Source organism: Peromyscus californicus, unplaced genomic scaffold (assembly GCF_007827085.1).
Source record: "Peromyscus californicus insignis strain IS unplaced genomic scaffold, ASM782708v3 Scaffold_18__1_contigs__length_77618521, whole genome shotgun sequence".
NCBI classification, from domain to species: Eukaryota; Metazoa; Chordata; class Mammalia; order Rodentia; family Cricetidae; genus Peromyscus; species Peromyscus californicus.
Window position 1 is genome coordinate 6,454,012 of NW_026294480.1, and position 144,179 is coordinate 6,598,190.

The 144,179-nt window shown below is 40.1% G+C and overlaps 6 protein-coding genes across 14 annotated transcripts in view; 5 read left to right on the plus strand and 1 right to left on the minus strand.

Moving 5' to 3' along the window:
* The window catches only part of LOC128113361 (zinc finger protein 58-like), a 15,619-nt gene extending 13,951 nt beyond the window's left edge, over window positions 1-1,668 (plus strand). Inside the window, exon 4 of the mRNA XM_052742986.1 lies at window positions 1-1,668. This exon is cut by the window's left edge and continues 1,999 nt beyond it. The gene's annotated coding sequence lies outside the window, so the exon portion shown is untranslated.
* A 4,058-nt stretch (window positions 1,669-5,726) lies between these two features.
* Window positions 5,727-28,789, plus strand: LOC128113355 (zinc finger protein 58-like). Of its 4 annotated transcripts, XR_008219423.1 has the most exons (6): window positions 5,727-6,458; window positions 10,180-10,224; window positions 12,982-13,108; window positions 13,700-13,795; window positions 19,222-19,391; window positions 20,526-20,636. XR_008219423.1 is itself a non-coding variant. In XM_052742971.1 (5 exons), exons 2-5 carry the CDS (start codon window positions 10,210-10,212, stop codon window positions 28,685-28,687), a joined length of 246 nt encoding a protein of 81 aa, XP_052598931.1. In that variant the 5' UTR covers window positions 5,727-6,458; window positions 10,180-10,209; the 3' UTR covers window positions 28,688-28,789. The 4 variants fall into 4 exon arrangements, 3 of the variants coding, with proteins under 3 accessions (XP_052598931.1, XP_052598929.1, XP_052598930.1); XM_052742971.1 differs by lacking the exons at window positions 19,222-19,391; window positions 20,526-20,636 and adding an exon at window positions 28,680-28,789; XM_052742969.1 differs by lacking the exon at window positions 19,222-19,391 and having other exon boundaries at window positions 20,526-22,385.
* Window positions 13,700-79,344, plus strand: LOC128113360 (zinc finger protein 58-like). 5 transcript variants are annotated; one of them, XM_052742984.1, is made up of 5 exons: window positions 34,209-34,339; window positions 41,744-41,870; window positions 42,776-42,871; window positions 48,574-49,559; window positions 79,233-79,344. In XM_052742984.1, exons 1-5 carry the CDS (start codon window positions 34,334-34,336, stop codon window positions 79,257-79,259), a joined length of 1,242 nt encoding a protein of 413 aa, XP_052598944.1. In that variant the 5' UTR covers window positions 34,209-34,333; the 3' UTR covers window positions 79,260-79,344. The 5 variants fall into 5 exon arrangements, with proteins under 5 accessions (XP_052598942.1, XP_052598943.1, XP_052598944.1 ...); XM_052742985.1 differs by lacking the exon at window positions 79,233-79,344 and adding an exon at window positions 77,277-77,303; XM_052742982.1 differs by lacking the exons at window positions 34,209-34,339; window positions 79,233-79,344 and adding an exon at window positions 13,700-13,795 and having other exon boundaries at window positions 48,574-51,741.
* LOC128113357 (zinc finger protein 58-like) lies at window positions 56,881-77,303 on the plus strand. Of its 2 annotated transcripts, none has more exons than XM_052742975.1 (4): window positions 56,881-57,008; window positions 64,390-64,516; window positions 65,614-65,709; window positions 74,039-77,303. In XM_052742975.1, the coding sequence occupies exons 2-4, from the start codon at window positions 64,393-64,395 to the stop codon at window positions 75,400-75,402; spliced, it is 1,584 nt and encodes a 527-aa protein (XP_052598935.1). In that variant the 5' UTR covers window positions 56,881-57,008; window positions 64,390-64,392; the 3' UTR covers window positions 75,403-77,303. The 2 variants fall into 2 exon arrangements, with proteins under 2 accessions (XP_052598935.1, XP_052598934.1); XM_052742974.1 differs by having other exon boundaries at window positions 56,994-57,078.
* Window positions 77,423-107,688, plus strand: LOC128113813 (zinc finger protein 595-like). Its single transcript, XM_052743755.1, has 8 exons — window positions 77,423-79,451; window positions 85,864-85,990; window positions 86,478-86,573; window positions 88,250-89,556; window positions 92,826-92,894; window positions 96,511-96,637; window positions 97,142-97,237; window positions 105,672-107,688. The coding sequence occupies exons 1-8, from the start codon at window positions 79,446-79,448 to the stop codon at window positions 107,222-107,224; spliced, it is 3,381 nt and encodes a 1,126-aa protein (XP_052599715.1). The 5' UTR covers window positions 77,423-79,445; the 3' UTR covers window positions 107,225-107,688.
* Window positions 107,689-122,797: 15,109 nt separating this feature from the next.
* LOC128113358 (zinc finger protein 58-like) lies at window positions 122,798-133,877 on the minus strand. The gene is given in 7 exon segments (XM_052742976.1): window positions 122,798-127,261; window positions 127,264-127,472; window positions 127,474-127,552; window positions 127,555-128,244; window positions 131,432-131,527; window positions 132,746-132,872; window positions 133,720-133,877. Coding segments are annotated over 7 exon segments (1,527 nt in total). The 5' UTR covers window positions 133,726-133,877; the 3' UTR covers window positions 122,798-126,941.
* Between the last annotated feature and the right edge of the window lie 10,302 nt (window positions 133,878-144,179).

Consider the following 144,179-nt stretch of genomic DNA (forward strand, 5'->3'; position numbering starts at 1 on the left):
ACCCAGCATCTGGCTCCTGAATCCTTATTGGTAAAATAAAAGGATAGAGTTAGTTAAAACTACAGGAAGGCTCTTCCGGTCTTAGGCCTCAGCGTCAAGGCAGCAGCTGCAGAGACGCAGTTATCAGCTGAGGCAGAGATGGCATCTGTGCGTCAGATAAAAAACAACAGTGCCCATAGAGCAATAATGACAGGAAAGTTATGAGAGTAATCAATCACTTTCTGATTGGATTTAAAGCTTATTCCACAAATAATAACTGATGTGATGCTAATTTGGTGATATACTTTTGCCTGGCTAGATGATAAGCCCTAAGGAGAATTGAATGCTGTTATTCTAATAAGTAGATATGAACTAAATGAACCCAAGTTTTCATCTTTATAACCAGAGTCAGGCACCTCTCCACACCCACCAGAAAATATTGTGTGGTAGATGGAGAATAATACACAGATGCAAATTGGTTGAAGTGTAGGGAATATTAGCCTGTGGAGGGCCCTAATCTAGAAGTGACACCTGTATCACACAGTGTAAAAGAGGTCCCTTGTTGGGAGCTGTTCAGCCTAGTTTTGGATCAGCATATGACTACCTGTACAATGGGTTTCCTCAGAACAGGCACCTGTGAAATGCACTCTCACTTGGTAAGGACCAGTAGTCCACAGGACAGCATAGGAATTTGCAAAATTTGTGCAGCTTGCAGGCTCTTGCAGGCTCTTGTTTTCCTCTCATTATATTGGTGATGCTTTGGGCAGTTCTTAGTTTTATGTTGTCAGTCACACATACAACAACTGTAATTTTCCCTGGAAATTCTGTTCCTTTTCAAACACTTTGCCCTAAGATTCAGCAGGTGGTTATTGCTTCTTAAATCCCTTATCTGGAATTACTAACTACAATTCCCAACCCTGGGAACTTTTCTGACTCAATGAAGATAGTTAAGTACATTTGAGAAAACAACCCTTGGAAAATTAACCATGTTTCACAGTTTGGGAAAGGAGAACAGAGCATATGTACACAGACTCTGATGAAAGCCTCAGGAATACATGTGGTGCCAACTGCTGAGAGTAAGTTCCCTGGATCGCAAGCATAGAATTGTTGGTAGGATCTCGTGTGCCCCCGGAGGAAAAAATACAATGCCAAATGTGGAATGGGTAGATCCATCTTTACCATACACAGGAGCTTATATTGGTGGAAGAAGTATGGTATAGTGAGATGAGAAAAGAGTGCTTTATCAAGATCTGCCTTTTACAGAGAGGTTGAGATATGGGACCCGTTTGTACAAAAGGGAGCTGTATAAAAATACATCTTGCAGACATGAAAGAATTGTCTGGGTTTGAATATTGTTGTCCTTAAGGCATTGTGTCCAGGCCCATTGCTTTTTAACTTTGTAGTCACGAGTAGCTGCCAGCTGACATACATGCTGTGAGAGCAGGATGTGTCTCACTCAATGTTTAATTAAGCCTGCAAAAATGCTGAACTCTATGTCTAGAATAAGGTTATGCAGGGGGTGGAAGGTGTATCTGGGGAAGCATAAAGGGGAACAATGGGGGCTTTCATAATGATCACAATGTATTCCTTAAATTGTGATGTATTTCTTAAAGTCAAAAATAGAAGCCAATGATGTAACCCTGGTAAGAGAAAACTCTGTTTAAGTATAAATAAAGTCAACCTGAGCTATTTGGGGCCACTTGAGTGTAATCCACTTGGTGATCAGAAGTTTTCCTTGTACTGATACCCCTTCCCTGTCTCAGGACCTGAACTCTAGCCAAGGCTGGACCTGAACCCTAGCCAAGGCTGGATCTCAGCAGAGTGGCGCCATGAACAGGGACCTGAAGTTGGTATGTATTGGGACTGAAGGGGACAGGATCCTGTCTAAGGGTGCTGCAGACCTTCCAGGAGAGCCCTTGGTTTATGGAGGGACAGGTAATCAAAGAACTTGAAAAGTGAGTGCCCTGTCCCAACAGAAATGGGACAGTGTAGTTCAAAGGAACCTACTCTTTATATAGATATTTTTAAGCATATGGTTAAAGCCAAAGCTTTAAAAGTTTCTACTAGTCAAATAACAGTATATTCTGCTATGGGATAATGCTTTTGTACACTGGTTTAATAAAACACTGATTGGTCAGTAGCAAGGCAGGAAGTGTAGGCAGGATAAGCAGACAAGGAGAATTCTGGGAAGAGAAAGGGTGAGTCAGGAGATGCCAGCCCGCCGTCCAGGGAGCAGCATGTAATGGCACACAGGTAAAGCTACGGAACATGTAGCAACATACAGATTAGCAGAAATGGACTGAGTTTTAAGTGTAAGAGCTAGTCAGTAGTTAGCCTGAGCTAATGACCAAACAGTTATAAATAATATTAAGCCTCTGTGTGATTATTTTATAAGCAGGACATGGGACTGCAAGGCCCAGGACCAGAGACACATCTAGCTATAGAGCTCTAGGAAGAAGAAAGTTGAACTCACCAGGGAGACTCCAAGGGAACAAGACATGCAGGAGGAGAGGTAAAAACCACAAGTCATGTGGCAACATGTAGATGAATAGAAACGGGTTAATTTAAGTTATAAGAGCTAATGGGACAAGCCTTAGCTATGGGCTGAGCTTTCCTAATTAATAATAAGTCTCCGTGTCATTTTTTTTTGTTGTTGAGCTGATAGCCCAAAGAAAAATCCGTCTATGGAATGAGCATGACAAATGAAAGAGGCATGGATTGCCACTCAGAGTACCCTGGGAGTTAGAACAAGTTCATGAACACATTCAGGCACACCAAGGATGCTTTCAGAATCTTCTTAAAAAAGATACTTCTTATTCCCAAGGTAGTGTGTTGTGTAGTTTTACTTACTTGTCTAGACTGCCAGTCAGCAAATAATGACAAGGAGACTTCTCATTAATTATGAAAGCTTGGCCTTTAACTTAGGCTTATCCCCAAAGAGTTCTTATAACTTAACTTAACCTGCCCTTATTAAGCTATATGGCTTTTTTTTTCTTTTTAACCTTTCTACAATTCTGTGTGCCTGACTTGGTCTGCCTATAGTTGGCTTTTCCAATCAGCAACATTCATCTCTTCTGCTCTCTCCCCGGAAATCCTACCCATCCTTTCCTGCCTAGCTACTTGCCATTGAGGTCTTTATTAAACTAATAAGAAGGTGCCTTGGCAAAGACAGATCTTCACAGTGTACAGAAAAGATTATCCCACACAGTATTGCTTCATCATTTTAAAGTACAACTGAGTCAATGTGATTTTTGACGCTGTAGTAAGATTAAAATCAGAACGTATAGACCAGACATGACCTGTAAACCTACTGTTTCTGTCAAAGTCTTGACACACATTAACACATCTTTATGGTGATATTTTATTTGTATTAAAATGTTATTTGTATGTTAATAAATAAAGTTCCCCGGGGGTCAGAGCTATTAGCAAGCCATAGGAAAGCAGGGCAGTGGTGGCATATGCTTGTAATCCCAGCACTTGGTAGGCAGAGCTGGGTAAGTCTCTGTGTGTTCAGGGATACAGCCATTATTGGATACACATGCCTTTAATCTCAATACCAATCATGGAAAACCTGGAGGCCTATACAGACAGGCCATGACAAGGCAGTCATGTGGTTGGGTTTACAACCAATGAGAAGACAGAACAGGAACTCTATATAAAGACTTTAACACAGGGGTAGCTCTGGTTCGGAGAGGTAGGACCACCTCAGGAGGAAGGGTAAGGTTTTAGCTCTTAGCTCTGACCTCTTGGCTTTCTTCTTTGCATTGGTTCTGTGTTTCTTATTTAATAAGAAGGTTGGTTACATCTACAAATAGCGTCCAACGTGGTGGCAAGAGTTTCCACCTAAAAACTGAAAAAAAAGATTCTAAAACGGAACTAAAAACAGCCTCTTAATTGTCTCTGTCAAATGAGTGGCAGCTGCCGGTTTGAGCTACTGGTGGCTTCCTAGCGAACGCGCTCGACCTGCAGTATGGCGGGAATGAGGCCTCTGCAAGTGGCACATTAAGCTGCATGGTGGACTTAGCCTTTGCTAGTACAAAACAAAAAAAAAGAGGTTTCTGGACTACACGCTGCTTGGATAAAAGCATAGACCCACAATAGCTCCCAGAGCTGGTAGTAAACCACCGCCATGTTGGGAAGCTGAGGTGGGCAGAGCCAGCAGCCACAGCTGCTGCATTTTAAAGCAATAGATTCACAATAAGACAGATTCAGATGTAATAGTTTACAATGTGTGAAAATATACTTAGGCTTGAAAGAGACAAAAAAGGTGATATATACAGTTATATAAACAAATACATAGTTTAAAAAATAAAGTCTTTAAAGAGACAGTAAAATTAATATAAAAAATAAGCCACGTAAAGATGAATACTACACAGAGAATCTGGATTGTGTTGTCTTTGGGATTTTTAACTGCAGAAAAACATTTGATTGTAAAAGCTGTTGAGTTATGCCAAAATGTATATTTTAAAGGTACCTTGATTTCAAAATTCGGATGTAAGGATGTGTTGCTTTGGAAAGGAGACTCTGCTTTTGTTCCCACAGAAAGCCAGAGGCTATTGATTTGTTCCAGATTAAGATACATCAGGTTTGACCAGCCAAGACCCCCTGAAAGGTCTCCAATGACACCATGGCCGAGATGATCCAACATCCAGAATGGTTTGAAGGCAACTGGCTCAGACAATACAGCCTCATGGACTATTCCATAATCCTAAAATTTTCTTTGTGTCCCCAGAAGATACGGCACCCCCCCAGCAGGAAGTAGTAAGAGAAGCTACGCCCAAATTCCCAAATTATATGTAATTATACTTTGTTAAGGTTAAAATCTTCCTTTTTGGAAAAAAAAAAAAAAAGGAAGTGCTGTGGGATGTTCTGTATGGCAAATGTGTTGCTAATTAGTCAATAAATAAAACACTGATTGGCCATTGGCTAGGCAGGAAGTGTAGGCGGGACAAGGAGGAGAATAAAGCTGGGAAGTGGAAGGCTGAGTCAGAGACACTGCCAGCCACCACGATGACAAACAGCATGTGAAGATGCGGTAAGCCACGAGCCATATGGCAAGGTATAGATTAATGGAAATGGATTAATTTAAGCTGTAAGAACAGTTAGCAAGAAGCCTGCCATGGCCATACAGTTTGTAACCAATATAAGTCTCTGTGTTTACTTGGTCGGGTCTGACCGTCTGTGGGACTGGCAGGTGAGGGACTGGAAGGTGAGAGAGATTTGTCCTGACTGTGGGCCAGGCAGGAAAACTCTAGCTACACATCTTAAGTTGATTATCTGGAGGTGAACACCAGACTGACTAACCATGGCTGTTTGAAACCAAAACAATAGCCAAATTGTTGTTAAGAAACCACATTGTTATACAGTCTCCATGCCTTGCAAGAATAAGTTTCTGTTTTCTAAGACCAAAGTACCTTGCAAAACATGTTTCAACCTATGCTGATCTTGTGACCCCATGAAGTATGCTCACCATTTATTTACCTTACAAAAATAACCTGTGATATGATTGCGCTTTTGCCTTACGAAAATGTTTTTCCTGATACCTTGATGATTCCCCTCCCACATGATGTATTATTGAACTTCAGCTTTTTTTTAAAAAAAATTTCATCCGTTCTAACGGCCAATTATATCGACATCTGTTTTTTATAACCCTAACCCTTCCCCATTAAGGGGCTTCAAAAGGCATTGAGGGGCTGCTCTCTGAAATACCTACTTTGGGAGAGAAAGCCAATGGGCCAGTGCTGTGGGATGTTCTGTATGGCAAATGTGTTGCTCTGATTGGTCAATAAATAAATCACTGATTGGCCAGTGGCCAGGCAGGAAGTGTAGGCGGGACAAGGAGGAGAATAAAGCTGGGAAGTGGAAGGCTGAGTCAGAGAGACACTGCCAGCCGCCATGATGAGAAACAGCATGTGAAGATGCCGGTAAGCCACGAGCCATATGGCAAGGCATAGATTTATAGAAATGGATTAATTTAAGCTGAAAGAACAGTTAGCAAGAAGCCTGCCACGGCCATACAGTTTGAAACCAATATAAGTCTCTGTGTTTACTTGGTTGGGTCTGAGCAGCTGTGGGACTGGCGGGTGACAGAGATTTGTCCTGACTGTGGGCCAGGCAGGAAAACTCCAGCTACAGGCCAGTTCCTGGTGCTCCTGTAAAATGAAGCTTGCTTTAATCAGACATTCGTGCAATTGGTTTTTCTCAGGCCTAACCGCTGTCTAGGGCACTCTGCTTCTTCCTCTTATACTGTACTGCAGGCAGCCAGACACCAAACCCAGGGAGAGTAAATATCATCATACAAGGATTGCAGGAATTCCTTCGCCCAGACTTCTGGGAAATGTAGTCCATGCGACTGTGACATCACAGGGAGCCGTCCAGGAAATTCCTTTCTGGCGTTTAGTCCTCATGGGTGCAGCTTCCGCAAAGTTGGGCGAGTGTCCTGCCCTACTCTACAGTCCCGTTGCATCTCAGACATGGAGGTTGGTCCAGGGTGCAGCGCAGCCTGAGGCACTGAGCGGGATGAGGGGATCCGTCTTGGAGGGAGCGGACCTGGGCTGGGTGGGAGGGCGGAAGAAGCTGCCTTGGAGGTGCTGAGCTGAACTGGCAGGGTCACGTGAGGTTGCAGGTCAGGGCTGGGGAGAGGGTGATAGGGACTGTGCCCTGAGTGACAGTTTCCTTAGGATGCCGCGTTGGGACAGGAGAGCTGCCTGGTAGCGCGGAGTAGATGATAGTGCAAAGTCCAGGATTGCAAACTAATGATGGTCAGCTGACTGCCTGCTCCTGAGGTGGAGCTGGGAGCTCAGTGAGCAGCTTTGGTGGGGAAGCATGCTTCTCTAGCTGAACCGTTCTCACGTAGATGCTGTCAGATTTCTCAGAATCTGTAGAGCAAACGGAGTCTGGTCCTTACTGTACTCTGTAGCCGCCTAATGTAACGATTCTGGAACACAAGCACACAAATCTGTCAGACTCAACAGCTATAGAAAAGCTTTGACTAGGAGTGAGAGAACACACATTCTGCAGACCTATAAGGGAAAGACCCAGTGCAATCCCCAAACCCAGGGGATTAGGGAAGCGGAACCCTGCTTCACCTTGAGGGCTGGGTTTTCTTAAATCTTTGAAAGGTCCTACATCCTTAATTTAGGACTGAGTAATTGTAAAAGGGACAGGATGTCTGCTTGTCCCAAAATGGTTGTGTCAACATGTCTTCATCTGGCCTTGAAATTACTGAGCTTGTCTAATAGTACGGTTCCTAGGAGCAGGTGATAAACTCTCATGGCCTTGGGTTCCAGTGCCAGATTTTTGTGTCGGGTCAGCGGGGTGAGGAAGAACTCACAGACTGTGTGTATTCATGTGATTTACAGTAAACAGACCTGTGATAGGAAAGAAACTCCAGTCTACGCTATTGCACATCCCTGTCATCTCTGCATTTGTGAAGGGAGACAGGACCCTCTGGTCCTGCCCTGCTTCATAGCAAATTCAAAGCCAGAGCCTGTGTTAGAAAACATTTAGACATGCTTCAAGGTCATGAGAAATACTTTCTATCCTTCATTTCATATTTCTTACAGTGAGCACTGTGACAAATCCATGCAATCAGCATATTGCTGACTTACTACATGTGCTTAATTTCTGTGGCCCATTCCAAATGTAATTTAATCTTTATTCACTATCATGCTTTTGTTATAGGTATTAAATTTTGGTGATTACAAACTTCTTTTCATTTACTCTGTGAGGAAGAATTCCTCTTTGCCTGGATTGAATATTCTTCCCTATATGCAGTGATTGTTCATTCTTTTTGGTTATTAATCTGTTTGTGACTGTTGTAACCTGATGCTGATTTCTTCTGGTTTCATTGATTTCTTCCAGTTTGCTCCTTTCGTATCTAATCCAAGACTCCATTATTTCTTCATTTCCACTCTGCAGTTCTTGACTGATGTGGCTGCTGTGGTTACATTCCTGGGTCTTTTTCTGCAGCTGCAGCTGGGATGCCTTCCCCTCCCTGTCCTTACACCAGAGGTTCTACTGTGTGCAGATGCTTCTTACAGTGAGCCAGGACAAAACCACTTTCTCCCTGTCCTTCACATGGGCACTGCCATGTCCAACCAGTAAAACCAAGTGCTAATGCTGGTTCCTGCTCTTCACAGGTCCTGTCCAGTTCCCCTTGTTGATCAGTCCTGTCTCTTTCCTCCCAGGCTCCTTTCATTGTATTCTAATGTCAGTGTGAGGGAGGGAGTTCCTTGTGTTTACAACTCATGCATGAGCCTTGCTGTGTTAGACATGTTATATCTGGAAAACTCTGGAGGGGAAGTGTGCTGGGTGAGGACATTCAGTTCCTGTCCATTGATCTGTATGACTATGTCAGAGGCCATGGGGAGACATTGTAAAAGATTTGAACAGGGGTCAAACACACAGGGGTCAAACACGTGCAAGGAATAAACCTGAGCAGCACAGATTTTCATTATATTGTCATTTTTGGTTATATTGGTGCATGTCATAGTGCCCCCCATTGTCATTATCACATGCAGTAACATATCAATTAGATTTTTTTGAGTTCAGAGGTGTGTCTGCTTGCCCTGCCTATTCTCTTAAAAACTGCATTCCATTGTTCTCTTCTCTGCAGGATCTAGTTTAATAGAAGTCAGTCAGACCTATGTCACTGTGTGTCCCAACCCTTAACTGGAGACACTCCACTTGCTGTTACTTTAAGAAACTCATAAACAATATATGGATGATTAAAATTCACAAGTACATCTAGACATCTAATGGACAGAGCATGTGATATTTATTTTGAAACTAAGTTCTCACTATATAATTCCATGTTTTCCACAAAGAACATTACTTTTGTTATCCTATGATTTATTCATGGTTCCAATTCCATTCTCTGAGTCACAATATTTTAAATGTAGTAGTTTAATACAAAAAATCAATGATTGTTGCATGCCACATTTATTGGGTAAAGAGCTGGGATAGTGGCCTAAGACTTGTGAAGCTTGAATCTATTTAGGCTTAATTAATAAAAACCCTGAGTCATATATTGAAGATGAAAGCTGAAAGATCAGAGAAGCAGAGCAGCCAGCCACCAGAGAGTTCTTACCTCTACTAAATCCTCAGACCAAATGGCAGTCCTGACTCTAAGAATTCACAGACTGAATGGGCAGAATCCTGTCTCCACCTGCCTTATATTCTGTGTCCACTTCCGAAGTGCTGGGATTAAAGGCATGCACCACCACCGCTTGACTCTGTTTCTCTTTTAGACTGGATCATTCTGTAGCCCAGGATGGCCTTGAACTCCTGATCTTCCTGCTTCCAAGTACTGGAATTAAATGTATGTGCCACCACTGCCTGGTCTCTATGGTTAACTGGTGGCTAACTCCACCCTCTGATCTCCAGACAAGCTTTATTTGTCAGAACACAAACAAAACGCCACACAACAGACTTGCTACTTCTTGATGTGCGTAGTGTGTATTTTAAGCACTGTGTCCTTTGATCAGGACATAGTCTGCTTTGAATGGAGGGTCACTACTGTTAGGAACCTGATCAGGAATCCCGTTCTCTCTTTGCATCTGGCTTGGACTTCCCACCAAATCTTCTGCTAGTCTTCAGTTTTGTCTGACTCTCTGAAAAGATGTCTCTGAGGGATACTGACAGGAGATGCAGGAGTTCTTTTTACATCTAATCTGTCCATTCTGTTGCCTCTAGGACCAGCCTCCATTCAAGTAGAGTGCAGATTTCCACCTCCCAATTATATTGAGAATGTGTAGCAATTTTTAATGAATGACAGGTTGCCCACCTCAGACCAGACATTATTTGCATTTCTTCTCTATAGAATGTAAATTTTGCCAGTTTCAAATTACCCTCAAATGTTTGCCATGAAAAGTATTGGGTAAAATCCCTCCTAAATGCTATCCTGTTTACAGGCGTATTCCCTCCACCCACAGCATGTCACAGGAGGCTGGCCTCAGGACAGGAGACACATCCCCTGGTAGAACAGTGTCCCCTTGAGCTGGGCTCCTTTAGGGAGTGACCCTTGCAGTGAGTTCTCCCTTGGGGACCTGTTCTAGTTCTCTCAGAGAACAGTGTATTCCATCTTCACGCTGTCTGGACTTTTACCATTTCCATGGTGACCATTTTTCCCTACTCTTGGCAATCTCATCATTAAAAAAAAGAGGAAAAACTGTTGTGTTTTTGTTTTTTCACTCATAGATTTTGGAACATGCTCTATGAGCTACAAAGATGCTTTCAACACAGGTCAGTTGATTTTCCCTTGAGAAATCAGAGTGTTCTGTTCACCAAACTTCTCCAGTCTGCTTTGATTTGAAAATATATTGACCTCCTTGTTGCTGCTTCCCTTTGCCCTTTATTAAAGGACATTTTCATTTTAATCATTGTTACAGAGTAGACCTTTCCACTGCTCCAAAAGTGTTGAGACCACGCCCACCTCCTCTTAGCACTGAAAACACAATGCATTTCAGAAACAATCCCCTCAGTCTGACCTGAGAGCCTCTGACTCATAGATGAGTTTTCATAGTACTAGAAGATGCTTTGCAAGCTTCCAAGGGAGAGAAGTGATAACCCAACAATAGGACTAGCTGAACAGCACCTGAGCAATGACAACATCAATATACATGGTACCCTGTAGATGGCAATCCATGTGGTTCTACCCCTAAAGAAGTACATATAACGACCCAGCTGTGGTGGCACATGCCTTTAGTCCCAGCATTTGGGAGGGAGAGATAGGGGGATTTCTGAGTTCAAGGACAGCCTGATATACCAAGTGAATTCTGGGGCTACACAGAGAAACCCTGTCTGGAAAAACAAAAAACAAAAACAACAAAACAAACAAAAAAAAAAGAAACAAACTATATGCATCTTGGGTTTCTGTTCCTATGATGAAACAACATGACCATTATTTGACTTACACTTCAGCATTGCTGTTCATCACTGAAGAAATTCAGGACAGGAACTCAAAGAGGGCAGGATCCCAGAGGCAGGAGCTGATACAGAGGCTATGGAGGCGAGCTGCTTACTGGCTTGCTTCACGTGGCTTGTTCTGCCTGCTCTTATTATAGAACCCAGGACCACCAGCCTAGCGATAGCACCACTCACCATGGGCTGGGCCCTCCCCCATTGATTACCAGTTGAGAAAATGCCTTAGAGCTGGATCTCATGGAGGCATTTCCCCAAATGAGGCTCCTTCCTCTCTGATGACTCTAGTTTATGTCAAGTTGACACACAAAACCAGTCAATACAATATGTACATAAAGATTGTCGAAGAGGGAGAATTTGTCTTCCCCAAGGATGAACCCACTCACTATTCATCCAGAGCCAAGGGGTCAGTCCTCACAACACATATACAGGCAACCCTTAGGAGAATCAGCCATTCATATTTATACGGTTAAATGTGTGTATATACATTCTATGTAAAAATAATTAAAGAAGACATCATGCATTTGAGATGGAGTGTTGGGGAACAAGAGAGAAGTGGGAATGAGAACTTTTTCAGAAAAAAAGTCTTCATTTGTGATAATGTGGGTGAAACTGAAATCATTTCAGGCAGAGAAAGATAAATCCACATGATCCATTAGTATATTAAAAAACAAAGAGTTGTAACTCACAGAAGTTGAAGATGGTATAGTTTTTCCTATCAGCCAGGGACATCAGGAAGCTGAATCTTGGGAACTTAAGGAACAATGGATGCTCTGGAACAGTGTGATAAGAGGGTGATCAATGCTCACAGTACTGTTTCCCTGAATGCTGGATGTGTGTAAGCATTATGTAGGGTACATTTCAGAAGCCTGAAAGATAGTGTTTCAGGAAATGAGTGTACCGTAACTAAGAAAGATGATCCAAAGCTTACTGATGAAATTACTACAAAATACCCCATTAATACTTAAATGGTTGATAATTTCCATGTATTATTAAAAAGGAAGAATAATGTAGGACTGTTATCATAAGTCATTCTTGGACTTTACTGAATAAGCTGAAAAACAGCTGTGTGGCGGTGGCACACACCTTTAATCCCAGCACTCAGAAGGCAGTGTCAGATAGATCTCTGTGAGTGTAGGCCAGCCTGGTCTTCAAAACAAGTTCCAGGACAGTCAAGGCTGTTACACGGAGAAACCCTGTCTCAAAACAAACAAACAAGCAAACAAAAAAGATGAAAAACAGAAAGAAAATTTTGAAATAGGAAAATAGTGGCATCAGCAAATATATTTCTCAGCTTTAGCACACTGATGCATAGGTGTCATATGTGGAAAGCATGCTTAGGAATATCACAAACACATCAGTCGATAGATACCTGTCAGAGAAAAGGAGGTAGAAAGTAGAAAATGACTGAAGATCAGAGTTCTGTTTTAAGTTCTCAGTGTTGATAGCCTATACTTGCTGATTTTTCATGTGTTCACAGTTTGTATTTTTCTGTGAGTTCTTCTTTTGTTGTTCTAACCTTTTTCTGCTCCATCTCATGTCTCTTGTCACTGTCATTGGAGTCACTGCTGAACTCTGTACAAATTCAGAAACTCAGACTTCAGCCAGGGCTGCTGCTGCATCAGAATCTGTATTTTCATTTCATTTCTATGTGTAATTGGGCATATTAAGTGTTGAGGTTTCCTTCTCCCTCATCACGACTTTCTTCTGTGAAACATGTGTGTGTGTGTGTGTGTGTGTGTGTGTATACATGCGTATATAGTGTATAATACAAGTGTATCACACTATTACACATTATTCTGCTTTCCTATACCAATAGGATCACCTGACTGGGGCAGGCACCACCCATCATGGACTGTGCTGTCTCATATTAATCATTGATTAAGAAAAAGCCCCCTAGCTTTGGCTATAGGACAGTATTAGGGAGGCATTTTCTCCATTATGTTTTTCTCTTCCCTAAAACCCTAGGTAATGTCAAGCTGACAGGAGAACTGTTCAGCCCAATGCATCTTGATATTTATATTAATAATGGTTTTAAGTAAATTAATGTGCAATATCATTCATTGATCTTTATTTCAGGAAATGCTGTCCTTCTGTGATGTGGCCATTGAGTTCTCTCCAGAAGAGAGGGACTGCCTAAAGCCTGCTCAGTGGAATTTGTACAGGGATATAATGTTGGAGAATTACAGCAACCTTGATTTCCTGGGTGAGGATATCATCCACAGTGAATCCTTATTTCAGATAATAATATGTAGAATCCTCAATTTGTATGATGGTATCTCATGAGAGCATTTCAACATCCATTTTCATATCTGTCATTTTAAGAAAAATTAGAGAGGTTGCTCCATGGCTAAGAAACATTTCACTGTTTTTCTCTCTGTGTGTTTGAACTGTCAGTGTTGAATATATATTTCATTCAATAGCACCTCTAATGGAACTGTTAGAAATTCAATGACTTTGATTCTTCAAGGTCAAAGTACTTCTAGAAAACAAATATGCACTCTAATGTTTACCCTAGAAGCAGTGAAAAGTATTTATTCTAATGTGTATCTCAGATACAGCAACTCTGCTAAATTCCTAAGAATTTTAATGTTTTTTCTTTTAAATGAAACTTAGAATCTGGACATTGTAAATTCCTTTATGTATTGTAATGGTCCCATGAGAAAACATTTAAGGAACTGATTGTCTGCGGTCAATTATCCCCTCATCTTTCCTTATAAACAGTGTACTGGGAGGGACATGTCAATTCCCAGTAGAAGAACACTTCAACAGTCTTGTTCCCTTTTTCTACAAACAGGTCTTGCTGTCTCTAAGCCACACCTGGTGACATTTCTGGAGCAAACACAAGGGCCTGGGGATCTGAAGAGACAAGCAACAGACAGTGTGCACCCAGGTGGGTAGGAATGAGGGGTTCAGGGACAGAAAGGCAGGCTTTCCCATGTGCATTGAAAGAAGATGTTGTTATGGAGATAAGTCTCTCCTTCATGTCTTTGTTATCAAAGAAAGACATCTCAGACATTCATGATGGTTTAAGTCTCCCAAGCTTTGTAATTCCCCGATGGTGAGCTGTGCACGTATTTGCAGAGATCTCCAAGGCTCTTCATTTTTTAAATCTACATTGTAATGTTAGACTCAGGGGAATGCTGCTCTATGCAGATGAATCCATTATTTGCTGGGCTTCAGAGCAGACTCATGCTAGAAAGAGCTCTACACCAAAGTGAGCACGATTGGGTTTCTAAAGCCAAACCCACAATTCCATCACAGAGAGGCAGGCAGAGGCAAAAGACTCAGCAGTTTCAGTTCTGTTGATTAGAACAATTTAGGGGGAGGGAACAGTTGGATAAAACTCAGGCAAACCAGAGTCACTTTGATAAGTTCATTTCCCACTTATCTTAGGGAAGATTCAAAGCATTAATGTATTGTATAAAGTGGTTGTATGGGGCCAGTAGGTACACTGATTTAACAGAGGCTGTTTGGTTTTTTTCAACACTTTTACCACCAGTTGATTTAGCAGGGCTCGACCAGTAGACAGGAAGAGGAGGACAGGATGAGCTACAGGGCCTTACACTATTGATTCAGGGATGCCCATCCAACCAGTTATGGGCACAGTGATTGTGTGCCTCTCATTTTCATGACAGTAGAGTTAGGCCTTTAGGTGAGTTGTAAGGCTCCATGCATTTTGGGGTTTTGTTTTGTTTTTCAAGTTAATATATTTATCATGTACAAGGACTGTTTTTGGATATATACTCAGTCACAACTTGTTAAAGAAATTATTAAATTTTATATATAAACCCTATTTCCCCAGATACCTCAGAGCTAGTAAAATGATTTGTTTCAGGTCCAGTCAGGGTAACCACTGTGACTAGCGCTATAGGAAGCATTGTGGCCAATCTTACCATGAGTCCAATGGGAAGAAGAGATCTTGTGGTCCCTTCTTCTCAAGGTCTGTTGATTCTTCAAACTTCCTCCAAGTATGCGTATTTCCACTGGCTTCTAGGTTTATAATGGGAGCAGGGCTGAGGAGCTGGTCCTAGTTGTGTCTGGACGGTGACTCAGAATTAGTGCTCTGGGTGAACTGTCACAGTCCACCTCACCTCCTCCTCAGGTTGTATTGCTTTCTTTACCTGATGTGGTGGGTCCACACATGGCACAAGCAGCTTAGTTTAAATGAGTGCCACAGTTCATCCTGCTGTGCTGACTGGCCCTGTGACAGAGCCTCTGTCATATATTATCTACCACTTTGCTGAGGACTCCTTACACAATTCGACATTGACATCTCAGCTCTGGGGTTAGCTTTGTTAGGAGGAGGAATGAAAGCCAGGAGACAGGGCATGGCCGTTTGAACTAGCATGTAGTTCTCATAACAGTTGGGTAGAATTCATAGGTACAAGGTTCCCCTGTACATAAGATCCTCAACTATCAATTCAGGAGACATTGTGTCCAGACTGATTACAATTAGTGCCTCCATTACTTGCAATGTTTTAGATGTGGTGCAAAGTCTAAGATCCTCCTCAGCGTGAGAGAATCCGTATCCTGTCTTGTGGGACATGAGGAGAGATTCATCTTCCCTACAGATAATGGATACAATTTCCTGGTCTGGCTTGCAGGCCACAGGGAGACAGGGGCAGCAGACACTGATGGGTCCTTTTCCCCAGGCATCCTTATCCTGGGCTGAGACTAGAATGCCATTTAGTCTGAACAGTCTGTGTCCCATCTGAGGATAATGTGGCATTTGATTCTTGGTGTGTTCTGCCATGGAAGTGTTGTAGATATTTAACCCCTTTTCTCAAGCATTTTGTTTCACTAAACAGTTTTTTTCAAATACACCTGATTTTGAATATTATTCCATATTAAGGAAACTTTAAGTTGACTCTAAATTTTTTTGAGTTACCTGCTTTGCTCAACTTTGACAACATGTACAGAAGACTATAATTCAAGGACTGTATAAATTTTTCTCTCCTAATATTGTCTCTTTACCTGAATTACATTTGTACTTATCATGACTATAAACACAATTTTGAAACACTAACTGTATTTATTCTCTTAGTAGGTAACTCTTCAATAACTATTATGTCTTAATTACCTTTTTTCTAGCATCTTACAATAAATGAGTGACTCTCATCTGATTAGGATTTATTAAATGACAATAATTTATCTTTGTTAAAAATTTCAGCCTCAGAAATTACAATTGTTGCACTGAAGCTGTTTTATACTAACATAAACTTTAAACATAAATACAGTCCATGGAGTCACTGGGGACTTCACTCTCCTTAGCCCTTCATACTGTAGTTTATAAAATCTAAATCAGGCCTACTGACCTCCTACATTGCATAGCTTGTGAAATCAGAAAGAATACAATCAGAGGAGAGAATAGTAAGGCTGACCTTATTAGGGGTCACATATAAGAATAAAAAGATGTACAATTAAATGGTCTTGTCATGACTCAGTTTCTCCAAATGGCTACAGTTTAACAGAGTTAGCAAAGACATAGTGACTAGACAGCATTCTTTAAGTCAGTGGGTTATTTTTCCAACATGAATAAAACATTACACCCCTAGGGAAATTAATAAATTTTGGTCATTAAGTATATTATCTTTAAGTCTCCTCCTCCATAATCCCTGTATTACATAGACAACCTAATGTGACTTGGGTTCAAGCTTTAAAGGTTTTGCCCTACTTTGTTTATATAATTAATCTATCTTAAATAATTTAACCCACTTATTAGAGATATAACCTCAACTATTTCTTTCGTATGTTTTTAAGTGGTTTCCTTGATCAATACAAAGAAAACTGACATGTCAGCAAGAGGTTTAGAGGTGTCAATAAACTTGCATATGAACAAATCTGTAAACAACCAAGAACGGATATAGAGAACAGGAGTTCAATCTAACTGACTACAGAATCAATTGAGACATCTCCTTTTTGTGGGCCAGATATCTGATTCTTTACAGATTAAGCAATTTCAAATGAGACATAATAAGTTTAACAAGTAAATTTACCATTTGATTTAAGAAAATATCCCAAAGGGGAGGTTGTTAACATCTATTTTCATGTGGGCCCTTAGCCAGTCCATATAACAGCTTTATGTATAACAGTACATATATAACAGTACATATCACATCACTGCAGAGGTCCATCTAGAAACCCAGTTTTAGTTTTTCTGGCCTGCACAGAGAGTGTCCATTTTATCCTTTTTAACGATGAGGATCCCATTAGTTGTTTTCATTTTACACATCCTTCTACCATGAAGTAAATAATAGTAGCCTCTCTTGGAAATAGTTCACCTCTTAACTGTTCTCATGTGAATGGTGTCTTTTCCTGAGGAGTCCTGATGTTCTCCTTCTGCCTGTCACAGAGTCAGGGAGCCAGCCTGACCCAGGACAGGGGAGTTGGAAGAAACTTTAAGAGAAATGTGCTTGAGTTTGATGTGGGAGAGGAGTATCTTTTTTCCACAGCCAGCTTTTCATGCTAAAACAGCATATGAAGACTTATAAGAATATTATCTATAATCAAATGGCATTTGTTTCTCAATAAGACTGAATATAGTAATTTAAATATCCATAACTGTATTGTATGTCTTAGATGTAGGCAGACAACCTGAATACTTCTCTATGCGTTTTGCCTCTTAGAAAGATTTCAGTGTTTAGGATACAATACTGATTCTATGAGACAGGAACATATTGGCTTCTTTGTGGATGAACCTTCAAGCTTTAAATACATAAGTACCTGCAGCCTAGAGACATTTAAACAGAAAACCATAAAACTAGACATCTAAGCAACTCAGAAATTTCTGGAAGTGAAAGCGAGGTTATCTAGGTTTGGTGGAGCAGAGACGAAGGCTGACCTCAGCCATAGGGCAAAGTAGTCCCAAGAACAGACAGAGTGTCATATCTCAAAGGAAGCAGGCCTGCAGACCCAGCAGAAGGACCCAACTTGGCTTTTATCTTCTGTCTCATGGCACAAGCAGGAAGGGTCTCTGTGGTGGTATTTTGTTTGTGCTCTAACAATTAAAGCTTGCCTGAAGATCAGAGGGAAGAGCTAGCCACTGGAGGCTAGGCAGTGGTGACACACACCTATAATCCCTGTACTTGGGAGGAGGAAGCAGGAAGATCAGGAGTTTAAGGTCACCTTGGGCTATACAAGATTGAATCTGTCTAAAAGAGAAACAGAGCCAGATTGCGGTGGTGACTCACACCTTTAATCCCAGCACTAGGGAGGTGGAGACAGGAATATAAGGTGGGTGGAGACAGGATCTCACCCCATTCAGTTTGAGGATTTGTAGAGACAAGATCTCACCCCCTTTTATCTGAGGAGTTGGTGGAGAGGTAAGAAGTCTGTCTAATGGCCTGCTCCTTTGTCATACTGATCTTTCAGCATTTACCCTGATATCTGGCTCAGGGTTTTTATTATTAGACCAATTAGGATTCATGCTACAGGCTTCCAACAAATAGAAAGCCTGACTGTGACATTTTGTCCACACACTGAGCTAGAATTCTAGACCTATAAGCTGTCTAGGCTCCTCGGATATATGGGGGTCCTGCTCCTGCCTACTCCGCAGGCTCTGGGCTGGAGCTACCACAGTGTCCTTTGTTCTGTGATAGAGGAGGTACTGCCCCTACTTGGACCTGACTGCACATGGATGGATCAGTGAGATCATGTAGCTTGGTCCCCACCACTAGAGTATTCCTTGATAGAGCAGGAATCCAAATTGGTCTTTGTCAGAGCCTGCCATCAGTCAGCTGGGTAGAGGCGCACAGATTGTAGAGACAATGAAGAAGACAGAAAAGAGTAGAGAGGTCTGCCAGTCAATGGCAGACAGTCCTGAGTTTATTTCACAGCCAGCTTATATACAGTTTTGAAGGACAGAGTTAGGACAATGCACAGCACAGGCATTCAACCACTGTCTATCCTGCCTTGCATCAAGGAGCAGGCAGTTTCATTTTCTATCTTGATGTACCTCCAGCTGGCATCAGCAGCCTGCATCTAGCTAGATAGTATGTTCCTTCCTGTGGGCTAATCAGGACTTTCTCACAGCCCTAAAAGGAGACTCTGCAGGCTAATCAGGACTTTCTCACAGCCCTGGAGCAAGCAAGCTTGAACTCTATTGACTCAGAATAGACTTCAGATTAAACTGGAAAACTGAGTCAGTTGTGGGCTCCCACAGCTCGTAATAAAATCCCAGAGCCAGATGTCGGGGTAAATGCTGAAAGATCAGAGAGACAAAGGAACAAGCCACAGCCATCTCTCACCTCACCAACTCCTCAACCAAAAAGACTGAGCTCCTGTCTCATCCCGCCTTCTATTCCTTTCTCCACCCAGCCATGTGACTTCCTGTCTCAACCTTCCTAGTGCTGGGATTAAAGGCATGTGTGCCTCCCAAGTACTGGGATCAAAGGCATAAGATCCCAAGTGCTGGGATTAAAAATGTGTGCCACCACTGCCTGGCCTCTATGGCTAACTACTGGCTGGCTTTGCCCTCTGATCTTCAGGTAAGCTTTATTTGTTAGAGCATACACAAAATATCACCACACTTTGGCATTATTTTGGAGGTGTGGATAGCCTATGATCATTTGTTATATATTCTCTTTATATTTCAGTGGATGGATACAACACATAAGGACATAAGGACAGTGTAAAATTGCAAAATATCTATGAGCTCTGCTCTTTGAATTTCTACTTCATGGGTTAACATAAATTTTCTGTTTTCATGCCTTGTTCATTGTCTCTCTCTATTTAGAGCCTAATATCTGTTTACTCTTGTAAATGAATAAATCTTAGAAATATATAATTTTATTTCCCAGGCATGGTGACCTACTCCACTGATCCCAGCACTTGGGAGGCAGAGGAAGGTGGATCTCTGATTTTGAGGCCAGTCTGGTTTAGATATTGAATTCCAGGACAGCAAGGTCTACACATAAAAAAAAAACTTGTCTTGAAAAAGCAAAAATAAAAAAGGAAACAAGTCATTTTTTCATCTATTCATTGACAAATATGTTGTCTCAGCAAAATTACTGTAATTCACAGGTGAACCTGAAATTTTTTTAATCATGATTTGATATATTTCAGTTATATACTTTCTTGTCATTCAAATAAAACATGAAGTACTGTCCTACATTTTTGAGTTATATTATTTAGCCTTGTTGTGGGCCATCTATCTACTTCTTGTTCAGCAAATCTTTTGTACCTTCCAAAATAAAATGCTAAGTGGATGATAAAAATTTTGTATTTTGATGATGACTAGACTCACACAATCACAATTAACTTTCTCTTTTCCAGGTTTGGATATTTTATAATTTCATGGGTGTCTGGACATATAACATTTCTATTCTTTAAGGGGCTTATTTCTGCTAGTAAAATGCTCTTACAACTTACTTATCTATTGAACTTTGAATAATATTCCATTATGTCTATGTTCTATTTGGTTGTGCCCTTATTAGGAGTATAGATTATTTCTACCTACAATATTCTATCATTCATGCTCAGTGCCTATAGGTTGTGAAATACACTGTAGTTTCTCATTGATGCTTCAATATGTATGAGTAAATATTTCCATATAAACGTAAGCATTATAAGAATGAAAATACTTCTTATATTTTGTTCATATCTCAACTTTTGCTCAACAGGAACAATACCCAATGATTGTAACAATTACAGCAAGGTCATTGATTGTAAATCACTCCTTATTCAACACCAGAGAATTCATACAGGGAAGAAACTTTACAAGTGTGAAGAATGTGGAAAGGCCCTTAGTTCTCAAAAAACCCTATCTATACACCAGAGACTTCATACTGGAGCCAAACCCTACACATGTAAAGGATGTCATAAGACCTTTAATACTCGCTCATCACTTTTTATACACCAGAAAACTCATACTGATGAGAAATCCTACAAGTGTGAAAAATGTGGCAAATCATTTTACTATCCTCCACTGCTGAAGCAACATCAAAGAATTCATTCTGGAGAGAAGCCCTACAAGTGTGAAGAATGTGGCAAAGCATTTTATTTTCCTTCATACCTTAAGCAACATCAACGAATTCATTGGGGAAACAATCCCTACAAGTGTGAAGAATGTGGAAAAAGGTTTTCTTGTTCTTTACGCCTTCAAGTCCATCAAATAATCCATACTGGAGAGAAATTGTACAAGTGTGAAGAATGTCACAAAGCCTTTAGTTATCACTCATCGTTTTGGAGACACATGAGAGTTCATATTGCAGAGAAATCCTACCAGTGTGAACTGAGTGGAAAAGGAATTACTAAGCCTGCCTTCCTCATTGGAAATAGGGCAGCTCTTATTACAAGGAAAGCCTACAAGTGTGAAGAGTGTGGCAAGTGTTTTTGCTCACCTTCATCACTTAAACGACATCAAACAATCCATTCTGAAGACAATCCCTACAAGTGTGCAGAGTGTGGCAAAAGGTTTTCCTACTTTGCACACCTTCAAGAACATCAGACGGTCCATACTGGAGAGAAACCATACAAGTGTGAGGAGTGTGGTAAATGTTTTTCCTCATCTTCATCCCTTAGACGACATCAATCAATCCATTCTGAAGACAGTCCCTACAAGTGTGCAGAGTGTGGTAAATGGTTTTCCTGTTCTAGGAGTCTTCGGGAACATCAAGCAATTCATACTGGAGAGAAACCATACAAGTGTGAAGAATGTCACAAAGCCTTTCGTAAATACTCAGCCCTTTGGAAACACAAGAGCATCCATAATGCAGAGAAATCCTACCAGTGTAAAAAGTGTGGAAGATGTTTTGCCTCATCTTCATCCCTTAGACGACATAAATCAATTCACTCTGAAGACTATCCCCACAAGTGTGAGGAATGTGGCAGATGTTTTTATTCATACTTGTTTTTTAAACGACATCAAATAATCCATTCTGAAGACAGTCCATATAAGTGTGTAGAATGTGGCAAACGGTTTTCCTGTTCTAGAAGTCTTCGGGGACATCAAGCAATTCATACTGGCGAAAAACCATACAAGTGTAAAGAATGTCATGAAGCATTTCGTAATAGCTCATCCCTTTGGAGACACAAGAGAGTTCATACTTCAGATAAATCCTAATAGTGTGAAGAGTGTGGCAAATGTTTTTCTTCATCTTCATGCCTTAGACAATACCAAACTTTCTATTCTGAAGACAATCCATCCAAGTGTGCAGAGTGTAGAAAAGGTTTTCCTACTTTGCACACCTTCAGGTACATCAGACGGTCCATATTGTAGAGAAACCATCAAGTGTTAAGAGTTGACAAATGTTTTTGCTTATCTTCATCCCTTAGGCGATGAGAGAGAGAGAGAGAGAATTCATTCTGAGGATAGTCCTTTAAAGTGAAGGGAATGTGGCAAAGACTGTTAAACACTTGATAATTCATACTGGAGAGAAATTCTACAAATTTCTTAAAAAGTTCACACATCTTCAGTCCTTAAAACACATCAAATTCATTCTGACTACAAACTCCATGAGTGTGTGGATTGTGAAATCTTTGACAAGCATTCAGATCTTATGTAACTCAAATGAATCCATATTATAGAGTATTGAATTAATTATTTTGAATGTCAGCATGAACATATAACTTCCAACAGCACAAATATCATCAGAGAACAGTAGAAACTTCTGTTTGCTGTAACTTCCCAACCAGTTTGTTCAAGCAATGTGCTTGAAACTTGCCTTAATAAATGAGTCTCTTCTATAACTATAAATGTCCCATGAAATTTTTACCATGTAATTTTTTGTAACTTTTCCCACTGGGTGTCCTGAATCTGAGATCTGGACTGTGGTATTTACTATTATTTTTCCCTGTGGTGTCAACCAAGAACCTGTAATAACATCTCCAATGGGTATGTAAGAATCTCCATGAACTCATATTTCTCACCAAGTTGGAGTTTGGTGAAATGGTCTGAATTGATAACAATCTGGACTGAATGGGCATTAGTCTTTCTCCCCAGGAAATGCTAACAGAACACATTTTCAGTTATATTTGGTTCCAGAATAAAGAATCTCTTATTTCCTTTCAGTTCAGAACAGTGTTTCTTATATGACTCCAACTGTCATGTCACAGAAACTTTGACCTATATTGAAATAATGACCTGAGTCAATTACACTCACTCAGCAGAAAGGATACAAATTCGTACCACGAACATTGGGCGCCAGATGTAGCAGGAATCTTAAATGGTCTTATTAATTAAATCAAACCCAAGGCCAGTTATTGGGGTGAATACTGGAAAATCAGAGAAGCAGAACAAGCCACAGCTAACCTTACCTGGCCAACTTCTCAGTTGATCCTGTTTCCTCAGACTGGAAGCCTCTGTGTCCTCATATTCGAATGGCTCTCAGCTGAACTGTGCTGCTCAAAAACCTAAAAGCTTAACCAGCCAAATGCTTAACCAGGCCAAATGCTTCTAGTTTCTAGTCCTCACGCCTTATATATCTTTCTGCCTTCTATCATCACTCCCTGGGATTAAAGGCGTGTGTCACCATGCTTGGGTATATCCTTGAACAGATGGATTTCTGCCTCTGAAATGCTAGGATTAAAGGCGTGTGTGCTACCACTGCCTATCCTAAGTATCTAGTGGCTTTTCTGTTCTCTGGCCCCAGATAAGTTTATTAGGGTACACAATATTTTGGGGAACACAATACCACCACATTTGATCATTAAATATGAAACACTGTAGATGCAGGTCTTACTTTACTGTTGATACAGATCCTTAAACGTTATCTCAATCTCATGTTTACTAACTTACTGTAAACTGTTAATATAGGGTAAATAACACCTAAACAGTAACAATCACTGACTTACAAGTGATTAAATATCTCTGCTGTGCCCAGAATTGAGTTTCTAGTTATGCTAAGTTGTGGTGATATTTTGTGTGTGCTCTAACAAATAAAGCTTACCTGAAGATCAGAGGGCAAAACCAGCCAGTAGTTAGCCATAGAGGCCAGGCAGTGGTGGCACACACTTTTAATCCCAGCACTTGGGATCTCATGCCTTTGATCCCAGTACTTGGGAGGCACACGTGCCTTTAATCCCAGCACTAGGAAAATTGAGACAGGAAGTCACATGGCTGGGCAGAGAAAGGAGTATAAGGTGGTAGGAGACAGGAGCTCAGTCTTTTTGGTTGAGGAGTTGGTGAGGTGAGAGATGGCTGTGGCTTGTTCCTTTGTCTCTCTGATCTTTCAGCATTTACCCCAACATCTGGCTCTGGATTTTTATTAAGACCAATTAGGATCATGATACATCTGGTGCCCCAATATAGTATTACTATAGAAAGGTTAAAACCTTCCTTTTTAATTAGACAAAAAGGGAAAATGCTGTGGGATAATGCTCTTGTACACTGTAAAGATGCGTCACTAAAAATGGGTTAATAAAATACTGATTGGCCAGTAGCCACGCAGGAAGTATAGGCAGGAGGAACAGAGCAGTAGAATTCTGGGAAGAGGAAGGGCAGAGTCAGGAATTGCCAGCCACATGCAGAGGAAGCACTATGAGAATGTTGAATTGAGAAAAGGTACCAAACCACATGACTAAACATAGATAAGAATTATGGGTTAATTTAAGTATAAGAGCTAGTTAGTAATAAGCCTGAGCTAATGGCCAACCATTTATAAGTAATAATAAGCCTCTGCATCAATTATTTGGGAAGCAGCTACTGCATATTTGGGAACAGGCAGAAAGGAGAGAAACATTCCGCCTACATGTGGTGCCCAAACATTTGGCAAGGATTTCCACATAAAACCTGAGAAACCTTAAAAAGGGATTTTAAGCCCACAAAAACAGAGTTAAACTTGGCTTCTTGGTAACAGTCTTTTCTCTGGTGGGCTGTGTTTGCTGGTCATGAGCAGAGGCACAGCTCCTTTAAGGGATGATTTCCTGACTCAACATTAGCAGGAAAAACCGTGCTGCTCTTTTAAGAGGCCCTACTGCCCAACACTTGTATGGTGTTTATGAGCAGCAGGCTGCATGCTACTCAGTAGTATGGACCTAAGACCTCCCCAGAGTTGGGGGTGATACACATGGCTCCTGCCAGTACCTCCACCATGAAGCCAGACTCTCAGGAAAGTAAGGAATGGGGTGGAGCCTGCCACTTTAATCCTATCCACACCTGCTTAAGAGATTAGCACACATATGGTAAGAAAAAGATACCAATATATAGTAAAGACAGATTCAGGAAAAAAAAAACTCTAAACAGTTCACATTGTGTTTAAAAATATACATAGGCTTGGGAGAAAAAGAGAAGGTATAGACAGTCATAAAAACGAAATACATAGTTTTAAAATAATAAAGCATAGTACTTAAAAAAGAAATAAAAGTAATATTAAAAATGCCTTGTAGAGACAGAAAATACATAGGGAGTCTGGATCCTATGTATTATTGCATTGATTTTGAATTTTTTAATTTCTGATGGGCAAGAGACAGCCACTGGAAGACATGGAATTAAAAAGAGGGACTGATGAAATATACCAACCTAGATATTTTAAGAATTCCTTAACTTTAAAAATAAAGTAAAAAAAAAATGTATTTTTCAAATGGAAATAAAAATTGCTTTGGAGAAGAGGTTTTGCTTTTGTTTCCATGGGAAACAAGAAGCTGTGGATTTGGTCCAGGTTAATATGGATCAGATTTGATCAATGAACAACTCCTGAAACTTGACAGATGATATCAACAAAGGTTACTGGTCTTCCTGGGACTTGATCATTATCTCAAAATTTTCTCAGGGACTCTGGGAATGCCTTTGCCCACAGACAGCTGAAAGCAGTATGGAGAAAACTATGCCCCCATTCCCAGGAGTTGGGGGGTATGGGTGGTATTTGGTTATTTGGTGGGTTATTAATGTTTGTTATAGTTTAGGGAAATATAAGAATATAGGATTAAAAAAACTATTAATCTTATATATTTTACATTAGTATGGATCTTGGTTTATTGACACAAATTTAAAGTTAATCTTGTTATATCTTATGTATATTTCTACTCTTGTTTATGGTATTATGCTTATGCAGCTCATTTAAAAATGTATTATATAATTAAGAAATACAAATTAATAGTCATCCATAATAACGAGCTTATAGTCACATTAGTTAGGTTTTCTAGGTATACACAGATATATTTCAAATAGATAGGTAACCTTCAAACACTTCAAAGACCTACAGAGTATGGCATTTAATAGGTTTAATAACCTGAGGCTTTTGATGACATTGAGACACGTCTTCTCCTGGCAGCATCAATCTACTTCAGAGAAGATGATGGGCATCGAAGAAACTCCATTTGGAGTTTACTTTCTTTGTTGTAAATTTTAACCACTGGGCAAAAAAAGTGTCCTTGCCTCAACTGTTGACAGTATACTGTCCAAATTGGACAAGCAAGACACAAAAGAAAGTGACTGCCAAACTTTGTCACAACAAGGTAGAATAGTCCTTCAGAAAATCCTGCTTCACAGGTTAAGTCCATCAGATATTCTAGGTCTGTATGCTGAAGATGATGCCCCAACATTGCAGAGAAACTTTGGGTGACTATCTAGACAGCCAGCTGTTTCTGTCATTTCTCACAATTTTTTTTTAAGTCACTTGCTTGCACTTCCTGCTTACTAGGTTAATATTATTTCCTTCTTGGGTCTCTGATGGAGTTGAAGACTAGGTAGTTCTAGTTATAGGTTTCCCTGTTAACAAATTTGGAAAAGAAACTTATTAAGAGGTGTAAAGTGTATAAGTTTGAGAGACATCAAAACATAGTTTTTGGTTGGTAATACAAGTTAGGATAGAAAGTGAATTAGGTACAACACTTTGGACTGACCAAAGTAGGATAAATAATGGAGTGTTTTCTGAGTCTGTCAAATGTTAATGGACTAGACATTATTGATGTAAGTACTGCTTGTGTATATTGTACATAGTTATTGTATGTGTTGTATATAGTTTTTCTTATATTAGTTATAACCTTATTTTATTATTTTAGACCAAAAAGGGGAAAGGTAGTGATATTTTGTGTATGCTCTAACAAATAAAGCTTGCCTGAAGATCAGAGGGCAAAACTAGCCACTAGTTAGCCATAGAGGCCAGGCAGTGGTGGCACACACCTTTAATCCCAGCACTTGAGATCTCATGCTTTTGATCCCAGTACTTGGGAGGCACACATGCTTTTAATCCCAGCACTAGGCAGATTGAGACAGGAAGTGATATGGCTGAGTGGAGGAAGGAATATAAGGTGGGATGAGACAGGAGCTCAGTCTTTTTGGTTGAGGAATTGGTGAGGTGAGAGGTGGCTGTGGCTTGTTCCTTTGTTTCATCTTACTGCATCTACCCTGACATCTGGCTCCAGGATTTTATTAAGACCAATTTGGATTCATTCTACACTAAGTACAAATAAAATGTATTTACAGAGACGAGATGGGAAGGAGAGGCCAATTTATAATCTTCTGTGTATGCTACTGAAGTACAACCCAAAGAATGTACCTCAAAACAAGTTTAAATTTAGTTTGTTTAATATGACATAAAATTAAAAATTGACTGTAATTATATATGTCTATACTTGTATTAATGCAGATATGTATGTTACCTTTAAAAGTTTATGTGTTTTCAGAACAAGGGGACCAAACACAATGAAAATGGATAGCCCAGGTGATCTAGCATTTCAAAATGCCTCTGTTACAGTCCCCTCAGAATTCTACAAGAAGAACAGCTTCAAGGCTGCTGGCTGAGATGATACAGCCTCATAGAATACTCCAGTCAGCACTTGACCATAATCCTAAATTTTCTCAGCACACCCCAAAGATAAAAGTGCCCATAATCAATACGAAGTAGTCTAGAGAACTATGCCCACATTCAGAAAAAAAATGGGTTATGGGTATTATCCTGTAAGAGGCGATTTGTGGGGATTAGGCCAGAATTTCATAAAAAACAACAACAAAAAAAACCTCACGTCAACAGCAAGAGCTTAAAAAAAGGATTTTTCCATCACTTGGCAACAACCAAGGAAATTATGAGAAAATGTCCTACTTGTTTCTTGTATAATCAAGGTCCATTACCTACAAGGAATAACCCTAAAGGTACTCATAGAAATTAAATTTGGCAGATGTATGTGTTTCATTTTGCAGAGTTTGAAAAATTAAAGTATGTACCCCACACCATTGATACCTATTCAGGATTTCAATGGGCAACTTCTTTGAGCTCTGAAAAGGCTGATTCTGTAATCACACATTTGCTAGAAGTTGTGGCCATCATGGGAATATCAGTACAAATTAAGACTGACAATGCTCCAGCATATGTCTCTAGTAAAAATGAAACAGTTTTTGCATATTACAATATACAGCGTATTACAGGTATATGACACAATCTCACAGGACAAGTAGTTAAAGAAAGATCAAATCACACTTTAAAAGAAATGCTAAATAATCAGAAAGGAGTAATAAAGACCCCCCAAAGATAGATTGCAAAATGCCTTATTACCTCTAAATTTTCTAAATGCTAGTGAGAAAGGAGCAACAGCTGCAGAGAGACATTGATCAACAGAAAAAACTACTCAGTTAAGTCAGCCAGTGTACTTTAAGGATGTGTTGACCTCAGAGTGCAAACCGGGATATGTGTTATATTGGGGAAGGGGTTTTGCTTTTGTTTCCACAGGAGAAGAAAAGCTAAGTATACCATCAAACTTAATAAAGATTCGATTCAAACCGGAGAGACCTCTAGATTAGGAAAAGTGATTGTTTCTCAACCAATGTGGTGATTCAACATGTCAAAATGAAAAACTCACCAAATTAAGGTTGGGGCATGGTTCTGTTTTTGTCTTTACAGGAGAATAAAAACATCCATCTTAAGGATGTCAAAGACCTTTGGACAGATAAACATCTAAAGAAGGAGGGAGAACTATCCAGAAAACTTTACCAAGAAAAACAATCTGGCATGATGTTATAATTACTTCTACAGGGTAAAAATCTCTTTACCTCTTAAAATATTTATTGTCCCAACTCAACTAAAAACTAAAACTGGCTATGGAGTTGGAGTGTGGCTCTCTCCTTCTCTATACCCAAGCATGTTGTTAAAAGAAAATTTAGAGTCTCTGTCTCATATCAGCAGAGCCATCTGGTATGGGACAGAAAAAAAACCCAAAATCTAGGGATGATGGTTGTCACAAATCTCTGCCCTTAAATTTATTTTGACTCTTTACAACTTTTACTTAGGTGCATTACTGTCTTTAAAAATTAAACTTTCCATTTTAATATTAATGATGTTTAAGTTTTCCACAGTGAACAATAAATTTTTATTACACCAATCTCTGAAGTCTCCAAAAGGATGACTGGGCCCCATAACAACAATTCATCTTGGATCACTATAATGCCATCACACCAATAAACACCACCAAAAGATTGGTTTTGGACTACAAACTGCTCAAGACAATTCTAAGATGGCTAACTGAGATGGTCTGCCCTCTTGCACCACTCCAGCCAGAACTCCAGATAAATCCATTACTCAGAGACTGCTTACAAATGTTGCAGCTAGTTCTACAAATACTTAACCATTGTTTCAGTTCTTACAGGGCCCCATAGAGACATGTCACCCCCAACAGCAGGAAGCAATTCTAAGAAAATGATACCTACTTTTCCAATAGGTGGGGCTGGTAGTTTGGGTTTTTTTCCCTCAAAGTTAAGGTTAATTGTCATCTGTATGGGGTGGTAACAAGTTGTAAGAGGGTTGGGAGCAGAACAATAGAAATTGAACTTAGGAAGCTCATTTGAAATAGAAAAATGGGGGATAGGCATGATAAGATTAAAAGGTGGAATAAGAGGTAGACTCTCAGTTTTAAATAATTTACATTGGTATAGATTCTTGTATATTGATACAAATCCAAAGTTATTTTTGTTATGTTGTATATATGTTCCTTCTGTTTTAGATATTTTTGTACATTGATACAAATGTAAAATTATTTTTGTCGGGGGCTGGAGAGATGGCTCAGAGGTTAAGAGCACTGACTGCTCTTCCAGAGGTCCTGAGTTCAATTCCCAGCAACCACATGCTGAATCACAGCCATCTGTAAGGAGATCTGGTGCCCTCTTCTGGCCTGCAGTCATACATGCTGTATACATAATAAATAAATAAATCTAAAAAAAATTATTTTTGTCATACTGTACATGTTTCTACTTGTGTTTAGGATATTTTTGTATGCTGATGCAAAATAAGGTTATTTTTTCATATTGTATTTTACATTTTTGCCTCTCAATAAGTGTGGCGATATAGTGTTTGTAATCTAGGAAATAAAGCTTGCCTGAAGATCAAAGGACAGAGCTAGCCACAGAGTTAGTCATGGAGGTCAGGCAGTGGTGGCACACACCTTTAATCCTAGCACTCAGAAGGCAGAGGCAGAGATCCATTTGGATTTCTTGAGTTCAAGGCCACACTGGGCTATATGAGATTAATTCAGTCCCAAAGAGAAAGCTAGGCAGTGGTGGCACACACCTTTAAATCGAGCACTTGGGATCACACACCTTTAATCCCAGCACTAGGATGGTTGAGACAGGAAGTGATATGAAAGGAATATAAGGCAGGAGGAGACAGGAATTAGCTCTCTTTCAGGCTGAGGAGTTGGTGAGGTAAGAGGTGGTAGCTGTGGCTTGTTCTGCTTCTCTGATATTTCAGCTTTCACCCTTATATCTGGCTCTAGGTTTTTATGAAGACCAATTAGGATTTGTGCAACAGTTAAGATATTTTTTTATATTGTCACACTTGTGAGGTTATTGTCCTTATACTGTACCTTGGTTTCTAATTTTGTAAAGGTATTATTACCTCTACAGCTTGTTTATTTTTATAATATGAAGCTTTAGTCCTTAAGGTATATAGGTTAATAATAATTACAAGTTAATAGTCACCCATGTTTGTCAAACTTATAGTCATGTTAGTTAGATTTTCTAGACATGCAGAGGTAAGATATAAATAGACAGATGATCTTCAAACATTTCAAAGACCTACAGAATATGGTATTTAAAATTTTGTAATGATTTAGAATTCTTTTGACATGAAGCCTGTCTGCTGCTGGCAGTACTGATCCACTGCGGAGATGATGACGGGCACTGAAAACACTCCATATGGAGTTTGTTTTCCCTTTGGCAAAAATGGCTTATTGGGCAAGAAACTGCCCTTGCCGTGATTGCTGACAGCAAGTACGCTGTCCAATCTGGACAAACAGGACACTCACACACACACACACACACAAAATGGGACTGCTGAACCTTGCCAAGACAGGATAGGACAGTTCTTTACATTTTCGTGATTCTGAAAAAAGTCTGTCAGGTATTCTAGGCCTATAAGCCAAAGTTGGATGATCCAATGTTACAGAGAAACCTTGGGTGACTGTCCAGGCAGCCAGCTGTTTCTGTCATTCCTTGCAGTTTTTGGAAGTAGCTTGCTTGCACTTCCCGCTTACTCAGGTAATATTATCTTCCTTCTCAGGTTTTTGAAGAGGTTGAAGACCAAATATTTACAGTTATTGTCCTCCTGAATCTTAGCTAAAGACACATTAGGTCCAAAACTTAGATTCTCCAGGAAAGGACAACTATTGGAGTAATCTCTATAAAAATTGCCTATTACTATGGTTTGGATATCCAGAATGTATTTCCTTCTTAATATTGTTCTTGTTGTATGTAGTTTCATTCTTTGTTAAGAGTATTACCTTTTCCTTTCTCTGGACAATACTTGATAATTGTTCTTATTGTATATAGTTTTTATTATGTTAGGGTTAGAACCTTCCTTTTTATTTTAGACAAAAGGGGGAAATGCTGTGAGAATTTGGCTACTTGGTCTAATGACCAATGGCATGGAATGGGGTTGGCCTGATGGGCACGTTCTTCTCTGAGGATACCTAATCCTTTAAAAATCAAGTGGGGAGGATTGTGTGCCCTTGTACATGGAAGGCTTCCTGATGCCATAGCTCAGTGACCTCATCTGGACCTCTCCCCATCCCTCCCTGGTGGATGAAAATTCAGTGGCACTACTTCATTCTGTATTCATGAGTGTGCTATACCAATTTTATCCTCTAATAAATAAGTCCTGATCCAAGATTTCTCTGGCTTGCCACATTAGGGGGATTGGTTACAGGTTGTTACTGGTAATGGTCAGGAAAAAAAATGAATAAAGGAAATTAGATTCAGAGATCTCCTTCTAAAAAGAAAAGGGGGGATATAGAAATGATAGGATAAAAGGGTATATTATTGAATCTACTTTAATCCACAAAAAGAACTATTAATCTTAAATATTTTATATTGCTATGGATTTCAGTTTATTGGTACAAATTTAAAGTTATTTCTGTTAATCTGTATGTATGTTTCTACTCTTGTTTGGGTTTTGTGCTAATCAGCTCATTAAAACTGTAATGTATAGTTTTTTAACTATACAGATTAATCTTCATCTATGATAGTCAAACTTATACTCAGGTATGTTTTCAAGGTTATTCACAGATATATTAGATAGGCAGATGCTCTTCAAATACTTCAAAGACCTATAGAATATGGCATTTAAAAATGTGTTAATAACATAAGGCTTTTCATGATAGTGAGACATGTCCACTCTTGGCAACACCAATTTGCTTAAAAAAAGGATGATGGGCATCCAAGTACCTCTATATGGAGTTTGCTTTCTATGTGGTAAAACCTAGCCATTGGCAAAGAAACTGCCCTTGCCTTGACTGATGACAGTATACTGTCCAAACTAGACAGGCAGCATACAAAGATAAGTGACTGCCAAACTTTGCCAAGACAAGACAGGATAGTTCTTCAAAATTCCTCCTTCACACAAAAGTCTGTCAGATATTCTAGGTCTGAAAGTCAAAGATGGATGCCCCAATGCTACAGAGGAACCTCAGAATCACTGTCCAGGCAGCCAGATATCTCTGTCATATCTATAGTTTTGGAAGTTGCTTTCTCTACTTTTCCTGGGCCCAAAAGCCCATCCATGGAGGTATCTATCTTATGGAAGTACAATTTCATTTGAAAGGTGAAGGCTCATCGTAGGGGCTCATGCTCAAAACTGTACTTCTAGGAAAGTTTCTCCGGGGTCAGCACCCAAAGTAGAAGGAAACTGTGCGATGGGGCTGACACTGTCCCAAGACAGTAGAACATGACAGCACCGTCTACATTGTACTGGATGTGTAGACAGGAAGTGCACCCTGGAGGTCACCATGACTCTCTTCAGCACTATTAAAGAGAACAGCCTCACCATATGACTGGTCAGATGTTCAGTGCCCTCCTAACAATCCCTGTGGGGTCACTCTCCATGGAACATGGTGATCGCTAAGTGGAATTGGAACTGCACCATATACTCATGACAGAACCATAGGAAACTGGACTGTTTAGATAGTTTGAGCTATCTGTGCTTCAGTCCTGAGTGAATGACCCAGGACCAGTGACCCTTCACTAGGGAGGTAAGCATGAGCTCCTAGCACACACCTGGTGGTGAATATGGACCTGAGTTTGTGAAAAACCATGGAGACACTGGTAAAACTCTAGTAGAGCTCTCACAAAAACTAAATGGCTTACAGAGATTACTAGGTGAAAGTTTTCAAGGGAATGAAGGACAGGTGGAAAACTCCTGAGGTGGATTAGGGGAGATCTTTGCAAGTAAATGTCAGAGAGTTGGACATTTAACTTTGTTCAGTGATTATACCGTCTCTGTGTCCCTCATCAATACACTGTAGAGAGTCCAATGTTCTCACAAAACTGTTTTCCAAGCCGTGGAGTCAGATCCATGAATGGCTCACACAGAGTGTCGGTACAGAAGAAGGATTACTTATTATTTGTAGGACAGCATATTAAGACATAGCCGACATTATACTCAACTGCTTTAACCCGTCTTTGTTTAGTTGTGTTTTGTTTTGACTTTCCCTTTTTACTTAGAAACAAGCTCTCTTTAAATTTCCCAGTCCAGCCTTTCATTCCCGAGTCCATTTGTCAAGTAACCGCTGAGCAGTTAGACGGCTGGTTTCAAAATCATGGTTAAAAGATACTTCTCATTTCCACATTAGTGTATTGCTTCATTATTTTAAAGCAAAACTGAGTCATGTGATTTTTAAACGCTGTAGTAAGATTAAATCACAAATATGGACCAGAAAACTTACAAGGCTAGTATTTCTGTCAAAGACTCGACTCACATTAATAATCTAGTGTTGTGGATCTGGAAGTGAACACCAGTCTCACTCCCTAGGGATGTCCTGCTGACTCAGCTTCTGCCTCCAAAACACTACTGCGGGCAGCCGGACACAAATCCAGGAAGTGTAGAAATCTCTATACATAGGTTCCCGGAATTTTTTCGCATAGATTTCTGGGAAACGTAGTCCAAACGACTGTGACGTCATAGGGAGACATCCAGGAAATCCCCATCAGGCTTTTGGTCCACACACGTGCAGCTTTCCCAAAGTTGGGCGAGAGTCCTGCCCTACTCGACAGTCCTGTTGCATCTCTGACATGGAGGTTGGTCCAGGGTGCAGCGTAACCTGAGGCACTGTGCGGGGTTCCGGGGTCCGTCCTGGAGGGAGCGGACCTGGGCTGGGTGGGAGGGCGGAAGAAGCTGCCTTGGAGGTGCTGTGCTGAACTGGCTGGGTCACGTGAGGTTGCAGGTCAGGGCTGGGGAGAGGGCGATAGGGACTGCGCTCTGAGTGATTTCCTTAGGACGCCTCTTGCCATTCGAGTCTGCCTTGGGCTTCTGGGACAGGAGAGCTGCCTGGTAGCGCGGAGTAGATGATAGTGCAAAGTCCTGGATTGCAAACTAATGATGGCCAGCTGACAGCCTGCTTCTGAGGTGGAGCTGGGAGCTCACTGAGCAGCTTTGGTGGGGAAGCATGCTTCTCTAGCTGAGCCGTTCTCAATGGACGCTGTCAGATTTCTCAGAATCTGTAGAGCAAACGGGGTCTGGTCCTTCCTGAACTCTGTAGCCGGCCTCGTGTAACGGTCTTGAGGTCTTGATCGTGGTCATTTTGGCTGACAGATAAAGGATCAAGAAAGGAAAAACCTGAGGTACAACAGTTCACCAATGTGAAATTCTGGAGCACAGCAGACAGATCTGCCAGAATCAGCTGCTGTAGAAAAGCTTTGGCTACACATAGAACAGGCACAGATAGAGGCATTTTCTGCAGGAAGAAGGAACTGGAGAAGCTGACTCCGGCCTCACCTTGAGGGCTGGGTTTTCTTAACCTTGGAAAGGTCTTCCATCCCTTATGTAGAGTTGACCACAATGGTTGTGTCAACAAGTCTTGATCTAGCCTTGAGCTTGTTGAGGTAGTCCATAAGAAGGGTCTCTAAGAACAGGTGAAAAACTCTCATGGCCTTGGGTTCCAGTGCCAGGCTTTTGTGTCAGGTCAGTGGGGTGAGGAAGAACTCACAGACTGTGTGTATTCATGTGATTTACAGTAGACAGACCTGTGATAGGAAAGAAACTCCAGTCTACTCTATTGCACATCCCTGTCATCTCTGAATTTGTTAGTGGGAGGCAGGACCTCTGGTCCTCCTCTGCTTCATAGCAAATTCAAGGCCAGAGTCTGTGTCAGAAAACATTTAAACATATGTCATGGTCATGAGATATACCTTCTATGGTTCATTTCATGTTTCTTATAGTGAACACCATGACAAACCCCTGCAATCAGCACTTTGCTGACTTAACTATTTGTGGTTAACTTCTGTTGACTAAATTACTCACTAACATGTTTTTGTTAAAGAGACTAAATTTTTGGAGATTAGACAGTTGTTTGCAATTATTATGCGGAGAAGAGTTCCTCTTTGCCTGGCTTGAATATTCCTTCCTATATGCAGTGATTGTTCATTCTTTTTGGATATTAATCTGTGTTTGTTACTGTCATGACCTGATGCTGATTTCTTCTGCTTTCACTGATTTCTTCCAGTTTGCTCCTTTCATATCTAATCCGAGACCCCATTATTTCTTCATTTCCATTCTGCAGTTCTTGACTGATGTGGCTGCTGTGGTTACATTCCCGGGTCTTTTTCTGCAGCTGCAGCTGGGATGCCTTCCCCTGTCCTTACTCCAGAGGTTCCACTGTGTGCAGATGCTTCTTACAGTGAGCCAGAACAAAACCACTTCCTCCCTGTCCTTCACATGGGCACTGCCATGTTCAACCAGTAAAGCCAAGTGCTAATGCTGGTTCCTGCTCTTCACAGGTCCAGTCCAGTTCCCCTTGTTGAGCAGTCCTGTCTCTTTCCTCTCAGGCTTCTTTCATTGTGTTCTAATGTCAGTGTGAGGGAGGGAGTTCCTTGTGTTTACAACTCATGCATGAGCCTTTCTGTGTTAGACATGTCATATCTGGAAAACTCTGGAGGGGAGGTGTGCTGGGTGAGGACATTCAGTTCCTGTTGATCAAACTATATGACTATGTCAGAGGCCATGGAGAGACATTGCATAAAATGTGAACAGGGGTCAAACACATATCCAAGGAATAAACCTGAGCAGCACAGATTTTTCATTACATTGTCAATTATGGGTTATAAAAGTGTCTGGCATAATGTTCTACATAGTTATTATCAAGTGCAGAAACATATTTTGGGTTGAAAGGTGTGTATTGTTGCATGGCCATCTTGTTGAAAATCTGTATTCCATTATTCTCTTCTTTGCAGTGTCTCTATGAAATTAAGTCAAATCTGTGAGAATGCATGTCACCAATCTTTATTAGATACACTTCACTTACTGGGGCTTTAAGAAGACTGAGAAACAGTATACTGACTACTAAAATCCACAAATACATCAAGACATCTAATGTAAAAGGCAAAGCTTGTGATAATATTTTGAAATTTAATAATTATGGAATTCTTGTTTCCAAATCTAGTACTATGTTTGATATCTCAATTTTTTCATGATTTATTCGATTTTCTATGTTATATCATTCTAAGACGTCATAATTAATGACTCTTTCATGCCACATGTGTGTAAGTATAGAGCCTGGGTGGAGAACTTGGAGTTGGTACTTGATGATGTGTATAGTGTGTATTTTAAACACTATGTCTTTTGATCAGGACATAGGCTGCTTTGAATGGAAGGTCACTACTGTTAGGAACCTGATCAGGAATCCAGTCCTCCCTTTGCATCTGGCTTGGACTTCCCACCAATTTTCAGTGTTTTCTGATTTTTCTGAAAAGGTATCTCAGAGGAATACTGACAGGAGATGCAGGAGTTCTTAATGTATCTACTCTGTCCATTCTGTTGTTCTAGACTTGACTCTAGGACCAGTCTCTATTCAAGTGGACTACAGATTTCTGGCTCCCAATTATATTGAGAATGTTATCAATTTTTAATGAATGACAGTTTGCCCACCTCAGAGCAGACATTATTTGTACTTCTTCTCTATAGAAAGTGAATTTTGCCAGATTCACATTCCCTTGAAATGGTTGCCATTAGTTGTATTGGATAAAATTCCTACTTAAATGCTCTCCTGTTTACAGATGCACTGCCCTCCACTGACAGCATCTCATAGGAGATTGACCTCAAGACAGCAGACACTTCCTCATGGAATGGTGGTAGACAGTGCTGGGCAACACAGGCAGTGATCCTTGCAGTTAGTTCTCCATTGGAGACCTATAATATTTCTCTCACAGAAGTATGTTTCCATCTTCACTGTGCTCAGGGCTCTTTCCATTCTCCACAGTGACTATTTTCCCCTGCTCTTGGTGATCATATTGTTAAAATGAGTCTCATCCGTGTTTTTTTTTTTCCCTTTGGGTTTTTTTTGTCCTCTTCCTTGTAAAGGTAGAAACGTACTCCACTAGCTACAAAGAAGCTTCACTACAGTTCAGTTGCTTTTCTTTTGAGAAATTACTGGGTGTTCTATTCATCAGTTTTCTTCAGTTATCCTGTGACTTAGAAATGTGTTGTCCTAGTTCCTACTTAACTCTGCCGTTTATTGAAGGATATTATTTGTGTGGTCATTCTTTACAGAATATACATTTCTGCTGTACCAAAGGTCTTGTTACAATAGCTACTCCATCCTCCCAATGCTGACACAAACTCAGAGGATTGGAGCTGTATTTGACATGAAGGTCTCCTGTCTAAAGGTGAATTTTATTAGCGCTGGAAGGTGCTTTGCAAGCTCCAAGGCAGAGAGCAATAAATAATCTTGCTTAACTCTTATGCCCATGAACCACAACAAAGACCAGTGCAGCTAGAGTTTTCCTGGTCCTGCCTGGCCCACAGTCAGGACAAATCTTTCTTACCTGCCAGTTCCACAGCCACTCAGACCCAACCAAGTAAACACACAGAGACTTATATTGCTTACAAAATGTATGGCCATGGCAGGCTTCTTGTTAACTTCTTATATCTTAAATCAACCCATTTCTATAAATCTAGACCTTGCCACATGGCTCGTGGCTTACCGGTATCTTAACATCTGCTTCTCTTCTTGGTGTTTGGCAGCGTCTCTTCCTGCCTGGCTCCTGGCCAATCAGCATTTTGTTTATACAGAGCGATATCCACAGCACTTCCCCTTTTCTTTTTTTTTTAAAAGGAAGGTTTTAACTTTCACATAGTAAAATTACATATAACAAAACAGTTATCAAGGAAGAATTACAGTTATAATATCTAGTCTATTTGTATTTGGCAAAATAAAAGAAAATATTCTATCTATCCTATATTTGTGAGTCTAAGGTTTCATATCTAACTTGTCTTTTATCATAACTAAGGAAATTATAACTATCTAGTCTTCAACTACATCAGAGACCTTATAATATTACCTGAGAAATGGGAGGATGCAAGCAACTTTCGAGAATCTTGTGAGAGTAGACAGAGACAACTGGCAGCCTGGACAGTCACCTAATGTTCCTTTGTAAATTGGGGCATCTGTCTTCAGCCCACAGGCCTAGAGTCTCTCAGTCACTTTTCTCTGTGTCCTGTAAAATGTCTGGCAGTTTCCTCTGCAAAACAGGAACCTAAAGGACCATTTTGCCAAGCAAAGTTCAGTGGTCACCTTCCTATGGATCCTGCATGTCCAGTTGATCAAGCAGTCCAGGCAAGAACAGTTTCTTGCCCAAATGGCTGTTTTTGCCAAGGTGAAAATAAACTCCATGTGGAGTGTCTTCCATGCCCACCCTCCTCTGAAGTAAATCGGTGCTGCCAGGAGCAGTCATGTCTCACTGTCCAGAAAGTCTAAATTTTTAAAACATTTTAAATGCCATAGTGTTTGAAGATTACCTATCTATCTGAATTATATCTATGTATGCCTAGAAAACAACATGACTATAAGTTTGACTATCATAGAAAACTAATTATTAATCTGTATTTCTTAATTATCCACTACAATCTAAATGAGTTACATAAACATAATACCTCAAATGAGAATAGAAATTTTCACACAGTATAACAAAATTAAGTTTAAACTTGTATCAATAAACTAAAAGCCATAGCAATGTAAAACATTTTAAACAAGTTCCTCTTTAAAAGTAGTTTCAGTAATCTACCCTTTCATCCTCTCATATCTATATCACAATCCCTAACTGCACTCCAAGTACTTCTCCTTGGACCCACACTGGAGTGTCCCTGGCACTGCTCTGCCATAGGTGCTTCTTGCTGCAGCACAGAGTGAATTACAAAAAAATGAAAACAGACCAAAATGCAGAGAACTGTTGTCTTGTGGTGCCATGAACCTGAAAGATCAGAGAACAGGGATCAGCCACAGTTGCTTGCTACCTCTGTCGCTGCTCAGTTCAAAAGGGCTGAGATCCTGTCTCCGCCCTACCTGATGACTTCTAGTCCTTTTCCTCGACAGTCCTCCAAACCTTGATGGTTAGCTACTGGCTCGCTCCACCCTCTGACTCCAAGGAAGCTTCATTTTTCAGAACACAATCAAAATATCCAACCTCCCTAAATAAGGACAAATATCTATAACCCACTGACTGATCAAAAACACCATCACACCTCTTGGGAATGTAGGTGTCGTGTTCTTAAAATTACTTCCTGTTCTCTGGGGATGACGTCATCTTTAGGGGATCCTGAAAGAAAAATGAGATAATGGTCAAGTCCTGGGAGAGCTTGCTGTATCATTTGTTGCCCAGTCTCTGTAATGGGAAAGAACAGGGCTTGTCTCAAGTCCTGGCTGGAGTAGTCTGTGAGACTGGACTGTCTCAGCTGGCCACCTTGAATTTGTTCTAAGCAGTTTGTATTCCAAAGCTGATCTTTGGGTGGTGGTTGTCAGCTCAGTGGCATTACCATAGTGCCAGTGGAGTCATCATTGTGGGGCCCCATCCTTCTTTTGGAGACTTCAAAGGTTTCTCTTAGGCATGGTCATCATGGTTCACTGCGGAAAACTTAAACATTTTCTGTGTCATATACAGTAAATCTTGAAGAGGTCAAAGGACAATAATTTGTTATGTACATCCAGAGTACAAAAACCTTAATTCCTAGTTACCTGATAGAGACACAAACCGAAAATCATGTACAGGAATCTGTATGAAGCCTTTTTCTAGAATTAGTACTCTGTATGACCATTAGTATCATGAAAAAAGTTAAATATATATATATATATATATATATATATATAAAAATTATAAATTTTGAGATAATATTTATAACTTAAGAAAAGTTTTAAAGAGACAAAATAAAACCAAAGTATTATGAGATTACTGGCAATAGAATGGTCCCTTAATTTGGTTTTCCTTCTGTCCCATATCAGGTGGCTCTTCTGACATAAGACAGACTTTGGATTTTGCTTTAACAAGCATGCTTGGGTTTAGAGGAGAGACATGCTCCAACTCCAAAGCCAGCTTTAATTTTTAACTGAACTGGGACTACAAAAAGACTATTTGCATTATATGTTTTAGGGAACAGCAGAAACAAAAATTTAGCAAGATTTATGAAATTTTATTCTGTTAGAAATGTGATATACTGGTAGACCAATTTACTCCTTTTCTTGGGACATTTTCTCTATATGATTCGACCTTTTTCTTCAAATTTCTCATTTGTCCAGTGGTCTTCAGATTCCTTAGTTGGATGCCTTCATTCTTCTGAAAAGACAAAAACAAAACCATCCCCATACCCTAATTTTGGTTTCCCTTTTGGCAAATTATATCTGATCAAATGATCAAATGTTAGTTTAGATTGAATGGTCACACTTACATGAAGTATCACCTTCTAATCAAAAAGTCTCTCTTATTTGAATTTGATCTTTAAAATATTTCCTTTATGGTTTCTCCTGAAATATTTGTTTTATCTTCTAAAGCTGTTCTATCATCCAGAGCTGTATGATTATGCTAGTAGGATCTTTTACCTTGTATTTCCTTCAAAATGGATCAAGTGTGAGATTATGTGACCACTTCAGGCATGTCTAAGGAATATTACTCAACTATGTAAGAAACTTTTCTAGCTCTCTTTCATCCTGAGCAAAATCTAGATTTGTGTCCAAAGGCACATGATGCCTGTGTTAGGGTTTCTGTTGCTGTGATGAAGACTGACCAGTAGTCACTGGGAGAAGAGAGGGTTTATTTCAGCTTACAATTTCAGGTAACAGTCCATCCATCACTGAGGGAGGTTAAGGCAGGAGCCTGCATCAAGAACTGGAGCAAAAGCCATAGAGGGACACGGTTTCCTGATTTGCTTTCCTTGGCTTGCTCAGCCTGCTTTCTTGAACCATCAAGGACTACCTTACTGTGGTGGCACCACCCATAATGGGCTGTGCTGCCTCAATCAATCACTGATTAAGAAAATATCCCTTGGCTACAGGACAGTCTTGGGTAGGCATTTTCTTAGCTGTGCTTCTCTCTTCTTACGTTACCATAGCCAGTGTCATGTTGACAGGAGAGCTAGCCAGTCCAATAGATCTTGGAATCAATGTTGTTATTGTTTCAATTAATTAAAAGTGTGATGTCATTCATTGGTCTTTATTTCAGGAAATGCTGTCCTTCTGGGACGTGGCCATTGAGTTCTCTGCAGAAGAGAGGGAATGCCTGGAGCCTGCTCAGTGGATTTTGTACAGGGATGTGATGTTGGAGAATTACAGCCACCTTGATTTCCTGGGTGAGGATCTCATCCATAGTGAATTCTTATTTCATTATCAACTTGTAGCTTCCTCTCTTGGCATGGTATCTCACTAGAATTTTTGCTTTTCAACAGTAAGTTTCATATTTTTCTTTTTTTTTTTTTTTTTTTTTTTTTTTTTTTTTTTTTTTTTTTGGTTTTTCAAGACAGGGTTTCTCTGTGTAGCTTTGCGCCTTTCCTGGAACTCACTTTGGAGACCAGGCTGGCCTCGAACTCACAGAGATCCGACTGGCTCTGCCTCCCGAGTGCTGGGATTAAAGGCGTGCGCCACCACCGCCCGGCCATATTTTTCATTTTAAGAAGAATTAGGGGGTTCGGAAAATGGCTCAGTGCTTAAGAGCACTGACTGCTCTTGCTTAGGACCCGGGTTCAATTCCCAGCACCCACATGGCAGCTCACAACTGTCCGACTCCATTTCCAGGGGATCCGACACACTCTCATATAGACATAAATGCCTGTAAAAACATCAATGCACATAACATAAAAATTTTTAAAAAATAAGAAAAATTAGGGAGGTTGCTGTATAGGTAAGAAACATTTCATTGTGTTTCTCTTTGTGTGTTTAACGTGTCTGTGTTAGAAACATGCATTCTTCACTCAAGTGGGACTGGGAGTAATTCTGTGTCATGACGTATTGAACACTCATGTTAATGAAAATGTTTTACAATTTGATTTTAATATTTTTCCCCTTAAATGAGACTTAGAATCTGGACATTGTACATTGCTTCATGTATGGTAGTGGTCCTGTGAGAAAACATTATGGAACTGATTGTCTGCAGTCATTTATTCCATCATCTTTCCTCATAAAGACTGTACTAGAAGGGACATGTCAATTCCCAGTAGAAGAACATGTCAACAATTTTATTCCCTTTTCCTCCAAACAGGTCTTGCTGTCTCCAAGCCACACCTGGTGACATTTCTGGAGCAAAGACAAGGACCTTGGGATGTGAAGAGACAAGTACCAACCCCTGTACACCCAGGTGTGTAGGAAAGAGGGGTCAGGGGATAGGTAAAGTCCAAAGATCCAACAGAGAGGCAGGCATTCCCACCTGTAGCTAGAGTTTTCCTGGTCCTGCCTGGCCCACTGTCAGGACAAATCTCTCTCACCCGCCAGTCCTGCAGCCACTCAGACCCAACCAAGTAAACTCAGAGACTTATATTGCCTACAAACTGTATGGCCGTGGCAGGCTTCTTGCTAACTGTTCTTATATCTTAAATCAACCCATTTCTATTAATCTATAAGTTGCCACGGTGGCTTGTAGCTTACTGGTATCTTAACATCTGCTTCTCATCATGTGGCTGGCAGCATCTCTCTGCCTCAGCCTTCCACTTCCCAGAATTCTCCTTTCTCTTTGTCCCACCTATACTTCCTGCCTGGCTACTGGCCAATCAGCATTTTATTTATACAGAGCGATATCCACAGCACCCACCTGTATTGAAACAAGATATTGTGGTGGTGATTATTCTTTAGGTCTCTTATTTGTTTTCAACAGAGGATATATCTCAGATGTCCATGATGGTTTTAGTCTCCTACGCTTTGTATTTCCCCAGTGGTGAGCTGTGCTTGTATTTACCATGACTTCCAAGGTTCTTCCTTTTGTTGAGGCTACATAGTAATGTAAGACTCAGGGAAATGCTGTTCTGTGCAGAAGAGTCAGTTATCTGCTGGGCTTCCGAGCAGACTCATGCCACAAGGATCTCTACACTGAAGCGAGCATGATTGAGTTTATAAAGCAAACCCACAGTTCCATCCCAGAGAGGCAGACAGGTGCAGACGGCTCAGCAGTTTCGGTTCTGTTGAATAGAAGAATTTGGGTGCGTGGGTGGGGAGCAGTTGGATACAACTCCGACAGATGGGAGTCCCTTTGGACAGTTCATTTGCCACTGTTCATAGGGAAGAGTCAGAGCATTAACTTACTGTATAAGGGATTGCATAAGGGCCATTCCATCCACTAACTTAGCAGAGACTGTTTTGTTTTTATCCATGAAGTTTTACAAGCAGTTGATTAAGCAGAGCCAGACCATTAAACCAAGGAAGAGAAGGAAGAGCGGGCCTGCTGGGCCTTAAGGAGTTCAGCCATGGATTCCCCAGTACACCGCTTGTGGGACGAGCAGTTGTGGGCCTCTCTTTTTTTTTTTTTTTTTTAATAAGATTTACTTATTTATTATGTATACAGTATTCTGCCTGCATGTGTCCCTGCAGGCCAGAAGAGGGCACCAGATCTCATTACAGATGGTTGTGAGCCACCATGTGGTTGCTGGGAATTGAACTCAGGACATCTGAAGAGCAGTCGGTGCTCTTAACCACTGAGCCATCTCTCCAGCCCCCGGCCTCTCTTTCATGGCAGTTAGTAGATTTAGGCTTTTTACTGAGTTATAAGGCTCAATTTTTTTTTTCTGTTTAGGTTAATTTTTTTTATCATATACGAAGACCAACTCTTATTTGTATATATACCCAGTCATTATTCATTAGAGAAATCAGAAAATTTTATTTCTAAACCTGATGTTCCCAGGACATCAGAGTTAGTAACATTTTTTTCCCCCCAGAGAACAGTCATACGTAGCTAGTGCTACTAGCCCTATAGGAAATATTATGGCTAATATTACCATGAGTCCAATGGGAGGAAGAGATCTCATGGTCCCTATATCTAAAAATCTCCTGTTGAGTTCTACAAACTTCTTCCGTGTGTACAGGTCCGTTGGCTTTGGGCTTTGTCATGGGAGCAGGACTGAGGAACTGGTCCTAGATGTCTCTGGACGGTGACTCAGAACTAGTGATCTGGGTGAACTGTCACAGCCCATCTCACCTCCCCCTCAGGCCATATTGCTTTCTTTACCTGATGTGGTGGGTCCACACATGGCACAAGCAGCTTAGTTTAAATGAGTGCCATAGTTCATCCTGCTGACTGGCCCTGTGACAGAGCCTCTGTCATATATTATCTACCACTTTGCTGAGGACTCCTTCCACAATCAGACATGGACAGCTCAGCTCTGGGGTTGGCTTTGTTAGGAGGAGGAATGAAACCTGGGGGCACAGGGCATGACCATTTGAACTGGCATGTAGTTCCCATAACAGTTGGGTGCCAGGTGTAGGTACAAGGTTCCCCTATACATAGGATACTCAACATCAGTTCATAAGACATTGAGTACAGAATGATTGCAAGGAATACCTCTATTGTTTGAGACATTTAGGATGTAGGTGCAGAATCTAAGATCCTCTACAGCATGAGAGAATCCTTAACCTGTCTTGTGGGACATGAAGAGTGATTCCTCTTCCCAACAGATAATGGATAAAGATTTCCTGGTCTGGCTTACAGGCCACAGGGAGACAGGGGCAGCAGATTCTGATAAGTCCTATTCCCCATGTATCCTTATCCTTTGATTAAGCTAGCATGACATTTACTCTCATAGTTCTGTGTCCCATTGAGGGTAAGTGTGCTATTTGATCCTGGCTGTATCCTGCCATGCAAGTGTAGTGTAGATTTAACCCTTTTTATTCAAGCATGTAATTTCAATAACCAATTATTTTAAGTACATATGCTTTTGAATATTATTCCATATTAAGGAAACTTTAAGTTGACCTTCAATTAGTTATCTGTTTTATGCTTAATTTTGGTAACATGTACAGAGGACTGTGTAATGGAAAGTATAAATTAGTCTCTCCCTTCAAGATTGTCACTGAAAATGAATCACATTTGTATTTATCGTGACTACAACCTCAGTTTGGGGCACAGTAAGGATATTTAAGCATGAGTAATGTGACATCATTAAGTTTTATGTCTTTTTAAAAATTATTTATTATTTCATGTATATGAGTGTCCTATCTTCATGCACACCAGAAGAGAGAATCAGATCCCATTACAAATGGTTCTGAGAACTTCACTGTCCACATCCCTTTAAGTTTTATGTTTACAACATCTAAATCAGTCCTACTGACCTTCTATATTAAGTAGCTTGTTTCATCAGAAATAATGCAATCAGAGGAGGGAATTGTAAGGCTGACTTTTTTTAAAATTATTCATTTTTTATTTTATTTGCATTGGCCATTTGCCTGCATGTATATCTGTGTGAGGGTGTCATATTTTGGAGTTACACATAGTTGTTAGCTTAACAAAGTTAGCAAAGACATAAGTGACTAGATAGACACAGCTTCAAGTCAGATTTTGTTAACATGTATAGACCTTCATAACCTTAGGAACTTTAACAACTTTAGACCATTAAGTATACTGTCTTTAAAAGCCTGTATAACATAGTCAGATCTGGCTTCAAGGTTTTAAGGTTTTTGCCCCTTATTTATTTAATTTATCTATCTTAAATAACTTAACCCTTTTATTAGAGATATAACCTCTAATATATATTTTTGTATCTTTTTAAAATGGTTTCACTGATCCAGAAAGTAGGTTTGAGTCTTAGACAAGACCATAAGGGGGAGCTCAGTGCCTCAGATGAGTGAGGTGAAGAAGAGACAGGGAGTTTTCCAGACTCACTAATACAACCTCAGATTAGAAGATTTTAAGCATTACTTCTTCGGTTAATATCCCCCCACTTAGGAGACCCAGGGAAGGAGTCCCTGTCAGGATTGTTCCACTAACCAGAATCTGGACCAGAGAAAACTACCTACACAAAGCTCTTCAGAGCACGACAAGAACTAGGTTGGTGTTGGTGTCCTGAAATACAGTGGTCATTGTACCAATACCCTGGTTTGATTGGGTTTGTAAAGCCAAACCCATAATTACCTCATACCAGAGGCTGTCCAGGGGCCTGAAATTTCAAAGGTGTCAGTTCCATTGATTCAGGTAATTTATGTTGTAAAACAGGACATCTCCCAAAGCTGCAGGTGAGGCTGCATGACTGTTTTCTTAGGAGGATTGTTTAGCTGGGTGAGCAATTGGATATAACGCTGGCAAAAATGGAGTCACTTTGGGCAGTTCAGTAACAGACTTTGCACTGTTTCTAGTCCTCAAAAAACTGCACACTTTTCTAAGAACCAAGTTATGAAATCATTGTAAGATATCAATTTTTATTCCCATCACTTATACTCATGTTAATGAAAGTCATTTCATTAGAGTCCTTTATGAGTGATGAAGATATTTTCTAAAGGTTCTTCCTAACACACACTCAGTAATAAGGATTTAAATCCATGCACTTTGAGGATGTATATTCAAAGATTAAAACTGTTCACAGCTAGGAAAATGTGTTTAATACCTTAATAAGCTTTCAGAATTTTGTAGATTCAAGATTTTTTTCTTTTACTTGGCAATTTGATATCTGGTATTATTATTTGGAAGTATGTGTTAACTAAAGTCATTTGTTATACATACACTATGTATTTTGGTGGATGGATGAAGCAGATTGATAAAAATACATAAGGAAAGTGTAAGATTAAAATATCTATGAGCTGTGCTACTCTGAGTTTCACTTTGTGGACAAACAGGAGTCTCCCATTGTCATGCTTTATTCATTGTCTCTCTCTACTCTGTGCTCAATAATTGTTTAATCTTGTAAATGAATGAATCTTAAAAATATGTCATTTTAACCTGGGTGTGGTAGCTCACTCCATTAATCCCAGCACTGGGGAGGCAGAGGCAGGCAGATCTCAGAGTCAAGTCCCACTGGACAGGACAACAAAGACTACACAGAGAAAACCTGTCTAAAAAAACAAAACAAAAAAAATTGGGTAATTTTGTCCTTTATTCATTGATAAATATGTTGCCTCAGCAAAATTTGTTATTCACAGGTGACCTGAAGGGTTGTTTTTTTTTAAATCATGATTTGATACGTTCAGGTATATAATTTCATGTCATCTGTTGTGGAATAATCTTTTTGTACACTATGAGAATGTGTCACTTGGACTGGTTTACTAAAAAGCTGAATGGTCATTAACTAGGCAAAATTTTCGGGGCAGAGAGGATGCTGGGAAAAAGAGAGGAGGTGCTAGGACACAGAGCCAGCAGCATGGACATTACAAAGTAAAGGTAACCAAGCCATGTAAAAGAAGCAGATGAAAAGAAATGGGTTAATTTAACTTATAAGAGCTAGTTAGAAACAAGCCTAAACTGTCGACAAACTTTCATAATTAATAATGAGTCTCTGTGTTATGATTTGGGAGCTGGCTGATGGGACAGAGAAAGATTCCCTACAGTCATCCAAATAAAAAATAAAATACTGTCCTGAATTTTTGAGCTATATTATTTAATCTTGTTCTGGACTATCTACTTTTTGTGCAGCATATCTTTTGTACCTTACAAAATAATACTCTATGTGTAGGATAAAACTCTTGTATTTTAATGACAACTCACAATCACACAATCACAATCCACTTTCTCTTTTTAGGATTGGCTACGTTATAATTTCATGGATGTCCAGCCATATAACATCTATATTAATGAGCTGATTTTTGTTAGTAAAGTGCCCTTACAAGTTACTTAGCTATTAACTTTAAATAATGTGCCATTATTTCTTTGTTCTATTTGGATGTGCTCTTATTCCAATAAAAGTATAGATTATTTCCTCCTACACTATTGTGTGAATTATGCTCAGTGTATATAGATATTTAAACATACTTTATTTTCTGATTTATGGTTAAATATGTATGAGTAAATCTCTCTATTTTAACAGTAAGCATTATAAATATGAAGACTATTGCTTAGCTTTTGATCATATCTCAACTTTTCCTCAACAGGAACAATATCAAATGATTGTAACCATTACAACAAGGCCATTGATTATAACTCACTCCTTATTCAACGCCAGAGAATCCATACAGGGGAGAAACCCTACAAGTGTGAAATATGTGGAAAGGCCCTTAGTTCTCAAAAAAACCTATCTATACACCAGAGACTTCATACTGGAGACAAACCCTATATGTGTAAAGAATGTCATAAGGCGTTTAGTACTCGCTCATCACTTTTTATACACCAGAAAATTCATACTGAAGAAAAAACGTACAAGTGTGAAGAATGTGGCAAATCATTTTACTATCCTTCAATGCTGAAGCAACATCAAAGAATTCATTCTGGAGAGAAGCCCTACAAGTGTGAAGGATGTGGCAAAGCTTTCTATGATCGTTCATTCCTGAAGCAACATCAAAGAGTTCATTGTGGAAAGAAACCCTACAAGTGTGAAGAATGTGGGAGAACATTTTCCTCTGCTTTAATTCTTAACAAGCATAAACGAATTCATTCTGGCGAGAAACCCTACAAGTGTGAACTGTGTGGAAAAGGATTTGCTAAGCCTTCTGTCCTTTCTGAGCACAAAATATGTCATACTGGAGAGAAACCCTACAAGTGTGAAGAGTGTGACAGATGTTTTTCCTCTTCTTTAACCCTTAGAAGACATCAAAGAATTCATTCTGAAGACAATCCCTACAAGTGTGGCGAATGTGGCAGAGCCTTCTACACGCTTTATGCCCTTACTCAGCACAAGTTTGTTCATTCTGGAGAGAAACCATACAAGTGTGAAGAGTGTGGCCGATGTTTTTCCTTTTATTCAGTCCTTAGAAGACATGAAATAATTCATTCTGAAGACAGCCCCTACAAGTGTGGAGAATGTGGCAAAGCCTTTACCAAACTTTGTATATTTACCCAGCACAAATTTGTTCATACTGGGGAGGCACCGTACAGGTGTGAAGAGTGTGGCAAAAGATTTTCTAGTCCTTCATATCTTAAGGTACATAAAACTATTCATTCTGAAGAGAATGCCTTCAAGTGTGAAGAATGTGGCAAAGCCTTTGTTAATCATTATACCCTTTCTCGACACAAGACAGTTCATACTGGAGAGAAATCCTACAAATGTAATAAAAAGTTTACACTTTTGTAGCCCTTCAAACACATCAAATAATTCATTTTGAATAGAAATTCCACAAGCATGTGGAATGTGGTAAATCCTTAGATGATTCAGACCTTATGCAGCACAAATGAATGCATTGAGTAGGGAAGCCATGCACATATGAAGATTTGAGTGCTTTAACATTCAGTCAACACTATTAACCATCAGTAACATTCATTCGGCAGTATAACAACCAAACATGAAGGGAGTGCCTAGCTTTTCATGTTTCTTTGTATCTTAAATAACACAACAATCTTCATCCTGAAAATCAAAGCTATAATGTGAAGGATGTGGTGAAGGTTTCAGTTATCATTCAGTCCTGGTTCAACCTCAGTAATTCTCACCTGAGAGAAACCCTACTCATGTGCAGAATAGGACCAAGGCTTAGCTGTTCCTCATGCCTGTATAAGTTTTAGAGAATTCATTGTGATGAAGAATCCAACAAAAGCAATCAATGTCCAAGTTCTCTAACTGTTTGTCACACTCCCAGTATCTGCAGATCCTTCATACTGCAGAGACACTCTACACACTCAAAGCGGTGCCTAAGCATTTAATAGTGATTCAAGTCTTCATCGGCAACAAAGTGTGACATAGATGAGGAACTGCAGGTGCAGATGTCTTTGTTAGCTAGCTGCAGATATCCACACCACACAACCCAACATTATTTGAAATCTGAAGGACTCTCAGTTAGCTATTTGCTTCTCTCTGATTAGTTTTATTATAAACTTGTGTTCGGGGTGCTTTCTTGATTTCTAAGTGATGTGAGAGAAGCCAGCCAGGATAACCAGCACCATCCTCTACAGGAATTCCTTGGGTGCATAAGAATTGTGAACATGAGTCAGATGGAGCAAGTCAGAAGGCACTATTCCCCCGTGGTTTCTGTATCACTTCCTGTCCTGGCTTCCCTGGATGAGGAACAATAATTCATAATTTGAAATAAACTGATTATTCCCCCATGTTGTTTGTAGTACAGCCGTGTGTTGTTTTTAGTCCAGTCCACATTTCTAGTACAGTCTAACAAATCAATCTAGGACAGCCGTGAATATGGGAACCTTTTCTCCCTTCATAACTCTGTTGTTACCACCTGACGGCATTCTCGAGACAACGTCACAAAGTCTGTAGATGTGCCCAGCCTCCACTCCAGACCTGAGCATCCACACTGCAGAGAAGTAAAGAATATAACAGGTTATTGTGTTTCCCCAAGTCAACACCAACATTTTCAGACTAGAGAGAAACCTGTGAAATCGAAGACAGTAGCTATGTGTGGAGCGATTGTTCTAAACACAAACATGAGACTTTTAGGCATGAAGGAAAACTAACACGCTCAGTTGATAAGAGGATTGATTTTTCTTCATACCTTAGTATCAGAGAGTTTGTTTGGTTTAGGAGTCATACAGGTATAAATAGTGTGACAAAGCCTTAAGAACAATCCTTACCCATGAGTAAATTCATATTGTAGTGAATCCTATATATAATGACTGGCAGAATCATTTTTCACTATTGACACCTCACACAGCAGCATATCAGCTATCATTTAAAGCACTATGTTCATGGAAATAGTATAGCAAATAGTATAGCAACATCTTTCCTCATGGCTTAGTAATGGATCTATTGAAGTGTAGTTAATGCATGCTATCAATGACCTAGGAAAGAAGGTATGTGTCCTACAGGTTGAGCAGGATGGTTGGAGCTTCCTAAGCACTTCAAGTCAACTGTGTTTCATCAGAGGCCTCTCATACTAAACTGGAGCTATATGACTAGGTGTTTGCCATCCAGGATGTTGGTCTTTGGTCTGATTCCATTTATGTCAACAGTATTTTTTTGAAAAGGCTGTCAATTCCAGTTCCTTGTTTTGACACTTTAGACAAAAATTACATGTCCATTGCATTAGTGTTTATCTCTTGTTCTTATGTTACATTGTGTTGGATTGTATGTTTGTATTTATGTGAGTCCCATGCCATCCTTTTCACTATGGCTCTGTAATGCAATTTGATATTAAGGAATATACATCTTTGGTTATTTCTGTTCTTTTGTGTTCTCACATTTTTTCCCATGTTCTATGATGGTTTCCATTAGAATTTTTATGTGGATTGTATTGATTATGTAAATAGTTTTATTAATGTAGACCTTTGTACAACATGAGTTCTAATCTAGGGATATGTTTTTCTCTTTGTAATCTGGTGTCTTCTTTAGGTAATGTTTTCAGTATTTTAAAATTTTGTTATATAAATCTTTTACCTCCTGGGTTAGGTTTATTTCTAGATATTTCTACTTTTTCTTTAGAGATTCTGAATGTGCTCTTTTTCCTGATTACTTTCTCAGGAAGTCTACTAATAGTGTATATCAAGTTTAATGGCTTTTATAAGTTGATTTTACAAACTATGGAAATATTTATCAAATTAAGTTTTAGGCAGTCTGTGGGTCCATCTAAGTACAGAATTATGATATTCGTAATTAGGAATGTTTAACTTCTTCCTTTCCAACTTTTATCCCTTTTCTATCTTTATTTTTTTCTTTCTTTCGTTAGGAATTGAGTACAGCCGGGTGTGGTGGTACATACCCTTATTTGCTATGTTCAGGAGGCAGAGGCAGGAAGGTCTCTGTTAGTTCCAGTCCATCCTGGTCTACATAGTGAGAATTAAAACATAATTTTAATGTTTAGTCCCCTTATAAATGATTAAATGACTCTCATTTTCCTTAAATTACATTTATAGTTATCCTAAATACAAATGAAATTTATTGACAGAGACAAGATTGGAAGGAGAGACCAATTTGTATCTCATTCTACAGTCTTCTGGTATTATTGAAGTATATCCCAAAACACATATGTCAAAATAAGTTTAAAGTACATAGTTTAATATGAAATAGTGTTCAAAATCATATATGTATCTAAAGAGAAATCTGGTTTGGAAAATAGAGTGCTGGAGGTAAAGGTGTTAAATGTACAGTACCCTTGCCTGGCAGGACGTCCCAGGCTCAAGAAGCACCATTTCCCTAGGGTGGGACACAGACGGTTTGAGACTAAATTGCGTACTGGCCACATTACAGGATAAGCATGCACAGGGAAAGAAGACTTTCAGAAAGTCTCCTGCTCCTGTCTCCCTCTATCATGTAGGCCAGATCAGAGAACCTCATTATCTCTGAGGAAGATGAATTACTCCTCATGTCTCACATGGTGGTCAGATGGAGTTACTTGCCCAGTAACAGAGTTTGTACCCACATATGAAATTTCTCAAGCCACAGAGGCAAATATCCATTACTCTGCCTTTAATGTCTCCCTTTGTGATATATGAGGATGCTGTCAATACAGGATCCTTGTATGTAACCTGCCAGGAGAGTGGTGTGGGACTTACACAATAGTTGAATTTGCCATGCCCTTACTCTGACTTTCAATTTTTCTCCTCCTATGTTGACTCAGGTCTTTTACTGTTTTGAGTAAAGAAACAATAAACATGGGTACAAATATCTCTGTAATAAGGTGTGAGTTTCCCTGATCATAAGCCCAGGACTGAAACAGTGGGGACAGTGCAGAGACTATAGCCCTGGTTCCAGTGGTGTGATGTCATAATGGGTGTGGGGTGCTGACTTGTGAGGTTTCAGTGGTCACTGCGGCACCCAGAGTCAATGCTGTGGTGGTCTCAGAGGCTACTTTGGGTCTGTGGCTCTAACCACAGCCTGTAGATAGTAGACTGCACTGCATCTGAAGTTTAGTACCTGCCTTCAGCAGACTCACATGGTTCAAGGAGTGACTAAGGATTTGACTCCTCAGCCCCATCTGCACTGACTTCTGAGGCCATGGGACTCAATTTTTGGTTGCAGGATGCTCTCCTATGAATGTGTGGGTAGGCACTCCTTCTTAATATTTGTGCCCTTTATAGCCTTGCTTCCACAGTAAACCTTAAGGCCTAATGCATTTACAGGCCAACTGCATATTCCAGGCTGGGAGAAATGACTGGATACAGGAGAGATTGTCCAATGACCTTGTCCATCTTTCTTTCCTGAAGACATATTAACATTGAATAAGGCCAGGTGTGATACTTTTGAGTGGACACAGCTGGAGTAATAAAGATGGCAGTTGTTTCACTATGAAGTTACTATGTAAGAGAAGGTTGAATGCAAATTACACATGCAGGGTAATGTAATAAGTTGGTATTATCTATGTGCATACTGTTAACCATCTTAACATGTAAGATTGCTGGTAATTGTATAGAAAACAGACAGCTTTTATGGTTTATACAGCATATAGAGTTATTTGTCAGAATTGTTATTAAATATGTTTACAGCATCTAACAGAATTTTGCTGAGAGGGCCCTGATAAACCTATGATGCTGGAATTGTTACTGAGAGATTTTAGACAGAGGGTCCCTCCTATCCTCATTATGTATCACCTGCTTTTATTACAAACGCCTTTATTCTAAGAGATGAACATTAGTAGTCTCCATTCCACATAGGTTCCTGTCAGGTGTTCTGAGGCACACAATGCCTTTTTCTTGGCTGTTTGTTGATCTCCTTTTTCTCTGTCTCAGGGTCAGGGGACTGACTCAGGTCAGGAGATTTAGACCTTAGAGACACACATGCTTGGGTGTGACATCGGGATGCCAAATCCTAGCTTCAGAGGCAAGCTTTCCAGTTTGATAAGACAGCGTATGTCCATAGGATAGTAATATTGCCCACACATGAGAGAGAATTGTTTCCTACAATGGAAAAGATGAAACATAACCAAGAGTGGCCAGGCTTGTTGGGGCAGAAACAAAGGTAGATCACAGGCATAAGGCAAAGGAATCTCAGGAACAGAGGGAATCTCCTATCTTAGCTACAGGAAGCAGGGTTTATCAGAAAGAAGCACAGATTTATCAGAAAGAGCAGGCATTAGAACCAAGGGTAGTTTCTCTAACTTGAGAAACTACACAGGTAACACACGCTCTAGTACAGAAAACAAGGGGCTCAATCCCCATGCCAACTGCAAGGTGGGGCCTCGCCTCTCTGGATGGTTAGGCTTTTTGATACCCAGAGGTCTCGGAAGAGTAAAAATGTGCAGAGGCAAAGGTCCAAGCTTGCCAACACTGCAGCTCCTGATCAGGAGGCTCCCACTACTACCTCAGGTAGTCCTTCTTGCCTCCACCACAGGAAATGACCACAAGAAAGCAGCCTACTTCCTGTCTGCTCATCTTGCACTTGATTCTGTTATCCAGAAGGCATAGATTGTTCACTTCATGAGATCTTGAATTACCCAGGAGAGAAACTTCTCCTGCTGTAGATTATTGAGGGCAGAAGACCCTCTCTTAACACGTGTTCCTTCATACTTTGGGAGTAGGCCCTTGACAGTAAACAGTGCTGAAGAGAAGCACTCATTGCTCCCTCAGTCATGAATTTGTTTGTGATTTGACCAACAGCAATTTCCACTCAAGGAAAACATCCCATCCTGGAGGGGGTCTCATTAACCTTATGAAGTAAGCATGTGATAGGTATGGGGAATTCCTGGACATTTCCAGGACTCACAGAACCCTCACTGCTCACAGCTGTATAAACAGTAAGGACTGTAGGGGAGGAGACTTCCTTATCAGTGGAGTTCCCTGCAAGTCACACACAGAGCTGAAGGCAGGCAACTTTCCTGAGTTCTTACCCAGAGTCCACTCAGATTTTTAGTACTGTTGATGTTATTGCTTTGAGTTGTGTGTGTTCCTATTCTAATCTCTTATTTGTGATCCTGTCTGCACTCCCAGTAACAGACCATGTGAAATCAGCTAGCTGTAAATGTCAGAGAGATTAACTCCAATATGAGAAATCCTGGCAATTTGTACTGACCGCACATTAATTTGCTCAGAGCCAAGAGCACATCCATGGAAGTCTCTGTCTTGCGGAAGTGCAATTACATTTGAAAGGTGAAGGCCCACTGTAAGGGCTCATGAACAAAACTACACTTCTAGGAAAGTTACTCAGTGTCAGCACCCAAAGAACGAGGAAACTGTGCTATGGGGCTGGATGCTGTCCCAAGATAGAAGCAGAACATGACAGCACTGTCCACATTGTATAGATTTGTAGACACTAAGGGCAACAGGTAGGTCAACATGGTACTTTGCAGCAGTATTAAGAGAAGTTTCACCATATAACTGGTCAGATGTTCAGTGTCCCTCCTAACAGTCCCTGTGGGGTCACAATTCATGGAACATGGAGGTGATAGCTAAGTGGAATTGGAACCGTACCATATACTCATGGTAGAAGTATAGGAAACTGGACTGTTTAGATAGTTTAAACTATCTGTGCTTCAGTCCTGAGTTTGATCCAGGACCAGTGACCCTTCACTAGGGAGGTAAGCATGAGCTCCTGGCACACAGGTGGTGAATATGGACCTGAGTTTGTGAAAAACCATGGAGACACTGGTAAAACTCTAGTAGAGCTCTCACAAAAACTAAATGGCTTACAGAGATTACTAGGTGAAAGTTTTCAAGGGAATGAAGGACAGGTGGAAAACTCCTGAGGTGGATTATGGGAGATCTTTGCAAGTAAGTGTCAGAGAGGTGGACATTTAACTTTGTTCATTGATTATACTGTCTCTGTGTTCCTCATCAATACACTGTAGAGAGTCCAATGTTCTCACAAAAATGTTTCACAAGCTGTGCAGTCAGATCCATGTATGGCTCACACAGAGTGTCGGTACAGAGGAATAGGAATATTGATTTATTCGTCGGACCTCATGTGAAGACAATGCCGACATTATATCTAGCTGCTTTAACCCGTCTTTGCTTGGACTTTTCCTTTTTACTTAGATACAAGGTCTCTTTAAATTTCCCAGTCCAGCCTTTCATTCTGGGTCCATTTGTCAAGTAACCGCTGAGCAGTTAGGAGCACGGTGTGACAAACCATGACTGGTTTGAAAACATCTTTAAAAGATAGTTCTCATTCCTACATTAGGATATTGCTTGGTTATTTTAAAGTAAAACTGAGTCAACGTGATTTTTAAACACTGTAGTAATATTAAAATCACAGTATATGGACAAGAAAACTTACAAGGCTAATATTTCTGTCAAAGGCTCGATTCACATTAATAATTTAGTGTTGTGGATCTGGAGGTGAACACCAGCCTCACTCCCTAGGGATCTCCTGCTGACTCAAATTCTCCCTCCAATACTCCACATTAGGTACCCAGCCACAAATCCAGGAACTCTAGAAATCTCCATACCTGGATTCTGGGAATTCGTTCGTACAGACTTCTGGGAAATGTAGTCTTTGGGACTGTGACATCACAGGAAGCCATCCAGGAAATCCCTGTCCGGCTTTTCGTCTACACACGTGAGTCTCCCTCAAAGTTTGGCAAAAGTCCTGTCCTAATGTGAATTCCAGTTGCCTCTCTGACATGGAGGTTGGTCCAGGGTGCAGCGCAGCCTGACGCACTGTGCGGGGTGCGGGGGTCCGACTTGGAGGGAGCGGACCTGGGCTGGGTGGGAGGGCGGAAGAAGCTGCCTTGGAGGTGCTGTGCTGAACTGACTGGGTCACGTGAGGTTGCAGGTCAGGGCTGGGGAGAGGGCGATAGGGACTGTGCACTGTGTGATGATTTTGGTGTCCTGCTTGGTCTTCTGGGACAGGAGAGCTGCCTGGTAGCGCGGGGTAGATGATAGTGCAAAGTCCGGGATTGCAAACTCATGATGCTCAGCTGACTGCCTGCTCCTGAGGTGGAGCTGGGAGCTCAGTGAGCAGCTTTGGTGGGGAAGCATGCTTCTCTAGATGAACCGTTCTCACATGGATGCTGTCAGATTTCTCAGTATTTGTAGAGCAAACAGGGTTTCGGGTCCTTCCTGTACTCTGCAGCCGGCCTAGTGTAACGGTCTTGAGGTCTTGATTGTGTTCATTTTGTAGCCAGCTAAAGAATTAAGAGAGGAAAAACCTAAGGCCCAATGGTTCACCTGTGGGATATTCTGGAACACAGCAGACAGATTTGTCAGAATCAGGTGCTATAGAAAAGCTTTGACTAGGGGTGAGAGAACACACATACGGCCCGTTCAGAGAGAGAGGCATCTTCTGCAGGAAGATAGGGAACTGTAGAAAGTGATGCCCAGCCTCACCTTGAGGACTGGGTTTTCTTAACTTTGAAAGGTCTTCCCTTATGTGGGGTGGACGACAGTGGTTGTGTCAACATGTCTTTACCTGGCCTTGGGCTTGTTGATCTTGGGCAGGGTCTCTAGGAACAGATGAAAAACTCTCATGGCCTTGGGTTCCAGTGCCAGGCTTTTGTGTCAAATCAGAAGGGTGAGGAAGAACTCACAGACTGTGTGATTTATATTCATGTGATTTACAGTAAACAGACCTGTGATAGGAAAGAAACTCCAGTCTACTGTATTGCACATCCCTGTCATCTCTGCATTTGTGAAGGGGAGGCAGGACCTCTGGTCCTCCTCTGCTTCATAGCAAATTCAAGGCCAGAGTCTGTGTTAGAAAACATTTAAACATACTTCATGGTCATGAGAAATACTTTGTGTTCCAGTTTCTTACAGTGCGCAGCTTAACAAATCCATGCAAGCAGCATGTTACTGCCTTGAGAACTACTTGTGGTTAACTTCTCTGGATACATTCCAGGTGTAATTTAAACTTTTGTCATAACATGTTTTTGTGAAAGACACTTTATTTTGGAGATTACACAATTGTTTGCATTTACTATGTGAGGAACAATTCTCAATACTTAAATATTTCTATTTGCACTGATTGTTCATTCTTTTTGGATATTAATCTGTTAAATTCTTGTTCTTTTTTAAATGGTTGCTGCCTTTTAAGCCACAGCTGTCTGAATCAGCAACTGCAACTCCACCACTACCAGCATTGGTTAGGCCCCAAGGGCCGTAGCCCAAGGGAAACCTGTTCCCTTGAACTCCAACTCTTGCAAAGCTACAAAGGGAACTTAACTAAACCTCTCTCCTTCTAAAGAACTCAAGATTCAAAGGTTAAGGTGGAATTCTGCTCTTCAGAGAGACTGAATAGCAAGTAACCCACCTCCTCTCCTTGCTCACTTCCTCCCAAAGCCCTCTTATTTCCCCTCGCCTCTCCTTATAAACAAACCCTTCTCCACCTGGCTCCTCCCTACCACTTCCTGTCAGCTAATTGCTGCATCAGCCTACTGACCGCAGGCGGAATTTTATTTAATCAAACATCTTTGCATCATTAAACAAATGTTCCAGAGCATCATCAAAATTAACACACCTTGAAATAATATTCTACAACATTAGATTCTGTCATGACCTGATGCGTCTTTCTTCTGGTTTCACTGATTTCTTCCAGTTTGCTCCTTTCATATCTAATCTGAGACTCCATTATTTCTTCATTTCCATTCTGCAGTTCTTGACTGATGTGGCTGCTGTGGTTACATTCCTGGGTCTTTTTCTGCAGTTGCAGCTGGGATGCCTTCCCCTGTCCTTACACCAGAGGTTCTACTGTGTGCAGATGCTTCTTACAGTGAGCCAGAACAAAACCACTTCCTCACTGTCCTTTACACGGGCACTGCCATGTCCAACCAGTAAAGCCAAGTGCTAATGCTGGTTCCTGCTCTTCACAGGTCCAGTCCAGGTCCCCTTGTTGAGCAGTCCTGTCTCTTTCCTCCCAGGCTTCTTTCATTGTATTCAGTGTGAGGGAGGGAGTTCCTTGTGTTTACAACTCATGCATGAACCTTGCTGTGTTAGACATGTCATATCTGGAAAACTCAGGAAGGGATGTGTGCTGGGTGGTGACACCCAGTTCCTGCTGATTGATCTAATGGACTATGTCAGAGGCTATGAACAGACATTGCAAAAAATTTGAACAGGGTCAAACACATGCAAGGAATAAACCTGAGCAGCACAGATTTTCATTATATTGTCATTTTTGGTTATATTGGTGCATGTCATAGTGCCCCCCATTGTCATTATCACATGCAGTAACATATCAATTACATATTTTGAGTTCAAAGGTGTGTTTGCCCTGCCTAGTCTCTTAAAAACTGCATTCCATTGTTCTCTTGTCTGCAGTCTCTGTTTTAATAGAATTCAGACCTGTGTCAGTGCGTGTGCCAACCCTTAACTGGAGACACTCCACTTGCTGTTGCTTTAAGAAACTCAGAAATGATATATGGACTATTAAAATTCACAAGTACATCTAGACATCTAATGGACACAGCAAGTGATATTTACTTTGAAACTAAATTCTCAGTATATAATCCATGTTTCACAAAAGGGACATTACATTTGGTCTCCCATGCTTTTTTCATGGATCCAATTCCATTCTCTGAGTCATAGTATTTCTAAGTGTAGTAGTTTAAAGCAAAAAATAAAATAAAATAAAACAATGATTGTTGCATGCCACATTTGTTGGATAAAGAGCTGGAACAGAGATCTAGAAGTTGCTACTTGATGATGTGTGTAGTGTGTATTTTAAGCAGTTATGTAATCAGTAGATAGGCTGTTTTGAATGTTTTGAATATGTCACTATAGTTAGGACCCTGATTGGGAATCCAGTTCTCTCTTTGCATCTGGCTTGGACTTCCCACCAATCTTCTGCTAGTCTTTAGTTTTATCTGACTATCTGAAAAGATATTTCTGAGGGACACTGACAGGAGATGCAAGAGTTCTTATCACATCTACTCTGTCCATTCTGTTGACTCTAGGACCAGCCTCTGTTCAAGTAGAGTGCAGATTTCCACCTCCCAATTATAGTGAGAATATGTAGCAATTTTTATTGAATGACGGGTTACCCAACTCAGACCAGACATTATTTGCATTTCTTCTCTATAGAAAGTAAATTTTGCTAGTTTCAAATTACCCTGAAATATTTGCCATGAAAAGTATTAGGTAAAATTCCACCTAAATACTATCTTGTTTACAGTTGCACTCCTCCACTGTGGGGCATTTACCCACCACCCCCACAGTTCCCCAGAGTTTTCTTGAGTGCGAGCAGCAGGAAATATTAGATAGAAGGATTTATTGCGGAGAATCTTGCGGAGATAAACAGATAGAAAATAAAGGATAGCCTTGAGAGGGCCTGGAACCTTTTCCAACTGGCCCCGACTGTCTCTGCCCCAAGGTTTTTATAGAGACGCCAAGGGGTGGAGCAAAAGACCTCCTCCCCCAGCACAGCCAAGTGCAGACCATCCTAGACACCTGCACTCAGGCCCGTGGTCCTAATCATCCTCTATGCGGACCTGCTGGGTAAAGCCAAGAGGAACCTGAGACTGGACTCCCACACTCCACCCACAGCATGTCACAGGAGGCTGGCCCCAGGACAGGAGACACATCCCCAGGTAGAACAGTGTCCCCTTGAGCTGGGCTCCTTTAGGGAGTGATCATTGCAGTGAGTTCTCCTTTGGGGACCTGCTCTAGTTCTCTCAGAACAGTGTTTTCCATCTTCACTCTTCTGCACTCTTGCCAAACCCCATGGTGACTAATTTTCCCTGTTCTAGGCAATGTCATCCTTAAAAAAGAGGGGAACTTCTGTGTTTTGTTTTGTTTTGTTTTTTTCATTTGTAGATTTTGCAACATGCTGTATGAGCTATAAAGATGCTTTCGACACATGTCAGTTGATTTTCCCTTGAGAAATCAAAGAGTGTTCTGTTCACCAAACTTCTCCAGTCTGCTTTGATTTGAAGATGTATTGACCTCCTTGTTGCTGCTTCCCTTTGCCCTTTATTAAAGGACATTTTCATTTTAATCATTGTTACAGAGTAGACCTTTTCACTGCTCCAAAAGTGTTGAGACCATGCCCACCTCCTCTAAGCACTGAAAACACAATGCATTTCAGAAACAATCCCCTCAGTCTGACTGGGAGCCTCTGACTCATGGATGAGTTTTCATAGTACTAGAAGATGCTTTGCAAGCTTCCAAGGGAGAGAAGTGATAACCCAACAATAGGACTAGCTGAACAGCACCTGAGCAATGACAACATCAATATACATGGTACCCTGTAGATGGCAATCCATGTGGTTCTACCACTAAAGAAGTACATACAACGACCCAGCTGTGGTGGCACATCCCTTTAGTCCAAGCATTCAGGAAGAGGTAGGATTTCTGAGTTCAAGGACAACCTGGTCTACAGAGTGAGTTCCAGGACAGCCAGAGCTACACAAAGAAACCCTTTCTGGAAAACCAAAACAATAACAACAACAACAAAAAAAAAAACTATGTGTGTCTTGGGTTTCTCTTGCTGTGATGAAACATCATGACCTAAAAGCAAGTTGGGGAAAGGTTTATTTGGTTTATGCTGTGGATATCACTCTGTATGAATAAAATGCTGATTGGCCAGTAGCCATGCAGGAAGTATAGGCGGTACAAATAGAGAAGAGAATTCTGGGAAGTGGAAGGCTGAGGCAGAGAGATGCTGCCAGCCGCCATGATGAGAAGCAACAAGTTAAGGTACCGGTAAGCCACGAGCCACGTGGCAACTTATAGACTAATAGATATGGGTTAATTTAAAATATAAGAACTAGATAACAAGAAGCCTGCTGTGGCCATACAGTTTGTAACCAATATAAGTCTCTGTGTCTTTACTTAGTTGGGTCTGAGCGGCTGTGGGACTGGCCAGTAAGAGAGATTTGTCCTGACCGTGGGCCAGGCAGGAAAACTCTAGCTACAGGTTTACATTTCAACATTGCTGTTCATCACTGAAGGAAGTCAGGATAGGAACTCAAACAGGGCAGGATCCCAGAGGCAGGAGCTGATGCAGAGGCCATGGAGGGAAGCTGCTTACTGGCTTGCTTCCCATTGCTTGTTCTGCCTGCTTTCTTATAGAACCCAGGACCACCAGCCTAGCGATAGCACCACTCACCATGAGCTGGGCCCTCCCCCATTGATCACCAATTGAGAAAATGCTTTACAGCTAGATCTCATGGAGGCATTTCCTCAATGGAGTCTCCTTTCTCTTTGATGACTCCAGCTTGTGACAAGTTGACACAAAACCAGCCAGTACAATATGTACATAAAGATTTTTGAGAGCGGGAGAATTATTTTTCCCTAAGGATGAACCCACTCACTATCCATCCAGTTCCAAGAGGTCAGTCTTCACAACATACATACAGGCAACCCTTAGGAGAATCAGCCATTCATATTTATATGGTTATATGTATGTATATACATTCTTTGTAACAATAATAATTAAAGAAGATGTCAGACATTTGAGATGGAGTGTTGTGGGACAGGAGACAAGTTGGAATGAGGACTTTTTCAGAAAAAAAAGTCTTTTTAGTTGTGATAATGTGGGTGAAACTGAAATTAGTTCAGGCAGAGAAAGATAAGTTCACATGATCTCATTAGAATAATAAAAAAAGAATTGTAACTCACAGAAGTTGGAGATGGTATGGTTTTTTTCCATCAGCCAGAGACATCAGGAAGCTGAGTCTTGGGGACTTAAGGAACAATAGATGTCCTGGAACAGTGTGATAAGAGGGTGATCAATGCTCACAGTATTGTCCCTGAATGCTGGATGTGTGTAAGCGTTATGTAGGGTACATTTCAGATGCCTGATTTATAGTGTTTCAGGAGGTGAGCATACCATAACTGAGAAGGATGATCGAAATTACTACAAAATACCCCATTAATACTTAAATTGCTGATAATTTCATTGTATTATTAAAAGGGAAGAATAATGTAGCACTGTTTTCACAAGTCATTCTTGGACTTTACTCAATAAGATGAAAAACAGCTGTGTGGCAGTGGCACACACCTTTAATCCCAGCACTTGGGAGGCAGTGTCAGATAGATCTCTGTAAGTTTGAGGCCAGCCTGGTCTTCAAACCAAGTTCCAGGACAGTCAAGGCTGTTACACGGAGAAACCCTGTCTCAAAACAAACAAACAAACAAATAAACAAACAAACAAACAAAAAAGATGAAAAACAGAAAGAAAATTTTGAAATAGGAAAATAGTGGCATCAGCAAATATATTTCTCAGCTTCAGCACACTGATGCACAGGTGTCATGTGTGGAAAGCATGCTTAGGAATATCACAAACACATCAGTCGATAGATACCTGTCAGAGAAAAGGAGGTAGAAAGTAGAAAATGACTGAAGATCAGAGTTCTGTTTTAAGTTCTCAGTGTTGATAGCCTATACTTGCTGATTTTTCATGTGTTCACAGTTTGTATTTTTCTGTGAGTTCTTCTTTTGTTGTTCTAACCTTTTTCTGCTCCATCTCATGTCTCTTGTCACTGTCATTGGAGTCACTGCTGAACTCTGTACAAATTCAGAAACTCAGACTTCAGCCAGGGCTGCTGCTGCATCAGAATCTGTATTTTCATTTCATTTCTATGTGTAATTGGGCATATTAAGTGTTGAGGTTTCCTTCTCCCTCATCACGACTTTCTTCTGTGAAACATGTGTATGTGTGTGTACATGCGTATATAGTGTATAATACAAGTGTATCACACTATTACACATTATTCTGCTTTCCTACACCATATAAGATCACCTTACCAGGGTGGGCACCACCAATAATGGGCTGTGCTGTTTTATATTAATCACTAATCAAGAAAATGCCATCGGCTTCCCTACAGGACAGTCTCATGTAGGCATCTTCTCAATTATGCTACTCTCTTCTCAAATGACCCTGGCTAGTGTCAGATTGACAGGACAACTATCCAGCGCAATGCATCTTTGTCTTTATATTATTATTATTAGTGATTTTCATTAATTAAAAGTGGGATATCTTTGATTAATCTTTACTTCAGGAAATGCTGTCCTTCTCGGATGTGGCCATTGAGTTCTCTGCAGAAGAGAGGGAATGCCTGGAGCCTGCTCAGTGGAATTTGTACAAGGATGTGATGTTGGAGAATTACAGCAACCTTGATTTCCTGGGTGAGGATCTCATCCACAGTGAATTCTTATTTCACCATCAATATGTAGGTTCCTCATTTTGTATGGTATCTCATGGGAGCATTTCAACATCCATTTTCATATCTGTCATTTTAAGAAAAAATTAGAGAGGTGCTCCATAGCTAAGAAACATTCCACTGTTTTTCTCTGTCTGTGTTGTACTGTCAATGCTGAATATACATTTCATTCAATAGTACCTTTAGTAGAACTGTTTGTTAGAAATCAATGGCATGAGCCATGGAGCACACTTGTTGATTAAATTGTTTCACAATTCAGTTTCTGTTGGATTGTTCTGTGTTTTGTGGGTTTGTCGAAAAAAGAGGTCAATCCAAGATGTAATTTTAAGGCCTGTATGACAGCAGGAAGGTCCAGCCTCTGAAGAACTAAACTCTGAACAGGTGCCATACAAAGGCATATTTAATGATAGTTACACAAAGTTGTTTTTGAGCTAAAGTATTTCCTCATACCAAGGTCCCTAATATACTCTTAGTGTCTCTCCAAGGAAAGCATCACATGCCCCCATGAATTAGTCCTTTATTGTTTGCAGTACACAATAATCAAAGAGCCTCAGGTGTGCCAGAGGCATCTTGTGACCAAAGTCATGGGAAGACTGCAACACCCTTTCAGAAAAACAATGCTACAAATCTCAGAAAACAATCACTGTTTTCCACAAAGATTCATTACTGTTTTCCACAGTGATTCTTCAAGTTCAAAATACTTCTGGAAAACAAATATTCACTCTAAAGTTTATGCTTGATGCAGTGGAGAGTATTCATTCTAATATTTACCCTAGATACAGTGAAAACTATTCATCCTAATGTCTCTCCCAAATACAGTGACTTTGCTTAATTCCTACAGATTTTAATGTTTTCCCCTTTAATGTTTAAATGAAACTCAGAATCTGGACATTGTAAATTCCTTTATGTATTGTAATGGTCCCATGAGAAAACATTTAAGGAACTGATTGTCTGCAGTCAATTATTTCATCATCTTTCCTTATAAACAGTGTACTGAGAGGGACATGTCAATTCCCAGTAGAAGAATACTTCAACAATCTTGTTCCCTTTTCCTACAAACAGGTCTTGCTGTCTCTAAGCCACACCTGGTGACATTTCTGGAGCAAACACAAGGGCCTGGGGATCTGAAGAGACAAGCAACAGACAGTGTGCACCCAGGTGGGTAGGAATGAGGGGTTCAGGGGCAGAAAGGCAGGCTTTCCCATGTGCATTGAAAGAAGATGTTGTTATGGAGATAAGTCTCTCTTTCATGTCTTTGTTATCAAAGAAAGACATCTTGTGTTACATATATATCCACCTTTTTATTCATTTTCTTTGTCAGTTCAGTGGAAACTGAGGTTCTATGCCTTGACCTTGTTGTCCCCACCTCAGACAACATCCAGCATAATGAACTGTGCCTGTCTTAGGTTGGTCTGCCATACAGATCCTGTCTTTGACTACCAGCCCTCGAAGGATTGCTACCCTGGGAGGCGTGCCAGGGTAGAGGGAGCAATAGTCATGTAGCAGCCTTCTGTATTTCCCTAAGCCAAGCCTGTATAACCTCATGGTGAGGCCCACACTCAGGAGACTCTAGAGCCATGAGCACCTGGAGGGTGGTCTTGTTGATGGACTCTTGTCATGACAGACACTTGATGATTATTAACAGGAAGCCAAACAGTCACAGAGAATGTATTAGAACCAGGTGACTGGTGCTTAGTTGGGGACTTCCATGGTTAATTAGGCCATGGCCGTATGCCCACATAGTGTCTCTGGACAGGGAGTGGTAGTCAGGAGCTGTTCCTGGGTTCTACCTCCTGGGGGCGTCAGCCCTTTTGTGGAGGCACTGGGAAACCCAAAACTGAAAGATGTACCTGGACAAACAGACAAACAAGGAAAGGGAAAGGGAGAGGAGGTCCCAGCGCTCATCTCTGAAGGGACCAAAAACACAGAACACTGAGGGGCCAACTCACCTACCAATCACTGAGCAGGGGGTGCCAAATTATGCCGTGGAAGAAAGGGGATGTCCAGAGGAACAGTGACACCCACACGGGCACCAGCCCCTCATTGGGAACCATATGTTGCAGGTTGCTCTGTCTGGACACCCTTGGGGGAGGTGGTGAGAAGGCATGGTGTCAACAACACAGGCACCAGGAGCCAGGTGAGAAGCAAGTAATGGACTTGTTTATTGTAGATATGGGGCAAACCTATATACCCACTCCCAATTTTAAATCGGCAGCTGGAGACTCTCTTAGCTGTGTTGTCCCTTTCTCATTGACCCCCAGCATCCTGATGGTCATGTGTCACCAATCACCAGGTGCAGGGTCAAACTTCAAGTTGTGTCAGCAGGAAGTAGCTAGCAGGCATTCCTATGTGCACTACCTGGAACAGGGCAGCTGTGGTTTTATCAGGCTACCAGGATACACTCCTCCTATAATCTCTAAAGGCCTGTATAATATAGTCAGATCTCCCATCACTTGGCTTCAAGGTTTTAAGGTTTTGCCCCATCTTATTTATTTATCTATCTTAAATAACTTAATCCTTTTATTAGAGAAATATCCTCTAATATATATCTTTTGCATCTTTTAAAAATGGTTTCATTGATACATACAGGGAAAACTTACATTCAGCAAGAGGTTTAGAGATGTCAAAAGTCTAGGATGAGAGAACAACTTTTATAAACAACAAGAGCAGGATATAGTGTAGAGTTCAATCTGAACTTGACTGAAGAATCAATTGAGACATCTCATTTCCTTTGGACCAGGCATGAAAACCTTTACAGATATCTCAAGTAAATTTACCATTTGTTGTAAGAAAATTTCCTAAAGGGGAGAGGTTTTAGATAACATCTACTTTTATGGGGTCTGTACCCACCACACACAACACACTCTGTAGACCAATCTGGCCTTGAACTAAGAGAGCCACCTGACTCTGCCTCCTAAAGGGGTAAAAGATAGTTCATTGGTTAAGAGAATTGGATTTTCTTCCTAAGGAGCCAGATCCAATTCCCAGAACCCACATGGTCATGTAACACATAATTGTAATTCCAGTTCCAGCAGATCTGACATTCTCACACATACCTACATACAGGCAAGGCAACACATCACTATATACAACAGCTTTCTCATAATGCAGAGGTGGACTTCCCCACCCATTATTAGTTTTTCTGGCCTGTATACCCTAGAGTTTAATCATGTAATTAAAGCTTCATTCCATGCAACTATCTGGGCTGAATGACTGGATACTCAGGTGAAGCTTCAAGGACTTTGCCTATATCTTCCTTTTTAAAGGAGTATCAACATTTTACAAGCCCGACTCTGATTATTTTTAGTAAACACGGCTAGAGATATCAAGATGGAAGATGTTCAGCTAAGAAGATAATTGTGCAACATTAATTTAATAAAAGAAGGTTGAATCCCAGTGACACAGTGAGGATACTGTGGTGAATTAATATTACCCATGTACATACTGTTAAACCATTGTGCTTTGAATGTTTCAAGGTCAACCTTGTAGAAAACATAAGACAGTTATTACATGAGTCCTAATGGGTCTTATAATAAAAAGCTGGAGCCAGATATTGGGGTAAATGCTTGAAGATCAGAGGAAACGGAGGAACAGGCTACTAGAGAAACTTCTCATGACTACCTAATCCTCAAGCCAAAATAGAGGCAAGATCCTGCCTCCATGAATCCTCAGACGCTTCTGAGTCCTCAGCCGAAAGGGCTTTGAAGTCCTGTCTCCCCCTGTCTTGTATTCCTTTCTCTGCCCAGCCATATCACGACCTGTCTCAACCTCCCTAGTGCTGGGATTAAAGGCGTGTGACTCCTAAATACTGGGATTAAAGGTGTGTGCCACCACCACTTGGCTCTGTTTCTCCTTTAACCCGGATTAATGTCATGTTGTCCAATGTGGCTTTGAACTCACAGCAATCCAGATGGATCTCTGCCTCCTGAGTGCTAGGATTAAAGGTGTGTGCCACCAAGGCCTGGCCTCTGTGTTTAATCTAGTGGCTTGCTCTGTCCTCTGATCTTCAGGCAAATTTTATTTGTTAGAGTACAAACAAAATATCACCCACAGGATTTGTCTATATAGTTCTGACTGTCCTTAAACTTGCTCTGTAGACCAAGCTGGCCTCAAACTAACAGAGATCCACCTGCTTCTGCCTCCCAAGTGCTGGGATTAAAGGTGTGTGCCTCCATTACAGACCAGTATTGAGAGATTTTAGACAGTGTCCCTTTTATCCATTACATGGATCAGCATCCCATTGATTGTTTTTATTCTACACATCTTTCTTCCATGAAGTAATTAATAGTAGCCTCATTGGAAACAGTTCTATTCTCAAATGCAAGGTGTCTTTTCTGGAGCTGTCCTGATGTTCTTCTGCCTGTCACAGAGTCAGAGAGCCAGCCTGACCCAGGACAGGGTATTGGAAGAAACTTTGAGACAAATTGGCTTCAATTTGAAGTGGGTGGGGCAAATCCTATCTCCAGAGCCAGGTTTTCATTGAGCTAAAACAGCATATGACTACTTTTAAAAACTATTATCTACCTTTAAAAGGCATTTGTTTCTCTATAAGACTGAACCCAGTCATTTGCATATCAATAATTCACTTGTGTGTCTACATATGGTGGCAAACAACCTTAAAAGTTTAATGTATATTTCCCTTCTCATAAAGATATCAATGTTTAGGATGATATAACGATTCTATGAGATTGAGACATATTGATTTCATTGTGTGTCATACTTCTAAATTGTAAATACCTAAGTACCTGTTACATAGAGACAATTAAACAAAAACTATAAAAACTAGACATCAAAGGAACTGAGAAAGTGTTGGTGGAGCATAAGCAAAGATCAACCACAGCCTTAGTCTGAATGGGTCCCCGAATCATAAAGAATATTCTGTCTCAGAAGCAGCAGACTCAGAGTAACAGTAGAAAGGAGCCAACATAACTCCCATCTCCACTCACCCACACAAGCAGTACAGCTAACTAATGGAAAAACTGACTGCAATTCCTTGGCCACTTTGAGATGGATTCCTAGATCCACAGGCTGGCTAAGCATTTGGATGATGCCTTAGTTAGGGTTTCTGTTGCTGTGAAGAAACACCATGACCACTGCAACTCTTATAAAGGAAAAATATTTAATTGGAGTAGTTTACATTTTCAGAGGCTTGGTCCATTGTCATCATGGTAGAACATGGTGGCAATCAGGCAGACATGTTTTTCGAGCAGGAGCTGAGAGTTCTACATCTTCTATAGGTAACAGGTAGTGGTCTGCCTCTCTAGGCGAGGCTTGAGTATATATGAGACCTCAAAGCACGCCTCCACAATGACACACTTCCGCCAACAAGACGACACCTTCTCCAACAAGCCCACACCTCCTCCAACAAGCCCACACCTCCTAATAGTGTCACTCCCTCTGGGGGCCATTTTCTTTCAAACCACCACAATGCCTCAGGGCCTCCCCACTTACCACATTATAGCCCCTGGTTCTGTGACTCCAATAGTCAGCTTGTGTTCTGCAGCACAGGTGGCCACACCTCTATTGGGACCTTGTTGTGCATGTATGGGTTGGTGAGATTATGTGGCCCCATTACCACCAGTCTTAGGAGTCCCTTGGGGAACTTTTGCTGGGAATAGAGTACATTTGGGTCTTAGACAAGACCATAAGGGGTAGCTCAGTGCCTCAGATGAGTGAGGTGAAGAAAAGACAGGGAATTTCCCAGACTCACTAATACAACTTCAGATTAGAAGTTTTTAAGGATTACTTTGGTTAATATCCCCCCACTTAGGAGACCCAAGGAAGGAGTCCCTGTCAGGATTGTTCCACTTACCAGAATGTGGACCAGAGAAAACTACCTACACACAGCTCTTCAGAGCACCAGAAGAACTAGGTTGGTGTTGGTGTCCTGAAATACAGTGGTCATTTCTGGACTCACTGGCCCTGGTTTGACTGGGTTTGTAAAGCCAAACCCATAATTACCTCATACCAGAGGCTGTCCAGGGGCCTGAAATTTCAAAAGTGTCAGTTCCATTGATTCAGGTAATTTATGTTGTAAAACAGGAGATCTCCCAAAGCTGTGATTGAGGCTGCATGACTGTGTTTTGTAGTTGGAAGTTTTCCTGCATTATGCCTGGTCTGCCGCGGTCAGGACAAATCTCTCTACCCATTGGTCTGGTAGCCATTCTGACCCAAGTAAACACACAGAGGCTTATATTATTTACAAATGATATGGTCCAGTGGGTCAGGCTTCTCACTAACTAGTTCTTACATCTTAAATTAGTCCATTTCTATAAATATATACTTTGCCACGTGGCTCATGGCTTACTGGTACCTTACTTCTTGCTCCTCATGGTGGCAGCTGACAGTGTCTCCTCTGTTCTGCCTTTTTCCTTCTCTTTCTAGTTGGAATGTCCCACCTAACCTTATTCTGCCTCATCATTGGTCAAACAGCTTTATTTATCAACCAATCAGAGCAACACATTCACAGCATACAGAACAATAACACCCATTATTTCGCCTTTTCTTTCTATTCAAAAGGAAGGTTTTAACTTCAACATAGTGAAATTACATATAACAAAACAGTTATCAAACAAGAATTATAGCTATAATATCTGGTCTATTTGTATTTGGCAAAATTAAAGAAAATATCCTATGTATCCTATATTTGTGAGTCAAGGTTTCATAGCTACCTTATTTCTTATCATAACCAAGGAAAACTATAACTATCTAGCCTTCAACTACCTCAAAGAACTCAGAAGGATATAATGTTATTTAAGTAAACAGGAAATGCATTGTAAGCAACTTCCAAAAATCTAGAATGACAGAGACAGCTGGCTACCTGAACAGTTATCCCAAGTTTCTCTGTAACATTGGGGCGTCCTTCTTCAGCCCATAGGCCTAGTCTCTCAGTCGTTTTTTTTTTTTTTTTTTTGCTCTGTATTCTGTAGACTGTCTCACAGTTTCCTCTGCAAAGCAGGAACCTGAATGACCGACCATCTTGCTTTGTAAAGTTCCATGGTCACCTTCCTATGGGTTCTTCATGTCCAGTCATTATAACATTTAGTCAAGCAGTCCAGGCAGGAACAGTTTCTTGCCCAAATGGCTATTTTTGCCAAGAAGAAGATAAATTCCATATGGAGTGTCTTCGATGCCCATCTTTCTCTTTGAAATGAATTGCTGCTTTGCCATGTCCTGTCTAACCATATTCTGCCTCACCATTGGCCAAGCAGCTTTATTTATTAGCCAATCAGAACAACACACATTCGCAGCATACAGAACGATATCACCCATCAGTATTTTCTTAGGAGGATTGTTTAGCTGGGGGAACAGTTGAATAAAATTCAGGCAAAAATGGAGTCACTTTGGGCAGTTCAGTAACAGACTTTGCACTGTTTCTAGTCCTCAAAAAATTGCACACTTTTCAAAAGACCAAGTTCTGAAAACAATGTAAGATATCAACTTTTATCATATCACTTATAGTCATGTTAATGAAAGTCATCTCATTAGAGTTCTTTGTGAATGATGAAGATATTTTCTAAAGTTTTTTTCCTAACACACATTCAATAATAAGGATTTAAAATACAAGCCCTTTGGGTATATATATATTCAAAGATTTAAACTGTTCACCACTAGGAAAAAGTGTTTAATATCTTAATAAGCTTTCAGAATTTTGTAGATTCAAGATTTTTTTCTTTTAATTTGCAATGTGGTATTGTTATGTGGAAGTATGTATAAACTATAATCATTTGTTGTACATGTACGATGTATCTTGGTGGGTGGATAAAGCACATTGATAAAATGCATAAGGACAGTATAAGATAATAATATCTATGAGCTGGGCTGGAGAGATGGCTCAGAGATTAAGAGCACTGTCTGCTCTTCCAGGGGTCCTGAGTTTCATTCCCAGCAACCACATGGTGGCTCACAACCATCTATAATGAGATCATCTATAATGATCTGGTGCCCTCTTCTGGCCTGCCAGAACATTGTATAGAAAGTAAATAAAGAAATCTTTTAAAGAAATCTATGAGCTGTACTTCTGTAATTTTCACTTAGTGTACAAACAGGATTCTCCAATTTTCATGCCTTATTCATTGTCTCTCTCCACTCTGTGCTCAGTAGTTGTTTAATCTTGTAAATGAATACATCTTAAAAATATGTCATTTTTAGTTAGGGTGTGGTGGCTCACTCCATTAATCCCAGCACTGGGGAGGCAGAGACAGGCAGATCTCTGAGTCAAGTCCTATTGGTCAGGACAACAAGGACTACACAGAGAAATCCTGTCTTAATAAACAAAACAAACAAAAGAAATGGGCAATTTTGTCATTTATTCATTGACAAATATGTGGCCTCAGCAAAATTTCTGTTATTTACAGGAGACTTGAAGTTTTTTTTTTTTTAAATTATGACTTGATATTCAGGTATATAATTTCATGTCATCTGTTGTGGAATAACCTTTTTGTATGTATACTATGAGAATGTGTCACTTGGATTGGTTTACTAAAAAGCTGAATGGTCATTAGCTAGGTAAGATTTGTGGGGCAGAGAGGATGCTGGGAAAAGGTAGGAGGTGCTAGGACACAGAGCAAGCAGCATGGACATTACAAAGTAAAGGTAACCAAGCCATGTAAAAGAAGCAGATGAAAAGAAATGGGTTAATTTAACTTATAAGAGCTAGTTAGAAACAAGCCTAAACTGTCGACAAACTTTCATAATTAATAATGAGTCTCTGTGTCATGATTTGGGAGCTGGCTGGTGGGACAGAGAAAGATTCCCTACAGTCATCCAAATAAAAGAAATAATAAAATACTGTCCTGAATTTTTGAGCTATATTATTTAATCTTGTTCTGGACCATCTACTTTTTGTGCAGCATATCTTTTGTACCTTACAAAATAATACTCTATGTGTAGGATAAAACATTTATATTTTGATGATGACTCAAAAATCACACAAAAACAATTAACTTTCTCTTTTAATGCTTGGCTGCATATATAATTATAATAATGGATGTTTGGTCATATAACATCTTTTGTTTGTTTTTTTTTTTGTTTTTCAAGATAGGGTTTCTCTGTGTAGCTTTGGCTGTCCTGAATCTGGCTCTGTAGACCAGGCTGGCCTCAAAAATCACAGAGATCCACCTGGCTCTGCCTCCTGAGTGCTGGGATTAAAGATGTGTGCCACCGCTACCTGGCAATATCTGTATTATTTAATGGACTTATTTTCGTTAGTAAATTGGCCTTAGAACTTACTTATCTATTTAACTTTGAATAATAAGCCATTATTTCCATGTTTTATTTGAGCATGCTCTTAGTCCAATAAAACTATAGAGTATTTCTACCTGCTCTATTTTGTGAATGATAGCCAGTGTTTATAGGTAAGAAAATATACTGTTTTCTGATTTATGGTTAAACATGTATGAGTAAGTCTCTCCATTTTAACAGTAAGCATTATATGTATGAAGAATATTGCTTAGCTTTTGATCATATCTCAACTTTTCCTCAACAGGAACAACACCAAATGACTGTAAGAATTTTAGCATGGCCATTGACTGTAACTCACTCCTTATTCAACGCCAGAGAATCCATACAGGGGAGAAACCCTACAAGTGTGAAATATGTGGAAAGGCCCTTAGTTCTCAAAAAACCCTATCTATACACCAGAGACTCCATACTGGAGACAAACCCTATATGTGTAAAGAATGTCATAAGGTGTTTAGTACTCGCTCATCACTTTCTATACACCAGAAAAATCATACTGAAGAAAAAACGTACAAGTGTGAAGAATGTGGCAAATTATTTTACTATCCTTCAATGCTGAAGCATCATCAAAGAATTCATTCTGGAGACAAACCCTACAAGTGTGAAGGATGTGGCAGAGCTTTTTATTATCCTTCATTCCTGAAGCGACATCAAAGAGCTCATTGTGGACAGGAACCATACAAGTGTCAAGAATGTGGGCAAACATTTTCCTGTGCTTTAATCCTTAATAAACATAAACGAATTCATATTGATGAGAAACCCCACAAGTGTGATCTTTGTGGAAAAGGATTTACTAAGCCTTCTGTGCTTTCTGAGCACAAAATATGTCATACTGGAGAGAAACCCTACAAGTGTAAAGAGTGTTACAAATGTTTTTCCTCTTCTTCAACCCTTAGAAATCATCAAAGAATTCACTCTGAAGACAATCACTACACATGTAGGGAATGTGGCAGAGCCTTTTACACTCTTTATGCCCTTACTCAGCACAAGTTTGTTCATTCTGGAGAGAAACCCTACAAGTGTATAGAGTGTGGGAAAGCTTTTTATGATCCTTCATACCTGAAGAAACATCAAAGAGTTCACTGTGGGCAGAAACCATACAAGTGTGAAGAATGTGGGAAAACATTTTTCTCTGCTTTAATCCTTAACAAACATAAACGAATTCATTCTGGCGAGAAACCCTACAAGTGTGATCTGTGTGGAAAAGGATTTGCTAAGCCTTCTTTCCTTTTTGACCACAAAATATCTCATACTGGAGAGAAACCCTACAAGTGTGAAGAGTGTGACAGATGTTTTTCCTCTTCCTCAACCCTAAGAAGACATCAAAGAATTCATTCTGAAGACAATCCCTACAAGTGTGAGGAATGTGGCAGAGCCTTTTACACGCTTTATACCCTTACTCAGCACAAGTTCATTCATTCTGGAGAGAAACCATACAAGTGTGAAGAATGTGGGAAAGCTTTTTCTTATAATTCTATCCTGATCCAGCACAAATTAAGTCATACTGCAGTGAAATCTTATCAGTGTGAAGAATGTGGGAAAATGTTTTACCCTACTTCAAAACTAAAGAAACATAGAAAAATTCATTATAAAGAGAAACTGTACAAATGAAAAAAACATTTTCTGTGGAAATGCCTTTTCTAGTAATTCTTCCCTGGTTCAGCACAAAATAGTTCATACTAGAGAAATGCCCCAAGTGTGAAGAATGTGGCAAAATGTTTTCCAGTACCTCAAAATTGAAGAGACACAAAGGAACTCATTGTCAAGAGAAACCTTTCAAATGTGAAGTATGTGGTAAGGACTTTTGTACTTGCCCAGAACTTTCTGTACATAAGAGATCTGATGCCAATAAGATACCACACAAGTGTAAAGAATGTGGAACCTCACACTTCACAAATTACATCATATCAGGGAGAAATCTTATAAATGTGAAGAATGTGGCCAAATGCTTTAGTCTACTTTGGGCCTTAAAAAAACACTAGTAAATTCATACTGGAGAAAAACCATACAAGTATGAAGAATGTCACAAAGCCTTTAGTACACATACAACCCTCAAGAGACACAAGACAGTTCATACTGGAAAGAAACCCTGCAAGTGTGAACTGTGTGGAAAAGGATTTATTAAGCCTTCTGTACTCACTGAGCACAAGATAGCTCAAACTGGAGAGAAACCCTACAAGTGTGAGGTGTGTGGCAAACGTTTTGCCTTTTCTTCAGACTTTAAAGCACATCAGAGAATTCATTCTTAAGACAGTTGCTACAAGTGTGGGGAATGTGGCAGAGACTTTACCAAACTTTGTGTATTTACTCAACACAAATTTGTTCATACTGGAGAGACACCTTACAGGTGTGAAGAGTGTGGCAAAGGCTTTGTGTGTGTATGTGTGTGTGTGTGTTTGTATGTGTATATATATATATATATATATATATATATATATATATATATATATATATATATATATATGAATCTCCAGAGTCATACACACACACACACACATATATATAGATATAGATATAGAATAATCCTCTTGTACAGTGTAAAGATGTGTCACTGGAATTGGTTTAATAAAATGTTGATTGGCCAGTAGCCAGGCAGAAAATATAGGTGGGGCAACCAAACTAAGGATGGTGGGAAAGAGAAGCACGGAGTGAGGACTTCTCAGCCAGATCCAGAGGGAGAAGAAGATGAATGTGTCATGCTAATAAAGGTACCGACATGTGGCAGAGTGTAAATAAGGAATATGGTTTAACTTAAAATGTAAGAGCAAGTTAGTTATAAGCCCGAGCTATTGACTGAGCATTTATAATTCATATTCAGCCTCTGAGTCAGTTATTTGGGACCTTCAGGTACATGTGAAGGCCATGTTCCCAGGTATCGGATGATAAGGAATATAAGTACATCTCTAACTCACTGCCAGGACACCTATATGTGATGAGGTCACCCCAATGTAGATGATTTTCAAACTCAGTTATCCAGAATGCATGGATTGTTCACTTCATGGGATCTTAAATTACCCAGGAGACAAACTTCTACTGTAGATTATTGAGGCCAGAAGACCCTCTGTTAACATGTGTGCCTTCATAATTTGGGGATGGGCCCTTGACAGTAAACAGTGCTGAAGAGAAGCATTCATTGCTCCCTCAGTCATGAATTTGTTTGTGATTTGACCAACAGAAATTTCCACTCAAGGGAAACATCCCATCCTGGAGGGGGCCTCATTAACCTTAGGAAGTAAGCATGTGATAGGTATGGGGACATTTCCAAGACTCACAGAACCCTCACTGCTCACAGCTGTATAAACAGTAAGGACTGTAGGAGAGGAGACTTCCTTATCAGTGGAACTCCCTGCAAGTCATACATTGAGCTGAAGGCAGGCAACTCTCCTTAATTCTTACCTAGCGTCCACTCAGATTTTTAGTACTGCATGGAGTAGTTGTGTGTTCCTATTCTAATTCCTTATCCATGATCCTGTCTGCAATCGCAGTATTAAACTCACTGATTCATGAAGATAGGAACTTTCGTGGAAACACTGTGTCTGTCATTAGAGCCTGATCTGAGGTGAGTAGACGTTCCTTCTCTTCACCATTGGATATTCACAGAATAGAGTGTCTTTTTGATTGCTGTGAGACAACACAATAATTTGTTGCTCATGATTTCATTGAGTAAAAGTCTTTTATTAGAGAACATAGCATCATTTAGGCAGACATAATCCTCAAACAGTAGCAGAGAGCTTACATCTTGATCCCCAGTATGAGACAGGTAATACATAGGATTCTTTAACCTCAAAGTCCACCCTCAGTAACACATACTCATGATAATGCCACACCCTCTAATCTTTATCAAACAGTTCCTACCAACTGGGGCCCAGACATTCAACTGTATGAACCTATAGATACCATTCTCATTCTAAACCACAGTGACTTTAAAGTTATAGACCATGTGAAATCAGCTGTAAATGTCAGTGAGACTAACTCCAATATGGGCAAACCTGGCACTTTGTACTGACAACACATCTGAACCAAGAGCACATCCATGGAAGTCTCTGTCTTGTGGAAGTGCAATTTCATTATTAAGGTGAGAGACCACTGCAGGGGCTGATGCTCAAAACTGTACTTCTAGGAAAGTTTCTCCAGGGTCAGGACCCAAAGTAGAAGGAAACTGTGTGATGGGGCTGACACTGTCCCAAGACAGTAGAACATGAAAGCACCGTCTACACTGTACTAGATGTGTAGACAGGGAGGTGCAACCTTATGAGTGATGCCATGAGAGTCTGTTAAAGGGTATCAAGAAAATTAAAATTTCAATGGAAAAAATACACTCATGGATACAGAGGGAATCAATCTGGCCTTTGTAGTACTATTAAAAAGAACCACTTTACCATATCAGATGTTGATAGTGAACATCAAAGTCAGATGTTCAGTGTCCTTCCTAACAGTCCCTTTGTGGTCACACTTCATGGAACATGGTGATCGCTAAGTGGAATTGGAACTGCACCATATACTCATGGTAGAAGTATAGGAAACTCTAGACTGTGTTAGATAGTTTAAACTATCTGTGCTTCAGTCCTGAGTTTGATCCAGGACCAATGACCCTTCACTAGGGAGGTAAGCATGAGCTCCTGGCACACAGGTGGTGAATATGGACCTTAGTTTGTGAAAAACCATGGAGACACTGGTAAAACTCTAGTAGAGCTCTCACAAAAACTAAATGGCTTACAGAGATTACTAGGTGAAAGTTTTCAAGGGAATGAAGGACAGGTGGAAAACTCCAGACATGGATTATGGGAGATCTTTGCAAGTAAGTGTCAGAGAGGTGGACATTTAACTTTGTTCAGTGATTATACTGTCTCTGTCCCGCACCACCTTCTACACTGTAGGGATTCCAATGTTAACAAAAAAACTGTTTTCCAAGCCATGAAGTCAGATCCATGAATGGCTCACACAGAGTGTCATTATACAGGAAGAAGGATTATTTCATTTATTCGTAGGAATGATTGTGAAGACAAAGGCGACATTATACCTAACTGCTTGAACTTGTCTTTGTTTCGACTTTCCCTATTTACAGAGATACAGGGTCTCTTTAAATTTTCCAGTCCAGCCTTTCAGCCCAGGTCCATTTGTCAAGTAACTGCTCAGCAGGAAGGAGCACGGTCAGACATAGAACGGCTGGTTTCAAAATCATGTTTAAAAGATACTTCTCATTCCTACATTAGTGTATTGTTTGGTTATTTTAAAGTAAAACTGAGTCAATGTGATTTTTAAACGCTGTAGTAATATTAAAAATCACAATATATGGACCAGAAAACTTACAAGGCTAATAATTCTGTCAAAGGCTCGATTCACATTAATAATCTAGTGTTGTATATCGGGAAGTGAACACCAGCCTCACTCCATATGGCTGTCCTGCTAACTCTGCTTCTTCTTCCCATACTCTACTGCAGGCAGCCAGACAAATCCAGGAACTCTAGAAATCTCCATACCTGGGTTCCGGGAATTCTTTCGCACAGACTTCTGGGAAATGTAGTCTTTGGGACTGTGACATCAGAGGGAGCCATGCAGGAAATCCCAGTCTGGCTTTTGATCTACACACGTGAGTCTCCCTCAAAGTTTGGCAAAAGTCCTGTCCTGCTCTACATTCCTCTTGCATCTCTGACATGGAGGTTGGTCCAGGGTGCAGCGCAGCCTGAGGCACTGTGCGGGGTGCGGGGGTCCGTCTTGGAGGGAGCGGACCTGGAGACCTGGGCTGCGTGGGAGGGCGGAAGAAGCTGCCTTGGAGGTGCTGTGCCTAACTGACTGGGTCACGTGAGGTTGCAGGTCAGGCCTGAGGAGAGGGTGATAGGGACTGCACCCTGAGTTATGGTTTCCTTAGTACGCCACGTGCAGGCCGAGTCCACCTCGGGCTTCTGGGACAGGAGAGCTGCCTGGTAGCTTGGAGTAGATGATAGTGCAAAGTCCAGGATTGCAAACTAATGATGGTCAGCTGACTGCCTGCTCCTGAGGTGGAGCTGGGAGCTCACTGAGCAGCAGCTTTGGTGGGGAAGCATGCTTCTCTAGATGAGTCATTCTCACATGGACGCTGTCAGATTTCTCAGAATCTGTAGAGCAAACGGGGTCTGGTCTTTCCTGTACTCTGTAGCCGGCCTCGTGTAACGGTCTTGAGGTTTTGATAGTGTTCATCTTATGTGCCAGTTAAAGAATTAAGAAAGGAAAAATCCAATTGGAAAAAAAGTCACAGGTGGGAAATTCTGGAGCACAGCAGACAAATTTGCCAGAATCAGCTGCTATAGAAAAGCTTTGACTAGGATGAGAGAACACACTTACAGCCCACACACAGAGGCATCTTCTGCAGGAAGAAGGAACTGGAGAAAGTGATGCCAAGCCTCACCTTGAGGGCTGGGTTTTCTTAACCTTGGAAAGGTCTTCCATCCCTTATGTAGAGTTGACCACAATGGTTGTGTCAACAAGTCTTGATCTAACCTTGAGCTTGTTGAGGTAGTCCATAAGAAGGGTCTCTAAGAACAGGTGAAAAACTCATGGCCTTGGGTTCCAGTGCCAGGCTTTTGTGTCAGGTCAGCGGGGTGAGGAAGAACTCACAGACTGTGTGATTTATATTCATGTGATTTATAGTAAACAGACCTGTGATAGGAAAGAAACTCCAGTCTACGCTATTGCACATCCCTGTCATCTCTGCATTTGTGAAGGGGAGGCAGGACCTCTGGTCCTCCTCTGCTTCATAGCAAATTCAAGGCCAGAGTCTGTGTCAGGAAACATTTAAACATACTTCATGGTCATGAGAAATACTTTCTATGGTTCTTTTCATGTTTCTTACAGTGAGCTCCATGACAAATCCATGCAATCAGCACATTGCTGACTTAAGAATTACTTGTGGTTAACGTCTGTTGACACATTCCATATGTAATTTAAACTTTTGTCACTGAGATATTTTTGTTAAAAACATTAAATTTTAGTGATTACATACTTATTTGCATTTACTCCTTGAGGAAGAATTCTCAGTGCCTTGCTTAAATATTCCTGTGTGTAGTGATTGTTTATTCCTTTTGGATATTAATCTGTGTTTGTCACTGTTATGACCTGATGCTGATTTCTTCTGCTTTCACTGATTTCTTCCAGTTTGCTCCTTTCATATCTAATCTGAGACTCCATTATTCATTTCCATTCTGCAGTTCTTGACTGATGTGGCTGCTTTGGTTACATTCCTGGGTCTTTTTCTGCAGCTGCAGCTGGGATGCCTTCCCCTGTCCTTACACCAGAGGTTCCACTGTGTGCAGATGCTTCTTACAGTGAGCCAGAACAAAACCACTTCCTCCCTGTCCTTCACATGGGCACTGCCATGTCCAACCAGTAAAGCCAAGTGCTAATGCTGGTTCCTGCTCTTCACAGGTCCTGTCCAGGTCCCCTTGTTGAGCAGTCCTGTCTCTTTCCTCCCAGGCTTCTTTCATTGTGTTCTAATGTCAGTGTGAGGGAGGGAGTTCCTTGTGTTTACAACTCATGCATGAACCTTGCTGTGTTAGACATGTCATATCTGGAAAACTCTGGTGGGAAGATATGCTGGGTATGGACGTTCAGTTCCTGTCCATCGATCTATATGAGTATGTCTGAGGCCATGGGGAGACATTGCAAAATATTTGAATAGGGGTCAAACATGCAAGGGATAAATTTGAGCAGCACAGATTTTCATTAATTACATTGTCATTTTCGATTATATTCGTGTGTTTCATAGTGTCCTCCATAGTTATTATCAAATGCAGCAGCATATTTTGAATTGAATGGTGTGTGTGGTCACATGGTCAGCGTCATCTCTTTGACAATCTGCATTCCATTGTTGTATTTGCATTATCTATAGAAAATTAAGTCAGATCTATGAAGGTGCATGTCCCAAATCTTTTTTGCATACACTCCGCTTCCTGGTGCTTTAAGAAGACTCAGAAACCATATATGTACTATTACAATCCACAAATACATCTAGACAGCTAATGTAAAAGGCAAAGCTTGTGATAGTATTTTGAAATTAAAGTTATAATATGCAATTCATGTTTCCAAAGCAGGTACTACATTTAGCCTCCCATATTTTTTCATGGTTTATTCCATTTTCTGAGTCATATGTTGCAAGACATGGTGGATTAAATCATCAATTAATGACTTTCATGCCACACGTATGTAGTTTGTATTTTAAGCACTATGTCATGTAATCGGTAGATAGGCTGCTTTGAATGAAGGGTCACTACTGTTAGGAACCTGATCAGGAATCCAGTCCTCCCTTTGCATCTGGCTTGGACTTCCCACCAATCTTCAGTTTTGTCTGATTCTCTGAAAAGGTATCTCTGAGGAATACTGACTGGAGATGCAGCAGTTCTTAATGTATCTACTCTGTCCATTCTGTTGTTCTAGGCTTGACAATAGAACCAGTTCCTATTCAAGTGGACTGCAGATTTCTGCCTCCCAATTATAGTGAGAATGTTAGCAATTTTTAATGAACAACACATTGCCCACCTCAGCCAAGACATTGTTTGCATTTCTTCTCCATAGAAAGTGAATTTTGCTAGGCTCACATTCCCTTGAAATGGTTGTCATTAGTTGTATTGGATAAAATTCCTACTAAATGCTCTCCTGTTTACAGATGCACTGCCCTCCACTGACAGCATCTCATAGGAGACTGACCTCAAGACAGCAGACATTTCCTCATGGAATGGTGGTAGACAGTGCTGGGCAACACAGGCAGTGATCCTTGCAGTTAGTTCTCTATTGGGGACCTACAATATTTCTCTCACAAAAGTATGTTTCCATCTTCACTGTGCTCAGGGCTCTTTCCATTCTCCACAGTGACCATTTTCCCCTGCTCTTGGTGATCATATTGTTAAAATGAGTCTCATCTGTGGGTTTTTTCCCCTTCCTTGTAAAGGTAGAAACGTACTCCACTAGCTACAAAGAAGCTTTCAACACAGTTCAATTGCTTTTCTCTTGAGAAATTACCGGGTATTCTAGTCACCAATTTTCTTCAGTTAGCTTGTGACCTGGAGATGTGTTGTCCTAGTTGCTACTTAACTCTGCCCTTTATTTAAGGACAGGATTCCATGTGGTCACTCTTTACAGAGTATACATTTCTGCTGTACCAAAAGTCTTGTGACAATAGCTACTCCCTCCTCCCAATGCTGACACAAACTCAGAGGATTTGAGATGGATGTGACCTGAAGGTCTCCTGCCTAAGGGTGAGTTTGCTCAGTGCTGGAAGGTGCTTTGCAAACTCCAAGGGAGAGAAGCTGTAAATTGTCCTGTGTAGTTGTTATGCCCGTGAGCCACAGCCATGACCAGGATAGCATGATATCTCTAAAGGTGCCCCAGTGCCTCTCACACCTTTGCATTAGCAGCAGCTGTCAAAGGGACTTAGAGTGGACAGGAGACCTACATAATGCTTGGAGCTGCCTCTGATGACATGTTAGGTCTTAAATCATAGAGGAGAACATTCTAATGCCACTAAACCATCATAATTCCTAACTGCACTCCAAATACTTCTCCTTAGACCTACACTGATGTATAGCTGTTACTACTCATCAAAGGTACTTCTTTCTGCAGCACAAAGAGCAATACAGAAGACTAAAATTTACAAAGTGCAGAGAACTATTGTCTTGTGATGCCCTGACCCAGAAGATACCCTGCACCACAGTTCCTGCACACAAGGCTCAGGGAATATCTCTGCAGAGGGGGCATATTGATTATGAGAGCCAGAGGTCCAGGAAGTGTGCTGTGAGGCTGTGCCTTCTAGAAAATGAAGGGAAGCTGCACCCATGATACCCCAACAATATGACAAGCCCTGAACAATGGCAGTTTCACATGATACCATGCAGGGGGGCAATCTGCTGGGTAAACAAAGAAGTATAGCACCTAAGAACTACTAAGAGAGACAGAGAATTAGTCTTCCCTAGGGATGAGCCGAATCATTATTCATCCAGGAACAAGTGGTCAGTCCTCAAAACATACAAACAGGCAACACTGAACAGAATCGGCCATTCAGATTGATATAGGTATGTGTAGATGTATTTATATATTTATGTGCTCTGTGTTTGTGTGTGTGTGTGTATATGTGTAACAATAATAATTAGAGAAGAATACATCATATATTTAAGATTGACTGTCGGGGGACATGAGAGAAGTTGTAATGAGGAGATAGAGGGGAAATGATGTACTTACAGTTTAATTCAATATTTTTTTAGAGAAAATAAAGTCATGTCAATTGGTGCAATATTGGTGATTTTCAGGCAGATAAAGCTAAATAACACATGATCTCATCAACATGTTAAATGTAAAAAATTGTAACTCACAGAAGTTCGAGATGTAATGGTTTTTTCCATTGACTAGTGACGTCAGTAAACCAAGGCTTGGGGACTTCTTGGAGAAATTGGATGCTCTGGAACAGTGTGATAAGAGGAGAAGCCCCCAGTACTGTTGCCCTGATACTCGATGTGTATAAACTTTATGTAGTGTACTTTTCAGAAGCCTGGAAGGTAGTGTTTGAGGAGCTGACCATACCATAATTGAGAAAGACAATCCAAACCTTACCTATGAAATTATTACAAAATAACGCATTTATACACATATTGCTAATAATTTTAATGCATTAATTAAAAAGGTAAAATAATGTATGACTGTTCTCATAGGTCATTCTGTGACTCTACTCAATAAGATATGAAAACACTAATTAACTTTGAAAATTTGAAATAAGGAAACAGCATCAGCAATTGTATTTCTCAGCTACAGCACACTGATACACATGTGCAAAACATGCTTTAGGAATATCGTTAATGTGTCAGTTAATACCTGTCAGAGAAAAGGTAGAAAAGGAAAGTGACTAAAAGATCGAGTGATGTCTACTCTACTTTAAATTCTCACTTGTTAGTCCTTTTCTTGCAGTTTTTAAAAAAATATGTTCAAAGCTGGGCAGTGGTGGTGCACACCTTTAATCCCAGCACTCGGGAGGCAGAGCCAGGTAGATCTCTGTGAGTTCAAGGCCAGCCTGGTCTACAAAGTGAGATCTAAGACAGGCACCAAAACTATGCAGAGAAACTCTGTCTCGAAAAAGCAAAAAAAGAAGAAAAAAAAATGTTCAAATACTTAAATGGTCTTTAGCCTGTGATTCTTCCTTTATTAGTTTACCTTTTGCCTGGTCAATCTCATGTCTCTTTGCTTCATTACTGAACTCTGTAGACATCCAGAAATCAGGACGACAGCCCGACCCGCTGCATCAACATTTGTATTTTCATTGCATTTCACGTTCATGATTACACTTAAGTGTTGAAAAGCATATTCTTCCTCACTATGACGTTCTTCTGTGAGAAATGTACGTATGTGTGGTGTATCATAGCGTATGGCACTAAATGAGTGTTCTTTTTTGGATGCATTCATTTTACATTTTATCTGTCTTAATTGGATCGTGTCCAACTGGGTTTATAGGATCTTTTAACTTGTGTTTCTTTGAAGATGGGTACAGTGTGAGATCATGTGACCACCTCAGACATGTCTGAGGAATAATACTCACCTATGTAAGAAACATTTCTAGCTCTCTTTCACCCTGAGAAAAACCTAGATTTGTATCCACAGGCACATGATGCCTGTGTTAGGGTTTCTATTGCAGTGATGAAGACCATGAAAGACAGCTTGAAGAAGAGAGGGTTTATTTTAGAGTACAACTTCAGGTAACAGTTCAAGGCAGGAACCTGAGGCAAGAAATGGAGCAGAGGACCCAGAAGAACACTGCTTACTGACTTGTCCAGAATGCTTTCCTACACCATATAGAACTGCCTACCCAGGGTGGGCGCCACCCATAATGGGCTGTGCTGTGTTATATCAATCACTAATTAAGAAAATGCCACCTAGGCTTGGCTACAGGACAGTCTTAAAGAGGCATTTTCTCTACTATGTTTCTCTCTTCTCAGATGATGCTAGCTAATGTCAAGTTGACAGGAAAACTGTCCATCCCCATGAATCTTGGTATTTATATAATAATTAATAGTTTTAATTAATTAAAAGTGTGATATCATTCATTGGTTTTTATTGCAGGAAATGCTGTCATTCTGGGATGTAGCCATTGATTTCTCTCCAGAAGAGTGGGAATGCCTGGAGCCTGTTCAGTGGAATTTGTACAGGGATGTGATGTTGGAGAATTACAGCAACCTTGTGTTCCTTGGTGAGGCTTTCATCCATAGTGAATTCTTATTTCAACATCAACTGTAGCTTCCTCACTTTGTATGGTATCTCATGGGAGCATTTCAACAGCCAGTTTCATATCCTTCATTTACCGAAAAATTAGAGAGGTTGCTCCATAGCTAAGAAACATTCCACTGTTTAAACTATTAGTGTCGTATATATATTTCATTCAGTAGTCACTCCAGTGGGACTCTTAGCAATTCCAGGGCATGAGGCTGGAGCAAACTTGTTAATTAAAGTGTTTCACAATTCAGTTTTAATGTTTTTTTTCTATAAATGAGACTCAGTATCTGGACATTGTACATTGCTTCATGTACGGTAGTGGTCCTGTGCGAAAACATTTAAGGAACTGATTGTCTGCAGTCATTTATTCCATCATCTTTCCTTACCAACAGTGTACTGGGAGGGACATGTCAATTCCCAGTAGAAGAACACTTCAACCATCTTGTTCTCTCTGCCTACAACAGGTCTTGCTGTCTCTAAGCCATGCCTGGTGACATTTCTGGAGCAAAGGCAAGGGCCTTGGGATGGGAAGATACAGGCCTCTGGCACCATGCACCCAGGTGGGTAGGGAAGAGGGGTTTAGGCAGAACTGAGGTCTAAATCTCCAACAGAAAGACAGGCTTTCACATGTGCATTGAAAACTGTTGATGTGGAGATAATTTTTTAGGTCTCTCCATTTTCGCTTGTCAAAGCACTTCTCTCAGATGTTTATGATGTTTTAAGTCTCTTAAGCTTGGCAATTCCCCAATGGTGAGCTGTGTATTTCCAAGGTTTTTCCTTTTTGTTGAGTCTACATTGTAATGTAAGAAATGCATGAAAGTCAGTACACTTTTCTACAAAGCTCTTCTTCACCCTCAGGGTGAAGCCATTGGAATACAGTAAGTTCACACCTAAGTTTCTTTTGTATCACTTACACTCATGTTAATGAATGTCATCCCATCAGAGTTCTTTGTGAATGATGAAAATTTTCTAAATTTTTTTCCTATTACATCCTCCAAAATAAGGATTTAAAATGCATGCCCTTTGTGGATATATTTTCAAAGATCAAAACCATCTGCAACTAGGAGAATGTGTTTAATAGCTCATCAATAAGCTTTCAGAATTTTGTGGGTTGGAGGATTTTTTTTACCGTGTAATTTGATATGGTGTATTGTTATTTAGATGTGTGCATTGCCTATAATCATTTGTTTTATGTACCCTATATATTTGGTGGGTGGATAAAACACATCAAGACAGTGTAAGATAAAAATATCTAATAGCTCTGGTTTTGTGAATTTTCCTTTCACAGGGAAAACCTGAGTCTCTCTTTTGTTTTTTGGGGTTTTTTTGTTTGTTTGTTTTTTGTTTTGTTTTGTTTTTTTGGTTTTTCAAGACAGGGTTTCTCTGTGTAGCTTTGGAGCCTATCCTGGAACTCGCTCTGTAGCCCAGGCTGGCCTTGAACTCACAGAGATCCGCCTGCCTCTGCCTCCTGAGTGCTGCGATAAAAGGCATGTGCCACCACCACCTGGCTGAGTCTCCCATTTTTATGCCGTGTTCATTGTCTATCTCCATTCAGTGCTCAGTGGTTATTTAATCTTGTAAATGAATAAATCTTAGAAACAGGTAAATTATCACCAGGCCTGCTACCCCATTACATTAGTCTCAGCACTTGGGAGGCAGAGGTAGGTGCATCTCTGTGCTGGAGACTAGCCTCATCCACATAGCAATTTCTAGGAGAGCCAGAGCTACAGAGAGAAACCCTGTCTCAAAAAAACAAAAACAAAGAAACAAAGAAATTTTTTACCTGTTCATTGACAAAATCCTCAGCAAAATTTCTGTTATTCACCAGTGAACCTGAATTTTTTGTTATGACTTGATATATTTCAGGAATAAATTTTCGAGTTAACAATAATAAAATATAAAGTACTGTCCTAAATCCTTAGGCCATATTATTTAATATTGCTCCAGACAGTCTACTTGCTATGCAATATATCTTTTGTATCTTCTAAAATAAAACTCTATACTTAAGATAATAATTGTATATTTTGATGTTGGTCCAATCTCACATAATCACAATTAACTTTATCTTTTAGGCTTGACTACTTTATAATTTCATTGATTTTTTTCAGCCATTTTTCATCTGTATTTTTTTATGGGCTTATTTCTGTTAGTAAAATGTTTCTAATTTAAAGATAAGCCTTATTAGTATAAATAATATCTCCTAGTTTTTGATCATATCTCAACTTTTGCTCAACAGGAACACCACCCAGTGATTGTAACAATTACAACAAGGTTACTGATTGTAAATCACTCCTTATTCAACGTCAGAAAATTCATACAGGGGAGAAACCTTACAGGTGTGAGGAATGTGGTAAGGCCCTTAGTTCTCACAAAACACTTTCCATACACCAGAGACTTCATACTGGAGACAAACCCTACATGTGTAAAGAATGTCATAAGACCTTTAATACTCGAGCATCACTTTTTATACACCAGAAAAATCATACTGATGAAAAAACCTTCAAGTGTGAAAAATGTGGCAAATTATTTCATTATCTTTCAATGCTGAAGCAACACCAAAGAATTCATTCTGGAGAGAAACCCTACAAGTGTGAAGAATGTGGAAAGGCCCTTAGTTCTCAAAAAACCCTCTCTATACACCAGAGACTTCATACTGGAAACAAACCCTATATGTGTAAGGAATGTCATAAGACCTTCAATACTCGCTCATCACTTTTTATACACCAGAAAAATCATACAGATGAAAAACCCTACAAGTGTGAAGAATGTGGCAAATCCTTCTGCTATCCCTCATTCCTTAAGCAACATCAAAGAATTCATTGTGGAGAAAATCCCTACAAGTATGAAGAATGTAATGCACGCCTTCAGGAATATCACACAATTCACACTGGAGAGAAACCATACAAGTGTGAAGAATGTCACAAAGCCTTTCGTTATCACTCAGCTCTTAGGATACACAAGACAGTTCATAGTGGCGAGAAACCCTACAAGTGTGAAGAATGTGGCAAATGTTTTTCCTCATCTTCATGCCTTAGACGACATCAAACAATTCACTCTGAAGACAATCCCTACAAGTGTGAAGTGTGTGGCAGACGTTTTTGCTCATCTTCATCCCTTAGACGACATCAAACGTTCCATTCTGAAGACAATCCCTATAAGTGTGTAGAATGTGGCAAAAGGTTTTCCTGTTCTGCAAGCCTTCAGGAACATCAAACAGTTCACACTGGAGAGAAACCACACAAGTGTGAAGAATGTCACAAAGCCTTTCGTTATCACTCAGCTCTTAGGAGACACAAGAGAGTTCATACTAGAGAGAAATCCTACCAGTGTGCAGAGTGTGGCAAATGTTTTTCCTCATCTTCATGCCTTGGACGACATCAAGCACTTCACACTGAAGACAATCCCTACAAGTGTGCAGAGTGTGGCAAAGCCTTTGTTAATCTTTATAGCCTTACTCGACACATGATAGTTCATACAGGAGAGAAATCCTACAAATGCCTTAAAAAGTTTACTTGTTCAGACCTTAAGACACATCAGATGACTCATTCTGAATAAAACTCCCTGAGTGTGTGAAGTATGTTAAAAATCTTTGCTAATCATTCAGATCTTTTTTTTTTTTTTTTGGTTTTTCGAGACAGGGTTTCTCTGTGTAGCTTTGCGCCTCTCCTGGAACTCACTTGGTAGCCCAGGCTGGCCTCGAACTCACAGAGATCCACCTGCCTCTGCCTCCCGAGTGCTGGGATTAAAGGCGTGCGCCACCACCGCCCGGCATCATTCAGATCTTAATCCAACTCAAATGAATCCATAATGGAGGATTATTATTATTAAAGACTTAATAATTATTCATTATTTTGAATGTCAACAGGAACCTCTAACTTCCAACAGTCCAAATGCTGAGAATGTCATCAAAGTACAGTAAAGACTTCTCTTTGCTGTAACCTCCCATCAGTTTGTTCAAACAGTGTGTTTGAAATTTGCCTTGATTACTGAGTCTCTTTCTTCTGTAACTATAATTGTTCCAAGAAACCTTTACCATGTCATAACTTTGTCCACTGGGTGCCCTGAATCTGAGATCTGGGCTGTGGTATTTACTGTTATTTTTCCCTGTGGTGTTACCCAAGCTCCTGTAATAACATCTCCCCTGAGTGTGTAAGAAGTTCCATAGACTCATATTTCTCATCTTGTTGGACTTTGGTGAAATGGTCTGCATTGGTAACAATCTGGGCTGAATGGGCATTAGTCTTTTTCTCCCCAGGAAATGCTAACAGAACACATTTTCAGTTATATTTGGTTCCAGAATAAAGAATGTCTCATTTCCTTTCATTTCAAGACAGTGTTTCTTATAAATCCAACTGTCACGTCATAGAAACTTGGAACCATATTGAAATAAGGATCCAAGCCACATGCACTCACTCAGCAGAAAGGATGTATTTGGTTAGTGGATATGTGATCATCAAGTATGAAACATTGCAGGTGCAGGTCTTACTTTACAGACCTGAAAAAGTCACCTCAATCTCAAGTCTATTAATTTACTGAAAATTGTTAATACATGGTAATTAACCTAAACATTGACAATCACTGACTTATAAATGATTAAATGTTTCTATTGTGCCCAAAATTGTGTTTCTAGTCATGCTAAGTATGAATGAAATTTATTTACAGAGACGAGATAGGAAGGAGAATCCCATTATGCCTCTCATTCTATAGTCTTCTTTATATGCTATTGAAGTACATTCCAAAGCACATACCTCAAAACAAGTTTAAACATAGTTTAATATGACATAAAATTAAAAACCAAGTGTAATTATATATTTTTTTAAAAATCCTAGTTTGGGAAATAGAGTGCTAGTGCTAAAGGTGTTAATTTTACAATCCTCTTAGATGACAGGACGCCCCCAGGCTCAAGTAGCACCATTTCCCTTGGAGGAGACACAGACCCTATCAGAGTAAATTGCAGGTTCATCATGTGACACCATAAGGATGTAAGGGGAAACACTTGCTGAATGTCTGCTGCTCTTGTCTCCCCTGCCACATCTGCTCCAGTGACCAGGCCCTGCTTAAGTAACTGGTTGTTAATCTTTGTCAAATGACAGGTTGCCTCGGGAAAAGAGATTCCGAGAGCCTTCTTAAAAAAAAAAAAAATCAAAGTTTTGAAAGTAACTAAAAGAAGTGGGCCATGAAGTCACTTAGGCTGTGTCAGAATGTCCTGATTATACCTCATCTCCTCTGGAGCCTCTACAGGCAAATAAATTTGTAATGTCCATACACAAAAGACAATTGTTTATATATATATATATATATATATAATGGAAAAGTAGAAACATAAACAAGAGTAGCCAGGCTTATTCAGGCAGAAACCAAGGCAGACCATAGGCATGAGGCAAAGGATTTTCAAGGACAAGGAATACCCTATTACAGTTAGAGAAAGCAGGCTTAGAGACCTTAGAAAGGGAAAGCATTTGGACCCAGTATAGCTTCTCTAACTGGAGAACCACACAGCTCACACTTTAGTATAGAAAAAGAGGTCCCACACCCCATAGCCACTATGAATTGGGGCTTGACCTCTCTGCCTGGTTAAGCTACTGGTTGCCTGGGGTTTCAGAAGGGTAAAGAAGTCCAGAATGGATGCTCCACCACTGGCAACATGGCAGCTTCTCCTCGGGAGCCTACTGAAGGCACCACAGGTGGTCCTTTCTGGCCTCCCTCACCTCAGGATGTGAGTGCAGCAAAGCAGCCCAGTTTCCAGGCTGCATCTTGCACTGGGTTGCTTTAAGGTTCATCAAAGCCTTGTGAACTCATGAGAAGTATCTGAGATAACTAATTGCATCCTGGCAACTATTAGAGTCTAAGTGGACATTGAGAATGGATTGCCTGTCCTAGTAAGAGATGCAAGTGAAACTCTCTGAAGCTGCCAGAGTAGAGGTTAAGGTGCATAGTAACATATTTGATTGTCAGATTTCAATAAGATTATTTGATACTTCTGATATCTTTGTATTTTAGAAATCAGCATTTCTGTGTCCTGATTTTGAGAAACAAAGGTAAGTTCAAGACTTTCAAAATACTGTCGCATAGGAAGAATTTCAGTATCAGAAGGCAAAGGAAATTGAACAAGACAGATCAAACAAGAGGGAATTCCAATAATGGGCGAGTGGTCATTACACACACCTGTTTGAGACAGGGACGGTACCCCTCCAGGTGGGATGGGAGCAGGGGGCATAAACATGAACTAATAGCAGTGTATGTGTACGTGAGTTTGTGAAAAGTCAGGTTGATATTGGTAAAATACTAGTAGTGTTCCCACTAAAGCTGAATTTCTTATGTACTTTAACATCTGAAAGATTTACAAGGGACTTAAGGATTGGTGGGAAAATCCCGCGATGAATTATGGGAGTTTGTTGCAAATAAATGTTAGGGGGTTGGACTTTTGTTCAATGCTTTGTATGCTCTCTGTGTCCCTGACCAAACTAACTTCACTATATGGGGTTCCAAAGTTCACACAAAAACTCGGAGTCTCATCTATGTTATGGCTCACACAGAGGTTCAATACAGAGGAACCAAGATTATTTATTTCTAGTACTGTGTATTAAGACAAAGTCTACATTAGAGTCAAGAGCTTTAACATAGGCTAACTACGGGAGTAAAGAGAGCAGAGTACAAATTCAAGAAGAGGGGGGGAACGAAAAAACAAAAGAACCACACACTAGACTTCCGGGTAGATACCTGCACAGAATTCTGGGATATGTAGTTCATGCGATTGTGACATCACAAGGAGCCGTCCAGGAAATTTCAATTGAGCTTTCGTTTTTGTACAGGTGCGTCTTCCTCAGACTTGGGCGAGAGTCCTGCCGGCTCTACATTCCTGTTGCGTCTCCGACATGGAGGTTGGTCCAAGGTTCCGCTCAGCCTGATGCACTGTGCGGGGTGCGGGGTCCGTCTTGGAGGGAGCGGACCTGGGCTGGGTGGGAGGGCAGAAGAAGCTGCCTTGGAGGTGCTGTGCTGAACTGACTGGGTCACGTGAGGTTGCAGGTCAGGCCTGAGGTGAGGGCCATAGGGACTGTGCCCTGAGTGATGGTTTCCTTAGGACACCACTTGACAGCCCAATCCGGTTGGGCTTCTGGGACAGGAGAGGTGCCTGGTAGCGCAAAGACCAGGATTGCAAACTAATGGTGGTCAGCTGACTGCCTGCTCCTGGGGTGGAGCTGGGAGCTCAGTGAGCAGCTTTGGTGGGGAAGCATGCTTCTCTAGATGAGTCATTCTCACATGGACACTGTCAGATTTCTCAGTATCTGTAGAGCAAACGGGGTCTGGTCCTTCCTGAACTCTGTAGCCGCCTAATGTAATAATCTTGAGGTCTTGATCGTGGTCATTTTATCTGCCAGTTAAAGAATTAAGAAAGGAAAAATCTGAGACGAGAAAAAGGTCACAGGTGGGAAATTCTGGAACCAGTCGACAGATCTGCCAGAATCAGCTGCTATAGAAAAGCTTTGACTGGGGGTGAGAGGACACACTTACAGCCCACACACAGAGGGACCCTCTGCAGAAAGAAGGAACTGGAGAAGCTGACTCCGGGCCACACCTGGAGGGCTGGGTTTTCTTAACCTTTGAAAGGTCTTCCATCCTTAATGTAGGATGGACTAACTGTAAAAACAGCATGATGTCTCCTTGGCCCAAAATGGTTGCGTCAACATGTCTTGATCTGGCCTTGAGCTTGTTGAGCTAGTCAAGAAGCAGGGTACCAAGGAACAGGTGAAAAGGTCTCATGGCCTTGTGTTCCAGTGCCAGGCTTTGGTGTCAAATTGTCAGGGTGAGGAAGAACTCACAGACTGTGTGTATTCATGTGATTTACAGTAAACAGACCTGTGATAGGAAAGAAACTCCAGTCTACGCTATTGCACATCCCTGTCATCTCTGCATTTGTGAGGGGGAGGCAGGACCCTCTGGTCCTCCTCTGCTTCATAGCAAATTCAGAGCGAGAGTCTGTGTCAGAAAACATTTAAACATACCTCATGGTCATGAGAAACACTTTCTATGTTCACTTCATGTTTCTTACAGTGAGCGCCATGACAAATCCATGCAATCAGCACATTGCTGACTTAAGAATTACTTGTGGTTAACGTCTGTTGACACATTCCACATGTAATTTAAACTTTTGTCACTGAACTGGGCTCTTTTAGGGAGTGGCTCTTGCAGTGAGTGAGTTCTCCATTGGGGACCTGTTCTAGTTCTCTCATAGAAGAGTGTTTTCCATCTTCACTCTGTCTGGACTCTTGCCATTCTCCATGGTCATCAATTTCCCTACTCTTGGAAGTTCATAGTTTAAAAGAGTGGAAATCTGTTTTCTGGGGTTTTTTCTCACTTAGTTGTAAAGGTGGGAACGTGGTCTACATGCTACAAAGGTGCTTTCAACACAGTTCAATTGCTTTTCCCTTGAGAAATTAAAGGGTGTTCTATTCACCAAATTTATCTGGTCTGCTTGTGATTTGAAGATGTATTGTCCTCCTCATTGCTGCTTAAGTCTGCCCTTTATTAAAAGACATTTTCAGTGTAATCATTCTTTACAGAGTAGACCTTTCCTCTGCACCAAAGTCTCGAGAGCATGCCCCACCCCCTACTAGTGCTGAAAACACCATGCACTTCAGGCACAATGTTCTGAGTCTTACCTGAGAGCCTCCGACCTAAGGATGAGTTTTCATAGTACTAGAAGATGCTTTGCAAGCTTCCAAAGGAGAGAAGTGATAACCCAACAATAGGACTACCTGAACAGCATCTGAACAATGACAACATCAATATTCATGGTACCCTGTAGATGGCAGTCTCATGTGTACCAAAGAACTGCTGAGAGATGGAGAATTAGTCTTCCCCAAGGATGAACCCACTCACTGTTCATCCAGTGTGAAGAGGTCAGTCCTCAAAACATACATACAGGCAACCTGGACAGAATCAGCCTTTCATATTTATATAGTTATGTGTGTATATACAATATATTTAACCATAATAATTAAAGAAGACGTCATACATTTGAGATGGACAAGAAAGGAGTGGGAATGAGGAAGGGGGAATGATATACTTTAATTGCACAATTTTTCAGAAAAACAAACCAGTCTAGTCAGTTGTGATAATATGGGTGAAACTGGAAATTATTCCAGGCAGAGAAAGCTAAGTACCACTTGATCACATTGATAGGCTACATGCTATCAATGTAACTCACAGAAGTTGAGATACAACAATTTTTCCCACCAGCCAGGGACATCAGGAAACTGAGTCTTAGGGACTTACCAAATAGATGCTCTGGAACAGTGTGATAAGAGGGCAATCTATGCTCACAGTACTGTTCCTCCTAATGCTGGATGTGTGTAAACATTATGTAAAGTACATTTCTGAAGCCTGATTTATAGTGTTTGAGTAGATTAGTATACAGAAACTGAGAAGGATGATCCAAGTTTACTCCTAAAATTATTACAAAATACTCCATTAATATTTAAGTTGCTGATAATTTTCATGTATTAATAAAAAGGAAAAATAATGTAGGGCTATTCCCATAGATCATTCTGGGACTTTACTCAATAAGATGTGAAAAACAGAAATCTGAAGGTAGAAAATTTTGAAATAAGATAATAGCATCAGCCAATATGTTTCTCAGCTACAGCATACTGACAAACAGGTGTCATATATGGAAAACATGTTAGGAATATCACAAACACATTGATCAGTACCCATCAGAGAAAAGACAAAGAGTGAAAAATGACTAAAGATCAAAGAGATGTCTGTTCTATTTTAAGTTCTCCAATAGTGTTCTTAGTCCTGTAGTTGATTTTTTTTCATACGTTCACATCTATTTTTTCGGTGAGTTCTTCCTGTATTATTCTGCATGTTGATGGTGAAATACAAATTTACTATAGATGCAGTGCTCATTCAGGAAATCAAGGGTGCTCTCCTTGTCTGCTCCATCTCATGTCTCTTGTCACTGTCACTGGTGTCACTGCCGAACTCTGTACAAATTCAGAAACCCAGACTTCAGCCAGAGCTGCTGCTGCATCAGAATCTGTATTTTCATTTCATTTCGTTTCATATTTGTGATTGTGCAAATTAAGTGTTGAGATTTCCTTCTCCCTCACCATTTTTTCTCCTCTAAGAAATTTGTGTGTGTGTGTGTGTGTGTGTGTGTGTGTGTGTGTGTGTGTGTGTGTGTGTGTGGTGTGTAATACAAGCGTATCACACTGTTACACATCATTCTGCTTTCCTATACCATATAGGACAACCTGCCCTTGTGGACATCACCCATAATGGGTTGTGCTGTCTCATATCAATCACTAAGAAAATGCCACCTAGGCTTTGCTACAAGACAGTCTTAGGGAGGCATTTTCTCAATTATGTTTCTGTCATCTCAAATGACCCTAGCTGGAGAACTATCCAGCCTGATGAATCTTGGTATTTATGTTCTTATTGGTGGTTTTAATTAATTAAAAGTGTGATGTCATTCATTGATCTTTATTTCAGGAAATGCTGTCCTTCTGGGATGTGGCCATTGATTTCTCTCCAGAGGAGTGGGAATGCCTGGAGCCTTCTCAGTGGAATTTGTACAGGGATGTGATGCTGGAGAATTACAGCCACCTTGATTTCCTGGGTGAGCACCTCATCCACAGTGAATTCTTATTTCACCATCAACGTGTAGCTTCCTCGCTTTCTACAATATCTCATGGCAGCTTGTGCTTTTCAACAGTGAGTTTCATATTCTTCACCTTAAGAAAAATTAGAGACATTGCTCCATATCTAAGAAACATTTCGATGGTTTTTCTTTTTTATGTGTGTGTGTTTGAACTGTCAGTGTTGGATGTACGTTTCCTTCACTCTAGTGGGACTGTTAGAAATTCAATGGCAGGAGGCATGGAGTACGCTTGTTAAGTGTTTTACAATTCAGTTTTAATGGTTTTCCCTTTAAATGAGACTCAGAATCTGGACACTGTAAATTTCTCTACTATAGTAATACTGTCAGAAAACATTTAAAGGCCTGCTTGTCTGCAATCATTTATTGTATTATCTCTTTCTTATCAACACTGTACTAAAAAGGACATGCCAATTCCTAGTAGAAGAACACTTAAGCAATCTTGTCCCCTTTTCTGACAAACAGATCTTGCTGTCTCTAAGCCATTCCTGGTGACATTTCTGGAGCAAAGACAAGGGCCTTCAGGTGTGAAGAGACAAGCAACAGCCACCGAGCATTCAGGTGTGTAGGAATGGGGTGGGGGGGTTCAGGAACAGATTTGAGGTCCAAATATCCAACAAAGGCAGGCTTTCCCATCTGCATTGAAACATGATTATGGAGATAATTCTTTAGGTCTCTCCTTGTTATTGTTGTCAAAGGACATCTCTTAGATGTTTATGATGTTTAAGTCTCTTAAGCTTGGTAATTCCCCAGTGGTGAGTTGTTCATGTATTTACAGTGACTTCCAAGGTTTATCTTTTTCTTGAGACTACATTGTAATGTAAGACTCAGGGAAATGTCACTCTATGCAGAAAAGTCATTTATTTGCTGGAGTTTAGTGTAGGCTCTTGCTGGAAAGATTTCTACACTGAAGTGAGGCATGATTGGGTTTATAAGTCCAAACCTACAATTCCATCACAGAGAGGCAGGCAGTGATAGAAGGTCAACAGTTTCAGTTCTGTTGATGAAAACGATTTTGGGGAGGGGAGCAGTTGGATAAAACTTAGACAAACCAGAGCCACTGTGGACAGTTCATTCCCCACTGGTCTTAGGGAAGAGTTAGTGCATTGACTTATTTTATAAGGGGTAGTATTGGCTACTAGGTCCACTAACTAAACAGAGGCTGTTTTATTTTTCAACACAGTTATACAACCAGGTAATCATGTAGAGTGAGACTATTAGACCTAGGAAGAGAAGGATGAGAGGTCCTGTGGTGCCTGGGAGTAAGGTGTTCAGCCTTGGTCCCACCAAACCAGCTATGATAACAGGAGATGTGTGCCTCTCTTTCTCAGCAGTTAATAGGTTTAGGCCTTTTACAGAGTTGCAAGACTCCATTTTTTTTCAGTTAAATATATCATCTACAAGGAATAACTGTTCCTTGGATATACCCCTACATAAGTCATTGAAGACATCAGATAAATTTATTTATAAACCTGTCATTTCCAGATATATGATGGCTACTGAAATGTTTTGTTTTAGAGTCTAGTCCTCGGTTGCTATTGTTGCTATCCCTGAAGGAAACATTATGACTCATATTTCCAGTCCAATGGGAGAAAAGGACTTCACGGTCCCTTCTAAATGTCTCTTGTTGAATTATTTAAACTTTCTTGATGTGTGTACATTGTTCCTGGTTTGTGATGGGAGCAGGACTGAAGAACATCCCAGATGTCTCTGGAAGGTGACTCAGAGGGGTTTGGATGAACTTTCACAGTCCATGTCTCCTCCTCCTCAGGTGGTTTTACTTGTCTTACCTGACTGTGGTGGGTCCACACATGGCACAAGCAACTTAGTTTAAATGAGTGCCACAGTTCATCCTGCTGTGCTGACTGGCCCTGTGACAGAGCCTCTGTCATATGTTATCTACCACTTTGCTGAGGACTCCTTCCACAATCAGACATGGACAGCTCAGCTCTGGGATTAGCTTTGTTAGGAGGAGGAATATTGAAAGCCAGGGGACAGGGCATGACCGTTTGAACTAACTAGCAGTATAGTTCCCATACCATTTGGGTGCCAGGTGTAGGTACAAGGTTCCTCTGTACATAGGATACTCAACATCAGTTCATAATACATTGAGTGCAGAGTGATTGCAATAAGTGTCTCCATTGCTTGAGACATTTAGGATGTGGGTGCAAAATCTAAGATCCTCTACAGCATGAGAGAATCCATTCCGTCTTGTGGGACATGAGGAGTAATTCATCTTCCTTATAGATAATGAATAGGATTTCCTAGTCTGGTCTTCGGGCCTGAGGGAGACAGGAGCAGCAGATTCTGGCAAGTCCTATTCTCTATGCATCCTTATTCTGTGATGAGGCTAGCATGCCATTTACTCTTGTATGGTCTTTGCCCCATTGGAGGGTAAGTGTGCTGTTTGATCCTTGATGTATTCTGTCATGCAAGTGTAGTGTCGATTTAACACTTTTTATTTCAGCATTCAATTTCAGTAACCGGTTTTTTTATGTATACTTCATATTTGAATATTATCCCCTATTAAGCAAAAAGTTAAAATTAAATTTGTTTTATGTTACCTGCTTTATGCTTAACTTAGATAACATGTACACTGGCCTGTATAATAGAAAATATAGATTGGTCTCTTCTTCCAATATTGTCTCTGCAAATGAATTACATTTGTGTTTAGCATGATATTTACAAACAGATATTTGGATACATTAAAGATATTTAATCACTCATTAGATGACTCGTCATTAGGTATTTTGTGTTAATTATCTTTGTAACAGTTTACAGTAAATTAGAGACTCTAATTGGGATTTTATAATTGAAAGTAATTTATCTCTGTTAAAAATTTGAATCCTCACTTTAGCATTTTTTGATCTGAAAATGCTTTATACAGAATTAAACTTTAAACATAAATACAGTCCATGGAAAAACTGGTAACCTCCCTGTCCTCATATCTTTATGGTGGAACTTTACAAAAATCTGAATTAATCCAACAGGTCTTCTACATTAAGGACCTTGTTTTATCACAAAGAATACAACCAGAGGAGAGAATAGAAAGGTTAACCTTTATATAAAGACACCTGTGAGAATGAATAAAAAGGTGTACAATTAATTATCAACACAGTTGTCCTGACTCAGTTTCTCCAAATATCTAAAGTTTAACAAAGTTAGCAAAGACATAAGTGATTAGTCATTTTTTTAATTTAAGAAATTTTTTTTATTCATTTTTACATACCAACCACAGATTCCCCCTCTCATCCTTCTCCTCCCCCCCCCCCCAGCTTTCCCCTTCCCAACTATCCCATCCCCTCCTTCAAAAGGGTAATGGCTCCCATAGGAAGTCAGCAAAGTCAACATTCAGTTGAGGAAAGACCAAGCCCCTCCCCCCTGCATCAAGGCTGAGCAAGTTGTCCCACCATAGGTAATGGGCTTCAGAAAGCCAGCTCATGCACCAGGGATAGATCCTGATCCCACTGCCAGAGGCCCCTCAAACAGACCAAGCTACGCAATTGTCTCCTGTATCAGAGGGCCTAGTCAGGTCCCATGCAGGTTCCACAGCTGTCAGTCTAAAAGCCATGAGTTCCTATGAGCTTGATTCAGTTATCTCTGTAGTTTTCCCCATCATGATCTTGACAAACACACACACACACACACACACACACACACACACACACACACACACACACGCTCATAGATCCCTCTTTCCTCTCTTCGACTGGACTCCTGGAGCTTGGCCTGGTACTTGGCTGTGAATCTCTGCATCTGTTTCCATCAGTTACTAGATGAAGGCTCTACGATGACAGTTAGGGTAGTCACCGATCTGATTACCAGGGTAGGCTAGTTCAGGCACCCTCTCCACTACTGCTAATAGTCTGAGCTGGGGTTGTCCTTGTGGATTCCTAGGAATTTCCCTAGCAGTATGTTTCTCCCTAACCCCATAATGTCTGCCTCTAACAAGATATCTCTTTCATTGCTCTCCTACTCCATCCCTCCCTCAGCTCAACCACCCCATTCTCTCATGTTCTCCTCCCCCATCCCCTTGCCTCTACTGCCTCTCCCCCTGCCCCAGTTTACTCATAGAGATCTTATCTATTTCCTCTTCCCAAGGTGATCTATGCATCCCTCTTAGGGTCCTCCTTGTTACCTAGCTTCTCTGGAGCTGTGGGTTGTAGTCTGGTTATCCTTTGTTTTACATCTAGTCTAGATAGTCATCTTTAAGTCAGTTTTTGTTAGCATGAGTAGATTTTCATAACCTTAGGAACTTTTGACAGTTAAGTATATCATCTTTAAGTCTCATCTACCATAAGGCCTGTATAATATAGTCAGACCTCCTATCACCTGAAGACTTTCTGGGTTTGGTCCCCTCTTTATGTTACTTATCTAATCTAAAATAATTTAACCCCTTTTTAAAAGATATAACCTCAGATTTATGTCTTTTATTTTAAATGGTTTCACTGATCTGGAGATAGTTTATTTCTTTTTTTTTTTTTTTTTTTTTAAAAGATTTATTTATTTATTATGTATACAGCATGTATGACCAGAAGAGGGAGCCAGATCTCATTAGGTGGTTGTGAGCCACCATGTGGTTGCTGGGAATTGAACTCAGGACCTCTGGAAGAGCAGTCAGTGCTCTTAACCTCTGAGCCATCTCTCCAGCCCATATTTCTTAACAAGAGCTTTAACAAGATATCAATAGCCTTGGATGAGAGAAGATTTTTTGCAAACAAGAACCAAGAGGGTAAGTATAGAACAGGAGTTCAATCTGCAGATTCGATTAAAGCACCTCACTTCCTTTGGCCCAGACATCTGATCCTTTACATATACCCCCTTGGTTAAGCAATTTCAGATGAGACAAGATAATATTAACAAGTAAATTTATCATTTGATGTAACAGAATTTCCCAAAGCAGAGGTTGTTAGGCAGTATCTATTTTCATGTGGCCCTTTAGCCAATACAACAGGTTTCCCATCACTGAATAGGTAGACACCTGCACCTGAGTTTTGATTTTTCTGGCCTATATGCCCTAGTGTCTCCAGAAAACCTTGAGACCTCATGTAGTCAAAGCCTCATTCCTTGCAACTATCTGGGAGAAGTGACTGGATACTCACATGAGAATTCAGTGACCTTGACTCTAGCTCCTTTTTTTGATTAATATTAACATTTGACAAGCCCAGCTGTGATTGCTTTTATCAACACAGCTAGAATTATGAAGATGGTCATTGTTCAGCTTAGAAGATACTGTGCAACATCAATTACATAAAAGAAGGTTGAATCCAAACTACACAGCAAGGGTAATGAGATTCATTCATATTACTGGTGCACACACTGTTAAACCATAGCACCTTGAAAGATTCCAGGTAAACCTTATAGAAAACATGACAGTCTTCATGATTTAGATAGTATGTAGACTTATCATGATCATTATTAAGTAAACATAAACATTAACAGAATTTAACTGACTATGATTTTGAGATTACTATTGATAAATTTTAGACAGAGTGTCTTTTTAAATCCCCTTTAACGATGAGGATCCCATTAGTTGTTTTTATGATGTCCATATTCCTACCATGAGGTATACTGAATAAATAATAGCTTTTACATGAAGTAGTTTGCTTCTTAGCCGTTCTCAAGCACATAGTGTCTTTTCTTAGACTGTCTTATTGTTCTCCTTCTGCCTGTCAGAGAGTCAGGGAGCCAGCCTGACCCAGGACAGGGCATTGGAAGAAACTCGGAGACAAATATGCTTAGGTTTGAAGTGAGTGGGGCAAATCCTATCTCTAGAGCCAGGTTTTCAGTGAGCTAAAAACAGCATATAACTATTTAAAAAATATTATCTATACGCAAAAGGCATTTGTTTATAAGACTAAACCCAGTGATTTACATATCCATAGCTGGTTTGTGTCAGCACATGTGGGCAGACAACCTGAATAGCTCTAGATGTATTTCCCCTGTTATAAAGATACCAGGCTTTAGGATAATAGAATCCTATGAGACAGGGACATAGTGGCTTCTTTGTGGATCAACCGCTAAGCTTAATACACAAGTACCTGTAGCCTAGAGACATTTAAACAGAAAACCACAAAAACTAGACATCTAAGGAACTCTGAAAGTTCTAGAAATGAAAACAAGAGTATCCAGGCTTGGTGGAGCAGAAACAAGGGCTGACCTCAGCCACAGGGCAAAGGAGTCCCAAGAACAGACAGAATGTCACATGTCAGAGGAATCAGGCTTGCATATCCAGTAGAAAGGACCCAACATAACTTCTGTCTCCAGTCTCCTACTTCACAAGCAGTGCACTGAAGGAACTCTCCCACAGAAAAACTGACTATAACTTCTTGTTCACAGTGAGCTAGAATCTTGGACCTACAAGCTGGGTAGGCCCCTGGAATAACTAGGAATCTGCTCATGCCCACACTGCAACTGCTAGTCTGGAGGCTCCCACTCCCCATTGTGTCCTGAGGTGTAGGTTGTCCTGCCTCCACTGAGATCTTACTGTGCATGGATGTGCCAGTGAGATTATATGGCTCAATCCCAGCAACCAAAGGAGCCCTTTGGGTATATGGGGCTAGGAGTTTGCTGAGTTTGGAGTCTTGAAAAGACTATCAGGAGTGAGCTCAATGCTGGGGATGAGTGGATTGAAGAGGAAGAGACATGGAGTTTCCAAGAACCACTCATACAAACTCAGAAAGGAGGTTGGTACTGCTCATGGAGCAAGGATAGAGGAACCCCGCAGCTTCCAGCCACATGGAATCCAGAGTGAGCCCAGAGAGTGGCCTGATCTCTGTTCCATGATGAGGGTCAGGGAAAGGGACAAAAAGCAAGGCACAGAACAATAGAGAAGACAGCATAGATGGAGTGGATTATGCAGTCGTTCGTTCAGCATCCAAAGAAATGATACAAGACAAGGATTTAACAGAAAATTTGTATCCATTACTTCTTCAGTCAATGTCTTGATTCTCAGAGGAAGTTTCCTGGGAGAAGTATCCATCAGAATTCACCCCCATTACGAGAAACTAGACCAGACACGGAAATAAACAAAAGACAAGGATTTCATCAAAAGTCTCCGAGTAGGACCTCCACCACCAATGTTTTCACTCTTAGTGGGAAAGTCCGGGTAGGATCCCTCATCACCATTCATTCCCTTTACCAGAGACTACACCAGACAACATATCTGCACCTACCTCCTCGGAACACAGTCTTTCTTTGTCAGGAAACATAGGGGTCATTCTGGGAATCCGGCTCTGGTGTGAGTGTTATGGTATCATGGACCATCTCAGGGACACCTTTCCTGTACCAATCCACCAAGCCTGGGAGACCCAGAGAGAGTCTGAGTCCCTTGATTGGCAGAAATCTTGTAGGTTCCTGCAAATGTTGCATCTCCAGGGGACAGAGGGGAAGACCACGCAACACCTGACTGGAGTCATGTATTTTCTGGCTGTGGGGAGCAGGTTCACACCAGAAAGAAGTCTTTTCCTGAAGTGAACCATGTTTGGCTGATAGAGCCAAACCCCGAATTACCTCATACCAGAGGCTAACCAGGAGCCTGAAATTTCAAATTTGTCAGTTTTATTGATTCAATTTATGTTGTAAAACAGTGGCTCTTCCAAAGCTGCAGGTGAGGCTACATGAGAGCATTTTCTCAGTAGGTTTGGTTAGTTAGCTGGGGGAGCAGTTGGATAAAACTCAGGCAAAATGGAGTCCCTTTGGGCAGTTCAGTAACAGACTTTGCACTGTTTGTTCACATCTGAGAGTTGCATAATTTCTAAAGACCTTGTGTGAAACCATTATAAGACAGGAAATTCACACATAAGTTTCTTTCATATTGCATACATTCGTATTAATGAAAGTCATCTCATCTGAGTTCTTTATGAATGATGAAAATATCTTCTCATTTTTCTCCTATCACACACTCAGTAACAATGATTTAAAATGCATGTACTTTGGGGACATACAGTCAAATGTAAAACTGTCTACAACTCGGAGAATGTGTTTGATAGCTCATCAATAAGCTTTCAGGATTCTGTAGATTCAAGATTTTTTCTTTACTTTGCAGTTTGATGTTCTGTGTTCATATCTGGACAGGGCACAAGGCCTATAAGCATTTGTCTGCATGTAATCTATATATTTACATAGGTGGAATATCCAATTATAAAACACATCAGGACAGTGTAAGGTAAAGAGATCTGTTAGGTCTAATTCTGTGAACATGAGAACTGTGTGTTTCCACTTCTATGTAATCACAAGTCCTTATATGTCTGTGCCTTGCACATTGTCTCTCTCCCTCATTACTCAGAGGTTATTTAATATTGTAAGTGAATTAGTCCTTAGAAATTAGGTTAATGTTATTATCTATTCATTGACAGGTTGTCTTCAGTGAAAGTTCTGTTATTTACAGCTGAACATGAAGGGTTTTCATAACTTCATAACCTTCAGGCATATATTTTCATGTCATCAAAATAAAATGTAGAATACCATCCTAAATCCTTGAGATAAATTATTTAATAGTTGTGGACAGTCTACTTATTTTGAAGCATGTCTTTTTTTGCCTTCGACTTTTTACTTAAGATAAAAATTATGTATTTCTGTTCGTCCTATCTCACAAAGTCACAATAAAATTACTCTTTTCCAAGGATGTCTACTTTATAATTTCATATCTGTCTAGCCATATAACACCTGTATTATTTAATGGGCTTTTCTGTTAGCAAAATTATCTTAAAAGTTTCCATAATTTTATCTGTCACAATTTATTTAGCTATTTAACTTTGAATAATATGCCATTATCCATTATTTCTATGTTCTATTTGGTTGTGCTTTTATTCCAGTTGTTTCTGCCTACTGTGTTTTCTGAATTATGCTCATTGTGTATAGGAGTTGAAATGTATTGTAGTTTCTCATTTAAGGTTAAACATATATGAGTAACCATCTCCATTTCAAAGGTAAACATTATATGTATGAAGAATGTTGCTAAGCTTTTGTTCCTATCTCAACTTTTGCTCAACAGGGACAACACCCAATGAATGTAATGATTACAGCAAGGTCTTTGGTGATAATTCACTCCTTATTCAACGCCAGAGAATTCATACAAGGGAGAAACCCTTCAAATGTGAAGAATGTGGTAAGGCCTTTAGTTCTCGCTCAACACTTTCTATACATCAGAGACTTCATACTGGAGACAAACCCTACAAGTGTGAAGATTGTTGTAAAACCTTTAATACTCGCTCTAAACTTTCTATACACCAGAGAATTCATACTGGAGAAAAACCCTACAAGTGTGAAGAATGTCATAAGGCCTTTAGTACTCGTTCAACACTTTCTGTACACCAGAAAAACCATACTGGAGAAAAACCCTACAAGTGTGAAGAATGTGGCAAATCATTTTACTATCCATCAATGCTGAAGCAACATCAAAGAATTCATTCTGGAGAAAAACCCTACAAGTGTGAAGAATGTGGCAAAGCTTTTTATGATCCTTCATTCCTTAAGAAACATCAAAGAGTTCATTGTGGAGAGAAACCCTACAAGTGTGAAGAATGTGGCAAATTTTTTTCTTATTCTTCAGACCTTAAAATACATCAAAGAATTCACTCTGAAGACAATCCCTACAAGTGTGGGGAATGTGGCAGAGCCTTTTCTAAGCTTTCTACCCTTGCTAAGCACAAGTTTGTTCATTCTAGAGAGAAATCGTACAAGTGTGAAGAGTGTGGGAAAGCCTTTGCTTCTAAATTTTCCATGATTCAGCACAAGTTATGTCATATTGGAGAGAAATCCTACCAATGTGAAGGATGTGGCCAAATGTTTTACTCTACTTCTGACCTAAAGAAACATAGAAGACTTCACTGTCAAGAGAAACTGTACAAGTGTGAAGTCTGTGGAAAAGCCTTTTCTAGCAATTCTTCCCTGACTCAGCACAAAATAGTCCATACTGGAGAGAAACGACACAAATGTGAAAGGTGTGGCAAAAAGTTTGCCTATCCTTCAAAACTGAAGAGGCATGAAAGAATTCATCGTGGAGAGAAACCCTACATATGTGTAGTGTGCGGCAAGATCTTTTGTACTCATGCAGAACTTTCTGTGCACAAGAGATCTCACACTGTGGAGAAACCACACAAATGTGAAGAATGTGGCAAAACCTTTTGTATGCTCTCATACCTTCCTCTGCACAAATTGCGTCATACAGGGGAGAAATCTTACAAGTGTGAAGAATGTGAAAAAATGTTTTACTCTACTTTAGACCTTAAAAAACACCTAATAATTCATACTGGAGAAAAACCATACAAGTGTGAAGAATGTCACAAAGCCTTTCGTAATCAATCAGCCCTTAATAGACACAAGGCGGTTCATACAGGAGAGAAACTCTACAAGTGTGACGAGTGTGACAAAGTCTTTACCTATTCTTCAGACCTTAAAAGACATCAAAATATTCACTCTGAAAACAACCCACACAAGTGTGGGGAATGTGGCAAAGCCTTTGTTAATCTTTATAGCCTTACTCGACACAAGACAGTTCATACTGGAGAGAAATCCTACAAATGTAAAAAGTTTACATATCTTTAGCACTTAAAAGACATCAAATCATTCATTCTGAATACAAATTCTGTGAGTGTGTGGAGTATGGCAAAATCTTTGGTAATCATCAGAACTTGTCCAACCCAAATGAATCCATAGTGGAGAATATTATTACCTTAATTATTTTAGAATCTCAACAGGAACATCTGACTTCCACCAGCACAAATGCTAAGAATGTCACCAAAGAACAGTAGAGACTTCTCTTTGTTGTAACCTTCCTACCAGTTTGTTCAAGCAGTGTGTTTGAAACTTGCCTTGACTTATGACTTTTTCTTCTATAACTATAATTGTTTCATGAAACTTACCATGTCATAACTTTGTTGAGTACCCTGAATATGAGATCTGAGCTGTGGTACAGTTACTGTTGTTTTTCCCAGAGATGTCACCCATGCTCTTGTAATAACATCTCCCCTGAGTGTGTAAGAATCTCCATAAACTCATATTTCTCACCATGTTGGACTTTGGTGAAACAGTTGCATTGGTAACAATCTGGGCTGAATGACATTAGTCTTTTTCTCCCCAGGAAATGCTAGCAAAACACATTATCATATTTGATTCCAGAATAAAGAATCTCATTTATTTTAAGTTCAGAACAGCATTTCTCATATAATTCTAAATGTCATGTCATAGAAATTGCCATGACATTGAAATAAAGACCTGTGTCAGTTGCACTCACTCAGCAGAAAGGATGTATTTGATTAGTGGATATATGATCATCAACAATGAAACATTGTAGGTGCAGGTCTTACTTTACTATTGATACAGATCCAAAAAAGTCATCTCAATCTCAAGTTTACTGATTTACTGTGAACTGTTAATACAAGGTAATTGAAGTCTCAACATTAACAATCACTGACTTATATAAATGATTAAGTGTCTCTAATGTGCCTAGAATTGTGTTTCTAGTCATGTTAAGTCCAAATGAAATTTATTCACAGAGATGAATGAGATGGGAAGGAAAATCCAATTATATCTCTCATTCTTTAGTCCTCTGTACATGCTGTTGAAGTACATCCTAAAGCACACATCTCAAATCATGTTTAAATTTAGTTTGTTTAATAGGGCATAATACTCAATCATATATGTACGATTTTGAAAAATGAATACTTGAATAAAAAGGGGTTCAATTTGCAATACCCTTGCCTGGCCAGACATTCCAGGCTCAAGTAGCACCATTTTCCTTGGATGGGACACAGACCCTATTAGAGTAAATGGCATGCTAGCCATACTAGAGGATAAGGATGCATGGGTAAATAAGACTTGTTGGAAGTCTGTTACTCCAGCCTCCCTCTGGCATGTAGGTCATATCAGGAAAACCACCTTAGCTATAAGGAAGATGAATTTCTCCTCATGTCTCACGTGAGAGTGGGATGAATTCAGTTGCCAAGTGGAGGAGTCTGTACCCACACCCTAAATTTCTCAAGCCTTATAGAGGCAAATAGGAATTACTCTGCCTTCAGTGTCTCTGTGACTTATGAGGATGCTGTCAATAGGGGATCTTTGCATCTAAACTGCCAGGCAAATGGTATGGAATTTACACCATAGTTCAATGGACTGTGACCTTACCCTGACTTTACAATTTTCTCCCCCTAGCAAAGCCAGTTCCAGGATGGCAGGTCAATGCCTAATGCTGTAAGGAGTCCCAAGAAAAGCTTTAAGTACCATAAGACAGAATCAGCCAAGAGGCCAGTCAGTACAGCAGGCTCAACTGTGGGCATTCATTTAAACAGCAAGTTGCAGGTGCCATCCTGTGGATCCACCAGGTACAGCTAAGGAAAGAATGCTGCTGAAGGAGAAAAAAACCTGGACTGTAAAGGCCTAGCCAGACCAGCCTCTTTGAGTCACCTCCCAGAGATGATGGCGGACCTGCCCTTCATCCCTGCTTCCTTTGCAAGCCTGGAGGCCAGAGGTCCACAAGGCAGATGCTTGAGTTATTCAACAGAGGTCACTAAAGATAGGGGTCATTATACTCCTTCCCTTTGGACTTAGTGGACATAGTAGCTAAATACATCCACGTTCTTACCTTTATGCACACAGATTCAGACACCTCTCAACACTCATCAGAAAGCATGAATTATGTGGTAGATAGAGAATAATACATAGACTCACAATTGTTCATAATGTAGAGAATCATAGCCTGTGGAGGGCACTGATCTAAACTGGACACCTATGTAGTCAGACTTTCATCAGGATCATTGACTCCACAACAATGACACAGAACTTATTATTAATCATGAAAACTCCACCGATAGCTTAGGCTTGTTTCTAACTAGCTCTTATAGCTTAACTCATTTATATTAATTTACTTTCTACCTCGTGGTTTATTACCTCATCTCCATAGTGCCCATCCTGCTTGCTCTGCATGCCCTGGCAACTCTGCCCTTCTTCTTCCTAGTGTCCTCTGTGCCTGGAAATTCTGCCTAGCTATTAGCCATTCAGCTTTTTATTAAACAAATCAGAGTGACACATCTTCACAGTAGACAAAAATATTATTCCACAGCACACTTATACCACACCCCTAGTCCCAAAACTCAGTGATCCTTTAGAGAGAAGAGGTAAAAAGACTGTCAGAACTGTATGTAGTAGATGTGTACAGTGAAACAGAATTTGCTGGAAATGTCAGGACCATTCCATGCATAATCACACTGTGGCTATTACTACTAGAACAACACCTGCACAGGCTAAAACCAGCTATAAAACCATAGATTCTTGATGACCTCATTATGTCTCACCATGAGTGGAGGAGCTATTGGCAATTGATGGTTGCTGTGAGAGACAGTCAATCTGAGAGGCTTCCAGGTTCCAGCAAATCTATGTCGGCACACACGGGGGGTGGGGGGTGGGGGGACACTAAGATGCTCAGATGCTGAGAACTAAGGTGTTCTGCATCAGTGTAACCTCAGGGAAGAGACAGGGATGGCTTTGCAGAAATTAGATGCAGTTAGACTCACCTTGTATCTTCTACTTGGCTTTGCTATGAGTACAACAGAGCAACGATGAACAGTGGCCTCCCCACCCTCCCTTACCTCCCTCCTACATCCATTTTACGACAGATGCTTTGGTTCCTGGTTATCCATCGTTACTAACATTAGGAAAAGAATGTAACAGTCAAATGAACTTGGTGGACAAAAAGTTGCAAGACAACATCGCACATACCTTCTATAGTTAATTTTTTTTGCATAAACAGTTTATTAACATGTAAATGTCATATACACATTAGGTAGAACACAGAGAAATGAATAAACCTCTAGAATGGATCACATAGAGAGGATCTAAACCTCAAGATTAAATCCTTGACAATAATATAGAAAGGTTGCTGTGTGGAAATGTAGTTTTAACAAAGAATAGCTAGGAAGTTGCTAACAAGGCACCCCAAACAAAGGTCAAGTTTTCTAGGTGTATTTGAGTCAGTGTTTTCTCTCTGCTTGGAGTCTCTGGAGACCTAGTTATAATTTATTCCTGGCACAAAAAGGGAGGTTGCCTTCCAAATGGAAATATCCTTTATGGATATTCATTTTTTCTATAAAGGAACAATTTTTTCAGAGCTGCACCCTGTGTAGAAAGCTTCTCAGGGAACAAGCTTGAGAAGTGAATAGTATAGCAGAAATACACATTTTCAAGAGAAAATAGTATAGACCACTCTCACGTGGCTCTGCTCATCTCTCTTTTTTTTTAAAAAAAAATTTTTAACTCTATTATTTAAAATGTTGAAAAAAATCACACACAAGAATTAACATGACCTGAACACTACAGAACTCATGAGCTTTTGTATAGTTAGAATGGACACTCAGAATGGAAGCAGAAGACTTCACATTGGATTTAACACTGTGTGATGGAGCAGAGGAGTGTGCAGGCCATTATTGAGTGAGGAAGTGAGCTATGGTGGGTATTAGAAGTGGCTTGTGATTCGACTCAGGTTTTAGTCTTGTTTTTTAATGTTTGTGCATGTGATTTTGCATTTTAATAAACCTTAAAGAAATTTTGATCACTTTTCTAGATATGTATAATTATCTATAAACTTGTTCACATGTGTACATATATTACTGTCTGATTATGCATATGAAGAAAACACTTAGTTTTTTCAGAGATTGAATGACCTTAATATCATAATTCTACATCCATTCATTTTCCTAGAAATTTTGTGGTTTACATTTTTCCTTAGAGATAAATAACATGTATATCTAGTATATATATTAAACATATACATATATATATATATGCGCTGATAAGAGTGTGCTGATAAGACCAAGAACAAAACCACAAGGAGATGGGCAGACGTCAAGGCAGAAGTACATACAACAAAATGAAGAGCAATACAGCATCACCAGAACCTAGCCCTCCTCCAACATCTAGACCTGAACATCAAAAAATGGAAGAAGCAGAAGAAAACAGCCTTATGAATAAGATCATGAAGAAGGTAGAGGCTTATATAGAAGGAATCACAAATGAAATTGAGGAAAAGACAAACAAAAAATGGGAAGAATGCTATAAAAAACTAGAGGAAAGGACAAATAAAGCAGAAGAAAACAATAAAGCCCTGGAAGAAAACAATAAAGCCCTGAAAGAAAATCATGAAAAAGCAATGAAACAGATGAAGGAAACAGTCCAAGACCTGAAAAGGAAAATAGAAATAATGATGAAGACACAAACAGAGGGAATGCTGGAAATAGAAAATCTGAGTAAACGAATGGGAACTTCAGATGCAAGTATAACCAACAGAATGCAAGAGATGGAAGAGAGGATCTCTGGCATTGAAGATACGGTAGAAGAAATAGATTCATCAGTCAAAGAAAACACTAAAGCCAGCAAAGTCATGACCCAAAATGTCCAAGAAATTTGGGACACCATGAAAAGAGCAAACCTACGAATAATAGGGATAGAGGAAGGAGAAGATTTTCAAAGGCACAGAAAATATATTCAACAAGATCATCTTGGAATGTCTTGGAATGTCTTGTTCAATCATTATAGATGGAGTAAACAAGACATTCCAAGACAAAGCTAGATTTAAACAATACTTATCCACAAACCCAGCCCTACAGAAAGCACTAGAAGGAAAATTAGAACCTAAGGAAGTCAGATACACCCTCGAAAACACAGACAATAGATAAAGCCACAGAAGTAAACCCCAAAGAAGAGAAGTACACACACACTACCACCAAAAAAAATAACAGGAATGAACAATCACTGGTCATTAATATCCCTTAATATCAATGGACTTAATTCACCTATAAAAAGACACAGGCTTACAGAATGGATACGAAAGCAGGACCCATCTTTCTGCTGCATACAAGAAACACACCTCAAATTCAAAGATGGACACTACCTAAGAATAAAAGGCTGGGAAAAGACTTTCCAATCAAACGGTCTTAAGAAACAAGCAGGTGTAGCCATCCTGATATCCAGCAAAATAGACTTCAAACTAAAATTAATCAAAAGAGATCAAGAAGGGCATTACATACTCATCACAGGAAAGATCCACCAAGATGAAGTTTCAGTTCTGAACATTTATGCCCCAAACACAAGGGCACCCATATATGTAAAAGAAACATTACTAAAGCTTAAACCACATATACAACCCCACACATTAATAGTGGGAAACTTCAATACCCCACTTTCACCACTGGACAGATCTCCCAAATCAAAACTTAACAGAGAAATAAAGGATTTAACTGATGTTATGACTCAAATGGACTTAATCGATATCTACAGAACATTCCATCCTAACAAAAAAGAATATACCTTCTTCTCAGCACCCCATGGAACCTTCTCTAAAATCGACCACATGCTTGGCCACAAAGCAAATTTCAACAGATACAAAACAATTGGAATAACCTCCTGCGTTCTATCAGACCACCATGGTTTAAAGTTAGATTTCAACAACAACAAAAACTACAGAAAACCTACAATCTCGTGGAAACTGAATAATGCTCAACTGAATCACCAATTGGGTTAAGGAAGAAATAAAGAAAGAAATTAAAGACTTCCTAGAGATAACGAAAATGAAGAAACCACATACCCAAACTTATGGGACACTATGAAAGCAGTGCTAAGAGGGAAATTCATAGCACTAAATGCCCACATAAAGAAGTTGGAGAAATCTCATACTAGTGACTTAACAGCACACCTGAAAGCTCTAGAACAAGAAGCAGCAAAGTCTCCCAGGAAAAATACACGCCAGGAAATTATCAAAGTGAGAGCTGAAATCAATAAAATAGAAACAAAGAGAACAATACAAAAAATTAATGAAACAAAGAGTTGGTTCTTTGAGAAAATCAACAAGATAGACAAGCCCTTGTCCAAACTAACCAAAAGACAGAGAGAGAGCATCCAAATTAACAAAATCAGAAATGAAAAGGGGAACATAACAACAGACATTGAGGAAATCCAGAGAATCATCAGGTCATACTTCAAAAACCTCTTCTCCACAAAACTGGAAAATCTAAAAGAAATGGATAATTTTCTGGATAGGTACCACATACCTAGGTTAAATCAAGACCAGATAAACGATTTAAATAGTCCAATAACCCCTAAGGAAATAGAAACAGTCATTAAAAGTCTCCCAACCAAAAAAAGCCCAGGACCAGATGGTTTCAATGCAGAATTCTACCAGATCTTCAAAGAAGAGTTAATACCAATACTCTTTAAATTGTTCCTCACAATAGAAACAGAAGGAACATTACCAAATTCCTTCTATGAGGCTACAATTACCCTTATTCCTAAATGAAACAAGGATACAACAAAGAAAGAGAACTACAGACCAATCTCCCTCATGAACATTGATGCAAAAATACTCAATAAAATACTGGCAAACAGACTCCAAGAACACATCAAAACAATTATCCACCATGATCAGGTAGGCTTCATCCCAGGGATGCAAGGGGGGTTCAACATACAAAAGTCCGTCAATGTAATACACCATATAAACAAACTCAAAGAAAAAAACCACATGATCATCTCACTGGATGCAGAAAAGGCATTTGACAAAATCCAACACCCCTTCATGATAAAGGTCTTGGAGAGATCAGGAATACAGGGAACATACCTAAACATAATAAAGGCAATTTACAGCAAGCCAACAGCCAACATCAAATTAAATGGAGAGAAACTCAAAGCGATTCCACTAAAATCAGGAATGAGGCAAGGCTGTCCGCTCTCCCCATATTTATTCAATATAGTACTTGAAGTTCTAGCCAGAGCAATAAGACAACATAAGAAGATTAAGGGAATACAAATTGGAAAGGAAGAAGTCAAGCCTTCCCTATTTGCAGATGACATGATAGTATACTTGAGTGACCCCAAAGATTCAACCAAGGAACTGATACAGCTTATAAACACCTTCAGCAACATAGCAGGATACAAGATCAACTCAAAAAAATCAGTAGCTCTCCTATATACAACTGACAAACAAGCTAAGAAGGAAATCAGAGATATATCACCCTTTACAATAGCCACAAATGATATAAAATACCTTGGGGTAACACTAACCAAGCAAGTGAAGGACCTATATGACAAGAACTTTAAGTCCCTGAAAAAAGAAATTGAAGATGTCAGAAAATGGAAAGATCTCCCATGCTCATGGATAGGCAGGATTAACATAGTAAAATTGGCAATCTTACCAAAAGTAATCTACAGATTCAATGCAATCCCCATCAAAATACCAACACAATTCTTCACAGACTTGGAAAGAATAATACTCAACTTCATATGGAAAAACAAAAAACCCAGGATAGCCAAAATAATCCTGTACAATAAAACAACCTCTGGAGGCATCACGATCCCTGACTTCAAGGTCTACTATAAAGCTACAGTAATAAAAACAGCTTGGTACTGGCATAAAAACCGACATGTGGACCAATGGAATCAAATTGAAGACCCTGACATTAATCCACACACCTATGAACATATAATTTTTGACAAAGAAACCAAAACTGTACAATGGAAAAAAAAGGATCTTCAACAAATGGTGCTAGCATAACTGGATATCAACGTGTAGAAGGCTGCAAATAGATCCATATCTGTCACTGTGCACAAAACTTAGGTCCAAGTGGATCAAAGACCTCAACATAAATCCAGCTACCCTGAATCTGCTAGAAGAGAAAGTAGGAAGTAGTCTTGAACACATTGGCATAGGAGATCACTTCCTAAATATAATGCCAGTAGCACAGACACTGAGAGAAACAATCAATCAATGGGACCTCTTGAAACTGAGAAGCTTTTGTAGAGCAAAGGATATGGTCAACAAGGCAAAGTGACAGCCTACAGAATGGGAGAAGGTCTTCACCAACCCCACATCTGACAGAGGACTGATATCCAGAATATATAAAGAACTCAAGAAGTTAGACATCAAAATGCCCAACAGTCCAATTAAGAAATGGGCTATAGAACTAAACAGAGAATTCTCAACAGAGGAAACTCAAATGGCTGAAAGACATTTAAGGAATTGCTCAACATCCCTTATTATCAGGGAAATGCAAATCAAAACAACTCTGAGATACCACCTTATGCCTGTCACAATGGCTAAGATCAAAAACACTGAAGACACCTTGTGCTGGAGAGGATGTGGAACTAGGGGAACTCTCCTCCACTGCTGGTGGGAATGCAAGCTTGTACAACCACTTTGGAAATCAATATGGCGCTTTCTTAGAAAATTGGGAATCCATCTCCCCCAAGATCCAGCTATACCACTCTTGGGCATATACCCAAGCAATGCTCAATCATACCACAAGGGCACTTGCTCAGCTATGTTCATATCAGCATTGTTTGTAATAGCCAGAACCTGGATACAACCTAGATGCCCTTCAACTGAAGAATGGATAAATAAAATATGGTACATGTACACAATGGAATACTATTCAGCAGAGAAAAACAATGACATCATGAGGTTTGCAGGCAAATGGATGGATCTAGAAAAAATCATCCTGAGTGAGGTAACCCAGACTCAGAAAAACAAACATGGTATGTACTCACTCATAGGAGGATACTAGATGTAAAACAAAGATGACTAGACTGCTACTCACAACTCCAGGGAGACTACCTAGAAAACAGGACCCCAAGAAAGACACATGGATCGCCCAATGACAGAGAAATGGATGAGATCTACATGAGCAACTTGGACGTGAGTGGGGGTAATGAAGGGCAAGGTTCGAGGGGAAGAGAGCTTAGGGGAGCGGAAGATCCCAGCTGGATCAAGAACAGAGAGGGAGAACAAGGAATAAGAGACCATGATAAATGAAGACCACATGAGAATAGGAAGAAGCAAAGTGCTAGAGAGGCCCACAGAAATCCACAAAGATACCCCCAGAATAGACTACTGGCAATGGTCGAGAGACAGCCCGAACTGACCTACTCTGGTGATAGGATGGTCAAACACCCTAATTGTCATTCTAGAAACCCCATCCAATGACTGAGGGAACCGGATGCAGAGATCCACGGCCAGGCCCCAGGTGGAACTCCAGGAGTCCAATTGGCAAGAAAGAGGAGGGTTTGTATGAGCGAGAATTGTTGAGACCAAGGTTGGATAAAGCACAGGGACAAATAGCCAAACGCATGGAAACAAGAGAATCCGTGGCTGATATGTAAAATTAAATTAAATTATAAAATACAAAAAAAAATTTATGTGTAAACTTGTTCACATGTGTACATATATTACTGTCTGATTATGCATATGAAGAAAACACGCAGTATTTTCAGAGATTGAATGACCTTAATATCGTAATTCTACATCCATTCATTTTCCTAGAAATTTTGCGGTTACATTTTTCCTTAGAGATAAAGAACATGTATATCTAGTATATATGTTAAACATATACATTTATATATGCCAAACTACTTACCCATTTCTACTTTGGGCCTATGCCTCCCACCACAGCCTGTAGACAGCAGACCACTGCTCCTGAGATTTAGTCCCTGCCTCCAGCAGGCTCATACGGTCCAAGGGTGGCCATGGATGTGACCCCGTGTGGCCACCTAGTGGCTTAGTGAGCAGCCAGCCTCACCTGCACTGACTTCTGAGGCCACAGTGTTGTACCCAGAGTCCCCCCAAAACCACTAAAAGACTGACCAAATGCAGAAGCAGAGTCTTTTTACTTATGAGTGAACCTGGGTCTCTCTAGCCATCTGACATAGCAGCTGAGCAGGAGAGACCCTGAGTGGTGATCCAGCAGGGTTTTTATAATGATTAGGGTAGGAGACCTGGGGGAATTCAAACTCTATATAGTCAAAGCTCAAGACTGGTGCTTACTTCAGGTTAGAGATGCTTGGTTTGAACTGATTGGAGAGTTTTAGCTGCAAGAAAGTTGTCATATCCTCTAGCAGTTTATGTCATCGCAGACCCATTTTCTCTGACAATTAGACATCCCATTTCTTAGCTGTAGGAAACTTGTTCCCTCTAAGAGCTATGATATATAATCTAGCATATCCTTTAGGTTATGGCAGGAAATGTCTGGAACTCATTTTTTTATGTGGCTCTTAATTATCTGGATCTAGGGGCAGCACATCCTCTGGTGGGTTTCCCAGGACCTGCTGCCCCCAGTCTGACCCTTCTCTAAGATGGCTACAACCCTGTCATCCTCTCAACAGGACTCAATTCCTTGTTTCAGGATGCTCTCCTATGGCTGTGAGGGTAGGCACCATCTTTTTAAATGTTTGTGCCCTATACATCTTTGTTTCCACAGCAGACCTCAAAGTCTCATGCAATTAGGCCCAAACTGCATATTTCAAGCTGGGAGGAATGACTGGATACCCAGGTAATCATTCAATGACCTTGTCCATCTTTCCTTTCCTGAAGGCATGTTAACATTAAATACGGTCAGCTGTGAACATTTGAGTGGGCACAGCTGGAGTTATGAAGATGGCCTGTGGGCGCCCGCAACTGACTCAGTCTCCCAGTTTGAATCTGAAGCCTATTCTGAGTCAATAGAGTTCAAGCTTTTTTGCTCCAAGGCTGTGAGAAAGTTCTGATTAGCTCACAGAGTCTCTTTGAAGGGCTGTGAGAAAGTCCTGATAAGCCCATAAGAGGGAACATACTATCGAGCTAGATGCAAGCTGCTGATGCCTTCCAGAGGTACCTTGAGATAGAAAATGAAACTGCCTGTTCCTTGGTGCAAGGCAGGACAGATAGTGGTTGAATGCCTGTGCTGTGCATTATTGTACCTCTGTCCTACAAGACTGTATTTAAGCTGGCTGTGAAATAAACTTGGGACTGTCTGGCACTGACCGGCAGACCTCTCGACTCTCTTCTGTCTTCTTCATTGTCTCTTCAATCCGCACGCCTCTACCCAGCTCCCCTACTGACTGTCGGCAGGTCGGACAATGGCCGTTGCTTCTCTGTGAAGATATTGTACAGTGCTAACTTAATAAGAGAAGGCTGAATCCAAATTACACATGTAGGGTAATGGAATAAGTTAGTATTACCTGCATATACACTGAACCATTAGGACCTACATGTTTCCTGGTAATTCTTATAGAAATCATAAGATAGGTTTGTAATGTATACATCATGTAGACTTATTTATCATTTCTGTGTTCTGATTTGGAGGAACTGAGGGAAATTCAACGCAGATGCTCTTGAGTTTCAAATTTCATATTGTCATATAGAAAATGTTTCAGCATCAGAAAAGACAAAGGAAAATGAACAAGACAGGTCAAACCTCTACAGAGGGAATTCCGACAATGGATGCTGGGCTGGAAGTCATTACACCAGTGTGCTCCCAGGAGCTCTGTCCCTCCAGCTGAGAGAGAAGCAGAGGAGGTAAGTGTTGGCAAGAGTGGGCCAGACCTCTGTTTTTCATTACCCACCCAAGACTCCAGTCACCAGAAGGATAACCAACAGGTAATACCAGTCTACCTCAGAGTAGACATGGGGTGTGGGGCCATGTTTTCTATGCTGGAGAGCCTTAGCTATGTTGTTCAGAAGTTAGAGAAGCTACACTGGTTTCTAATGCCAGATCTTTCTACTTGGTCTCCAAGCCTGCTTCCTGTGGGCATTCTTTTCTGTCCCACAAGCCACTCCCCATATAACCACACAGAGACTTAATATTAATTATAAATGCTTGGCCAATAGCTGACGCTTGTTTTTAGCTAGCTCTTATAACTTAAATGAACCCATTTCTATTCATCTATGTGCTGGCCCAAGGCTCGTTTACCTCATGTATGTACTTCCCATTCTGCTTGCTCTGCCTCTTATGGCATCTCCTCAGACTCTGCCCTTCTTCTCCCCAGCATTCTCTCTGCCCTGAAAATCCTGCCTAGCCACCAGCCAATCAGCTTTTTATTAACAATGAGAATAACACATCTTTACTGTGTATAGAAGGATTATTCCACAGCAGCTTCCTTTAATTGTGATAGGATATTCCCTCTGTCCTTAAGATTCCTTTCTCTTATGCCTATGGTCTGCCTTGGTTTCTGTCCCAATAAGCCTGAATATTCATTTTTGTTTCTTTAGTCTTTTAGATATGGCTAATATTACAAATATATGAACATATGCTGTTTCAGCAAACTGAAAAGGCTAGTTCTGAAGCTAGGATTTGGCATCCCCATGTCAGACCCAAGCATGTGTGTCTCTAAAGTTATATAAAGCTCCTGTCTTCAGTCAGTCCCCCCTGACTCTGAAACAGAGAAAAAGAGATCAACAAACAACCAAGAAAAAGACAGTGTGTGCTTAAGAACAGCTCAGGGCTATCTATGTACAACAGAGACTACCATTGTTTGTCTCTTGGAATAAAGGTGTTTGTAATAAAATTGGGGAAAGAGATCTCTATACATAATGAGGATAGGAAGGACACACTGTCTAAAATCTGTCAGTAACAATTCCAACAATGTAGGTTGATCAGGGCTCCCTCAGCAAAATTCTGTTAGATGATGTAAACATAAATATAATAAGGATTATGACAAATAACCCCACATGCTGTGTAAATCATAAAAAACTGTCTTATATTTTCTATACCAGGAATCTTACAGGTTAAGAGGATTAACAGCATGTATGCAGGTAATACTAATTTATTCCATTACCCTACATGTGTAATTTGGATTCAACCTTCTTTTATCAAGACAATGCTATACAATATCTTCATAGTGAAACAACTGCCATCTTCATAACTCCAGCTGTGTTCACTCAGATGTTCACAGCTGGCCTTATTCAATGTTAACATGCCTTCAGGAAAGGAAAGATGGACAAGGTCATTGGACAATCACCTGAATCCAGTCATTCCTCCCAGCTTGAAATGTGCAGTTCGGGCCTAAGTACATGGGGCCTCAATGTTTACTGTAGAAGCAAGGGTGTAAAGGGCACTAACATTAAGGAGTGCCCACCCACACATCCATAGGAAAGCATCCTGCAACCAGGAATCGAGTCCCATGACCTCAGAAGTCAATGCAGATGGGACTGGGGAGTCAAATCCTTAGTCACTCCGTGGACCCTATGAGCCTGCTGGAGGCAGGTACTAAACTTCAGATGTAGTGCAATCTGCTGTCTACAGGCTGTGGTTAGAGCCACAGACCCAAAGTAGCCTCTGAGACCACCACAGCATAGACTATGGGTGCTGCAGTGACAGCTGAAACCTCACAAGTCAGCATCTCACACCCATAATGACCTCACACCACTGGAACCCGGGCCCAAGTCTCTGCACTGTCCCCACTATTTCAGTCCTGGGCTTATGTTCAGGGACCCTCATACCTTAACATAGAGATATTTGTACCCCATGCTGATTGTTTCTTTACTCACAACAGAAAAGGACCAGATTTAACTTAGATGTCCATGAACACATTAGTGGATTATTTGATAAATATAATATATATGTTTATTATACACATAGGGATGATATTTAACTCTAAAAAACTATAATCATGAAATTTACACAAAAATGGATGGACTTAGAATGTATATCAATTGAGGTCACCCAATCGTATAAGGAAGAACATTGCATGTTTTCCCTCACATGTGTGACTTAGTAATATATGTATATATGTCAACAAATTTACATGTGACTACAGTACATCATATAGAAAAGAGAACAATAAAGGCTAAATATTAGGGGATGATTGACAGCAGGTGATGAACATGACTTATGAAAGAGGACATAATTGATTTTCAAGCTCTAACTTTGTCATGAATTATTTGGGTTTAGCAGTGTGTAGTTGCAGAAAAGCATAGAGACAGTTTTAAATCCAACGTGAACTCCACAGCTTCTATTCTGAATGTTTTTTTTTCTTCTGGGAGTGAGGAGTTCAAGCCAGGGTTCCTCTGTGTAGTCCTGGCTGTCATCAGAACTCAGAGATCAACCTGCCTTCTGAGTGCTGGGATTAAATGTGTGTACCACCACTGCCCAGCTCTGAATGCCCATTGTAAATGTAAAGAAGTTTATGGGTTCTGTAGTCTTTAAGTCTTGTTAATTTGGGTAGGCTATTTTTTTTCTATTTGCAACATTTTAAATAATAGGGTTTAATTTAAAAAGAAAAAAAGGAGAAATGAGCAATGTCTCCTGAGTGCATGTCTCTGCTACACTGTTCAGTTTGAGCCGTCTCTTCAGAAGCTTCCCACACAGGCTGTAGCTCTTGTACAACAAATGTCTACCCAATGAAGAACATTTGCATTTGGAAGGAAATCTTCCTCTGTGTTACTGAGAAAATTGGTAACTAGATCTTCAGAAACACCAAACAGGAAAGCATTGACTCACATACACATAGCAAACCTGATCTTTGTTAAAGATAATATGCTGACCACTTTTTAGCCATTTTTAAAAAACAGAACCTTTACACACACCAGCCTTTCATTGTTAGTGATAAGGATGGGATTTAAGCCTGAAGCTGAAACACTTTTTTTGTGATCCACTCTAGAGTTTTATCCATTTCTCTCTGTTCTATCTAATGTGTCCATGACATTTAAATGTAAATAAACCCTTTTGTTTTGTTTTGTTTTGTTTTGTTTTGTTTTTTACCCAAACCAATGATAGAATGTATGTGATGTGTTGTCTTTTTAACCTTTTTACTGACCAAGTTCATTTGACTGTTATACTTCTGTTTTAACTTTAATTATAACAAGTAACCATTATTCTCTACACATTGACCAATTGTGAGTCTGTGTTTTATTCTCCATCTACCACACAATATTTTCTGGTGGGTATGAGAGATGCCTGAATATGTGGGTATAAAGATAAGAACTTGGGTTCATTTAGTTACTACTTACTTATCAGAATAACAGTATTAGGTTCTCCATAGGGTGTATCACCTACACAGGCACAGGTTTATCACCAATTAACATCATGTTATCAGTTAAACTCTGTGGAATGAGCTTTAAATCCAACCAGAAAATGGTTGTGTTACTCCTATAACTTTCCTGCCATTATTACTCCTTTGGCGCATCTTGCCACTTCCTGGGCTCATGGCTGGGAAAGACTATGTATTACATCACTTCCATGGTAGCATACCTAGATTGTGCCTCCACTATAAAAGCTAGTTAGTAGAGAGGAAGTTTCTAAGTTGGTACCACTGACTTTACAGCCACTGTTTATAAAGTGAGAATTCTGTCTTTGCTTCAGAACTGGTAAATAAAATAAGCAATATGAGAAAATTACAAATCATCATGTTTATTAAAGCATTTAAGAGTGCTGGTGACCAAGAGTAGTCTCCCACCTCAGACAGGCTATTAGTAGGACAGGAAGGGAAGGTAGGGTGTTTTTAAAGTCAAAAATCTAATCACATCACAGAAGATGTACACTGAGGTGTTATTATATATTATTTGGTTAATTTTTGTTTTTGTTTTTCCCTGGACCCTTCCACAGCTGGGAAGAAAGGGCATTGATCTATAAAATATACATGGCCATTTCTCAGGAGAGACCTTTTGTATGTATACATTAGGTCCTTTCCAATAGGAAAGGAGGAATCATTTTTCAGAAGAGAGGAAATACAATATACTTTCCTGAAGAGGCTTCAGAGTTATGGTGGTTTGAATGCCCCCACAGTCCCACAGGGAGTGACACTATTAGGAGGTATGCCATCATTGGAGTAGGTGTGGCCTTGTTGGAGGAGGTTTGTCCCTGGGCATGGGCTTTGAGGTTTCAGATACTCAAGCCAGGTCCAGAGGTACACTCCCTTCCTACAGCCTGCAATCCAGATGTAGAACCCTGGGTTCCTTCTCCTTAGTAATGGACTAAACTTCTCAACCTGTAAGCTAACCTCAATTAAATGTTTTCTTTCATAAGAGATGCTGTGGTCATGGTGTCTCTTGACATCAGTAGAAACCCTAACTAAGACAAGATGGGAGGAAGTAGAGGAACTCAGAGAGATCTGCCTGCCTTTGCCTTCCAAGTGCTGGGATTAAAGGCATGCACCACCACACCTGGCATTCCCCACTCCTTTTAATTACTTTAAATTTTTTGATTTTAATGAAAGAGCAGGACTGAAACCTTGGTTTTATTTTTTGAGAGGCTGTCAATTGACAAAGTTTAATAGCCAGTTAATTGGGCAGGGCCTGACTGATCAGATGTAGCAGAGTTAGTAAACTTTTGATTCAGAGACCAGACCTGATGGGCTGTTGTGGCTAGCCCTTTTGGAAGCCATGATGGCTAGGGTTTTTTTTGTTGTTGTTGTTGTTGTCAACTTGACACAGGCTACAGTCATTTGAGAGATGGGAACCTCAACTGAGAGAATGCCTCCATAAGATCTAGCTGTAGGCAAGGATATAGGGCAATTTCTTAATAATTGAAGTGGAAGGGCCCACTCCATGTTGCTTGGGTTCATCTATGACCTGCTGGTCCTGAGTGCTATAAGAAAGCAGTCAGAGCAAGTCCCAGAGAGCAAACCAGTAAGCAGCAACCCTCCATGGCCTCTGCATCAGTTCTGGCCTCCAAGTTTTGACCCAGTTTGGATTCCTGTCCTGACTTCCTTCAGTGATGAAAATTGTGTGACCCTCTGCCAATCAAACCCTTTTCTCCCCCAAATGCTTTGTTCATAGTGTTTCATTATAATAAAGATACCCCTGAGTAAGACAGAAGCATGAGGGCCAATAACACCCTGAGTCCAAAGGGAAGAAGGAGAATTGTGACCTCTATCTCCAAGGACCCCGGTGGAACACCTCAAGCTTCTGCCAAGTAAACATGATGGCCCTGAGGCTTGCAAAGGGAGTGGGTGTGGTGATATATTGTTTGTACAAGTTAGGATAGAGGGTGAATTAATACAACCTTTTGGACTCACCAAGATAGGATAGATAATGGGAATATTTTCTCTGAATTTGTCAGATGCTAGTGAACTGAATATTTTTAATGAAATTATTGCCTTATATATTGTGTATAGTTATTGTACTTATCGTATATACTTTATCATATATTAGTTATAACCTTCTTTTATTTTAGACAAAAAAAGGGGAAATGTGGTGATATGATGTTTGTGCTCTAACAAGTAAAGCTTGCATGAAGATCAGAGGGTGGAGCTAGCCACTGGTAACCACAGAGGCCAGGCAGTGGTGACACACACCTCTAATCCCAGCACTTGGGAAGAAGAAGCAGGAAGATCAGGAGTTCCAGTCTAAAAGAGAAACAGAGCCAGGCCTTTAATCCCAGCACTAGGAAGGTGGAAACAGGAATATAAGGTGGGAGGAGACAGAAACTCAGCCCCATTTTTGGTCTGAGGATTCGGTAGAAATAAGTCTCTATAGTGGCTGGCTCCTTTACTTCTTTGATCTTTCAGCATTTACCCCTAGATCTGATGCCAGGTTTATTTATTTATTTATTTATTTATTTATTTATTTATTTATTTATTTATTTATTTATTTATTTGGATCCACATTACAAGTGGGGCTGAGGAGCAGGTCACCATCATCTCCGGCATGTGATTCAGAGAGGCTGGTCCGGCTGGACATTCACAGTTCAAGTTTCGTTCTCCTCAGGTAGTGATCTTTTCTTGGCTGTGCACGGTGGATCCTGAAGCTTGATGTTTAAATGAGTGCTCACACTTGATCCTGCTGTACTGACTGGCCTCTTGGCCAACTCTGTCTTATGTTACTTAAAACTTCTTGGGACTCATTACAGAATCATGCATTGACCTGTCTGTCATCCTGGAACTGGCTTTGCTAGGAGGAGAAAAACAGAATGTCAGGGTAGGGGCATGGCCAATTCAACTATGATGTAAATTGAATACCATTTGGGTGGCAGGTTAGATACAAAGATTCCCTATTGACAGCATCCTCATTGGTTACAAAGGGAGACAAGGAAGGCAGAATAATTGGTATTTGCCCCTCTGTGGCTTGAGAAATTTAGGATGTGGGTATAAACTCTCTACTTGGCAAGGGAATCCATCTGACTGCCATGTGAAACATGAATAATTCATCTTTCCTAGGAAGTTCTCCTAATCTGGCCACATGCCAGAGGGAGACAGGAGCAGCAGACTTTCATCACGTCTTCTTTCCTTGTGCATCCTTATCCTGTAATGTGGCTAGCACACAATTTACTCTGATAGGGTCTGTGTCCCATCCAAATGATGCTACTTGGGCCTGGCAGTGAACTGCCATGCATTGGTACTATAAATTTAACATCTTTAGTTTTAGCCCTCTATTTCCCAAAATAGGTTAAAAAAAAATAATTACAGTTGATTTTTAATTTCATGTCATACTAAACGAAGTTTAAACTAGTTTTGAGGTACATGCTTTGGGATATACTTCAACAGCACATACAGAAGATTATAAAAGGAGAGATATAAATTGGCCCTCCTTCCCATCTCATCTTGGTAAATAAATTTCACTTGTACTTAGCATGACTAGAAACACAATTTTGGGCATAGTAAAGACTTAATCATTTATAAGTCAGTGATTATTAATGTTTAGGTGTTAATTACCCTGTATTAACAGTTTACAGTAAATTAGTAAACATAAGATTGAGAAGACATTTTCAGATCTGAATCAACAGTAAAGATCTGCCCCTACAATGTTTCATACTTGATGATCACATATTCACTAATCAAATACATCTTTTCTGCTGAGTGAGTGGAATTGACTTGGGTCTTTATTTCAATACGGTTCCAAGTTTCTGTGACATGACGTTGGATACATATGAGAAAAGCTGTTCTGAACTTTGAGAGAGAGAGAGAGAGAGAGAGAGAGAGAGAGAGAGAGAGAGAGAGAGAGAGAGAGAGAGAGATTCTTTACTCTGGAATCAACTATGACTGATAATGTGTTCTATGAGCATTTCCTCGGGGAGAAAAACACAAATGCCCATTCACCCCAAATTGGTACCAATGCAGACCATTCCACCAAAATCCAACATAGTGAGAAATATGAGTCCATGGAGCTTCTTATACACCCAGGGGAGATGCTATTACAGGAGCTTGGGTGACAGCATTTGAAAAAAATAACAGTAACTATGCCACAGCCGGGATCTCAGATTCCGGGCATGCAACAGACAAAGTTATGATATAGTAACAGTTTCATGGAACATTTATAGTTACAGGAGAAAGTGACTCATCAATCAAGGCACGTTTCAAACACATTGAACAAACCGGTGGGGAGGTGACAGCAAAAAGAAGTCTCTACTGTGTTCTGATGACAATTCTTACCTTTGTGCTGGTGGAAGTTAGATGATATTCCTATTGATATTCCAAAATAATTATGTTAATATTCTCCACTATGGATTCATTTGATTTGAACAAGGTCTGAATGATTAGCAAAGATTTTACCACAGTCAACAAACTCATGGAATTTGTATTCAGAATTTGATGTCTTTTAAGGGCTGAAGAAGTGTAAACTTTTTACAATTGTAGGACTTCTTTCCAGTATGAACTGTCTTTTATTCAGTAAAGCTACAATGATTAACAAAGGCCTTTTCACATTCCTGAGACTTGTAGGAGTTTTTTTCAGAGTGAATTTTTTTTTATGCCTTCGAAGAGATGAAGATGAGGAAAAACATCTGCTACACTCTTCACATTTATAAGGATTGTCTCCAGAGTGAACTGTTTGATGTTGTCTAAAGGCTGAAGAAGCAGAAAAACATCTGCTACACTCTTCACACTGGTAGGGTTTCTCTCCAGTATGAACTGTCTCGTTCTTCTAAGGGCTGAGTGATAACGAAAGGCTTTGTGACATTCTTCATACTTGTATGGTTTCTCTCCAGTATGAATTGTTTGATGTTCCTGAAGGCGTGGAGCATGGGAAAACATTTTTCCACATTCTTCACACTTGTAGGGATTATCTTCAGAATGAACTACTAGATGTCTTCTAAGGGCAGAAGAAGAAAAACAGTTGATACACTCTTCATTTGTAGGTTTTCTCTCCAGTATGAACTATCTTGTGTCTCCTAAGGGTTGCATAATTATAAAAGGATTTATGACATTCTTACACTTGCATGGTTTCTCTCCAGTATGAATTGTTTGATGTTCCTGAAGGTGTTGAAAACAGTAAAATTGTTTGCTACATTCCTCACACTTGTAGAGATTCTCTCCAGAGTGAATTATTTGATGTTGCTTAAGAAATGAAGGATAGCAAAAAGATTTGCCACATTCTTCACACTTGTACTTTTTCTGTCCAGAATGAATTCCTTTATGTTGGTTAAGGGTTAAAGCAGAGGAAAATGTTCTCCCACATTCTTCACATTTGTACAGTTTCTTTCCACAATGAACTCTTTGATGTTGCTTCAGGAATGAACGATCATAGAAAGCTTTGCCACATTCTTCACACTTGTAGGGCTTCTCTCCAGAATGAATTCTTTGATGTTGCTTCAGCATTGAAGGATAGTAAAATGATTTGCCACATTCTTCACACTTGTAGGTTTTCTCATCAGTATGATTTTTCTGGTGTATAAAAAGTGATGAGCGAGTACTGAAGGCCTTATGGCATTCTGTACACATGTAGGGTTTGTCTCCAGTATGAAGTCTCTGGTGTATAGACAGGGCTTTTTGAGAACTAAGGCCCTTACCACATTCTTCACACTTGTAGGGTTTCTCCCCTGTATGAATTCTCTGGCATTGAATATGTAGTGAATTACAATCAGTGGCCTTGCTGTAATTATTACAATCATTGGGTATTGTTCCTGTTGAGCAAAATTCAGATATGAACAAAAGCTAAGCAGTATCTTTTATACTTATAATGGCTACTTTTTTTTTTTTTTTTTTTTTTTTTTTTTTTTTGGTTTTTCGAGACAGGGTTTCTCTGTGTAGCTTTGCGCCTTTCCTGGGACTCACTTGGTAGCCCAGGCTGGCCTCGAACTCACAGAGATCCGCCTGGCTCTGCCTCCCGAGTGCTGGGATTAAAGGCGTGCGCCACCACCGCCCGGCATAATGGCTACTTTTTAAATGGAGACATTAACTGATACATATCTAACCATAAATAAACTGCAGTCTATTTCAATACCTCTGTGCACTGAGTATAATTAATAAAATAAAAAGAGTACAACCAAGGAGAACACAGAAATAATGGCATATTATTCCAAGTTAAATTGCTAAGTAAGTTGTAAGGGGATTTTACTAACAGACATAAGCCCATTAAGCAATACAGATATTATATGGCTGGACTTCTATCCATGAGATTATAAAGTAGCCAGGCCTGGAACAAAGGAAGCTAATTGTGATTGTGTGAGTTTGGACCAAAATAGAAAAACATAACTTTTATACTAAGTATAGACTTTTAGTTTCGAAGGTACAAAAGATAAGTTGCATCACAAGTACATTGTGTACAAAAAGACTGAATAATATAGTTCAAGGATTCAGGACAGTATTTTATGTTTTCTTTTAATGACAAGAAAATATTTATCTGAAAGTTATCATCATGATAAAATACTTCAGGCTCACGTGTGGATAACAGAAATTTTGCAGAGGCAACCTATATGTCAATGCATAGATGGCAAACTTACCTATTTCTTTATTTTTCTATTTTTATTTTTTGAGATAGGCTTTCACCATGTAACCTTGGTTATCCTGGAACTCACTTTGTAGAACAGCCTGGCCTCAAACTCAGAGATCCTCCTGCCTCTACCTCCCCAGTGCTTGGATTAAGGGTGTGTATTACCACTGCTTGGCAAGGTTGAAATTTTTAATAGGAATAAATTATTTTCATTTATTAAATCATACTCTGATGAGAGTTACTAATTTATTAAAACCTGTTACAACGAATATAACAAAGATATAATAGTTAAGGGTAAGTCATCTAATGAGTGATTAAATATACTTGATGTGCCCAAAATTGTGTTTATATTCATGCTAAATACAAATATAATTGATTTACAAAGATAATATTGGAGGGAGAGACACATTTATACCTTCCATAATAGAGTCTTCTGTATACGTTATCAAAGTTGATCCTAGGAAGGTATCTCAAACAAATTCAAGTTCAACTTAAAGCCTGCTTAATATGTAATAATATTCAAAATCAGATGTACTTCACAAAAACTGGTTATTGAAATTGAATGCTTGAGTAAAAAGGGTTAAATCTATACTACACTTGCATGGCAGGACACACCCAGAATCAAACAGCACACTTACCCTCAAGGGGACACAGGCCTATCAGAATAAATGGCATTCTAGTCTCAACACAAGATAAGGATGCATGAGGAATAGGACTTGTCAGTGTCTGCTATTCCTGTCTCCCTCTGGCCTGTAAGCCAGACCAGGAAATTCTACCCAGTATCTGTAGGGAAGACAAATTACTCCTCATGTGCCACAAGACAGGGGGTGGATTCTCTCATGCTGAGGAGGATCTTAGACTCTGCACCTAAGTGTCTCTCTCAAGCAATGGACACACTCATTGCAATCACTCTGCACTCAATGTCCTATTAACTGATGCTGAGTATCCTATGTGCAGGGGAACCTTGTACCTACACCTGGCACAGCTATTCCCAGAGCTGAGCTGTCCATGTCTGATTGTGGAAGGAGTCCTCAGCAAAGTGGTAGATAACATATGACAGAGGCTCTGTCACAGGGCCAGTCAGCACAGCAGGATGAACTGTGGCACTTATTTAAACTAAGCTGCTTGTGCCATGTGTGGACCCGCCGCATCAGGTAAAGAAAGCAATACAACCTGAGGAGGAAGTGAGGTGGACTGTGACAGTTCACCCAGAGCACTAATTCTGAGTCACCGTCCAGACACAACTAGGACCAGCTCCTCAGTCCTGCTCCCATGACAAAGCCCAAAGCCAACGGACCTGTACACATGGAAGAAGTTTGTAGAACTCAACAGGAGACCTTTAGATATAGGGACCACAGTATCTTCTTCCTCCCACTGGACTCATGGTACTATTAGTCAAAATGCTTCTTATAGAAATAAACCTAATAGCTACCAATGACCAAACTCTGAAAAAAGACATTTTACTAGCTCCGATATATCTGAGAACATCAGGTCTATAAATAAAAATTTCTGATATCTTTAAAAAATTATGACTGAGTATATATCCAAATAAAAGTTGGTCTTTGTATATGATATAAATATATTTCCTAAAAAAAAAAATGGAGACTTACAACTTAATAAAAGGCCCAAATCCACTAACTGCCATGAAAGAGAGGCGCAAAATCATTGGTTGCAAAACTGGTGTGATGGGGACCCATAGATCAACACCTAAAGGCCCAGCAGGCTCTCTCATCCTTCTCTTCCTACAACTAATCTGGCCCTGGTAATTAACTGTTTGTACAACTTCATCGACAAAACAAAGGACCCTCTGTTAAATTAGTGTACCTTATGGCCCAATACATCCTCATATAAAATAAGTTAATGCTTTGACTCTTTCCTAAGATCAGTGGGGAATGAACGGTACAGGGTGATTTGAATTCGTCTGAGTTTTATCCAACTGTTTCCCAACCCCAAATTGTCCTAATCAACAGAACTGCAAGTGTTGGGCTCTCGGCTCTTGTCTAATTCTCTGTGATGAAACTGTGGGTTTGGCTTCATAAACCAAACCATACTCATTTCAGTGTAGAGATCTTTCTGGCATGAGCCTGATTTCAAGCCCAGCAAATGAATGACTCATGTTCATAGAGTGGCATTTCCCTGAGTCTTAGGAGTCATGGTAAATACAAGGACAGCTCACCATTAGGGAAATACAAAGCTTAGGAGACTTAAACCATCATAAACTTCTGAGACACGTCCCTCTTTGAAATCAAAGATAAGAAGAAGAGACCTAAAGAATTGTCTCCATGACAATATCTTACTTCAATACATGAGGGAAAGCCTGCCTATCTGTTGAATCTTTAGACTTCAACTCTGTCCCTGACCCCCTCTTTCCTATCCACCTGGATACACAGGGGCTGCTGCTTGTATCTTCAGATCCCAAGGTCCTTGTCTTTGTTCCAGAAATGTCACCAGATGTGGCTTAGAGACAGCAAGACCTGTTTGTAGGAAAAGGGAACAAGACTGTTGAAGTGTTCTTCTGCTGGGAATTGACATGTCCCTCCCAGTACACTGTTTATAAAGAAAGATGAGGGGATAATTGACTGCAGACAATCAGTTCCTTAAATGTTTTCTCACATGAAATGAAGTACAGTATATGAAGGAATGTACATTGTTCAGATTCTGAGTCTCATTCAAAGGGAAAATCACTGAAACTGAATTGTGAGCTATCAGGAAAGAGGGTCTTACACTTCACCTGGACAAGACCGGGGAGCTGGGCTGGTGGGGTGAGTGTGGGGGAGCTGACCCAGGGCCTGAGAGCAGAAGAACTGGCCTGCTCCTTGCTGCAGGCTGCATTGCGTGGGCTGGCCGAGGCGGTGCTGGAGAGCTCACCTGGGTGCTGACAAAGCAGGAGAGCTGCCCAGCTGACCGGGCCAGCAAGCACCCAGGCCCAGAACCAGGGCTATGAGCTGGCCCACTCCAACATCCACTTCGTCCAGGAGCTGAGGGAGCATGCGAAAGGGACAAACTTCAAGAACCCAAACTGCAACTCCACCACAGTGGACAAAAACAGAATACCCAAGAGGAGCCCCAGGGAGAGCCCATTTTAGATGGGGCAGCGGAGGCCAGAGGCCTGGACGCAGACCAAAGACTCGTGGCAAGGCATGCCTGCAAGTGAAGATGGATGCACTGAAGGGTGAACTGTGTGACTCACAGGGCCACACCACAGTGTCTACAAGATTCTTCTCCTTTTTAAACAATGTGGCTTGTTTGTTTTGGTTTTTGGTTTTTCTTCTAAATTTTATTTTGTTGCGGGGGGGGGGGGGGGGGGGGGGGGGTTGCAAGGGCAGAGGGTAGAAGCAGGGGGATAGGAAGATGGGTGGGGTGGGGATGCATAATGTGAAATCCACAAAGAATCTATAAAAGTTAAAAGAAAAAAACCGAACTGTGAAACACTTTAACAAGTGTGCTCCATGTCTCCTGCCATTGAATTTCTCGCCCACTAGAGTGATGAGCACATCCTTCTAATTTGGAGAGTTCAAACACATGGAAAGAAAAACAATGAAATGTTTCTTAGCTATCCACCAACCTCCCTAACTTTTCTAAAATGAAGGCTATGAAACTCACTGTTGAAATGCTCCCATGAGATACCATGCAAAGCGAGGAAGCTACATGTTGATGGTGAAATAAGAATTCACTATGGATGAGACGCTCACCCAGGAAATCAAGGTGGCTGTAGTTCTCCAACATCACATCCCTATATAAATTCCAATGAGCAGGCTCCAGGCATTCCCACTCTTCTGGAGAGAAATCAATGGCCACATCCCAGAAGGACAGCATTTCCTGAAAAACAGATCAATGGAAGAATTGGCCTTGCAACCACACACACCTTTATATGTTGCTGCATTTGATAATGATTATGGAGGACACTATGGCAGACACAAATAATAACCGAGAATGACAATGTGATGAAAATCTGGGCTGCTCAGGTTTATTCCTTGCATGTGTTTGACCATGTTCAAATCTTTTACAATGTGTCTCCATGGCCTCTGGCACAGTCATATAGATCGATGGACAAGCCAGCATGTGGTTGTTGGGAATTGAACTCAGATCCTCTGGAAGAGCAGCCAGTGCTCTGTACCGCTGAGCCATCTCTCTAGCCCCCTCTCTTAATTCTATAACTGGCAGAGAAAATGAACACAATCAAGACTGTTACACTAGGCCGGCTATAGAGTTCAGGAAGGACCAGACCCCGTTTGCTCTACAGATTCTGAGAAATCTGACAGCGTCCATGTGAGAATGGCTCAGCTAGAGAAGCATGCTTCCCCACCAAAGCTGCTCACTGAGCTGCCAGCTCCACCTCAGGAGCAGGCAGTCAGCTGACCATCATTAGTTTGCAATCCAGGACTTGCACTATCATCTACTCCGCGCTACCAGGCAGCTCTCCTGTCCCAGAAGCCCCAGGGGGACTCGGGTGGCAAGCGGCATCCTAAGGAAACCATCACCCAGTGCACAGTCCCTATCGCCCTCTCCCCAGCCCTGACCTGCAACCTCACGTGACCCAGCCAGTTCAGCACAGCACCTCCAAGGCAGCTTCTTCCGCCCTCCCATCCAGCCCAGGTCCGCTCCCTCCAAGTCGGACCCCGGCACCCCGCACAGTGCGTCAGGCTGCGCTGCACCCTGGACCAACCTCCATGTCTGAGACACAACAGGACTGTAGAGCAGGACTCTCGCCCAACTTTGGGGAAGACTCATGTGTGGAAACCAAAAGCCGAAAGAGAATTTCCTGGAAGTCTCCCTGTGACGTCACAGTCCCATAGACTACATTTCCCAGAAGTCTGTGCACCGAATTCCGGGAAACCAGGTATGTTGGTTTTTTTGTTTTTTTGGTTTTTTGTTTTTCAGTTTCTGGAGTTTCCCTGGCAACCCACTGTAGAGTTTGGTCAGCAGAAACAGAGCCTGTGGAACAGCCCGGGGGAGTGAGGTTGGTGTTCGCCTTGAGATCCAAAACAGGAGATGGGTAAATGTGAGTGGAGCCTTTGACAGAAGTATTAAGTTTATAGGTCATTTATGGTTCACATGTTCTGATTTTAATCTTCCTACATCCTGAAAATAATCACATTGCCTCAGTTTTACTTTAGAATACGAAGCAAGACTCCAATGTGGGAATGAAAAACATCTTAATATAATTTTTGAAACCAGCCTCGCTATGTCTGACCTGCTCTTAGCTGCACAGAGGCTTTTGCCTGACAGATTGGAGAGCTAAGACTGGGCTGGACTGGGCAATTTTTAGAGACCATCTTTGTAAATAAAAAGTAGAAAACAAAGAACAAACAAAATACCAAGGCAAAACAAAACAAAAACAAAAATCAGATATGTGTCTAGCCTATGGCGTCGTAGTACTACACTATAAGCGTTGTCTTCATACTCAGTCTTACAAATGAATAAATAATTCTTGTTTTTATCTACTAACACTCCATGTGAACCATACTCTTCTTACACATTTACAAGGATTCTGCTGTTCATAAACCATGTCTTAAGGCTTATGGGACAATAATTTTCCATATGAGCCTGCTGTCTGTCCCTTGACATCTTGTCTGAGTCTTAATTCCTCTACGCATTTTATACATTGTTTATCCTGTTACTTATAAATACACTGTTTAGCCTCACTGTTGTCCCCACTTCCTACAATATCAGTCTGTGTGGAAAACTTCTCAGTGTGGTTATTTGTGTATATATCATAGTTATACATCAGGCTGCACCTTGACCTATAACCCTATAATATCATGTCAGTGTCTGATTCAGTTAAGGACAAAACAATCATTTCCTTATTCATACATAAGAGGCTAGTGTTGTTAGAGTTTTTTTGCCTGGCCCACAGTCAGGGCAAATCTCTCTCACTCGCCAGTCCCAAGCCGCTCAAACCCGATCAAGTAAACACAGAGACTTATATTGGTTACAAACTGTATGGCCATGGCAGGCTTTTTGTTAACTGTTCTTACAGCTTAAATTAATCCATTTTTATTAATCTATACCTTGTCACGTGGCTTGTGGCTTACCGGTATTTTACATCTTCCTTATCCTGATGGCGGCTGGCAGTGTCTCCCTCTCCAGCTTCCTGTTCTCTCAATTTTTCTCTGTTAGTCTCGCCTATACTTCTTGTCTGGCCATTGTCAATCAGTGATTTATTCATTGACCAATCAGCAACACATTTGACATACAGACCATCCCACAGCACCTCCCCTTTTCTTTTCTTAAAAAGGAAGGTTTTAACCTTTACACATCTCCAAAGTCAGCTTGGTATATTTGGGAATTTGGGCGTAGCTTTTTTTATTATTTTTTGTTGGAGGGGGGCGCTGTATCTTTTGGGGAAATAAAGAAAATTTTAGGATCATGGAGTAGTCCGTGAGGCTGTATTATCTGAGCCAGTTGTCTTGAAACGGTTCTGGATGTTGGATCATCTGGGCCATGGTGTTATCGGAGACCTTTTAGGGGGTCTTGGCTGGTTAAATCTGATGTATCTTACTCTGGAACAAATCTATAGTCTTTTGTTTTTTGTGGAAACAAAAGAGACTCTTTTTTAAAGTAACATATCTTTATATCTAAATTTTGAAGTTAAAGTATCTTTAAAATATATGTACTGGTTTAACTTAGTTTTTTTTATAATCAAACATCTCTCTGTAGTTAAGAATCCCAAAGACAGTACAATCTAGACTCTTTGTGTAATAGTCATCTTTATGTGGCTTATTTTTTTTTTTTTTGGTTTTTTGAGACAGGGTTTTTTTGTGTAGCTTTGTGTCTTTCTTGGAACTCATTTGGTAGCCCAGGCTGGCCTCGAACTCACAGAGATCCGCCTGGCTCTGTCTCCCGAGTGTTGGGATTAAAGGTGACATCCTGAAAATAATCACATTGCCTCAGTTTTACTTTAGAATACGAAGCAAGACTCCAATGTGGGAATGAAAAACATCTTAATATAATTTTTGAAACCAGCCTCGCTATGTCTGACCTGCTCTTAGCTGCACAGAGGCTTTTGCCTGACAGATTGGAGAGCTAAGACTGGGCTGGACTGGGCAATTTTTAGAGACCATCTTTGTAAATAAAAAGTAGAAAACAAAGAACAAACAAAATACCAAGGCAAAACAAAACAAAAACAAAAATCAGATATGTGTCTAGCCTATGGCGTCGTAGTACTACACTATAAGCGTTGTCTTCATACTCAGTCTTACAAATGAATAAATAATTCTTGTTTTTATCTACTAACACTCCATGTGAACCATACTCTTCTTACACATTTACAAGGATTCTGCTGTTCATAAACCATGTCTTAAGGCTTATGGGACAATAATTTTCCATATGAGCCTGCTGTCTGTCCCTTGACATCTTGTCTGAGTCTTAATTCCTCTACGCATTTTATACATTGTTTATCCTGTTACTTATAAATACACTGTTTAGCCTCACTGTTGTCCCCACTTCCTACAATATCAGTCTGTGTGGAAAACTTCTCAGTGTGGTTATTTGTGTATATATCATAGTTATACATCAGGCTGCACCTTGACCTATAACCCTATAATATCATGTCAGTGTCTGATTCAGTTAAGGACAAAACAATCATTTCCTTATTCATACATAAGAGGCTAGTCTATCAAAAATATAGGGGCACAAATGCGTCAATGACAACCATCCCTCTTCTATTTGTAATGTAACTTAGTAGGTATGGGGATGCTCAATGTATTCATTAGCTTCTTTCAACTCCCAGGGTATTCACAGTGGCACTTGATGCCACTTTTCATTTTTATCCTCACTCAGACTATGCTGCCTCTTCTCTTACTATAACCTCTCATCTTGAGATGGCACCAAAACTCTGACAAACTTGCAAAATATTTGTCCAGCCCAATACCTAGTTGTAACACAAATTCTAATTGGTCTTAATAATAAAAACCCAGAGCCAAATATCAGAGTGAAATCTTAAAAGATCAGAGAAGCAGAGCATCCAGCCACTAAAAGGACTTCTTATCTCTACCAAATCCTCAGACCAAAAGGGGCTGAGCCCTTGTCTGCACCCCACCTTATCACTTCCTCTCTGTGCCCAGCCATATCACTTTTGTTTCCTCCTCCCAAGTGCTGGGATTAAAGGCATGTGCCTTCCAAGTCAAAGATCAAAGGTATGAGATCCCAAGTGCTGGGATAAAAAGGTGTGCCACCACTGCCTGGCCTATAGTGTCTAACTCCACACTCTGATCTGTTGGGTAGAGCACAAATAAAATATCAAATTCCCCCTTTTTGTCTAAAATTTTAAAAAAGGTTATAACTAATATATGAAAAACTATATACAATAAGCACAATAACTCTATACAATATATACAAGTAATAATTACATCAACAATGTCTAGTCCATTAACAATTGAGAAATTCAGAGAAAAATACACCATATCTATTCTGTCCAAATGTTGTCCCTAATTCACTTTCTATTCTAACTTGCATTACCAAAATTATCTTTTAATGTCTCTCAATCTTATACATTTTACACCTCCTTAGTGAATTTCTTTTCTGAATCTGGTAACAAGGAAAACTATAACTACAACTATCTAATCTTGAACTCCCTCAGAGACCCAAGAAAGAAATATTACCTGAGTAGGCAGGAAGGGCAAGTGAATTCTGAAAAATGTGAAAAATGACAGAAACAGCTGGCTGCCTGGACAGTCACCCAAGGTTCCTTTGCAATGCTGGGGCAGCCATCTTTGGCCTACAGGCCTAGAATATATGACAAACTTATCAGTGAAGCAGAATTTTCTGAAGGGCTGTCCTACCTTGTCTTGGCAAACTTCAGCAGTCACTTCCTTTTGTGTCCTGCTTGTCCCATTTTGACAGCATACTGTCAACAGTCGAGGCAAGGGCACTTTCTTGCCCAGTGACTAACTGTTGCCAAAAAGAAGGCGAACTTCATATGGAGTTTCTTTGATACATATTATCTTCTCTGAAGTAGATTAGTGCTGCCAGGAGTAGATGTGTCTCATTGTCATAAAAAAGAACCTATGTTATTAAAATATCTTAAATGCATATTCTGTACATCTGTGAAGTATTTGAAGATGACCTGTCTATCTAAAATATATTGTATCTAGATTTTTCCTGCCTGGCCCACAGTCAGGACAAATCTCTTTCACCTGCCAGTCCCACAGCCACTCAGACCCGACCAAGTAAACACAGAGACTTATATTGGTTACAAACTGTATGGCCGTGGCAGGCTTCTTGCTAACTGTTCTTATAGCTTAAATTAATCCATTTCTATTAATCTATACCTTGCCACGTGGCTCGTGGCTTACCGGCATCTTCACATGCTGTTTGTCATGATGGTGGCTGGCAGTGTCTTTCTGACTCAGCCTTCCACTTCCCATCTTTATTCTCCTCCTTGTCCTGCCTATACTTCCTGCCTGGCTACGGGCCAATCAGTGATTTATTTATTGACCAACCAGCAACAAACTTGACATACAGACCATCCCACAGCAATATATGTCTGTTTGATCTTGAAAACATACCTTAATAACTACAAGTTTTATTGTAATGATTAACTACTAACTTGCATTTCTTTCCTACCCCAAATAGTCTGTGATAATAGCTTTCAAGTACTAGAAATTTTCATTACACTGTTAAATGAGATGTATAGGTATAATATTTTGAACAAGATTAGAAATGTATGTACAGTATGTTCTAACAAAAATAATCTCAATTTTGTATCAATATACAATGATCCATATTCTAACTTAAATATTTAAGACTATTATTTCTTTTTTGGTTTAAAAGTACATTCAATATTCTACTGCTATTCTATCATATCTCTATCCCTCCTTTTTTTTCCAGAATAAATTCAATAATCTACCCTTTTATCCTATCATTCCCTTTTTTTTGTTGGTTTGTTTTTGAGACAGGTTTCTCCATGTTGTTTGGTTGGTGCCTGTCCTGGAGCATGCTCTGTAGACCAGTCTGTCCTCGACCTCACAGAGATCTGCCTGGTTCTGCCTCCCAAGTACTGGGATTAAAGGTGTGAGCCACCACTGCCTGGCTTATTCTGTCATTTCTATATCCCTTTTTATTCTTTTTAAAACAAGAACCCTGAAACTAAACACTTTTGCTCAGCTTTTTTTCTGACCATTACCAATAACAACTTGTAACCAACCCCCTAAACAATGACAAATATCAATAATCCATTGAATGACCAAAAATTACCCACCCCACCTCTTGGGAATGTGGGTGTTGTGTTCTTAAATTTATTTCCTGCTGTCTGTGGATGACAGCATCCTTAGGCGACTTCTGTGGTTTTTTTTTAGGCCACGGCCATATGCCCACATGGTGTTTCCAGATGAGGGATGGCATTTGGGAGGAGAGTCTTGGTTCCACCTCATGCGTGGGGGGTGGGGAGGGGTCAGTCCTTATGTGGAGGTGACAGCTGAACCGAAAAAAAAAAAGTGCCTAATAGGATGGGCAGACAAATATGACAGACAACACAAAAGAAGGAACGAAATGGCCGTCCTAACGCTTACCTGCTGAAGGGACTTAAAAAACACAACACTGAGGGGTCTTCTCACTGAAAAAGACAGTCCTGGGGGTGCTGTCCAGCACTGAGAATGAAGGGAGGGAGATGGCCAGAACTGGCACAGGAAAATGACAGTAACAGAAGCCCCACATTCAGGCACCAGATGCTGCTGGTTCCTAACAGGTCCCTGGGGGGGGGGGTGAGAAGGCGTGGCATCAATGACACAGACACTGGGAGTCAGATGAATGGCAAACAGCAGACTCATTTATTCAATAATGGGGAAAGCCTTATATATCCTCCTCTCAACACCTGGGCTGTGTCCCAATCTGGTGACATTGCATGGTCGTCCCTCATTGGCTGGGCATGATTAGCAACCGACAGCTGTAGATGTATCCAACCTTCTTATTAAATAAGAAACACAGAACCAATGCAAAGAAGAAAGCCAAGAGGTCAGAGCTAAGAGCTAAAACCTTACCCTTCCTCCTGCGGTGGTCCTACCTCTCCAAACCAGAGCTACCCCTGTGTTAAAGTCTTTATATAGAGTTCCTGTCCTGCCTTCTCATTGGTTGTAAACCCAACCACATGACCGCCTCCTCACAGCCTGTCTGTATAGGCCTCCAGGTTTTCCATGATTGGTATTAAGATTAAAGGCATGTGTATCCAATAATGGCTGTATCCCTGAACACACAGAGACTTACCCAGCTCTGCCTACCAAGTGCTGGAATTACAAGCGTAAGCTACCACTGCCCTGCTTTCCTATGGCTTGCTAATAGCTCTGACCCCCGGGCAACTTTATTTACTAACATACAAATAACATTTTAATACAAATAAAATATCACCATATTTCCCCTTTTCTATTTTAATAAAAAGGGAAAAAGAAAAAGCTTATAACTAATATAAGAAAAACTATATACAAAAGGACAATAACTATATACAATATATACAAGTAATAAATACCTAAACAATGTCTAGTCCATTTGTATTTGACAAATTCAGAGAAAATAATTTCATTATCCTATTTTGGTAAGTCCAAAATGTATCCTAATTAATCTTCAACTATAACTAACTAATCTTCAACTCCCTCAGAGACCCAAGAAGGAAATAATATTAGCTAACAAAAATAAAAACAGGAAGTGCACATAAGCAACTTCCAAAAAATTTGTGAGTTGACAGAAACAGACAGCTGTCTGGACAGTCACCTGAGGTTTCTCCGAAGTGCTGGAGCATCATCTTCAGCCTATAGGCTTAGCATATCTGACAAACTCATTTGTGAAGTAGGATGTACACAAGGTCAACAGTTCAACCTCACATTGAGTGAGAGTAGTCCATGTACCAGAAACACCTGAATTCCACTAGTGTCATGTCATGATTCAGGATTTTAAATTCTGGAAATTGCTGATGGTTTTTTAATTCAGCTGTCCATTTTTCTTGGCTGTGTATATATGGCTTCATCTCAGCATCCCATTCTTCTCCATATCCCTCTATCAAATGCCAGTCTACTATTGAGAGGCGTGAGCTTAGTTACTCTTCAAGAATAACTGTTTCAGCTGCTGTTCCATTGCACATCAGAGGCCATCGGCCCATTGCCTGTTCAGCTGCCTTCGAAGAAAAGGGCACTGTACCTTTTCCGAATTGCGAAGGCCACTTCAGGGATGGTGCCATATTGTCCTGGCCTCTGAAGATGCCTTTTGATAAAGCCATAACCACACTTGTTTTGGCAAGAATCAGTAATCCTTTGTTTTATGTCCTGTCTGTCCATTTTGTCCTGTTGATTCGAGGATACTTTGTTGTCCAGTGGCTAACTTTTGCCACAATGAAAGTTAACTCCATATGCAGTTTCTTCAATGCCCGTATTTTCTCTGAAGTAGATTGGTACTGCCAGGAGCCGACATGTCTCATAGTCATAACAAAAAAGAAAAATTTTCTAAGTTATTAAAACATTTTAAATGCCATATTCTGTAGATCTCTGAAGGGTTTGAAGATAACCTGTCTATCTAAAATATATCTACTCAATCTTGAAAACATACCTAATATAACTACAAGTTCTATTATAATATCTAACTACTAACTTTCATTTCTTTATATCCTAATAGTTGGTAATAACATTCAAGGATCAGAAAATTGCATTACATTGTAAAGGATCAGAAAATTGCATTACATTGTTAGATGAACGGTACAATTAGAAAAATATATATAACATTTTCTAACAATATCAATTTCAATATATATAATTTGTATACAATATAAAACAATCCAATCCAATGTAAAGTATTTACATTTTTCTTTTCTTTCTTTCTTTTTTTTTTAATAAGAACCTTAAATCTAATCTCCTTTGCTTAGCCTTTTTCCTAACCCTTGACAACAACTTGTAACCAACCCCCCTAATCAATGAAAATTATCCCAGACCCAAAACCCATTAAAAGACCAAAAAAACCAACCGCCCCACACCACCTCTTTGGGAATGTGGGCGTCGTATTCTTGAAATTGCTTCCTGCTGGGTATGGGCGAAGGTATCTTTATCCTGAAAGAAAAATTTTAGGTTAATTGTCAAATTCTAGGAAAGGTAAATATATCCTTCGTTATCCAGTCTGTGTATAATGCCAAAATTCAGGGTTTATCTCAAATCCTTATTCAAGTAGTCTTTGAGACTGGATCATCTCAGCTAGCTCTTCTCAAAATTGCTCTGAGCACTTTGTAGTTCAAAGCTGATCTGTAGATGATGTTTGTCAGCTTAGTGATGTTATTATTGTCCATGTGGAATTGTTGTTGTGGGGCCCCATCTTCTTCCTGGAGACTTCAGTTGATGTTAGGCCTAACCGTGATTTCCTGCAAAAAACTGATAAGAGACTCGAACACAAAGACCATATATGCGACTTTTTAGAATTAGTTAGTACTCTATATGACCATTTATATCTTAACAAAGTTTAAAATGTATATATATCTATATATATTGATCTTGTAAATTTTGATATAAAATTCATACTTTAAGAAAAGTTTAAAGAATCAGAATAGAATCAAAGAGTTGAGATTCATAATAGAATAGTCCCTTAATTAATTTGGCTTTTCTCCTGTCCCATAGCAGAAGATGGCCCTTTTCTTCTGGCATGATACAGGGAGTTTGCATTTTCCTTTTAACAACATGCTTGAGTTTAAAGAAGGAGAGAGCCATTCTCCAACTCCAAAGTCAGCTTTAAATTTTAATTGAACTGGGACTATTAGAAGTTAAATAGTGTTAAATCTTTAAAGAAAAGCAGAAACAAACATTTAGGAAGACATAAAATTTTTTTAGATAACATACCCATATGCCATTTCACTCTGTTTCTTAGGATAGATGATTTGTTCCTTTTCTTCAGTTGTCTCATTTGTCCAGTGTTCTTCAAATTCCTTAACCTTCATTCTCCTAAAAGACAAAAACAAAAACCTTTCCCCAAGGTTTTTTGGGGATGTTCCTTTTTGACAAGTTATCTGATTAAATGAAAAGGCATGTGTTACTGGTGTAAGTTAGTTTAAATTGGATGTTTACGATAGTTGATGAACTATCACCTCCTCTAATTAAGAGGTCTCTCTTGTTCAAATCGAACCTTTATCAATTTTGATGGTACCCACAGCTTATCTTCTCCTGTAGAAATAAAAGCAAAACCTCGTCCCCAACGTAACACATACCCTGGTTTCCATTCTGAGGTCAGCACATCCTTAAAGTATATAGGTTGATTTAATTCTGTAGTTTTTTCTATTATCCAATGTCTCTCTGCAGCTGTTGTTCCTTTCTCATTGGCATTGAGAAAATTCAAAGTTAATAGAGCATTATGTAGTCTATTTCTGGGGGTTTTTGTTACTCCTTTTTGTTTATTTAGCATATCCTTTAGAGTTCTGTTTGATCTTTCTATAACTGCTTGACCTGTAGGATTATGTGGTATACCTGTAACATGGTTTATATTATAATAAGCAAAAAACTGTTTCATTTTAACAGAGACATATGATGGAGCATTATCAGTTTTGATTTGTGCAGGTATACCCATAATGGCCATAACTTCTAGCAAATGAGTGATTACAGAATCAGCTTTTTCAGAACTCAAAGCAGTTGCCCATTGAAATCCTGAATAAGTATCGATAGTGTGGTGTACATATTTCAGTTTTCCAAATTCTACAAAGTGAAACACGTCCATCTGCCAGATTTCATTCCTCTGAGTACCCTTTGGGTTACATCCTGCTGGTAATGGTGTTTGATTGTAGAAGGAACAAGTAGGACATTTCTTTACTATTTCTTTGGCTTGTTGCCAGGTTATGGAAAAATCCTTTTTTAAACCTTTACTATTTACATGATGTTTTTTATGAAATTCTGAGGCCTCCAGCACATTTCCTATCAATAATTTATCAATCTCATCATTGCCTTGTGCTAGAGGGCCTGGCAGACCAGTATGGGATCGGATGTGAGTTATATATAAAGGATGACTCCTTTTTCTGATTGTATCTTGTAATTGAATAAATAATGAAGTTAATTCTGAAGCATCGTGGATAAATTCTGCAGTCTCAATATGTAATACTACTCTTTCAGCATACTGAGAGTCAGTTACTATATTGAGAGGTTCTGAAAAATCCATTAATACCAACAGAATAGCATA

What these genes read in the sequence shown, in the direction of transcription:
- LOC128113355 (XM_052742969.1), top strand. An exon ending in CAGCAACCTTGATTTCCTGG is followed by an intron (nt 13,109 to 13,699) that starts GTGAGGATATCA and finishes TTCTACAAACAG; the next exon opens with GTCTTGCTGTCTCTAAGCCA. An exon ending in AACAGACAGTGTGCACCCAG is followed by an intron (nt 13,796 to 20,525) that starts GTGGGTAGGAAT and finishes TTTGCTCAACAG; the next exon opens with GAACAATACCCAATGATTGT.
- LOC128113360 (XM_052742980.1), top strand. An exon ending in CAGCCACCTTGATTTCCTGG is followed by an intron (nt 41,871 to 42,775) that starts GTGAGGATCTCA and finishes TCCTCCAAACAG; the next exon opens with GTCTTGCTGTCTCCAAGCCA. An exon ending in ACCAACCCCTGTACACCCAG is followed by an intron (nt 42,872 to 48,573) that starts GTGTGTAGGAAA and finishes TTTCCTCAACAG; the next exon opens with GAACAATATCAAATGATTGT.
- LOC128113357 (XM_052742974.1), top strand. An exon ending in CAGCAACCTTGATTTCCTGG is followed by an intron (nt 64,517 to 65,613) that starts GTGAGGATCTCA and finishes TCCTACAAACAG; the next exon opens with GTCTTGCTGTCTCTAAGCCA. An exon ending in AACAGACAGTGTGCACCCAG is followed by an intron (nt 65,710 to 74,038) that starts GTGGGTAGGAAT and finishes TTTCCTCAACAG; the next exon opens with GAACAACACCAAATGACTGT.
- LOC128113813 (XM_052743755.1), top strand. An exon ending in TTAAGACACATCAGATGACT is followed by an intron (nt 89,557 to 92,825) that starts CATTCTGAATAA and finishes GTTTTTGTACAG; the next exon opens with GTGCGTCTTCCTCAGACTTG. An exon ending in GTTGCGTCTCCGACATGGAG is followed by an intron (nt 92,895 to 96,510) that starts GTTGGTCCAAGG and finishes TCTTTATTTCAG; the next exon opens with GAAATGCTGTCCTTCTGGGA.